Source organism: Magnolia sinica, chromosome 8 (assembly GCF_029962835.1).
Source record: "Magnolia sinica isolate HGM2019 chromosome 8, MsV1, whole genome shotgun sequence".
Lineage (NCBI taxonomy): Eukaryota > Viridiplantae > Streptophyta > Magnoliopsida > Magnoliales > Magnoliaceae > Magnolia > Magnolia sinica.
This window is the reverse complement of record NC_080580.1, coordinates 86,613,221-86,757,399: the sequence shown is the minus strand read 5'-3', so window position 1 is coordinate 86,757,399 and position 144,179 is coordinate 86,613,221. Positions and strand designations below refer to the sequence as shown.

Sequence of the window (144,179 nt, the reverse complement as noted above, 5' to 3'; positions counted from 1 at the left end):
CGTAAGCACTCCGTGTGGCCTAACCACTGTCGACACCTAAAGTACGGCTCGGATTCATCGACCACATCCTGTATGGCAAAACAACTTCAGTCAACTGGTCAAAACTTATTACCGATTGCCTGGACTATATGATAGTCCCAACCGCATTCAATTACAACAAGTAATCATATGAGAAAGTCAAAGTAGTAATGGATCAAAAATTCAAATCATACAATTATTCGAGCATTTTATGAAATATAACTTAAACATGAATTCACACATATGCATTCCGTGCTTAAACAGACACTATAGTATAAAACACATGGAGAAAATCATACACATAGTTAAGGTAGTTGAGAATCATATCTCAATACCCATACAAAGTACAATTAACTAACTACTAGTTCATTTAGACATTCTTACAAACACTTAGTCTACACATTCCAACATACATGACGTATGTTGGTTATAATATGTATTAAGGCAAAACCTTTCGACAAGGAGTTGTCGCATATACAACAAGCATATATGCACGACAGATACTCATGTCGACTGCGAATCCAAAAACCATACGTATTTAATTATTTCAACAAATACATAAAATACAGTATACTCGACATAGTTCATACGTATTCGTAAAGGGAAACAAACATCACGTCTGGCATGTGAAATGGCACTCATGACAGTAATAAATCATTATCCCGGCATTGAAAGTCTTGAAAACCATAATCTAAACGTATATAGTCCACACCTTACGCCGGTAAACGCGTAATGGATTCGTTTTAAACGCTTAATCTTTGTCAACGGCAGAATGATAACCTATAGCATGAATTAGGTTAGCTATTTCACCACTAACACTATATAATACCCTAAAACAGATTAGGGTTAGGTTTTCTTACCCAAGTACACTGTCGGAAATGTCAGAATATCGCTATAGACACGATAGATAAGCGTGTAGAGTGGTAGGATTAAATCCCACGAATAAATGCTAGTACACTCTCTCACTTCCTCTCTCTTTCCTTCTCTTTTCTCTCTTCTCTCTCCTAGGGTTTCCTAAATTCTTATGAGATGAGAGAGAGAGGGTTTAAGGCCCTTATATAGGCCCAGGACTGATGGGAATGGCCCCATTGCCAAGGTATACTTAGGTTATGTCAAAGAGCGTCCGTTTTGATCTAGCGGAGCACTTCTGGAGGCCTATTTTCTGTGTGCGGTCAGACTTAAGCTCCCTAACATTGGATCTAGGTCTAGCTAAGTTTTCGATTCGATCGGATTTATATATCGACCGTGGCGGACCAGTTTCAATTCAACGGTCACCGATACTCGATTAGGGCCACAAGTGTACTGACATGTGTTGGAAATTTTTCCTGATCTGAGGGTGTAATTGGGTTAGATTCTGACGGTTTGAATCCTTAGATTTGGCCTGCAAGTGAAATGACTCAATTCACTTAAGTCCCAGTGCATTTCCTAAAGATATTCGCGTTTCCCACTTACTTCGCTCCGGGCTCAAGTTGTGCGTTTCTGGATACAATTAGGACTTGATTTCTGAGGTGGAGTCAAGTCTAGCAAGGTGGTCATAACGGTATAGTTTCGCGGTCATCGGACTTTCGACGTGCGGTTCAGGTCCGATACGGAGTTTCAAAGCGCTCCCAAGAGCAACTGGGGTTTGAGATGGATCCTAAGTTTTAAGGTAATGTAGCGCTAACTGTTCTACTCGTTTCGGGTCTTACAGATCATATTTAAAGAGATTAGTGTTAATTTCACAGGTAATATAGTTTAGCACTTAGTTAATCTTCGTCTAATTTCTAAAGGTTTCGGTCCTGGGTGATTTCTGCCTGAGGTAGTACTCGGGTCTTTGTACAGATTTTTTTCGAGACATTACAATCTACCCCCCTTAAAGAAAAATTTTATCCTCGAAATTAGTACATTTTCGTACTTCTCGAGAATCTGAGGGTAGTTCTTTCGGACCTCGGCTTCTGTTTCCCAAGTAACCTCTTCCTCCGTGTGTTGCGTCCACAGTACCTTCACAAGTGAGATAACCTTGCTGCGCAACACCTGCTCCTTCCTATCTAGGATACGAGTCTCACAGTATATATGTAGGGTCCTCGCTTAACTGTACCTTCTCTCATATGATAATGTGGGAAGGATCGGGAACGTATTTCTTCAGCATAGATACCTGAAATACGTTGTGCATGCCTACGAGTGGAGTGGGCAAAGCAAGGCGATAAGCTACCGCCCCCACTCGATCAAGTATCTGAAATGGGCCAATAAATCTAGGCGTGAGCTTCCCCTTCTTCCCAAACCGGAAGACTCCCTTCATTAGGAAAACCTTCAAAAACACGTGGTCCCCAACCTCGAACTCTAGCGATCGCCGTCTCATATCGGCGTAGCTCTTCTGTCTGCTCTACGCTGCCAGAAGTCGACGCCTGATAATGTCGATCTTCTCTGAGGTTGCCTGTACTAACTCGGGGCCAATCAAGTTTTTCTCACCAACTTCTACCCAGAAATGCAATGCCCGATAGGGACGCCCATACAATGCCTCATAGGGAGTCATGTCATTACTCGCCTGAAAACTGTTGTTATAAGCAAACTCTATATATGAGAGACAGTCATCCCAACTGTCCTTGAAATCAAGCACACAAGCTCGCAGCATATCTTTTAAAATATAATTCACCCGTTTCGTTTGCCCGTCAGTCTGTGGGTGGAACACGGTACTAAACTTCAGTTTCATACTCATTGCTTCCTGGATGCGAGTCTAGAAGATAGATGTGAATCACGTGTCTCGGTCCAACACGATCTCTAAAGGAACTCCATGTAGGCGCATAATTTCCCTGATGTACAGCCTGACCAACTCGTCTGCAGAATTCGTGACTTCAATCGGGAGGAAGTGAGTTGATTTCGTCAACCGGTCCACGATCACCCAAATAGAGTCATAACGCTTCCTCGTCTTCGGCAATCCAGCAATAAAGTCCATCGAGATGAAGTCCACTTCCATTCAGCTATGGGCATGGGCTGAAGTAATCCAGGAGGTCGGTGATGCTCTGCCTTGACCTGCTAGCACGTGAGGCAACGAGACACATAATCTGCTTTGTGGGCCTTTATATTGTCCCACTGGTATGTTCTCTTCATATCTCGATACATTTTTATGCTACCAGGATGCATCGCTAATTTCGAACTATATGCAGCCTCGAGGACCTCCTGTCTCAAGTCAAGAAGATTTGGGACGCATAGGCGGCCATGGTAACGTAAACCCTCATCCGTGCCAAGTCTCCATTCTGAGTTCTCATATGCACTAACCTGCTCTCTCATCTTCGCCAATAGCTCATCGTTTGCTTGAGCCGCGATAATCCTGTCATCAATGAGGGGCTGTACCAGAATATGTGTGATGCCCTCATATGGCTCCTCCACCATGAATTTCTGCTCAAAGTCTCACATAAACTCTACCATGTCCCACTTTACTATCATCAGCGAAGCCGCAAATGTCAATACCTTCTTGCGACTCAACGCGTTTGCCACAAGGTTGGCCTTACCAGGATGGTAAGAGACTTCGAACTTGAAGTCTTTCAGGGTCTCCATCCATGGTCGCTACCTCATATTCAAGTCCTTCTGAGTGAATATGTACCTAAGGCTCTTGTGGTCGCAAAAGAACTCAAACTCCTCTCCGTAGAGGTAATGTCTCCAGAGCTTTAGTGCAAAAATGACGACTGTTAACTCTAACTCATGAGTAGGATAGTTTTCCTCGTGTTTCCTCAACTGCATCAAGACGTAGGCAATCACCCTGTCCTTCTGCATGAGGACGCAACCCAAACCGACACGAGACACGTCGGTGTATATAATATACTTGACCCCTTGCTCTGGCAATACTAGCACAGGGGCAGACATCAACCTATCCTTCAGCTCCTTAAAAGCTGCTTCCACCTTCTCATTCCAGGCAAACTTTAGATCCTTCCGTGTCAACTGAGACAGCGGTCTGGCAATCTTGGAGAAGTCTCTAATAAATCGACGATAGTACCCACCTAAACCAAGAAAACTCATCACCTCATTAACTGAACCGGGCTGCTCCCAGTCCTGAACTGCGGCTACCTTAGCAAGGTCCATAGCTATCCCTTCTTTGGATACCATATGTCCCAGGAAGTTGACTTCTTCTTTCCAGAAGTAGCACTTGTTGTACTGTGTGAACAACTGGTTCTTCTTCAGAGTACCCAAGACTACTCGCAGGTGTTCCTCGTGCTCTTCCCAACTCTTAGAGTATATCAAAATGTCATCTATAAACACAATGACAAATCGGAACAGAAACGGCCGAAACACCCTATTCATCAGGTCCATGAACACGATCGGTGCTTTCGTAAGGCCGAACGGCATCATGAGAAACTCTTAGTGTCCAAAACTGGTCCTGAAGGCCGTCTTCTGCATGTCTTCATCCCTGACGCGCAACTGGTGATACCTTGACTGTAAATCGATCTTCGTGAAGTACTGTGCCCCCCTCAACTGATCAAACAGATCGTCTATCCTAGGCAAGGGATACTTGTTCTTCACCGTCACCTAGTTCAACCTGCGATAATCAATGCACAATCGCAGCGACGAATCCTTCTTCTTCACAAACAACACGGGTGCTCCCCAAGGAGACACACTCGGCCTTATAAAGCCAGCATCTAAAAGATCGTCTATCTGTTTCCTCAGTTCCTCCATCTCACACGGAGGCATGCGATACGTAGGCAATGAAATAGGTGTCGCACCAGGCACAAGGTCGATAGTGAAATCGATCTCGCACCGAGGAGGTAGTCCATGTATCTTACTGACCACGTCCTCAAACTCTCGAACCACTGGTGTGTCCCCAAGTGTTGGACCGCTATGATCCTTCAATAGGGCAGGATAACAAAGAACCCGGAAGGGGTAAATGACCTGAACGGGGAAAGTGAAGGCCGTGTTTTCGGGCCCGTGCGCCATCACCAATTAGGTCTAGCAGTCGATCTCGGCCCTCATTGCAGTAAGCCAATCCATACCAAGGATGACGTCGAAATGGTATATCATGGTGGCAATCAGATTAATACATATCGTCCTGCTTCCTAGATCTATCAGGCAACCCTTACACAACTTGGTGGCATCTAAAAAAGTTCCCGGTGCTGCGATAACTCTCACCCCAACCATCGGGGTCGTAGTTAGCCCTAAGCGCTTGACTGCAGAACATGATATCACTGAAATAGTGGACCCGGTGTCTACCAACAGAAATACGAGGGTACCTTCGATGTGGGTTGTGACCTCGAAGGCTAGAGGCACCGTAGCCGCTGAATCAGACGCCTTGGCTGTAAGTGCATGTACTCGCGCCTGCTGAGAACTGTTGGGCTGAGGTACCGTAGGCCGTTGAGGCGGCCTAGATCGAGGTACGGATGGCCGGAATGATGGATGAGCTTGTGCCGACCATAAAGGTGGTGCTGATATAACTTGGAAAAGCTGACGGTTGATCCTCTGGGGTGGTGAGAAGCCGCTATCTCTCATCCTGGTGAAGCAGTTCACCTCTGTGTGGTTAGGCCTCTTGCAGTAGGCACACCACACATCAGGTCGCCTCACTGGGGTAAGTGAAGTCATCAACCTCGGCGGTGAGTCTGCGCGCGGCCTTTTATCGAGGAACAGTCTGCTCTGAAGGTCAGGACGCGGCCGGGGAGCCATAGGTGTCCTCGTGTGGGACAACCTGTCCCCATCCTGCTCAGCTCGCAGGGACATGCCCACTAGTTCAGCATAGGTAGATATGCTAACGCAGCACATCTTCGAACGGATCTCGGGTCGCAGACCCTCAGAAAACTGCCGCATCCACATATCCTGATCCTCTAATATTAATGGAGCATACCTGCCCAGCTCCGTAAATCGGTTCTTGTACTCGGATACCGACATGCCCCCCTGACGGAGGTGAAGGAACTCACTCTCCTTCTCGTGCCGATAAGTGAAGGGATAGTATTTCTCGTGGAAACGGGTCTCAAATGCTTCCCACGTCCACACATAGCCGACTGCAACGGTCCGCAGGACGCTATCCCACCATAGGCTGGCTTTCTTCTCGAACATATAGGTTACCAGCTCCACCTGCTCAGGCTCCGTGCAGTGCAGCGACTTTAGCATCTTAGAGATGCGGTCAAGCCAATACTCGGCCTCCTCGGGTCAGTGAGTACCCACAAAAGTAGGAGGCCATAAGCGCTGGAATCACTTAAAGTGGCCGCTGGCACCTGCATTTTCTGAAGGATGTACGAAAGGTACAGGTGGAGTCACACCCATACTCTGGGCAAAGATTCCCCCAAGGGTGGCCAAGAGCTGCTGCTGGTGCTGCATCTACTGCTGCTGCATCAGCAATATCATCTACTCGAACCTATCAGTAGGTGGAGCCGTTTAAGGCGCGTGTGGCATCGAAGAAGACGCACAGGCCTGCTCAGGGGCCGGTGGCGCAACGGGTGGTGCCACAGGTGGTGCAGTAAATGGTGGCACAAGTGTTAACCCATTAGTGAGGCCAGTGGCCGGCTAAGAATCCGGCATAGTGTCAGAAGGAGATGGGCTCGAACTGGGGTCCGTATGGCTATCGCTTAGGGGAGGTGCCCCGTCAAACGACTCGCCAAGTGTATCACGTGTCGTACTACGCGTGGCCTTAAGTGGCCTTCCCTATATAACATAGGGTGCAATCTGTGTCAGATGTAGCATAGCAATACCCAATTCTTTAAGCATTCAATGCACCTTATAGCAAAAGAAACGGCATGCCTTTCATTTAACAAAATTTGTCACAACACATGGAATAAAGTTCTACATGAATTATGACAGGAACACATGCGGCTATGCTAAGCCCAAACTGCCAAACACAAACACACTTTCTACCTACTACACTACTAGGCCCATCAATATTAAAACACAGACATCTTAAAACAGCAACAAAAACAAGCTACAGAGCGACGGCATGGATGACTAGACATCTGAGTCTGGCGACGGAGGAGGGGCACCCTTGTCCTGCAGGCAGCACAGGATAATTTTCAAGGTGCGAGTCACCTTCTTAAGCTTGTGTTTTATGAGGGCCCAGGTATCAATAATCTCCTGTTGCAGGGCAGCCTGGCCTTCCTCAAATCGAGCTAAGCGGGCTTCCCTAGCAGCCCGATCAGTGTCATGCTCTAGTGTCGTAAGAGGGGAGCTCTCATCCGTGTCCTGAGCCTCTTCTTCTTCTTCCTATTCCTCCTCTATCTCTTCTCTACTTTCCTCCTCACTTCCATATTCCTCACTAATCATCTCGTTCTCACTCTCATCAAGTCGGGCTTGCCGCTGCCGTGGCCCAATTTCTATCTAATTGAGAGTAGTTTCGTTGATGTAATGGATGGGCACCGGCATTTTCGCCCCAAGTTTGTAGCCAAACTCACGTGCAATCTTACATATGAGTCGGCCGAATGGGAGCAAATTAGACATTCTAGTAGAGCGTGCGGTGAGAACTATCTGTCGCAGAACATACGTAGGCACGCACAACTTCTCTCCCTGTCCCACTTGGTACAAAAAATCTACCATCAGGCGCGTGCACTCGCTGCGATTGCTCCACCTGGGGTAGATGTTGAACGTGAAAATGTAGTGAAACAGGCGAAAGTCGTCTGTCATATTAGTCGCCAGGAGACTATTATTTGGTTGCCAATGAACCAGTCAGCCACAAAGGAAACGCGTGCGGCGATCCCTTTCACATGCACTCTTCAGATTCTTCTCGCTTGCATGGACCTCCCCAAGCGACATTTTTATAAGCCGAGCTATCAACCCAACATCAATTGTGGCCTCTCGATCTCTACCCACTGGGATCTTAAACTGCAAGGGCTCTAGCGTAGGCTCTCGAATGTGGGCGTAGAAGGCTCGGACAGTACCCACATTTGCGCGGTACTTACCCTCAAATATGGGACCCCACCTGGCCTCGATCAGGCAGTCCATCAGCAGATATTGCCCAAAGAGCCTCTCATCCACATAAGCTTCAAAAAGGACCCAGCGACCATAAAATCTCCCATGAGACATATCCGTCAGAAGAATCCTTTCGAGGGGAGCCTGGGGATCAAGCTCCCGTTTGGTCCTTATCTCCCGATCGACACTTGAACTTACGGCGGCGGCCCTCTGTCTCCTTGAACGAGTAGGGCGACTAGGCCCGGCTTCATCCATAGAAGCCCTTTTCTTTCCCATAATAGAAAGAATGGTAGGAATTGAGAATATGGCCGTAACAAGCTCGAATAAGGCAATGGAAAAGGGAAGGAAATAGGGAAATGGAATGGTTTATTGGGTTCTCCCAGATTTGAGACACAAAGTAGGGTTTGGATGCTCAAATGAAAGGAAATGAAGGAGGTGAACAGCTATAAGAGAGAGGTTTGAAAGGGTGGCGTGAGTGATGCACGAAAATGGAAGGAGAAGCACTTGGAGGGGCGATTTGAGTGAAGATTTTTTTGGGTTTTCTTGAGAAAAGGAGAGCTAAGAGGGATGGGATATGAAGAGGGGCAGCCATGGGGGTGTTTCAAAACATCCCAACCCAAAACAGTGGGTCACACAACACCCTAGGGGCGTCGGCCGGCATGGCCCGCACCGGCCAGGCCCGCCAGGCGGCGAGGCCTCGTGGAACCGGCGAGGTCCTCGCCGACCTCTGGACCTTCCGGCGAGGGGTCGCCAGTGGGGCGAGGTCCTCCTGCCCTTTGGGTCCTAAAAATATGTAGGTCCCATCTGGGTCCCCCTAGAGATGCCCCATTTGGCCCCCGACTCCCTTTTGAGTCGTTTCGGGTCATTTCAGGTTTCTTGTTGATGTATATTTGCATTTATCGATTATTAAAGGTTGGGATGGGTAAATCGTCGTCTAAACCTGTCGATTGACGGTCTAGGAGTGATCCGGGGTCATCTCAAGCGCACGGAGGGGTACGGACCCGATCTCGGTGATCGATATTGGTTAATTTCGCCGATTGGCGAAACTACGAATCCCATGCTTGTTTTTTTGCATTTTCTCGCACCCTCCTACGTCGAAATGCGTCAGCGTATATCATGTGACCATAACCCAGGTCCAGTTTAATCCAAATCATGATCTGATACCAACTTGTAACGCCCTGAAAATCGGGGGTTGAGCAGGTACCCAACTCTCGAGTTCCAACGCATCACTTATGCAACATAGATAATGATGATTTAATGTTGTCCATGTTAGTGCATAAAATACTCCAAGGACAGTTAAATTTACGTAAGAAGAAGACTGTGATAAGTGTATAAAATGTATAAACTATTGTAGGTCCCCAAAGTATGAATGCATTGCAAGGTCAAATAGTTTCAAGTATTGTTTCGAAATACAAAATATCAAAAAGTGACGGTCCACTACAAGTATAAGCCCTAAAGCCCCGTCGATCAGAACGGTCTATAGAAACCCGCCTGAATACTACATATATGAGAATGCCTCCTCATCATCCTCAAAGTCCGGCTCCGCCTCGCAGGCTGCGCCATCATCTGAAACTACAACAGGGTCTGGTTGGTGTTTAAAACACCGTCCCGTAACGTGGAAGTGAGCGATCAACTCAGTAGAACAATAAAGCAAAAGTTAACATGCTGTTAATTTGGTCAAGCAGTAATGATAAAGCAATACAATTAAACATCCCTAAGTACTGTGATTAATGCAAGAATGGTATGTATAAATGATGCATGCCCTCGCCTACACTCCCTCTGCGATCTTTATCTCACAGTCGCGCGTGTCAGTCACCTCCTCAATGCTCTACCTAACGCCAAACGGCACATATAATGCGGTGCATGAGCATGCTTACTAAGTTCTTATTCGTCCTTTTCATACAGCAGGATTGGAAAACTAAGGTACCTCCCTTATATCATTTCCCAAACAGTGATCCATTTTAGGGTCGTCAGTCCTAGTAAATCTCATACGATGTTACGGTTCTAGGTCGCTACAAAGGGCTCGTCAACTTATCAGTGTAGGCCTAGTTTGTACTCTAGTTGATACGGAAAGGCTCGTCGCCTTTACACAGTCTCAGAGTATACTCGAGGTCACTATAAAGGGCTCGTCACCTGATCAGTGTAGGCCGACAGTTCGAATACAATGTCTCATACCACCGTATTTGGCTCACGAGGCAGTGTTGCTCACTGGACACTACGGAGAGGCTCGTCGCCCCAGCGTAGGCCGACAGCTCGACCACGGTGTCCCATACCACCATGTCCGGCTCATGAGTCTTAACGGATCGAAGTGCCAAGGTTAAACGGGTTTTCCACTGGTGAGTTTGGTACCTTAGATTCAAACAGTAACGTCCAAACAGGGTGAACATACATCGGGTTACTTGATGAGCTCGACTAGTACGAGTGTACGTAGAGTTGATCGACATGAAGTGCGTAAGCACTCCGTGTGGCCTAACCACTGTCGACACTCCAAGTACGGCTCGGATTCATCGACCACATCCTGTATGGCGAAACAACTTCAGCCAACTGGTCAAAACCTGTTACCGGTTGCCTGGACTATATGATAGTCTCAACCGCATTCAATTACAACAAGTAATCATATGAGAAAGTCAAAGTAGTAATGGATCGATAATTCAAATAATACAATCATTCGAGCATTTTATGGAATACAACTTAAACATGAATTCACACATATGCATTCTGTTCCTAAACAGACACTATAGTATAAAGCACATGGAGGAAATCATACACATAGTTAAGGTAGTTGAGAATCATATCTCAACACCCATACAAAGTATAATTAACTAACTACTAGTTCATTTAGACATTCTTACAAACACTTAGTCTACACATTCCAACATACATGACGTATGTTGGTTATAATATGTATTAGGGTAAAACCTTTCGAAAAGGAGTTGTCGCATATACAACAAGCATATATGCACGATAGATACTCATGTCGACTGCGAATCCAAAAACCATACGTATTCAATTATTTCAACAAATACATAAAATAGACTATACTCGACATAGTTCATACGTATTCGTAAAGTGAAATAAACATCACGTCTGGCATGTGAAATGGCACCCATGATAGTAATAAATCATTATCCGGCATTGAAAGTCTTGAAAACCATAACCTAAATGTATATAGTCCGCACCTTACGCCGGTAAACACGTAACAAATTCGTTTTAGACACTTAGTCTTTGTCAACGGTAGAATGACAACTTATAGCATGAATTAGGTTAGCTATTTCACTACTAACACTATATAATACCCTAAACAGATTAGGGTTAGGTTTTCTTACCTAAGTATGCTGTCAGAAATGTCAGAATATCGCTACAGACGTGATAGATAAACGTGTGGAGTGGTAGGATTAAATCCCAAGAACAAACGCCAGTACACTCTCTCACTTCCTCTTTCTTTCCTTCTCTTTTCTCTCTTCTCTCTCCTAGGGTTTCCCAAATTCGTACGAGATGAGAGAGAGAGAGGGTTTAAGGCCCTTATATAGGCCCAGGACTGATGGGAATGGCTCCAGGGCTAAGGTATACTTAGGTTATGTCCAAAGAGCGTCCGTTTCGATCTAATGGAGCACTTCTGGAGGCCCCTTTTCTGTGTGCGGTCGGACTTAAGTTCCCTGACATTGGATTTAGGTCAAGCTGAGTTTTCGGTCCGATCGGATTTACAGATTGACTGTGGCGGACTAGTTTCAGTTCAACGGTCACCGGTACTCGGTTAGGGCCACAAGTGTACTGACATGTGTTGGATGCAATTGTGTAATTGGGTCAGATTCCGACGGTCTAAATCCTTAGATTTGACTTGCAAGTGAAATGACTCAATTCACTTAAGTCACAGTTCATTTTCTAAAAACATTCACGTTTCTCACCTACTTCGCTCCGGGCTCAAGTTGTGCATTTCTGGATACAATTAGGACTTGATTTCTAAGGTGGTAGTCAAGTCCAGCAAGGTGGTCATAATGGTATAGTTTCGCGGTCATCAGACTTTTGACGTGCGGTCCAGGTTTGATACGGAGTTTCAAAGCGCTCCCAAGAGCAACTGGGGTTTAAGATGGATCCTAAGTTTTAAGATAATGTAGTGCTAACTGTTCTACTTGTTTCGGGTCTTACAGATCGTATTTAAAGTGATTAGTGCTAATTTCACAGGTAATATAGTTTAGCACTTAGTTAATCCTCATCTAATTTCTAAAGGTTTCAGTCCTGAGTGAGAGGTGGTACTCGGGTCTTTATACGGATTTTTTCGAGACGTTACAATAATGGTGTGGCTAAGCGAATAAATTGTACCATTGTAGAGAGAATCAGATGTATGTTATCCCATGCAAAGTTGATCAAGACGTTCTGGGGAGAAGCAATGCACACGGCAGTGTATTTGATAAACACATCTCCATCGGCCCCGTTAAATGGAGAAGTACCTGAGAAGGTGTAGACTGGGCAAGATCCATTGTGCAGTCATCTCAGAGTGTTTAGATGCAAGGCATCCGTTCACGTACCAAATGATGAGAGGTCCAAACTCAATATGAAAATGAAGTAATGTGTGTTCTTGGGATACGGTGATGAAAAGTTCGGCTACAGATTGTGGGATCTGACCGAGAAGAAGCTCGTCAGGAGCAAAGATGTGATTTTCTTTAAAGATCAATGTATATAAGACATTTGTAAGCCAGAAAAGACTCAACCTAGTTCAGGTGAACTAGAGGACATGGATTCGGTTATTCCTCCTGTGGTGCTTGATGACGGAGGAGTACAACAAGGTGCAGAGGATGAGGGAGTTCCTACAGAAGAAGGGTCGAGGGAGCAGCCCTCACTTGATCCACCTGTTGAGCCATAGGTGAGGAGGTCATCTAGGGACAGACATCCGTCTAAGAAGTACTCGCCGCATGAGTACATTATGCTCACTGATGGGGGAGAGCCAGAAGATTATTCTACGGCCCTAGCCGATGAGCATAAGGGGGAGTGGTTGAAAGCTATGCAAGAGGAGATGAAATCCTTGCATAAAACCTGAAATTGCCTAAGGGTAAGAAAGTTCTAAGCAACAAGTAAGTGTTCGTAAAGAAAGTTGAACAGTAAAATTCACAAATGAGGTTCAAGGCCAGACTTATAGTGAAAGGATTTGGTCAGAGGAAGGTATAGACTTCGAGGAGATATTCTCACCAGTAGTGAAGATGACATCCATACAGGTGTTGCTTGGGTTGGCGGTTAGTACGTATCTAGAGATAGAGCAGTTAGATATTAAAACTGTCTTTCTCCATGGTAACTTGGAAGAAGAGATCTACATGCACCAACCGAGAGGTTCGAGGTCAAGTGTTAAGAGCATATATATGGTGTGTAGGCTAAGGAAGAGCTTGTATAGGCTGAAACAAGTTCCACGGCAATGGTAGAAGAAGTTCGACTCGTTCATGTTAAAGCATGGATATGACAGAACAGAGTCAGACCATTGTGTGTTCATGCGCAAGTTCTCAGATGGTGATTTCTTGATTCTGCTGTTATATGTTGATGATATGTTCATCATGGGTAAAGTCATCAAGAAGATTGACAGGCTAAAACAGGAGTTGGACAAGTCGTTTGCAATAAAAGACTTAGGCCCGGGTAAACAGATCCTAGGAATTGAGATAACTCGTGACAGAAGTAGCAAAAAGCTTTGGTTGTCACAAGAGCGGTATATTGAGAAAGTCCTAGAGCGGTTCAACATGAATGCAGTGAAGCTGGTCAGTACTCCACTGGATGGTCACTTCAAATTAAACAACAAGTAGTGTCCAAAAACGAAGGCAGAGGTAGATGAGATGAAGAAGATACCCTGCGCATCAGCAGTAGAAAATTTGATGCATGTTATGGTATGTACGCGCCCAGACATAGCATATGCGGTTGGTGTTGTTAGTCGGTATCTTGTCAATCCTAGCAAAGAACATTGGGCAGCGATGAAGTGATATTACGGTATCTAAGAGACTCATCCAGGTTGAGGCTATGCTATGGTGACGGAAAACCTGTATTAAAAGGCTACACAGATGTAAATATGATAGGTGACATAGACTCCAGGAAGTCTACATCGGGATTCATTTTCACATTTGCAGAGGAAGTAGTCTCTTGGCAAAGCAAGCTACAAAAGGTCGTAACATTGTCAACGACAGAAGCCGAGTACATTACGGTCATAGAGGCATGTAAAGAGATGCTTTAGATGAAAAGGTTCCTACAGAAACTTAGCCTGAAGCAGGAACAGCACGTGGTCTATTGCGATAGTCAAAGTGCTATACACTTAAGCAAGAATCCAAGTTAGCACTCCAAATTGAAGCACATAGAGATTCAGTATCACTGGATCAAGGATTCTTTTGAACAGAAGGTGTTACAGCTTGAAAAGGTTCACACGGATGATAATGGGTCAGACATGATGACCAAGGCATTGCTCAATGGCAAGTTTAAGGTTTGTAGAAACCTGACTAGCTTGAAGAATGTGAATTCCTCCTGAGTCAGAAAGGGGGAGATATGATAGGGTTTTCCTCCTCAGTTCAGAGGAGAGGTTATGCAGCGCGGAAGTCCTAAATCTTGCCGGACCGCGCTGCTCGACCGGTCGAGGGTCGCTTGACTCAAAGTCCAGCCAGTCATGATTTTTGGCCTCAACCAGTCGAGGGTTACGCAGATTTAGTCCGGATTTGGTGCAAACTACGTGAATTTGAGGTGATTTTTACAGAGGTGCGGAAAGGAGTTTCCTAAACTATAAATAGGGGTCCCTAAGGCTATTTTAGGGATGCTAAGGCTTTCTATTTCACGTCCAAGGTGAGAGAGAGAGAGAGAGAGAGAGAGAGAGAGAAAGAAAAGAGGAAGAGAGATAGAGAAAAGAGAGAGAGAGAGAGAGAGAGAGAGAGAGAGGAAGCTTGTGGAAGGGAAGATTCTGCTCGTAGATGTGATCTACTACGCAGTCAACGTCTCGGCGCTTCTATGTCTTCATAATCAGTGAGATCTCTCCGTTTTTATTCTCTTATTGTTTATCTACTCCTACGTGAGTGAAGAAGGTTTGATCCAAGCGGCGTATACTTGTGATCGATTGTAACATTCTACTTCATAGTGAATTGTTGCTTTTAACTAGGTCCTGTGGTTTTTACCTCTTCGAAGGTTTTCCACATAAAATCTCTTGTGTCGTGTGGTTTGTGATTTGATTTATTTCATTACTTTATTATATCTCATAATTCTGATGTTTTGGGAGGCGAGATCCTAAGGTTTCTGTGCAACGCTCCCAACACCATTTAAATGGTGGGGCCGCCATTCTAGCCGGTTGGATGTAATCCAATTAGTGGGACTTTTCCTTTCTGAACGTGGAGACTTGCTTGGCACTTTGCTTAGATCATGTGAGATGATGTTGATAGGGTCCGTACGTCATGATCGTTGGCCATGGCCCACCTCCTGATGATCGACATTTTTGTCATTTCTATGGAGTCGAGGTGGACCGATGTAGACTGGAAGATGGCCAGATATGATCAACGTCGTTGCCATTTCTATAGTGATTGACTACTAGTCCGAGTCGACTCGGACTCAGTCAGGTCGAATCTGGTTCAGTAGTGAAAATAGGCCCAACTTGGACAAGTCACCCCCTGACTCAGATGAGCTTCCACATGACTCAGGACAGAAATAATAGGACCGAGTCACTGAGTCTTAAAACCATGCATGGTTCTAATGGTTGGGATTGGGCATCCTGTAGTGGGCCACAATCAGTTTAACCGTTAGTTTAATGTGATACATCAGCACCACAAATACTTTAACCATGATTAAATGACTTGGAGACTTGACCTAACTCGTCCAAGTCGGGGCCCAACTGATTGATTCGTGGTATCAAACTGGATGGAGTCTAAGTCGACTTACACTGTTTGAATAGTAAAACATGGCTTAAACAGCTCTTCACTTGTAACGCAAGTAGTGTTAAGATTTTGGTTTTAAAAAATTAATATTTTTTAAAAAACTTTGTTTTCTGTCTAAATGAATTTGAAAAACATCAAGAAAAAGTTACTTAAAAAAAAAAAAAAATTTAACTCCCGTGTCAAATACAGTAAGAGAAAACTTTTTATTTATAAGTCTCCGTGGATGGAGTATTCTTATTTAGAGAAATTGAGGTAAATATGCTGGTTTGCATATGCGCACGTGCTCAGACTTATAGTGGTGCACTTTGCACTTTGCACGTGCGCATCATATTACTCCCTTATGACCTTACTTAAACCATCATGAGATTGTGCGAAAGAAAGGTGTGAAGAGTCTTGATGATCAAATGGTCAGATTCATTGATCTAATGATCTAAATCTTTCGAAAATGAGTGCCAACCATTAAAATAAAAAAATAAAAACGTCATATAAATTGAATCCCCCATGTCCAAATAATGTTGAGTGACTCGAATCTTGTTTCAATCACTAAGTTTGAGTCCTTCAGTAGGTCCCTTCATTAGCGATGCACACGTGTTCATTAGGAAAAACAAAAAATCTTATCTTATCCTGAAACTAATTATTATGTAACTCAATAACTATAATTTCAATTTTAAAAAAAAAAGTTCAAATCAAGCGTTAAAGATAGTGTATTATATACATGATTATGGTGTTAATTTTAATTTATTTTTCAATTTTTAATATTATTTGTAAACTATTTTCCAATAATTAGTGCATCCATGGGCATAGCTCCCGCAATTTTATTGATTTAATAGAGCTTTGCTAAGCCAAGCACGCGTGGAGCCCTGCCATCCACATACAGGCACACGTGGCAAATGGTAGGGTGCTCGAGATTTGACATTTCCATCTCGCTGGAAACCATGATCAGACCCTGTGACTCAAAAAAGGGGGAGCGGACTAGGTGAGACCTCTTACTGTGGGCCACCTTGATGTATGTATTACGTATCCACATCGGCCATCTGTTTTTCAAAATCATTTTATGGCATTATCAGAAAAATGAAGTAGATTCAATCATCACGTGGACCAACCACAGGAAACAATTATCAGGTGGAACAACCATAGGAAACAGTGGTGATTGACCATTAATGGGCCACAAAAGATTTGAACCAAGCTGATATTTGTTTTTTCCCTTCATCCAAGCTGATATGTGTTTTTTCCTTCGTCCAAGCTTAATTGACCTTATTAACAGATTGGATGGAAAATAAACACTACGGAAACATTAAGATGTGCCCTAAGAAGTTTTAATGGTAGGGCGTTCAATCACCACTTTTTCCTATGGTATGGTCCACCTGATTAATAGATCTGCTTCATTTTTTGAATAATATCCTAAAATGATCTGAAAAAAAATTAAAAAAAATGGACGGCGTGGATACAGGATTCATACATCAAGGTGGCTCCAGGGTAAGGGCTGCACCATCTTGGGTGAGGCGTGGGTCTCACCTAATCCGCTCTCCACAAATCTGCCGTTCAAATCCTCAGGTGGGCCACACTGTACCAAATAAAAACTGATGGCTAAACCAAAATTTTATATTAGCCGTCCATTTGATTTTTATGTTGTGGGCGAATTTTGGAATTTAGATGTATCCGATCCGTCCGATTTGTGACCACAACTTGCACAAGAATCATCACCTAACAATGTCCACCCACTGTAAGTGACGGCTAAACTAATCTTGTCCGTATTTGTTTATGATAGTTAATCAAGAGCAATCATCCAGTAGGAATTCTTCCCATATCAGGCCTAGTGGGGTCCACATGCAACCACGATTAACCATTGGATCGGAAGGGCCTAGTGTTGATTATGTATGGATGATCAAAATCATTCGATTAAGGGCTTGCGATTTGATGGTTTAGATCATCTCATCAGGATGGCTGATCATATGTACTGGCTGGTTGGACCTTGGGCCTACAAAAGGAATTTAAATACTGATAAAGGGAAACGGATTGACTACTGACCCTGCCACTAGTCAATGGCTAGTGGTCAGTGCTTTGTGGGCCCCACCATGATGTATGTATTTCATCCATGCCGTCCACCCATTCTTCCAGATCATTTTATGGTATGAGCCCAAAAATGAGGTTAATCTAAATCTGAAGTGGACCGAACAGTGTTGATTGAACGTCCACCATTAAAAAGTTCTTGGGAGCAACAAAAGTTTTGGATCAAGCTGATATTTTTCTTCCCTTCATCCAAGTCTGTATGACCAAATCAACAGGTTAGATGTCAAATAAACATTACAGTGGACCCTAGGAGGTTTTAATGATGGACATTCAATCACTAATGTTTTCCCATGGTGTGGTCCACCTGAGATTTAAATCTACCTAATTTTTTTGGAACAAGCCCTAAATTTATCTTTTAAAATGGATGGAAGGCGTGAATAAAACAAATACATCATGGTGGGGTCCACATAGCACTGACCACTAGCCACCTGGCTGATGACAGCGTCACTAGCTAGACCATATTGAAGACTAGATACTTATAGCCGTTCGATTGGTGGACTTCTTCCAAATAATTGAAATAAAACAGGTAGTAGAACTACTACTACTGCTAAGCCCGTTAGATGGTGGGCCTCATCCTGGATGGCTGATAACCATCTTGGAAGAGTCAAAGTCAACTCAGACTCGGACTTGGTTTGACACTACGAGTCTGACTCGGATGAGTTGTGACTTAAGTAGATACTAATGAGTTGGTCCCAGTCACAAATTTTTTAAAATAATCCTTATTTCTGGAGAATGGCCCGGATCTCTAACACGTGTGGATCTCTGATATGTGTGGAATCAGTGGTTACCATGCATGGCCCTGCACTCGTGGCACACGTCAATTCTCCCAATGACCCTGTTTTTTTTTTACGGAAGCTGATTAGCATAGTAAGAAATTGACCGTACTTGCCTTGTAGTTTGGGTAAATTACCGGGAAAGCTAGGTCATTCCGTATGTTACAAGAATGACCGTCTCGTATGCTTTCGAAAATTATCTAAAATGCCTTTCCTTGTTTCATTAGTTATATGGTTTTTTTAGGGAAGAAGAAGTTCCGTCATATTTAATGCCAAGAAAGTGATGTGTACGGAACTCTTTAGTGATGTGTATGGAACTCTTTTTTAGCGCGTGGGCAAGGACCAAGCTTGTGGGGCCCACATTGATGTATGTGTATAATCCATGCTGCCAATTCTTTTTGTCGTGTCAATTTAACGGCTCGGGCCCAGATATCAGCTTGATCCAGAGCTCGTGTGGGCCACATAATAAAAAACAATGGGGACAATGGAACCTACTGTTGAAACTTTTCAGGCTCACTGTGATGTTTGTAAGAAGTGGACACTGACCAAGTCAGGACTTTTTTGGGCCTACGCAGAACAGGCCAACAAAGTGGACAAAATGGATCACCCCATTATGGGCCTTAAGCTATAGTACCAATGATTTTGTAGGAAAGGACGTGAACACCTTCAAAACCACGATCCATACAACATGACAACCACAACTCATATAACATGGCAACTATGACCCATGCAAACCACGACCCAAATGGGCCCACACTGATGTATGTGTTTAATCCATTCCGCCCATCCTTTTTGTCGTGTCATTTTAGGGCTAAGGCCCAAATACCAGCCCGATCCAGTGCTTTTATGGCCCACAAAATAGAAAATAATGGTGACTGTTGAAAGTTTCCAGGCACATTGTGATGTTTGTTAGAAGTGGACATTGCCCAAGTTAGGACTTTTTGGGCCCACGCCAAGCTGGCCGATAAGATGGATGTATCGGATCACCCCATTATGAGCCTTAAGCTATGGTACCAATGGTTTAGTAGAAAAGGAATTGAACACGTTGAAAACCACGATCCATACGATATGACAACCACAACCCATATAACATGGCAATTACAACCCATGCAAACCACGACCCCGCAGTTGTATGGATTGTAGTTGTCATGTTATATAGGTCTTAATTGTCCTGTTATATGGGTCTCAGTTGTATGGATCGCAGTTGTCCTGTTATATGGGTCACAGTTATCCTATTATATGGGTCGTGGTCGCAGTTGTCCTGTTATATGGGTCTTAGTTGTATGGATCGCAGTTGTCCTGTTATATGGGTCGTAGTTATCATGTTATATGGGTCGCAGATGTGTTCTGTTATATGGGTCTTAATTGTCATGTTATATGGGTCTCTGTATGGATCGCAGTTGTCTATTATATGGGTCGAGTTATCTATTATATGGGTCGTCGCATTGTCTGTTATATGGGTCTTAGTCTGTCTGATATGGATCACAGTTGTCCTATTATATGGGTCGCAGCTTATCCTGTTATATGGGTCGGTCGCAGTTGACCTGTTATATGGGTCTTAAGTTGTCTGTTATATGGGTCCTTGTATGGATCGCAATTGTCCTATTATATGGGTCGCAGTTATTGGTTGTTATGTTATATAAGTCGTAGTTGTCCTGTTATTGGGGTCGCAGTTGTCCTGTTATATGGGTCTCGGTTGTATGGATCGCAGATTGTCCTATTATATGGGTCGCAGTCATCTTGTTATATGGGTCGCAGTCGTAGTTGTCCTATTATTTGGGTCAGTTGTCGTTAATGTCTCGGTTGTATGGATTGCGTTGTCTGTTTATGGGTCGCATCATCTGTTATATAGGGTCGCCATCAATGTCTGTAATCGGTTGCATCCATCTGTTGCTAATGGGTCGTGGGCCCAATGTCGACTGGGTCAATTAATATGTATATAATATGGCCCATAATGGTAACTTGCATGTCCATCTTCGTGCTAACTTCGTGGGCCCAAAATCAATGCTCTTGGCCCACATTAATGAAATAATGGTACTATAACATATGATCCATGGACCGCCCAATCGACTTCTTGACCAAATAATGGTCAATTCAGGTCTGGGCCATTAGATCACTCTAACAAACATCCAATGCTCGGGCCCAATAATAGAAACTAATGGGACACTAAAACAACAAGTGGATCAGATCGATACCCATATCGACCTATATAACATGAAACACGACCATGACAATGACACCCATATAACAGACAATGGTGACCCAATAATGGACAACTGTTCGACCCATATAACAAGACAATCACGACCCATATACAAGACAACTATGATCCATACAATTGAGACCCATATAACAGACAACTACGACCCATATAACAATAAGACCCATATAAAGGGATAACTACGACCCATATAACAGACAACTACGATCCATACAATGAGACCCATATAACAGACAATAAACCCATATAACTAGACAACTGCCACGACCCATATAACAAGAAAACTAGGACCCATATAACAAGACAATCATGCGATCCATACAATCGAGACCCATATAACAGACAACTAAGACCTATATAACAGGACAACTGCGACCACGACCATATAACAGGATAACTACGACCCATATAACAGACAACTACGATCCATATAATTGAGACCCATATAACAAGACAACTTAATACCCATATAACAACTGATTCAATCGCGATCGTTTGATGTCACCATATTATTGAAGCAATCTGCAGTGATCGCCATATTAACTACCAAACCATGTACCATACAATAAGCCCATGGGATGATATCGACATACTTGTGGGCCTTCATATAAAGCAACTGGCAAGTATCCACTGTCTCATATTCAGTGCAGTTGATAACTAGTACCTTTCATTTTGGCATAACAAGACAATCGTGATCCATATAATCGAGACCCATATAACAAGACAATTAAGACCATATAACAGGACAACTACTACGATCCATATAAGTGGGCCCATTTGGATCATGGTTTACAAAGGTCATAGTTGCTATGTTATATGGGTTGTAGTTGTCATGTTGTATGGATCGTGGTTTTAAACATGTTCACGTCCTTTTCTACCAAACCATTAGTACCATAGCTTAAGGCCCACAACGAGGTGATCCATTCGGTCCACCTTGTCGACCTGCTTCGCTGGGCCCAAAAAAGTCCTGACTTAGGCAGTGTCCACTTCTAACAAACATTACAGTGAGCCTGAAAAGTTTTAACAGTGGGTTCCATTGTCACCATTATTTTCTATTATGTGACCCACACAAGCCCTAGATCAGGCTGATATCTGGGCCCAAGCCCTAAAATGACATGGCAAAAAGAATGGGCAGCATGGATTATACACATCCCTGAATTTTCACTGTTTTGGATTTCCAAAATCCATCAATTTTTATTATTTTTTAAAATTTTATTTAATTAACCTAAATATTACTTAATAACTATTAGCACTCAATGTCGTGTATACAGAGGTGGTACCAATAAAGAGCCGCACCCCAATTAATCAGCCGTAGAAAACCAATGGATTCGCCTGATCACTTGAACATCGGTGTAGTGTAACGTCCCGCCCAAACAGAACAGTGTCCTGGGGTCCACGTAGGATTTGCCACAAGACCGTTCGTTTAAGCCCCTCATAGTGAGGTATCATAAATAAACTAGACCAAGATTAACCTAATTGAATAAACCAGACGGGCCTTGATAGAACCTGGTGTGGGCATCCAAGCCAGATGGCCGTTAACACCTAGTGACAGCCGTGCGGGCTATACCGCGGACACGAGAAGGTCGAAAAATTATAAAAATTTAGGGGAGCATAGATCTCACGGGCTTGGGGACCATCGCGGACCACGGACCCGGTGGACGCCCAGTGGAATCGGCACTTGCCAGATGCGCCTTCACCAATGCCGAATTGGAATCGCATGTAAATAAAACCGAGATTTCAGCCATGCTGTCGGATTTCTTCCAGATTTACGGTAAAGGTCTAATGTATTTTTCTACGCCCGCCTACAAAATCTAGGTCCCGATCGTGACACGTTGACCGTTGATCGCGAATCGACCCGTGCGACCAAACCCCATATCTAATCATCCTCAAATTTTGCATGGCCCTTCATCGGCCATGAAGCACCTATCCTATAAGTTTCATGGTCGAAGGGCCACAGAACTGCCCCGGTTATCCAAACAAGCTCTAGACCGCTCGTTGGTGGACCACTAGTTCCAAAACTATAGAATAATGTCCGTCTCATTGGGCTTGACGTCCATCGCGGGAATCGGACCTGGGTACGATCCAGAACTAGTCAACTTGAGCTGAAGGGCGAGTGCATGAGAAGTGCAAATACCCTAAAGGAAGGAGTTGGAACTTAAGTGAATTGAGTCGTTCACTCTCATGCAAAGTTGAGGATTTTGGACCGTCGGTTTGCGACCAAACTTCACACATAGAATGAGGATATTTCCCTGCTCATATCCGTCTGCGGCCCTGATCGACTATCGGCGTCCGTTGAACAGACTTCTCATCATATCTGTCGATCGGCGCATCCAAATGGCGGGCCGATCATATCCATACATAGATCATCATTAGGGCTAACTATTCTACGGTGTATATTGACTTGTACACCCCATAGTGGGCCCTAGAGCTTAGAAAGACCCTCTCATAGGTCTAGTATAGTAAAAACCCATCCCTTAGGGCCATTTACACCAAACCTGGCACTATATAAAGACCTTATTTGGGGCATCCCCTCTCCTCATACGAATTTGACATAAGGAACAAAGGGAGAGAAGAGAGAAAAAGGAGAAGAAAAAGAGAAGAAAGGAGGAGAAAGAGAGAGGAAGAAGGGTGTGAAGGAAGGTGTTGTTGATGGTGGGGCCCAAGGGAGCTCAACCTTACAACTATCCACCTCTTCTCCAAGAAAACCCTCCACTACAACCACAAGAATCGTCCGTTTGTCATGTAGGTAAAACCCCTCACCCATTTTTCTTGAAATTCATGTATTAAGAAGAGATTGACATGGATTCTAACATGCAAATGCTTGCTTTAGGGATTCCGGCCGTTCAATCCCAAAAATATATCTTCCTGGGTCGTCTTTCAAGCCTTCAACAATCCATAGGTGCGGACTATTATCCTTAGGTGGCCTAGCACCAATTATAGTTGGAGTTTAATGATTTTGTTTGCTTGGTATGTTGTATAGAAGAATCTAGAGGAACTTAGGAATGGTATGTTATTGGATTGTATGGAATGACGTGTTTAGTTCTCCTTGATGTTAAATCTTGCCTCTCATGATCTAGTGTATGGATGATTACATGCTCATGTTTGATTGATTTCCTTTTCTCTCATATGTGTTGCTTCTTAGTGTATTGATTCATTGTTCTTGTGTAATTGATCCCTTGAGGTGTAGGAAGTGCTTAACTTCCTCACCAACCCACACCACACACATACACTTTATTCATGATATTAATAGTTTGCTTGCTAGAGAAATTTGAATTGTATGTTGAGCAACATGAGAACATGGTGTTGAATATGCTTGATGTTACATTGGTAGTTGGCATGCTATGAGTCACTATTCCTACCCTTGGGTTGGTCAGGAACATGAGGAGAGTGAAGGTGGTTCCGTTGGTAGGACCACCTTGAGGCTAAACCCATGGGTTTGGACGAGTACGTGTGGGCGGCAGTAGTTAGGCTACATGGGTCGCTTGTACCCGATGTCGTTCCGCCACATACTTGCCTGAGCTCGTGCGGTTTAGTCCACTGGCTGACCCACCTAGTTTGTTAACCTTGTTTGCTCACATATGTATGGAAACTGGAACACCCCACCACCGTTGTAGCCCATCGATACCGGATGGAATATTGATCCACAGTCTCGTGAGCCGGGCATGGTGGAATGGGACACTATGTCCGAGCTGTCGGCCTACGCTGGGGTGACGCGCCTCCCCGTAGTGACCGCGAGCGACCCCACATTCAGCACCCCCATGTGCTTGAAGTCGGGGATGGGGAAAACCCGACGGGGTCAAGGATCGCGGGGTCTCGGCCTCACACATTGGGGGGTCTTGGCCTCGCAACTAGTTCAGGGCATTTGATACGTGGGGTGTATCAGATTCCCAAATCTGCTGGATGAATGGACTTAACTAAGAACCCGGTTAACATCATCATTGCATGACATTAGCTAGGTTGGCGACTCGGCAGTCGAGGTCGCACTGAGGGAGTGTTGGCATTGGCGATCATTAGATATTGTCACACGAGGGAGCGTTGTAGTGAGGGCATACATCATATCATCCTGCATGCAGGCATATTAACAAGACTAGATAGATGTTTATGATTGATTATTTTTCATTAAATTCTTATTATAATTGATGCTTGTTGCAACTTATGGCTAATAGCACCCACTGAGTTGATCACTCACTCCCACTCTGGGACGGTGTTTTAAAACACCAACTAGACCCGTTCATAAATGTAGGTGATACTGACTTCGTAGAGCCCGGTGATGGGAGCCTCGAGGAGGAGGACGAGTTCCCTTACTTCCAGTTGATGAGCGGAACCCCGTCGGATCAGTAGATGGATCGCTGCGTAGAGGGCTCAGTTCTATTCTTTTTGGACATATTATTCTTTATGATTTTGTTAGGTGACACCATGTGCGACCCTTTATTATTTTTTTCTTGGTCATGTATATGTGTGTGTGTGTGTGTGTATATATATATATATATATATATATGCTAGTTCTCTTTCATTTCAGTCGACAGGTGCATTTGTGATTCATGTTCCAGGAACTCAATCCAAGTTAGCACACGAACTCTAGATAAGGCTGATATTTGCGCCCTAATCCTAAAATGACACGACAAAAAGGATGGGCGGCAAGGATTATACACATACATTAATGTGGGCCCCATAAGTTTGGTCCTTGCCCACGCACAAAAAAGGGTTCCGTACACATCACTTTCTTGGCATTAAATATGACGTAACTTCTTTTTCCCTTAAAAACCGTACAACTACTGAAACAAGGATAATGGTATTTTGGTCTAAGTAATATTGGAAAGCATGTCAGAAGGCCACCCTCGGAATATTTAAAAGGTTGAATCTTTTTAAGTAATTTGACCATATATACATCGATGCTAGTATGGTCAATCTCCCAAAAAAAATAAATGAAGAAGAAAAAAAAGAAAAGATTATTTTAGGGTATGTTCCCAAATATGAGTAGTATCCAAAGTTCAAGTGGGCCACATCACAAATAGCAGCGGATCAATGATGCCCACCATTAAAATATTAATAGGCTTGCCATGATGTTTTTTCTCTATCCGGTCTATTCATGAGGTGACAAAAACATGAATGAAGATTTTTATTTTTATTTTTAAAAAGAAAAAATACCAGATTGATCCAAAACGTCCATGACTCCTAAAATGGTTTCAGTGGTAGACCTAAGCAGTGTGGTCAACTTGATCTTTGGATCCGTATTAATTTTTGGCTCAATCCTTAAAACAATCTCAAAAATTTGACGAACGGTTTGGATATAACACATACATCAGGATAAGGCCCATAGAACTTGGTGACATCACCAGCCGATCCGCTCCCTTTTTAACAATCAGACAAGTCTGATTTGACTCATCCCATGTAACCCAACCCCAACACAAAGGAAATCAGATTGCGTACTGAGTTACTCAGTACGCTTTTAGTAAACTCAGTTGGGCCCACTATGAACGTATGTAGTTTATCCACACCGTCCATCCAATTTTCCTACTAATTTTAGGGGTTGATCCCAAAATTTAAGTATATTCAAATCTCTAGTGTACCATACCACAGGAAGCAATGTGGAATAATGATTTCCACCGTTGAAACCTTCCTAGGGCCCAAAGTGATGTTTATTTGTCATCTAACCAGTTCATAATATCACAAAGACATGGATGAAGAGAAAGCACAAACATAAGCTTGATCCAAAACTTCCGTGGCCTCCAAGAACTTTTCATTGGTAGAGATTCAATCAAACTTTTTCCTATGGTCCACTTGAGCTATGGATATTCTTCCATTTTGGGCCCAGGCCATAAAATTATATTTTATAGTGGATGAACGAAGTGGATAAAATAAATAAATAACAGTGGACAACACAGAGTTTACTCAGTACACTAAGGGGGTGTTTGGACGGTGGGAATAGATGGCATTAGGTGTGATAGGTTTTTAAAAATGTAATGATGGGCTTTGTCAGGGAATTGTATTACAATGCCATGGGTTTTGTAATTCCATGGGATCTTGTGCCATGATGTTTGGATGGCATGGGATGAAAGGGCTTCAACAACTCCCAGTCGGTGCTCTGTGGGTCCCACCATGATGTATGTGTTTCATCCATGCCGTCCATCCATTCTTCCATGTCATTTTATGGTATGAGCTCAAAAATGAGTTTGATCCAAATCTCAAGTGGACCGCGCAGTTGGCCTTAGGAGGTTTTTAATGGTGTAATTCAATCACTACTGTTTTCCCATGGTGCGGTCCACTCGAGATTTGTATCTACCTCATTTTTGGGATCAAGCCCTAAAATTATATTTCAAAATGGATGGACGACATAGATAAAACACATATATTATGGTGGGGTCCACCTAGCACCGACCACTAGCCACACGAAACCTGAAGTAGGCTGGCGCTGCATCTAAGAAGACCCTGCATCAGTCCCAAACAGGCCCAAGCTAAAATTCATGGGTTTCACAAAGCCACTCCCACCTACTCTCATTTATTCCCACTGTCCAAACACCCCCTAAGGGTACTGAGTTACTCAGTACGCGATCCGCTTCCAACACGAAGTCACCATTGCGGCTTTGATTAAGCTAGTTTACTTAGATCATGCTCTATCCTAATATGCACATTGGGAGAAGCCTGCGATTTGACCAGGCACATGTGTGAGATATCTGAGCCATGTATAAGATGTGCCTCCCAAGAAGATGACCTGACCTAAATATAGGATGAATCATTTCGATTATCAAGTGGCCACACGTGTAGAAAACAATGGACGGTCGTATAAAACTTGCCAATGATTCAACTGGACTCATTTTTGAACCGGGTCATCTTCCACATAATGCACAGTTCAGATATCCCCCACCCAACCCATGTTGACACGTGTACTGGTTGTTAGAGCTAACACTCTGCTTGAACTCCCCATCGATTATACCATCGAGTTGGCCCTACCATATTCAAATAAAGGGTAATGGTTCAAGTTCAACGCGCAAAAAACTCACTAATTAGTGTTTATATTCGTTTTTTACATACTCATAGTGGGCTAATAAGATGTTGCCACGTGTTGGTATTACATGCTAAATAATGGGTGAAATCATGCTCGCAAGTTGAGAGTCGTTTGCACATGATATAGTATCCGGATTAACCAGTCTAAGAGACGTTACATAGCAACCCAGCCACATGTGATGTAGATAACTTCAAGTATGAATAAAAGATGTGTATATAAAAGAATGTTAAATATTAAATTTTTATCAAAATTAATCTATTTAAAATGCAAGAGCCTTACTAAAGCAAGTTTCTCTATTAGCATTAAATGCTAGAATATAATCAAAGCATATCTTCATCTAGCATTTAATGTTATAGGCTTGCGAAAACAACTCTCTACCAATGTGATAGACAAGTGATGCAAGGACTCCAACAACTTTCTACCACGGGAGTTTAGAGATGAGAAGACTTCAGCCAATGCACGAATTGGAGCAAGGGTCTCTCTTGTACACATAACCATATAATAAGCTACCTAACGTGGAAGAATGAAGAAGATTTGTATCATTGAACATTCAAATACTTCAAAATGCTAAAGACCAAGGGTACCGCCTCTAAGAAACTTACAAAAGCAGCAATCGAAAAAAGCTTGGAGTCTCACGCCAATACAAGCAATCCAAGTTTTATTATTTCGTTTACCATGATTAGTTATCTTTTTATTTATTTATCTATTTTAGTTTATAATTTATTTATATATTTTAGTTTAACCCCATCACTTCTTATAGCATGTAGCACCTAGTTTTGTTTTTAGTCTTTAGTTTATTATTTATTTATCTATTTTAGTTTAGCCCCATTACTTCTCATAGCATGGAGCCCCTAGTTTTGTTTTTTTGTTCTTAATTTATTTCTCCACCCTTTATCCACAACGTCCAAATAGATCGCATGTAAGATCGTTCAGTTTTGAACGGAAGGTTGTGAGGCTTCCATATGGCATAATAGGTGATTCTGTCAGCCATCTCACCCCGAAGTTTAGTCCACATCAAACGACGAATGGATAATCGATTCATGACTGTCTCGCCATGTGCTTGGTTCTGATCAAGAACACAAATAAGCTATCACCTCACCAACCATCTTATCATGAAGTTCGGTTCCGATCTAGCAATTGTTAGAATATTGTGTGATCTTGTTACCATACTTTGTGCGATCTTGTTATATTAGATTATAAATCTCCAGTTATGTAATATTCTCTCTAGCTATGTAATATCCTATATTTAGCATCTACGATCTTTCTTACAACTATGCATATTTACTATCAATAGGTTGTAATTATACTATAAAGATAGTGTTCTTCCTCCAATACAATACACATTGAAATACAGAATTTCTACGACAATCTTTCTCTTTCTCTTTATTTCTTCAGCAATAAATATATTGTCAAAGATTCGCCCTCCATCGGTCATCTCATCATGATGCCCAATTTAGATCAACCTATGAATAAACGCGCAGCCTGCACATCAAGACTATCCCTCTTTGAAGCTCAGTTCTAATTGGGGAAGTAACAGATTGTCATCTTCCAAACTAATCATGAGTCCAATTATTGTAAAAGCATTAATAGAAAAACACACTTTCAACTTATAGCTTCATCTCTCATTACTTTTATTGTTAAACTTTAGTAGTAAATCATATAGAAAGAAAGAATCTTTTAGTTTATGATGTAGAGCGGGTCGCAGACAATTTAAAAAGAACTCATTGAAAAGGTTTAACCTTATAACATTTCATAAATTGCCTAAACCTATCACAATATAGATAGTTTGAAAATCTCTAGATCAAATGTCTTGTTTTTAATTTACCCATCTCACTGAGGGGACATCAATAATTCAATCAACCATTGAGTCAACTCTAACATGCTCATACATCTTAATCACACAAAAAAATTTCAAGCCTTTTATTATTATTATTATTATTTTTTTTTTTAAACACATGCATACACACCACCACACACTCAGGCCTTAGTGGGATTTCACCACCTATGGGTACTCGAACCCTTGATCCGGTGTTGAAAATCCTGAGAGTCTACGACTGGAGCAAAAGCAAGGACGCCAAAAAAAAAAAAAAAAAAAACAGCCTCGCACACACCTTTTTTTTATTTTTTTTGTACACCCACCGTCAGATCACACTTCAGTGTTAGCCACCCTAGCACACACTTGTTGCCAACTTGTTTGAATTGATTAAAACAATTGGTACGACTCATCTGCCAACCATCTAATGTGTGACTGGGTGGATAAACGGTTTCTATCGTTAAGGGTGTTCCAGTTTCATAAATGGTCCACTGCCCTCCAGTTCCAGATGGTCCTCCGGATTACTTAAATGGCCATCTTAAAAGAGTAACTTATTTGATACTCTGGCTCGTATGACGCTTGATGAGCATGTACTGAGAAATTGTAGAGGCATACATTAACTCAAACTACTGTGGAGCACACTGACTCTTAAATCACAGTCCCAAAACAATCCTAACCTCTGATTCATTGACGGTGATTAGTTGAAACATGATCATTAGATATTTTCATTCTCAACCGTCCAATAAATGCCCACTAATCTGATAGTCAGATAATCAAATAGGCTTAATGTATGGTATATGATGCATATATACTAGGACCCATAATTTGGACAGTTTAATTTGAATTAGTTGGATGAAAGATATGCAATTTATAAGTGCTTGTGTATCATCCATCACACTCTGCCAGAGTATCGGCAAAAGAGAGCCGAGATTTTTATCTGTTTTTGTTTTTGTTTATTTTTTTAAAAAAATAAATTTTTAAAGACTGCTGAGATTCGATTCCACGTCATAATACACTACAAGAAAAGCTCTCGTACTCTGGCTGAGTGTGATGGATGATACGCCCCCTTTCTGAACTTGCACACTTAACTATCTCAACTAAACCGACCAGTTAGTGGGCCCAGATTTAGATAGTTTATAGAACAATGTTGATAATGAAAAGACTCCTTGAGTGATCAATTAGCTCATATTCAATGGACGGTCAATGTGAACAGTAATCAACGGTTTGAATTTAACAAATAAACATTCATTAATCATAAAACAACAAATTAATCTTATTTTAAGATTATAAGCTATCTACGGTGGTTTCGATGAGTTGGACTGTTTATCTTTAGTTAAGTACATGCCACGTGTACAAATGCAATTGCCTGCGTATTATCCATCATGTACCGCCAGAGCATCAAATATCTACCCATCTATTAAAGACTATTATTATTCCTAGTCACCCATGTGCACACCAAGAGGAATCATATGGTCCTGATGCATGACAACATGAACTATACTGAAGCATTTATTTTGTATAATGTGGGGATACAACTAGATGATCCAAACCGTTGATTCGATGGGACCAACCTTTAATGGATAAGTGATAATTCTCTCAAAAAAAAATTCCATATAAGAATAGATCCTATTCATCTAATTATGACTGTTATTTCATATGGTTGTTTTGTCGCCCAATTACAGGTTTTAGGCTGTTAATCTGAGAGTTAGAATAATCTGATCTTCGATTCTTTTTTATGATCTATCCATCAGTTATGGGTCTCTTGAGATCAACGGTCAGGAGCTCGGGCTATGAGCCATATACTTACAAAATGGTGCATCATGACACTATTTGTGTCACGGTGCATCAGCAGCTTATATTTTCTTCGATCGCCAAACCGTCCATTGGTTGATGGAACCAAAGCGGTTGGAGTTGAAATAATTACCAAACTAGACGCTGTTTTTTGGGGTTAGGTGAAAAAGGAGGGTTATTTTTGTCTGAAATAGGTTGTCCATGTAAACACGAGTCTACTTTGGTTATCTAATGTTTGTGGTCTTTTGAGGCTTAAGGCAGGTAAAAGGTAGTATCTACAGTAAAAAATTATCCGTTGGAGTTTTAAGAGGAAATATATGATGTTCTGAAAGAGTATGATAGAGATCATACACAAGCACCCACGCAGTAAATCCAAACCGTCCAATTTCCACCAGAGCCTTATCTTGCCTTTTCAAGACAAACCTAATCCATTTTATTGGATTAAATGACAGAAAGCAACCGAAAACGATTTGAAACTGGTCGTACAAAGAAGACAACCGTGAGGACAACCAATTAGGTTATGACACGTGGCACACTAAATCACTGCTGGGAGAATCCAGTAAAAAGTTTCGAAAGTGCTTCAACTGACGCGAATTTCCTGTAATTCCCGCTTGCATGGAATTGTTGTAGGCGGAAGCTCTGTGGGACCCACCACAATGTCTGTGTGAAATCTGATCTGTCCGTCAGTTTCTGGAGCTCATGTTAGTACAATAATCCAAAAAACATGCAGATAGAAACCTCAATTGCGCCACGCCATGTGAAAGAGTTGGATTGAACGGTCACCGTTGAAACCCTCATCTTGGCCATAGAAATTTTAGATCAGACTAGTATTTATGTTTTCGTTCATCCTGGTGGGAATAAACTTTATGAATGGTTTTGGATGGCATATAAACATCAAGGTGGACCCAGGAAGGTTTCAACGGTGGGGCTTTCATCCCCACTATTTCCTGTGTCGTCGCTCACTTGAGGTTTGGATCGGTCACATTTTTATTCTCCTATCCTAACGCAATTCGGAGAAAATAATGGACGGAGTGGATTTCACACAAACAACGAGATGGGCCCCACAGAGCTTCCTCCTAGTGGGGACTTTGGCAGAGGTTACAGAAAAGTCGCGTCCTATTTTTTTGATACTCGTGCGGGCTGCGATCGTTGATACCCAGTCACTAAAACTTGCATACGTGGTATACTATTAACTCAAAATAAACCCCTCAAATATGGTGCAAGACTCAACCCTTCAGTAAGATCAGTTCATCAATGTAAATTCCATCTTATAATCAGGCCACCCCACAAACTAACGGCTGAGAAACATTGTCAATGCTTTCCTGATGTATCATTTTTTTTCTAATATTGTGGCCCACTTTATAAGTGAACCAAAGTGATATATTGGCCACCGCATCTACATGATGCTAGCCACATGATGGACGCCTTAGATCTCACATCCCTGCATGCAATGTCACCAGATGGGTGTGTGTATCTGATCTGCCTCATCCGTCCATTTTCCCCCTTGATTTTTACAATTATAAGGTTTCAAGCTTTTCTATTCACAACTTGCAGAATATTACAACATATTGCACAGAAGAAGAGGAGAGAAGGAGAGAGATTTGTTTGTACACATGGGTGTGTTTGGTTGCACCAAATTTCAAATTTTGATCCAAATTAGTGAGTTATCATGAAATATTATGATATTTTGAGATATTTGGTGCAACCAAACGCACCCTAAAGTAGAAAAGAGATCCAGTGCTCTTACACCGCTAGAAGTTAAGATACACCTACCTGCATTGCAACAATTAGACAGTCCAATCCACCAATCTGAGTCGTCTGTTAGGTCGATTGCATATCTTCTGGCCAACCATATAAAAAATATAACACGAAGACACTTCTAACCATCTGATCAATTGCCTATAAAATGGATGGTTAAGATCGATTACATAAAAACAGGCCTAATCAACAATTTAAACCATCTATTTTTTGTGGCCCATCGTGGATTGCATTTGATTTCAAAGAATCACTTTTAGTAGACAATCCTAACCATTCCATCCATAAACTGGAAAACGGATGGCTATAAGAACGAAGGGCTACTTAAGTATCGATCAATTCATCCAAACAGTTTAATTTTCACAGTGTAGCAGATAAAATGTATTTTCAACCTAATAGACGGCTCAGATTGACCGATTGCTACTAGGAGCACTATAATTTATATAGCACTGTGAGCTCCGGATCATTTCTCAAGATGAATTAAAAATAAAAAAGAAAAAGAAAGAAACCTTCGTAACAATGTTTCAATCCGGTCGACCACTATCCGACAGCCACAACCACAACGGGCCCATCACTCCCACCGGACCCGCTTACCGTCGTCCGGGTCCGGGTCCCAGACTCCACATCAGCTGAATCCACCACCGTCCGATCGAGCAACGAGTGCCGACACGTGGGGCATGATGAGTGAGCCACGAGCCATCTATCTATGCATTTCACGTGAAATCCATGGTTGCATTTAGGTAGGACCCGAACCTTCTCTCCCTCCATGAATTCTCCAAGGCAGATCGGGCAGTCAGTCGCCGCCGACCGGATATCTGACTCCGGCCCGTAGACGGTCACGGGAATTTCATGCAATGCACGCTTCTTCAGGCCGGTACAGGCGAGACGGACCGTAGCGCCATCCGACGACTCGAAAGCCATCCGGCGGCTGCACCTCATCACACAGCGCATTATAGAGTTGAGCCCAAGAGCGAAGAGGAGTGCGCATAATAGCGCTGCGAGGATGATGACCATGTTCGTGTCGAAATTCGCCACCTCACCGCCGTATGTGCCACGTGTCTTATTGTCATTGGCTGACACCGGTGCCTGAGGCTCTGTGCCGGCTACTAGTCGAGGTGGAATCACCATTGCAAGTGTAAACAATAGAGTCTGATTAGTGGAGGTACCACTCAAATTTCGACCCGGATAGAAAAATATAGGCTATGTGAAATTCGTTTAGTTCCCGTTGATCGATGAATCCACACCGTCTATCTGTTGTTTTCATTAATTTTGTTGAGCCCCACGAAAGTGCAGATCGGATCGATGAATTCTCGGCCGCCCGTTGATGAATTTGTGAAGAAACAGTACCCGGATTTTCGCTGTAGGTTTCGAATTTTGATTTTTGGATATTTTCGAAGTGGAAATTTGGGGGGGGGGTGGTCTGATGGCTAGATTTGAGGAGAGAGGGAGAGAGAGAGAGAGAGATTTTCTTAGCCTTTTTTGAGTATTTGTTTGATCTCTTTTCAATAAAAGGAAGGGAAGGGTGCTTTTGAGTTGGTAATGTTGTGGTGACTCAGGGTAGATAGGTACAACAAAAAGAGCATCTTCTTTCGTAGTCACAAGAGGATAAAGTAGATAAATGGTGGTGAAGAGGGGACATGTTTGTGATCAGAACCTGGGACCGTTTGGTCCCAAATTCTATATTCCAGATAGGAATTGGACTCTCCCATGGGACCAAAGTATATATCTCAAAACTAATAACGCAAGGATGATTACAACAATGACGGTGATGATCGAAGGATTGCATAAAATTGTGGCCCATGATCTACTATCATCTTATCACCGTGTCCATCATCATCATCATCATGATCATGATCATCGCCATCCGAGAAGGGACGCGGATTGCATGCTAACCCTGCTAGTTTCAACATCGCTACGTATACCCGTCAATCAATGCTCCATGCGCCTCACTATTATGTATATGTTTTATTGACACTAGTCATCCATTTTGCAAGCTCATTTTAAGGCATGTGCTAAAAAAAATGAGTTACGTATAAATCTCAGGGTAACTAAGCTATAGGAAAACAATGGTAATTGAATGCCCATGGTTAAAAACTTTATAGGGCCTACTATAATGCTTATTTGTTGTCCAACCTGTTGATTAGTTCACACAAGCCTAGTTGAAGAAAAATCACAAACATCAGCTTGATTCAAAACTTTTGTAGCATAAACAGTTTTTAATAATAGACTTCAAACACCATTTTTCATATGATGTAGTCCACCTAACATTAGGATGTACTTTTTTGTGGGATGTTACTCTAAAATAGTCTAGCAAAAAGGATGCATGACATGAATAAAACATATATATCAAGGTGCCATAGAGCCCTGACCAATAATGGCATTGCTACTTCGCAGAGTCAGCCAACAATCTACATCTTCAATGGGTTCTTGTCATTTGCATAAAAGATCAGTAGCTAAAAACCCATTTGAAGTGTTGCTAGTAAGTCATGGACAATAATCCTATTGCTATTCTTCTGCAGGTAACTTATAAAATGAAGATAAAAAGTTAGACTTAATCCTGTGAAGGTATATGTTGATTTTTCTCACGAAATTTTGTGTATGCTACATATAAGCTGGTGAGCAATCCATATCATTTATAAAAGAAGAAGAACATCTTACATCTTTAGGCGCTCATATGTTATTTTATATCTTCAAGCACCTCATATGTGCCACAATGCTATTATACTAAATACTCTCTTTCTCTCTCTCTCTCTCTCTCTCTCTCTCTATATATATATATAAACTTTTGTTACTGTCAAATGAAACTACTGACTACATTTGCATGTGAAAAATCTAAAAGTATCTGTTCAATAGACTTAACGGTGGATACAACATACCTTGAAAACTACACTGACCCAATAATCTTAACCGCCGAATCTTGTATGTTGAATTTTGGACAGTATAACTTTTCATTTTAACCCTACTCTATTCAATTGATAAAAATTGGATGGTTGGGATCATTTGACCTGTGTGATTGTCAATCTATACCTACAATGGGCCCATGATTTGGGCTGTTTTGATTTGTAGCCATGGGCCCACACATTCCATGGATGAATTTCCACAGTCTAACTCTGAAAGGGATTGCATTTCGTGTGCATCACTTTCTTCGTAATTGAGCTTTTAGAGTACGAAATACATGAAAAGGGCTCTTATTATATTTTATTGTGGTGTCTTACACAGATTAATTATGATTAATGTTTTAAAATGCTTAGTTGGATGGCCAAATCCATGTCCAACCGTATTTTTATATGATCCTCCTGATCTATTGATGAAATGTCATTGTCCTTCCATCAGATCCCAATCAGTATGGAAGGTCAAGATCAAATCGTAGAGAATTCGTGCGGTGCCAAACCATGGTTAAAAAATCAACGGTGCAGATTAAATGAGTCAAATCAGATGGTCAGTATGGTTCAATCAACATGAGTATCAAGCTATGCTCCATCCACAATGTGGCCCACTTGTTGGACGGTCTGAATTGTTGTAAATGAATACCATGTGGAAGATGATGAGGCAAGCAACTTAAAAGGTGGTGGTAAACTATCATCCTAGTCTTGTAGCCCAAATTGAAAATATCCTATCTCTGGTGGTTAGGACGCTCGTTACTCAACTTGGGGTTGCTTGATATTTGTATTGGGTGGTTTATCTTCCATTGAGATATTGATTAGTGACCACATGTTTGGTGGGCCCCACTGATTTTAGCACATTGTGAGAGAGAGAGAGAGAGAGAGAGAGAGAGAGAGAGAGAATTTCTGGCCAGGCTGTTTGATCCGTGACACCAAAGATATCTGGAGTACTCACCTTCATGTGACATGGGTTAGGTGCAATTGAGTTTGGCACGTGTCGAACTACACATCGTTCGGATGGGACACTCCAGTCATTCAGATCAGATCTGGACCGTCCATCCAAGATTGTGATCACAACTACCCACTGTTCTCACCTACATTCCTACCTTTCGCAACCAACGGTCTAAGGGTTTTATGGAAAAGAGAAGATCACACATGAAGCTTGTGGTGTCCCACCATTTATCTCTCCAACCGACAACTTTAGAGGAAATCCGTACCATTGAAACGGTAGGCCACGCTTGGAGATCACCAAGAAAAAAAAATTATGCAGGGACGGTCATTAAATGGGCCACAATATTGGAATGAATGGATAAATGACCGTATGACTTGAGATGCAGGTGTGACCCACCTGGACAGTGGATCAGGATGATTTTAGAGAAGAATGATCTTCATGGTGGGGCCCACCGTTTTCATTGTATGGATATGCTACACAAGTGGCATTTTAGAGGAGAATTCGTACGGCAGAGCACCACAAGCAATGGTGCCGTTGCATGTGGAAAAATCATACTAACGTATGGGTTTGGACAATCTACCATGGAAGAGATGGCTCAAACCGTTGATCTGACGGGACACCTCGTGGAGGAAGATTGGAACCTTCGTGATCTGATGAGCCACCAAAGATATCTGGGTTTGGGCAATTGTTCTTATGTTGTCTTTTTGAGCGTTGATTTGTATGCAGCTGATTCGAGGGCTAGGATCTTCCAACTGATTTTAGGGCAATAGTTCTTGTGTTGTCATTTTGAGCGTTGATTTGTATGCAACTGATTCAACGGCTAGGATCTTCGATTATAGGAGACTCATGATGCCTCCTCCATCCAAATTGAGGCCTGCAATATCAATTGTACGGATCACCGAGCATATGAAATGCATGTCTAACAGTGGACCCGAATCTGGACCCGAACATAAATCCGGACCCGGATCAAGATCCAACCCTTCCCATTCAGGCTCTAAAGTCCACACTACTAATCAGATGCATTCTAACGTATTACGATACATCCAGTTGTGTTGAGCTCGCACGTGTGTGTGTGGAATCCAAACCGTGCATCTGGTCCGTCTCATGATCGCCGTCCATCCCAAGAATAATACCTGTAAAAAGACTAAGGTAGGAAACACCAGAGGGAGCAATGCCATCATGCCTAAAACCTACACAGACTTGTTGTGGCCCACATAGGGTTTGGAATGGCTTGAATTTTGTTATGACCATTCATCCTAGTGGGCCCACCTGATAAATGGGTTGGATGACATGTAGACAACACGGTGGACCCCCTCATCCCATCTAGAAGTTTATATGGTAGGCTTCCCCATCCATTGTCGATTTGTCGTACCTCATTTATGTATCAAGTTGGATTATGGGGTCAGAGGCATGAATTAAGAAGAACATATGATGAACGGATTGGTTGGCATTCACACATCACATATAATGAATGGATTGGATAGCACTCACACATCATGCATGGTGGGGGGTTACGGAGGATTTTCACACGTGTCACTCATTTCTAAGCTGATGGCCGGGATTTGCAATTTCAAATCTCTCCTCGTTGTTATTGTTTTATTATTGAATTTTCCAAATTCACACTGCTAATCCCCTTCATCTCCATTCCTAGTGAACCAATCAAGATATATAGGTTATATATGTGTGATATGTAGGGATTCACGTGGTGTAGTCGAAGATTTGCGAGGATATACGATGAACATTTCCTGTTAATACAGTTAGAAGGTATCAAGTAATAACACGACACTGTGAGAGAGCAAACGTAAAGGAGTGGTTAGAGAATATATCATAGAAAGAGAATCAAGGGAAGCCAAGTAGTGGTGAATGTTAACGTAACTATCAAAACATGAAAAGATCTAGATGGTTATATCAAAGCTATAAGTAGTAAATGAATTCAGCAGGAGATTTTGTCTCATGCTAAATCAATCAAAACATTATCTTTCAATTATCCTTTCAAAATAATCAGTCTATTTACATTTCATAATATAATCCTCTATTTTTTCTATCAAACAAATTACATTTCTTAGTGTAATTTTTTTACTTTCAGCTTGTTATTTATGTTCTGTAGTGTAATCCTTAGTGTTAATCAAATAGCTAGTAATCCTAGCTGTAATTTAAGTTTATGCTCGCACGCTAGATTTAATTTTTCATTCAGGAACGTGTTTTGCAACTGTTCCTTGTGACTGACTGTAAGAATCCCCTCTTCATTTTACTTTATATGTATTGAAAAATCCTTTCATACCAAAGGCAAATGTGCAACCCATCACCAGAGGACGAATTATACCCTCTGAATATTGTATGATCGTATTTACACATTGAGCAAATGGCTAAATAGACGGCTGATCTCATAAGGTTTCGATCATATACTACGTGTCTGCCAATCTTGTCGCTTGGGGTCATAGTTGTTCGATTTTAATTGAGCCGCAATTTCAATTCTGTCACTCCCATACATGTATAGTCAAAAATAAAAGCAGTACAACAACACACATTACTACAAAATCTATAAATTTAGGGTGAAATCAAATTATTTAAAAAAAAAAAAGAGGATAAAAAAGAAAAAAGAGATTTGATCCCATGCATCCACAAGTATTGCAATATGATTTATCAATGGCAGATTGTGTCCTACCCTGCTTTTGAGGATAATCCATCTAGGCAAGGACTTTATGGGGCCCACCCTAATGTATAAGTTCTATTCACATTGTCCATCCATCTTTCCAAATTATTTTAGGATGAGCTTAAAAATGAGGCAGATCCAAAGCTCAAGTGGACCACAACATAGCAAGTAATGGTGATAATGACATCTACCGTTGAAACTTACCTACCGTGATGTTTATTTGCAATCGAACTTGTTCATAAGGTCATATAAATGGATGAAGGGACAACACAGATATCAGCTTGATTGAAAACTTTTGCAGTTTTTAAGAGGTTTTTAATGTTCAACGTTCAATCAGCAGTGTGTGGTCAGTTTGAGCATTGGATTGACCTCATTTTTGGGTTCATACCCTAAAATGATACGAAGAAATGGATGGACAGTGTGGATAAAAACCCATACATTACAGTGAGCTGCACATAGCCCTGCTAGATGGATTATCATTTAAGTGGGGCAAGATGCAATCCGCCTCCAGAACATCGGGACTTCGTCCATTGCAATTTATTTCTTTTCAATGAATGATTTGGGCTTCTCATGCATAGTAGACACTCAAAACATCTCTCAAAATGAATATTTCAACCCTTTGATTATATAAAAACTATGATGACCATCCATTGTCAAAGTAAAAAGTAGGGAAATGCAAAATGGTTCCTCTAATATTAAGATTTTCTTTTTATTATTCACTGTACAAGGCTAGACACATTCTAATGTATATATATACATGGAAATGGTATTATGAGGTGTGAGGTCAAGCTCTGTCAGCCCCACCATGATTATGTCAGACGGCCACCTCATCGGTCAGATGCACCCTTACATGGTGGACCATGGTCCTAAAAGTCAGGCCAATTCATGACTAACGTGGGCCACACCATGTACAACATTTGAGAGTGGATATCTACCCATTGAAACCTTCGTGATTATTTATAAGGCCCACTGAGAAGTGGTTCAAACATCCAGCCCATCTATTGTGTGTGTCCCACTTGAACGAGGGGTCACACTAAGTTTCAGCCATATATAAAACTCAGGCGATCCCCATTAAGTGCTTTTAGAGGTTTTAAGCATAATTTAACACAATTTCAAATGTTGTGGCTTACTTAAATTATAGATATAACTAACCTTTTTTACATATCTCATAATCTAAAGAGGACCCACCAAGTGCATGGTATGGATGTCAGAGCAAACCCTATACTTGACAATTCCACAAAATAAAATAAGTTAAAAAATAATAAAAAAAAGTTATTTCCTTACAATAAATGCTCTTTCCATGGTATAAATGCTAAGGATTTATAACTTGACCCCTCAAAAGATAATCTTTGAACTTTAACAAATTCAAATTCAAATCCAATGCAAATTCATGAATTTGATAATTTCATGGGTTTATCAAGTCCATGTCATTAGAACCCGATAGGATTGATCCGATCCGGTTAGCGTGGCCAAGCCCAGACCCGTTCACAGACGTACATTGTAGGTATGGCTTGACGCGATCAGCATTATCCGTGCATGTGGCCCACTTCCAGGCTGGTGCCATATCCATTATCACCCCGATAGCCCTTTTGATTTCTCACATCTACTCATCACAACTGAAACTATATGCATGCATTCCATATATGGTGCCAGACACTGCAACCTTAAAAGGTTGAGAATGTAATCTTTCAATCCTAATTTTTTAACCCCACATCTCAGCTGTGGCCCACCAATCTCACCATTAATGTTGAATTCCTCATCACATCAGCTACATAACGATTCAAGAGAATATAGGGAAATGAATGGAGGAGGCTTTCCTATGAAAGCCTTTGGCCAGGATGCTGGGTGGGGCCCACTGTAAAGTAAGTGAGAAATTCATTCCGACCATTCATTTTGAGATCTCATTTTAGGATGTGAGACAAAAAATGAGGTAGATAAAAAAACTCAAGTGGGTTACACGAAAGGGAAACTTGGGGAAAGAAATTTTTTCAATTGAAACCTTCCTGGGCCCTACCTTGATGTTTATATGTAGGGGCATACATGAACCAAGCTAGCTCGGTTAGCTCGCTCAACTCGACTCGAAAAAGCTCGATTCGACTTGTTTCAAAGCTGAGTTCGAGCCGAGTCGAGCTGATTTTTTGAGCTCGAAATTGAATTCGAGCCGAGTTCGAGCAGGCCCCAGCTCGACTCGATTCGGATCGAATCCAGCTCGAATCGAACTAGTTCGGTGACTCGGGTACTTTGCCATTGATGTTGTTCACCAACTGTTTAATAAAATGACTCAACAAAATGTGGCTGGTGGCAAGGAAGGTTTGTATATAAAACAAATATTGTTTTTCTCTTTGTTTTTTTTTTTTTTTTTTGGTTACTTAGAAAGTGTTTGAGAAAATATCTGTAAAACCATTGCCTCTATTTGTAAAACAGTGGGTTTTTGAAGTTGCAATTCAGGTGTTTGTGAAAAATGCATCAATGGTGAACTCGGCCCGATCTTGGCTTGAACTTGGCCTGAGCGGCCAGAGCTGCTGACCGAACCGAGCCAAGCTGGCCAGTCAGGCTCAAGGATGGAGCCGAGTCGAGTTCGAGCTGAGGTCAGCCACTGTTCGAGCTCGGTTCGACTCGATGTACTCCCCTATTTGTATGTTATCCAAACCGTTTATAAGGTCATTCTTAATGGGATAAAGTCAAAAAAAAATCAAAAATATAACATGATACAATACTTTTATGGCCATAAGAATGCTTCAATGGTGCTCATTGAATTCTAATTGTTTCCTCTCGAGTGTCCCACTTGAATGTTAGATACACCTAAGTTTTGGTCTCACATCCTTAAATGAGCTCGAAAAATGGATGGACAGAGCGGATTTCTCACAAACATCTCATAGGCCCCAACCAGCATCCTTCCGCAGGAACTTCATGGATGAAGTCCGCGTCCGAAAAAGATCCACTCATCCGGTGGGGCGTACACGATCTATTAGCTAGTGTAAAATATCGGTCATATTTCGATCATCACATGCATATGGCCCACTTGATAGACCAACAACGGTGTGATTTTTTGGCATGTTAATGGTGGGGGCCACCTGATGAATGGTCAGATCCTGCACACGTGTGCCATATTGGCACGTGCGCTGCAGATCGCCTTCAATCTCTTGTCACCTAGGGGATGAGCTTTCCTTAAAAGATAAGGCCACGTTAAAAGAAGATAAGTAGTGCACTTCATGATTAGTAGGAGTGAGCCTTCAGTATGGGTACCGTACGGATTCATTTATGATTCCACGTGTTTTTTTCTCACACGTGGAACCTGCCACAGGTGTGAAAGATCAGGCCCCACTCACTAGGCAATACTCTCCATGTATATTCCATGCATCTAAAATCAGCCATATATGATCATCCGGTGGACCGCACATGTCATGCTGACGCAGGGAAGTACGTGTGGAGGTATAGCACCATCTTCCTCCGGTGGATAACTACTCCGTATCCACGGAGTTTCTTTCAAGTCTTAGATTCCTTGGATATACCAGGAAAATAAGAGAAATAAAATAATATCTAAAAATTCGTTATAAATAAGATTTTGATGAAAAATAAGCTTATAGCCACTTAAATAATAACATAAATCCTAGGGATAAATTTCAAAATCATACTATAACTTCTGAACTGTGACTTATTATAAATAGTAAATTTATTATTTATAGACCTTCATGATTTTCACTAGACTTTATGGTTTTTTGCCAAGCTCAATCATGCTGTTCTCCTAATTATTCCGAGCACTTGCAAAGCCCAACATTTGAAAAGTTATAATCAAACTAAAACTAGTAAAATAAAAATAAAATGAAAATTCAACCATTGCTTCGTTGGAATCTCCCAAATTCAACATGAATAACCTGGTGTAGCAGGGTTGGGTCACTAAAGTAGCTTGTCATACCCAAAATCATGTAGGGCCCGTAGGAAATATAACTCATTTTGATTTGCAAGATATGCTCATTTAGCAATCCGGGTTACTTCCATCTCCGAACGGGCCTTATCTGGTTCATCTTGGCCATGAAATTGTACGCAACCTGCTCTACATCACATGCTCGGATTTTTCAACCATTTTTATTAGCCGTTTAATTATTTTTTATAGTTGAGGCCTACCTGATAATCATATGGACTGAACTTTGTCACCTACTTTGATTGGTTCGCCTTATGAGCGGCTCTGATGTGGTGCACGTGTTCTTGTTTCCACGTGTTAAGCTAAAAATTGATGGTTTGGGGGCACCACATTGCTACAGTGGGACCCACTTTTATGGCCTGGATTCCCCCACAAAGAGCTCCTTCTGGCTTATACCGGTGCCTGGATGTAGTAGACAGCTAGGCACTCTTCCTGGAATTATTTGATACTCTGGCAGAACGTGGCGGTTGATAGGCAGGCAGCCAGAAATTGTACACGTGGCATACATAAGCTCAACTGAAACCGTTGAAAGTAGGGTACTCGTTATAGATAGGTCGCCAGTAAAAGAACAGATCGACAAAATCAATCCTAATCCCTGATTGACGGACATAAGTTCACTGAACTCTGACCGTTGAATGTTTTATGTTTGAACCGCGACTAATAATCAACCAAATTAGCAAAATCAAATCAGTGTATTTTGGTTCACGCACCATCTAAAATGGGACCCACGATCTCAACGGTTTAATTTGAACTACATGTACGCCTGAAAATACACGGTTCTGATCATCAGACCATGTGGACCCCACTGGAGCAACACATGCTGGTGATATGAGCCCTACAGTAGTAGCAAAACAGACTCAACTGCCACTGTCACACTTCATGCATGAGCCTGCGCCTTGTAGAACGCTGCTGTACCAATACAGCATGCTTTTCCTGCCAACGTGTCAGCATAAACTATCCATTCCATGCAAAAGATGGGACACACCATGATGATCAAATGGTATGAAAATCAGGCAAATCAATTAATTAATTGGGAGGGCCATAGAGTAAAAAATCTATGGACAGCCAATAAATACCTTAGTAGACTGAAAAAAAATGGGATGGTCCACCTTTGCATGGTCCAATAATCTGTAAATGTGACATGCCACGTGGACAGGAGATTATCGAACCACTGTATCTTATTGTTTCTCTCGTACTCTTTCATTCCATCTTAACATTTTAAAAAAAGTTAGGAATATTTCAGATATATAAAAATATAAGTGCCCGATAAGTTATACTTAAGATTTTGAAAAATGTTACTCAATGGCTAAGGTTCAACTAATTTTCTTACTTCTTTGGACGTCACTAATACGCAATGTTGTTTTTTCTTTTCTCTGTGTAGCCGACAAAGAGTGGCAAAATCCACTTTATTCAACAAGTGAGAATTTCATTTGAGGTATGCATGCAAATTAAATATCAAGCCGACAAAATACTCATATGGACCATATTAATGGGTCTTAGTGAGTAAAATCTTATTAATGGAATCAATGAAAAATAAAACACATGATGGCCCACATATAAACTTGTAGTCAGCATTCCCTTCACTTTGTTTTAATGGTACGGCCCATAAGAACCATGGATGAGAATTTTATACTTAAAAACATGGTGGAACCTACAAACTAGGGTGTTTCATGCCATGCCTAAAATGGGTGTGATAGAGGACTCTGGCCTCGTTGTTTCTTCTTTCGTCTTCAGCTGCCTCTCTCTTTTTCCTTTGAATATTTTTGGGGGTTGTTTGGCACCATTGATTTGAGGGGATCTCAAATCCCCTAGCTATTTGGCACTATAAAGTAACTGGGGATTTCAAATATTGGGGGTTTCAAAGAGGTGATTTGAAATCCTTAGTAAGAGGTTGGATTACATCTAAAATCTTTTCAAGAGTTGCATGTGCAATATGTATGTCACTAGATTATTAAATTATTGGGCACATGGCCCACTAATGCTATCTCAAAACAACTAGATTATCAATTTGACGCAGGGGGAGGACGTGAGGTCGAGCACCGTCTTCCTCAAGAGGATAACTATTCCGAATCCACGGAACTTCTCTGGACTCCTCACAGAGACTACTCGAATCCACGAGGAAAGAAAGAAGAAAATAGAAATAAATTCTAATAAATTCAAAATTGATTGATCAATGCTTAAAATCGAGTTCACAACCCTTTAAATAAGGGTATCAAGCAATGGGAAAGAAATCATAATCAAACTACAACTCAAACTCCTAGAATCCGCGACTTACTATAAATAGTAAACTTACTATTTATAGACGGTCGTGATGTCTACTAGTGCGCAAGGTTTTCGGCCAAAAATAGTAAGTGTCCTATTTGGCTTCACCAAACCGTTCCCCTAATTATTCTAAGCTCTTTTCACGTTGGCGCAACTCCTAAAGCCCAACGGATGAAGAGTTATAATCAAACTAAAACTTACTATTTATAGTAAAAACGGAATTAAAACAGGGAAACGACCGTCAATCAAGGAGTTTTTCACAATTCCGGGCAGCGCAACCCTGCGTAGCTGGGTTGGTTGGCTAAAGTAGCTCGTTCTACCCCAAAATCATATATTTTACGTCAGCTAACTCTTTCCGGATTGCGAGATACGCCCGATCTAAGGTCCGATGGTCCGAATCACTTCTGTCGTCGACCGGGCCTTTTCTGATCCATCTTGGCCATGAAACTGTCCGCGACCCGCTCTACATCACAATTGCATCACTATAATTACTTTAATATGATGATAAGCACCATTCAAATATTGTCTATGTAAATCAATGGTTAAAAATTGTTTGTTAGTCACTCGGACATGTTCCCATACTTGTGGCCCATCTGAGATTTGGAATTTCATCATTTTCGGCAAAGTATATAATTCAGCGGGCTTATTACAACCATTGTGTCAAACATTACATACGTTTATTAATTAGAGATATTAAAATTGATTTATTAATTAAATTCAAACCTCTATAAATATATCATGCATAGCTCCTTTTGAATTAAAGTTGATTCCCAATCCAGGGTGCCAAACAAAATGGGAGGATTTCAAATCCAGGGGGTTCCAAGCCCATGCTTCCAAATAAGTCTTCTCTGCTTGCCGTACACCGTACCTAACATCTATTTTATGTATAAGAGAAATGCCGTAGTAGTGCGGTCTAGGCCTTGTTAACTTGCAATGCTCGTAATTGCATTGGTCCACTTAGATAGTTGTATACACACCACTTCCATTGAAAGAAACTATTTTGCAAAACTTGGTTGAATTTCATAACCGACCTTCGATCACTTCGGAGAAATACCGCAAGCCAAAATGAGACGTAGATGGGGATTACCCATATTCGCTTGGAGCCAACAAATATTTCAGATCGACCAAAAGACGTTGGCGGAAATAATATTTCCACCAGTCATTTGAGCCCACTAAAAATTTGCCAGATAGCCCGCAAGACTGATGAGATGACAAAATGCGTGATCAAAATACATGAAGAGACGATGGAAAAAAAATTCATCTATATATCATGGTCCATCACGTATTGTTTACACCCAAATGGGTCTAATCAACAATCTAATCCATCTATATATCATGGTCCATCACGGATTGCTTATAATACAGAGAATCACTTGTTAGGCTATCATAATCATTCTATCCCTAGCTTGGAAAGAGGATGACTATAGAAAATATGGCCAAACCAAGAACGGATAAGATCATTCGATCAGTAAAAATTTTGCATGTTAGTCCAAAACACATTAATAGATGGTCTAGATCAACCAATTGAACGATCCAAATGAACCGATCCTACTGGGATCACTATAACTTACAGTGCTCTGAGACTCACCGGAGCAGAGTGGCGTTGCCTCTATGTGAGTTTTACACAATTTAGAGGCTATTCAAACCATCCAAACTGTGTCCATTGTTATACCGATGATGATCAATCCTAACCATCCATTCTAGCTATCAATGGATGGTCGAGGGTAAAATAGTGGCCCAAATTAACAAGGAAAAATACCATAGTTTATACACCTCACTGCAATTTTTAGTACATACTCCACGCGCAGTAGGGTCAGCCATTTGGACGGTCAGATTTTCATACAACTACACCAAGTAGACAATTGAAGAGCCTCCACTATCACTTAAGTTGTGCAAAACTAACATTTGAGTCTAATCATCGCCAGGGTGGCAGAGTGTGATAGATGGTACGGAAGCACTTAGAAATTACTTAGATATTGCATGTGTTATGGTATACACGTAATTCAAGTTGGACGGTCCAAATCATGACAAATCATGAATATAAATAAATAAATAAATAAAGGGATAAAGACCAAATGCCTCTCCCCCCCTTCACTTGACCACCACTTAGTTTTTTCTTTTCCAATTTTACCCTTCTCTTGATTCTCTCTTATAGAAATCACACGTGTCATGCATGTGTTTAAGCCAATGCATTTGTTAGTAGGGGACCCACGTTGATGTATGTGTCTTACATCCACGCAGTTCATCCATTTTGACAGCTCATTTTAGGGTACGATGCAAAAAATAACTCAGATCCAAATATTAGGTGGACCACACCACAAGAAACAGTGGTGATTGACCATTAAAAACCTAACCTCTTATGGGCCACAAAACTTTTAGATCAAGCTGATATTTTTGTGGTCCTTTTGACCTGGATGGCAGATAAACATTCCGGTGACTCCCAAGAAGATTTTAATGGTGTTAGATTAAGCTGATATTTCTGTGGTCCTGACCTTATTAACAGGTTGGATTGCAAATAAACATTCCGGTGACTCCCAAGAAGATTTTAATGGTGAGTATTCAATCTCAGCTATTCCCTGTAGTGTTGGTCCACCTAATATTTGTTATGTGGGTCAAGGATCCACGGAAGTGGCACCCAATAACTCCTGTCCACTCATTAGACAGGACACACATGTACCCTAATTCGATGGTACCCAAGAGACCGAACCCATTTAATGCATTTGGGTATGCCTTGTGGAGATTTGCCAGGTGTATATGGGTGTGCAATAAAGCTCATATGCAGGTCCCCCGTGTACTAGAATGGCACCGTACATCATGGTTCTAATCCATCCATTAAAAAGGCACCACTATATTAATACTTTAGCTCAATAACTAGGTTGATCTATGGTGTTGGTGGGCCATGATTTGTAAAACAAGATGGTTCTGTAAAGATGGCTGAGTTTTTTAACCCATCCACTTATTTTTATTTTTATTTTTATATTGGGCTGGAAACGGTAAAACAGATATCAACTGTGATGCATATATTCTATGAACCACATGCTAAAAAAAAATAAAAAAATAAAAATCAGATTTCATTCAAAAGATAAAAGAATAGAACTGTCATACTTAAGCTAAATATAATACAATTTAGGGCAAAAAGACAATTTTGCGGTTACAACTGAATTTGGGTCCGTATACCAAAAATTTTGTCATGTTTTAGTCCACTACTTGAGACTCATTAAGCTTAGTTGATACCACCAAGTGCACGAAAGTGTGTGAGTTGTACATGCATGAGTGTGTGGAGGTAGGGGTGTGAGTTTGCGTTAAACAAATCTTATTTAAATTAGTTTGGTATATGATGTAGAGCGGGTTGCGGACACTTTCATGTCCAAGATGGATCAGAGAAGACTTGATAGAGGCAGAAGTCATCAAGACTCTCAGAACCTTAAAATAGGCGTATCTCGCAAACCGAAATGAGCTTGTTGATGTACTATATATGATTTTGGGGTAGAACGAGCTACTTTAGCCAACCTATCGACGGTTAAAACATGACAAAGTTTTTACAAGATTTTATCCTATCGACAAGCAAATCCCATGTTTAGTTCCATTTTTACTATAAATAGTAAGTTTTAGTTTGATTAAAAGTCTTCATCTGTTGGGCTTTAGGAGTTGTGTCCAACATGAAAAGTGATTAGAATAATTAGGAGCTTAACATAGTTAAGCTACATAGGGCACTTACTATAAAAGTAAATTTACTATTTATGGTAAGTTATGAATTTTAGAGAGTTTTAGTTATAATATGTTTCTGATTTCTCTCTTACTATTTGGTATCCTTATTTAAAGGGTTGTGAACTCATTTATTTGAAGGAATTAATCAAATTTCAAATTTATTAGAATTTATTTCTATTTTCTTGCTTTCTTTCCTTATGAATTCGAGAAGTCTCTGTGAGGAGTCCAGAGAAGGTCCGTGGATTTGGAGTAGTTATCCTTGAGGAAGATGGTGATCGACCTCATCACTTTCATCCCTGCATCAATTGGTATCAGAGCAAGGATTCCTCTCAAGCCGATGGCAAACAACGAAGGTATGAACAAAAATCCTGTGGATGGTAATCCAGGAATTCGTTATTTTTTGAAAAGAATGGAAGCTTTTTACTGGGAGAGTTAGTTGACCATGCAAGGGCTGCAGGCAACCCTCAACCATATTGTGAATGCGCTAATTCCGCCCCGAGCTCGAAGCGATGCTCAACCACTCGTGGTCGCTGTACGACACAACCCCGATTTCTGCAAACCACCATCAGATGATGGTAAATTGCAGGCCATCACTTCGATCATAAGGAAGTCATTATACATGCCAAATGTAGAAATAGAATTACAGCGAGACAACATCTTTCAAACGAGGTGCACTGTAAGCTAAAAAGTCTGTAATGTGATCATCGATGTCAGGAACAGTGAGAATCTCGTGTCGAAAATAATAGTGGAAAAGTTGCAACTGAAAACAGAAAAGCATCCATTTCCGTATACGATTGGATGAATCAAGGAGGTCAACAAAACAGAGGTAATTGAATAATATACTGTCTCATTTTCAATTAGTAAAAAATTATAAGGATCCAGTACTTTATAATGTAGTCGACATGGAAGTTTGTCATATGTTACTTGGTCGACCGTGGTAAAATAATATTGATGTTATTACTACACATAGAGGTCATGATAACATATTTAAATTTACTACAGATGGTAGAAAGATTGGCCTCCTCCCTATGAGAGCGGAGAACCAACCCACGACTTCTAAAGTTGAGGAACAGTCTCTCACAACTGAAAAGCCTTTTGTTTAACAATATGAGGAAACAAGATATATATATATGTGTGTGTGTGTGTGTGCGCGCGCGCGCGTCCCAGGGGATTTGAAACCAGTGTTGTAGGAGTTCAAAGCAATTGTGCTCGATGAACTCCCTAATAAATTGCCTCCCATACGAAATATACAAAACCACATTGATCTTGTCATAGAGATAAGTCTGCCTAATTGTCCACATTATTAGAAGGAAGGTGAGATTTTGAAGATATAAGTGAAGGAACTGATTCATACTAACCAAGTCAAGGAGAGCGTGAGTACATGTATTGTGACAGCTTAAGAGCCTAATGTTAAGTATAAGAAAAGGGCTAATAAACATCGGCATGAAAAGTTATCTCAGAATCATGAGCTAAGTTCCATGAATAACTTGTGGACAAGTTTTTTTCAAGTTGAGGAGTCTGATGTAAAACGTGTCACTTATACATCCCTAGCATGGTTGGACCAAAAGAAGGTGGACCGTAAATTGATCATAACTTTTGATTTGGGTATCGTTACAGCACACCAGACCGAGTATCATGAACCGAAGCAGCATGAGAACTCAAGGACGAGTTCTTTTGAAGTGGAGGGGACTGATGTAGAGCGGGTCGTGGACACTTTCATATCTAAGATGGATTAGAGAAGGCCCGATCAGAGGCAGAAGTCATCAAGACCGTCAAAACCTTAAAACAGGCATATCTCGCAAACCGGAATGAGTTACTCGACATACCATATATGATTTTGGGGTAGGCTGAGCTACTTTAGCCAACCAACCCAGCATAGTCAGGTTACCCACGCCGAATTTGTGAGATTCCATCTTTTCGACGGCCAAATTCCATCTTCAGTTTCGTTTTTACTATAAATAGGAAGTTTTAGTTTGATTATAACTCTTCATCTGTTGGGCTTTAGGAGTTGCGTCCAACGTGAAAAGTGCTTAGAATAATTAGGAGAATAATGTGGTTAAGCCACATAAGACACTTACTATTTTTAGCCAAAAACCTTGTGCACTAGTAGACATTACGATCTTCTATAAATAGCAAGTTTACTATTTATAATAAGTCATGAATTCGAGGAGTTTTAGTTGTAGTTTGAAGGAATTAATCAAAATTTGAATTTATTTCTATTTTCTTGCCTTCTTTCCTTGTGGATTCGAGAAGTCTCTGTGAGGAGTCCAAAGAAGCTCCATGGATTCAGAGTAGTTATCCTTAAGGAAGACAGTGATCAACCTCATCACGTTCATCCCTCGACCAGTAAATATGATTTTAAAAGTAACTCATGTACTTAAAAGCTATCTATTCTCATGAGTTTTTTTTTTTAAAGCTTTTTAACTTTTCACCTTCCTCTCTCTCTTTCAAAGGAGGTCCCACATTATGGACGTTCCACATCAAAGGCGGGCCCCTAATGATAAACAGCCTACATTCAAAATTGGCGGTATGATGAACAACCCACTTCAAAGGTGAGGCCCACATGATGGACAAACCACATCAAAGGTGAGCTCTGCATGATGGGCAATGGACATTGAGGTCGGGCCTCTCATGATGGATAGCCTACATTGAGGTGGCCCACATGATGGACGATCTAATCAAAGGTCAGTCCCTAATGATGAAGGACCCACGTCCAAGGTGGAGCCCATGATGGGCAACCCACATTGAATGCGGAACCCACACGATGGACAACCAACATCAAAGGTGGGCTCCACATGATGGACAATTAATAATGGTAGGCCCCACATGATGGGTGATCCATGTCAAGGTAGCCCTGCACATGATGGACGGTCCATATCAAAGGTCGCCCATTATGATGAGTGGCCCATATCCAAGGTAGGCCTCTCATGATGGACATTCCACATTGGAGGTGGGGCCCATATGATGGACAGTCCACATCAAAGGTGGGCTCTGTATGATGGACAGTATATATTGAAGGTAGGCCCCATATGGTGGACGATAACATTGATGGTAGGCACATGATGGATGACCAACATAAAAAATGGGCCGTACATAATGGATGGTGCACATTAATTGTTAGCCCCTAACGATGATGACCCACATCCAAGGTGGGCCCCACATGATGGGCATCCCACATTAAAGGTTGGCCCAACATTATGGACAATAGATGGGAGGAGGACCAACCAAACTCTAGTCATAAATATGAAAGTGCCCTGGTTTGTCAATTAGTGTGAGTGTTGACTCAGCAAGATAAATGAGTCCTATAGGAAGATCATTCAAGCATTTGCCTCAACAGGATGTGTGCCTGAACTCATCAAAGGTAAACTTAGCCTCACATTCCCTGACCCAAAACACCAGGTATATAAAACTTTTAAAAATGGATAAAACATCTTAGGATTTAAGGTGTGAAAACTGTTTTACAAAATCAGAAAAATCTCTAAGTTTTTAGCCTTTATCGATTTATCAATAAGTGGTTCGATGAAATCGAATTCTGTTATCGATGTCCTCGATACTCACTTGATGTTATTGAAATGAGGACTTTAGATGTCCAGCAACCTCAATGAATCCTAGACTGAATTATCGATGAATCGATGACAAGTCAATATCATTGACTTTTGAATCTCGGGTCGATCGAGAAGGCTTGATAAAATCGACATCTAGTCAGTTGTGCCCATTATACAGTTAAGGAAAATCATGTGATTTTCGATATCTCGAAGAAATCCTTGATATCCTCGAAATTCAAACCTCGATGATATTGACGGACCTTCGATGATATCGAATTGGGACACAAATCTGACCAGCAAGCTTTCAGGTAAATTATTTTAAGCATCAAGGACTCAATGATATTGACATTCAAAGACCGATCATATCGAGACCAGGTCAATGACATCGAATTGGGACACAAAACCATTCAACAAGCTTATAGGAAAATTCCTTGAAAATATTAATGAATCGAAACTGGTATCGATATAATCAACACTCAAAATCAGATGCTATCGAGGGATGCTCGATCATATCAATACCTATTAAGTTTCAAAGGTAAGTCTGCTCTCATGTTTTCAAATGTCGAGAAATCGAACCATGCGTCGATGAAATCGGAGTTCGAAATCCGATGACATCGAAGCATGTTCGATATCCTCGATCAGTTGGCAAAAAGGTTTAAAAGCGTTTGACAGATTGAGTTCGTGTCATCGAACGACCATTCGAGGTTATCGAGAGTATACGCTCGATTATATCGAACTTTGTCAAAAATATGACTGTTTTATTTCCGTTGGAACTTTTTGCCTATTTAATGAGAGCTTGCCTTAAGTTGTTTATAGAGAAAATAGATAGAACTTTTGAGTGTTTAATCCAGATCACATACCCTAAGCCTTCTTCTCTTATGGAAGTTCATCCTCCAATCCACCCTCATCATTGATATTCAATACAGTGGATTGGGAATGAACTTTCGCATTCAAGGATCCTCTAGCTACCACCTTAATGGAAAATCATTGAGCTGGAATACCTTAAATGCATAGATGCTTGGAATCACTCCGTCTCCAACATAGGAAAACATTTAATGGAGTAGGATTCCAATATAACTTTGACCCAACCTGTCACTATACATTGGAGCATCATTTGTGTTGCGGTTCAAGAGAGTTGAAGATTCTTCATCATCAAAGGAGGAGATCTTCATCAACATGCTTAATGGAGCTCATCTACTTATCTGTAAGTCATTAGAGTCTAGAGACCTTGTTGATCATTCCTTTGTGTAGGATTGGGTCACAGGTGAATCTCACCCCTTTCAAGTCCTCATAGGAGGCCTCCGAGGGGAGAGTACGTGTGGGTGTTGTGTGTTGACCCTTGCTCCTGGGGAGCATAAACTCGAGGTTCCTTCTATGGATCATTGGCCTGTGTTGCCTAAAACCTAGGTGCTATGTGTTGACCTTTACTCTTGTGTAGGAGATAAACTCTAGGTTCCTTATGTGGATACTTGGCCTGTGTGGCCTAAAATCTTAGTGTTATGTGTTGACCCTTGTTCCTATGTGGGGTAAAAACTTGTGTCTCGTGGATACATGTTAGGTACCTTGTGTAGGTCCTAGAGTCAGCCTTGTGTAGGTTGTTCTGGTTTGAGGTAAACCTGATTTGAAACCTCTATTACTGAGATCCGGTACACTCAAGGGTTAAGTGCGTCCGCCGAAAGTGGAGTAGACATGTAGTCGAGCCACTATAAAAATCACTGTGTTTGGGATTGATATTTACTCTTACTGCTTGTGTGATTTCTCTGAATGTTCTCATAATGCATGTTTACATGATTAGCTAAAAGTAATTAGAATCATATCTCACACAGCCACATCTATCATGAATTATGTTATACAGCTTGTTTATGTTTTGAATAGTCTTATGATTGGATCCTCTATTTGGCTTAGAAGCCAATAGAGTTACATTGAAGAAATCTTGTTATTTGCATATTAATGTAGGATAGGGTTGATAACTTATAAATCATCATAAAAATTTTAAAAAGTCCTATTCACCCCCCTCTCGGACATCTCAGCATATTCCCACTTTGACTAAAGCGGTCATTACCGTAATTTCAAAATACTCATGATGATGGAAACCAAACATGTTTTTTCTACTTTTTAGATACCATTAACCGCTAAATAAGTAGAACTAAGATAAGCCACTTGTGGCATAAGTAACTCATCTAAAGTAACATACGGTCCAAGGCCCCCTTGAAGAATCAAGTCCGGTGGTAATCCATAGTAAACCCATAATTTTGATGGTCTGCATGAATCACCACCACTTAGAAAAGATCCTAGCCGATGAAAAATTAGAGCGATATCCAACCGTTAGATGATATGATCACACACATCCTTTCCACATGCAGCATTACGTGCAGCAATGTATCATGTAGACAAGTGTTTGGGAGATCTGTTCCATGCACAAAATGACCCCAGAACGGAGATGGACAGAAAGGGCCCACGTTGAATTGAGATTAGGGCAAAGATCAAATGGTTAAGAGAATTCTCATATATGGTGTTACCCACACTATTAGTGGTCTAGGTCACTGAAAACTGGCCCTTCATGTGCTGAACCGTACGATTCAAGAAGGTCGACATGCAGTCCCTCCTATCAACTTACAATTGGGCACATATCCAAAGCCCACATCAGACCCATCTTGAAATTGTGGCCTTAAATTTCTATAAAAAATACAATAACTTTGATAATCTAGCAGGAGTAAGAGAAATTACTTACAAATTGCATATGTGGAATATAAGTCTAATTTAAATGTGTGGATTAGCCCTTCCAATTGGTGGTCATTCATTGGACGATTAAAAATGAAAAAATACCCAATAGCCCTATTTCAGAAAATAGTTGTCCAGATAACTAAGTGCAGATTACTTGATTTTAGTATTATAAATTAACGTTGATAACCGATTCATGCAATCCATTTAATTTGAGTATCCGTGAATGTGAATTATTTATAGAATCTCTTTTATTTCAGATGCGGTCAATGAAAAAGAGTTATGTGCACGTATTAAATATAAATTATGTAATAAAAATAAACAAAAACATGTTAGTGTGATCCTTATAATTCTATCTAACCAAATGATCCATATCAAAACAGAATTAGAAGATTATGTACTGTTAACAAAACATTTGAACTACTTAAGGTGTATGCAAAATAACTTAAAAATTAGTCACACCCAAATCCATAGCTCAACTAGCAGCCTGAGTGGAGATACCTCGTTTCAACACTTGAGGTCTTGGTATCGATCCCTAGCGGGGGTGGCTAACATGGAGTGTGTGTACTGACATGGAAAAACTTAAGGGCCCGTTTCGATACCAGTGAATAAGTAGCTTTTTAAATTTATGTAAGTTAATAAACTACTTTTCTTAATTCAATTAGTTTGGTAAATCATTTTAAATAAGTTGCTTATTAAATAAGGTAACTTGTTTTCATAAGGTATTTTTCATTGCCTTTTAACTTATGAAAAGCAACTCAGACCACCATCATTGCCCGGAGTGTGCTCTAATCGTGAAGAATGAATGTGCCACGTTGCAAAATCCACCTATAATGTTTTTAAGAAATCCATTGTCAACTATTTTATTTATCTCATTTTAGGTGGACCCAAATATGATGTAGATCTAACACTCAAGTGAGCCCCATGACTTACAACAGTGGTATTGAATTCCCACCATTAAACCACATCCATTGTTGTGTGGCTCACTATGATGTTTCTGAAAATCCAACCCATCCACCAGTTTTTTGAGCTGATTGTAATTGGTGGGCCAAAACATAATAAAGATCCAAAACTCAATTAGACTAGATGTGGACGTTGGATTGTGAGGCAGGTCGCGCTCATGTTTGCCTTTTTAGGGGCATGTGTGATTTGATCGAAAGTGTGAGGGTATTATGTTTGACTAGAGTCATCACTAGTCAATTACTTCCCTTCCACAGTCAGCTAGATCCTATAAAAACATTAGAATAAAGAACTGGAAGTTTTCTGCCCTAAAATGACTCATTGATCTGCGATAAGAAATTTTGGATAAGGGACTTCGGTTACAAAATATGAAGGTGTTAGACACCATCTTTACACATTCGATTGTACAATCTCTACTTCACAGGTTAGATGAACAATTAGATATTAGGATCAGCTCTTGTGCAAGGGTGTGTGTAATATTGTGTTAATGCACCATCGCCACAAAGCAATTGCTTGACTCAGATAAATTTATCCCAACTCACTCACTTGTCGAAGCGGAAAAGTAACTGGTCAATCTAAGTTTTTGATGGGCAAGATTATGTAACTCGACAAGCTGCAGAACATAAACTTGAGTTGACTGAGTGGAAATGCTATGTATGAAAATAAAATCTAATGACAATGCAAAGGTGTGTGCACTGCTTGTGTTAATATACCATCACTGCCCAACCATAGCTTGGGTCAGATAAATCTACGCTGACTTGTTGAAGCGGAATAATAGCTGGTCAACCCGAACTTCTGATGGGCATGCATGATCCGATAATCTCGGCCAGCCACAAAGCATAGACTCGAGTCAAGTGGGTAAAAATATTATTCCATGTTGATATGTATGATGAGTAGGGGGTTGAGAAGGGAGAAAATGTTATCTAATGCAAATGTAGTTTGGATAAAGTTGAGGATGAATGATTGTGTCGCAAGGATTATATCGAGCAGTTTGGATTGAGGTTTTGGTGGCTCAGGTGGCTAGGGGATATGCTAGACTGAGCTGATCTGGGGAGTTGGCTGGACTCCTCTCCTTCTACTCTCTCCCTTCCCATTGGTGGAGGGATGGAAAAGCTCTTTTCCTCTCAGGTGTATGTGTGGTGTGGATTATGAATTGTATCTTGTGTGGTTGTGAGGTTGCGAGGTGTGTTGAAATAAAGGGAGATTGGGCTATTTATAGCCTCTTGGCCAGGTTTTCTGATAATTGTTGAGAAGTCCAGGGTTGAAAAAGGCTTAAATGGTTTGGATTCTGGGCAACACCATATGCTTTTCACTTTCTCCTACCAAGCCAGGAGAAGTGCCACTAGGGTCCTGCCCACCATGTGGTCTACTCTTTGCCTTAATAGGGGTGTTGCTAGAATGGTATGAAGTTGCATGGTCCTCCTGATTTTCCTTTGCAATGGTCCTAAAGGTAAAAGGTCATGGGTTTTGGGTTGGTTGAGTTGACTGGTGAATTAACTAAGTTTGACTAGTTTGATAGGCTCAGTTAACTTGGTTTGATTGGTAGATCGGATGAGTTGAGTTAACTAGGTTTGACTAATTGAGTTAATTAGGCGAGTTTAGTTGATTGGGTTTGACCGAGTTTGATAAGCTTGTCAGCCTTAGGCGAGTGTCTACACTAGCACCTTGAAACAATGTCATTGAGCACCTTTTTTTTTTTTTGGGTTAGCTTGTTAGGCACACCCCATTGTTCCTGAACACCTTGAAGCAAATGTCATTCAACCCCACTTCAGATTGGAGGAGAAAAAAAAGTGGAGTGCCCCACCATGAAATTTTTGAGAAATTCATTCTGTACACTATTTTTGTCAGGTTATTTTAAGATGTGGACCCAAATATGAGACATATCCAACACTTATGTAGGCCATGCTACTTTAAATAGTGATGTTGAACCTCCACTGTGGAAATAGTCACGAGGCATAGATTAATTTTTTAAAATATCCACCTATGCACAAGTTTGTTCATATGATCGTATGTGTGTAGGAATGACTTTATGACCAGTTTGGATGTCATATAATCAGCATAATGGGACCTAGGAAGATTTCAATGGTGGTCGTTTAATCTCCATCGCTTCCTTCAATGTGGCCCACTTAAGCTTTGGATCTACCTTAATTTTAGGCCCACCTCCTAAGATAATTTGGTAAAATGGATGGACGGAGTGGATTTCTAAGAAACATCATGGTGGAACTATTCATGTGGTGTTAGTTCACGCACCAATCTGCCTCCTGCAAAAGGAGTGGAGCAAACGAGGAAGCAAAATGTTTATTTAGTCCATGATTGTGGACCCCCCTTGATGTCTGTGTTGCATATCCATGCCTTCCATCCATTTTTCCGCTCATTTAGGGCACAAGCTGCATATCCATGCCTTCCATCCACTTTTCCACTCATTTTAGGGCATGAGCCCAAAAATAAAGCGATTCAACTCTCAGATGGACCACACCATAAGAAACGTACGTGGTGAATGAACTCCCCCCATTAAAAACTTCCTCCGAGGTTCTGGAACAAGTTGGTATTTGTGGCTAGACCTTTTTCAAAAGGTTCAATGGTAATAAATATTTCATTGGGTCCATGGAGGTTTTTAATGGTGAGCATTAATTACCACTGTTGCCCATGGTGTGGTCAACCTGAGATTTGAATCAGGTTCATTACTAAGCCAATACTCTAAAATGAGCTGGCATGGTTAAGGCATTACCAAGCTCAATGTAAGGCTCTCATCGAGATGTTTTAAAAACATACTTACCAAACATGCTTATCTTGAGGCTTTTTCTTAAGGTGTTTTAAAAATATACTTATCTGCTGATTAAGTAGAAACCAAGATAGGTTAGTTAAGCCATAAGTAGCTTATGTTAAGTAACTTACTATCTAAACGTGCCCTAAGTATCCCTTCTCCTCTTGGACTTGTAGTAGTATCCTTTTCAAGCTTGGAGTCCCTAGAGTGTATGTGGGAGCTGTTGTACCAGAGCTCCAAAAACTGCATTTGAATCTCAATAGGCATGTTTTGTAGGATCTTATAGCCAAACTCTCCCCTCATTAAAGAAAGAAATTTGAGAACTTTTAGTGGTAAGTCTAAGAATTTTTTGCTACATTCCTCATATATCGTCTTCAGAGCCTCTATTCAAGCCTTAACTTCTACCGCTTGTACTATGGCAGGATCTTGGAACCTTCACATGATCCAATTTTAAGTTAGAAATTAGATGCATCATCCCTCATGCAGGTGAAATCTGATGATGTTCCCACAACTACTGCTGAAATTTCCCTAGGATGGAAATTGCCACCTACTTCCTCAATACTATTAGAACTGGCATTTGTTGTTATAAGTGAAATCTGATGATGTTCCCACACCTATGAGGGCTTGATTTCTTTCATGGAAAGGAAAGGAAAAGAAATATTATTTTCCATTTTTTTTTTCAGAAATTTGTGAGAAACATATCATTTAAAACTATCTTGGTTGGAAAATAAAGAAATTTAATTTTCTCATCTTCATTCCTAAAAAAAGATATTTCCCTTGGACCATGTATCTCCTATGTAGCGTCGGTTGCAGACAATACACACCGTTGCATGCAATGTATGTGTAATCAAGCAACTACATTGGTGAACAATTGTCTACATATCAAGCAACACAAACTGCCCTAAGTATCATGTAACTCTCCATGAAAAGGATGCAAATTTCCTACAACCTTCTTATAATGAGCCCATGGAACCAAAAGCTCCATGAGGCCCATTGTAATGTCCAATTGACATTTAGGGGTCGTTTGGTTCGTAAGTTGTTTAAGATAAGCTACTTATTCCACAAATAACTTATCTTAATTTCTACTTATTAAGAAGATAAGTATGTTTGGCAAACAACATACTTATCAACTTCTCCTCCTGATGCCTCTCTTGATCAACAACTTAATGAAAAGTAAAAAAGTTAAAAATATTAACTGAAGTGATTATGTACTTTTAAGTAAAAATGTTACTTATAACTAATCATAAACCAAACTTACTTATCTAAAACAAGTCACTTATCTATAACTAGAAAAAGTAACTTATTTGGTGGTATCCAAACAGGCACTTAGGAGGTATTTTGGATTTCACCACAATAGGTACTTGAACCGATAACCTTTTATTGAAACTCATGTGACTCTACCACCAAGGCATGAGTATAGACTTATGCCTTAAGTAGTTTATCTTAATTTATACTTATCAAATTGAAGTGATTAAGTAACTTTAAATTAAAAAGCTACTTACAATTGATCATAAATCAAACTTATTTATCTCAAATAAGTTACTTATTGTTGTATTTGATGTCATAAATCGAATCAGATATAGGCTCCGTCAATGCCATCGACAAACTGTTCGATGTTACCTTCGATGGCATTGAACAGTGCACAATCTTATCAAACAGTGCTTGAAGATTTTTCAGATTTTCTTCAGTAGGTTGTTGGACTAACTGGACATCTTTTCAATGTAATCGGTATTTGTTCGATGCTATCGAACAAGGCTCGATGCAATCGGAGAAAATCAGAATTTTTTTTTCAATTTTTCTTTTGACTGTTTAGGTGTTAGTTCGATGACATCGACATGGCTTCGATGCCATCGAAGGATAAGTTTCGATGACATCGAATTGTGTTCGATGACACTGACTGGAGCACGCAGATTTATGCAGAGTTATGATTTTGTGGGATTTGTTTCCTATTTTACTTGGGATCCTTCTATAAGCTATATATATGGGGTGGCTGGAAATTCGGGTTGCATTGAAAAAAAAAATCAGTTCTTACATGCGTTCGACCCCGCCCTCCTCCATCTGGGAATGTGCATGAGCTTTGAGTGGTCACCGTGATGTATGGGTTTTATCCACACCGTCCATCCATTTTTCTATATCATTTTATGAGATATAACCAAAATATAGGCAGATACAAGGCTCAAGTGGACCACACCTATAACGTTCCGGAAAAATCCGTACAAAGACCTGAGTACAACCTCAGGCGAAACCACCCGAGGACCACACCCGATGATCTAATTTCAACGAGATTCACTTAGATACCAAGCATTGGGTGGATTAAGCTCGGGCCATCGTTTTCACAAATGGGAAGGGCTAGAATCGTAAGTACCGCTGGCCCAACGCCATCCGAAGATCTAGGAGAAATCCTGAGGGCCCACCCCTCTCGAGAGTACCCTGGAACTTCGTAAAGGACCTAGACCGCACGTCGAGGGTTCGTTAGACTTGAAAATTTGAAACAATGTCCCCCTTATTTGGCTTGACGACCATCGCAAGAATCCAGCCTGGATAGTGTCCAAAAATGCTCAACTGGAGCCAAGAGTCAAGGCATAAGAAATGCAAATACTCTAAGGAAATGTGTTGAAACTTAAGTGAATTGGGTCATTCACTCTTACGTAAAGTTGAGGATTTCGGACCATTAGTTTATGACCAAACTTTATACATGGAGAAAAGAAAATTTCCTACACACGTCTGTATAACCCTGGCCCCGATTGAACACTTATGACCGTTGATTTGACACAAGCTCCCCACGATCGATTGGCTTATCCGATCGCACCGAAACCGTGTCCTAGCGTTGATCCATTGATAGGGAGCCTACCCCATGGCATAGATGAGCCTATGGGCCCTCCTAAGAGCCCCGTTAGTTAGAAATAGCCACCCATGGGGTATAAATATAGTATAAGGTGGCCCTGGGGCCATTTACACACCGTCTGAGGCTATAAATAGCTCCCAACTCACCCCCTCTCTCCCAAATACGAAATTGAAACCCTATGGAGAGAAAGAAGAGAAAAGAGAAAGATAAGAGAAGATGAGAGTTTGGAGTATTATTTGCAACTGTGGGAAATCCTCTCCCATTGATCCACAAGCCTAACCACTACCACGTCCGCTACCGAAACTCCTCCGACTATGACCTAGGGTAAGTAATGCGAATCCCTATAATGGTGTAAGTCCTCGAATGACTTTTCTCCAACCTAACTAACCCATGTACTTGTTTAGGCGACCGACGATTCTTTCTTAGAAACATAGTCTTAGGACCGAGTTCGAGTCGGCATGCTACCGAAAGGTGCGGACTATAAATGCTTCGGTTGCGATTTATCAATGCTTTCATTATAGTTAATGATTTATGCTTGCTATGATTGCTGATGTAGGATTCCTTGTCGTCATATGCATATGTATTTCTCTATGTAATAAATTGATAAATGCAAGTTGTAGTTAACGTAGTCTATCCATTTGATGAAATGCCTAAATGAGAAATTCATCAGGATTGCTTATCGAATGTTGACTTATATATTATAAATGTGTATTATCATGATTTGGATAGGAACGGGGCTACGATCGTAGTCCAGGCAACCGGTAAACTTCCACGTTTGGGTGGCCGAATTGGGTTAGCTATCTTGGGTAAATTCGAAAGATACGAGTGGGACGTTGACTATCAACAGTGGCTAGGCCATGTGGGGCGCTTATGCGTTCCATGTCAATTACGTCAACGTGCGCCTATACCAATCGAGGTTGCCTAAAGAACTGGTTGACCTATTGTGTGTTCACCATGTACGAACGTGAATGTTTGAATCTAAGGTACCCCTCACAATTGCAAAGATCCTCTTTAACTATGGTACCATGATCCTCAAGACTCGTGAGTCGGGCATGGTGGTATGGGACACTGTGTTCGTGCTGTCGGCCTACGCTGGGGTCACGAGCCTCCCCATAGTGACCGCGAGCACCACTTCTTGCAACTTGCCTATCGTATGTGTTTATCTAGGAGTGACGAATCTAAACAGATCAAGAATACAGGAGTAGAACCACTACGGTTGTCCGATGCCTAGTGATTCGATTTGGATTAATATTAAAAAGGGAGGTATCCTAACTTCCCCAAGTTACTGGATGAATGAGCATAATTGATCACTTGGCTAACATGATCATGCACCACGTTGCATTAGTTAGAATGTGGCGAAAAGGCGTTGGAGTCGCACGTTTGAGAAAGTGTTGTCATATGCGAAACAGGTGGTCGGAGTTGCGTGTTGAGGGAGTGTTGATGGGTGAGGGCATGCATCATTACTTAAACTCCATTCTCGCATTAAAAAGAATAGTTAGAAAGTGATTGTTTATTATTGTCTTATCCTTACTGCATTGATTGTCTTGATAACATGTGTAACTTTTACTTTATAGAACCACTGAGTTGATTACTCACTCCCACTCTGGGACGGTATTTTAAAACACCAACCAGACGCTAGTATAGATGCAGGTATAGTTGACGTTGATACATTAGAGCAGGACTTCTTAGACAAGGAGGAGGAATTTTTCTATTTCCAGCTCTCGGATGGGCTGATGTAGGCTATGTATCATTGGACAGGGAGCGCTGGGCATATGGGCTTAGTTGGATGTCACATTACCACATTTTGTTTATTTTTTGGAATTGTATATGTATACATTGAACTCAGTCGTGGACCCATACTCTGGAAGGAACTTTATGATATATATGTATGTGTTTTAATACGCATCTACTTTAATTACATTGAACCTGGAGTATGGTCAGTATGATACGCCGTTAGTATAATTCTATGCATGCTCAATTGCTCAACATGAAAGAAATCAGAATATTGTCTCTACAGGACATAAGTGATGTTCAGAATCTCGAGAGTCGAGCTTTGCTCGACCCTCGAAATTTAGGGCGTTACAACACCACAGAAAGCAGCAATGATAATGATTCTCACCGTTGAAATTTTTATAAGTCTTACCGTGATGTTTATTTGTAATCTAAACTATTCATAAAGTTACATAGACTTGGATGAAGAGTAAAAACAAATATCACCCTCATCCAAAGCTTCAGGGACTCCTAAGAATTTTTCAACAATAAGAGTTTAATCCCCATTATGTAGTTCACATATGTCTTGGATCTACCTCAGTTCTAGATTTATATCCTAAAATGATACACACACACACACACACACACACACACACACACACATATACGTACATATATATATACATATATAAGACCTGTATCCTTGTATCATACCATTCCACCAACTCTCATGATTCTCTCCGTCAAATTTCGGCGGCCCGTGACCTGCAGATAGCAATTGTGTACGACCCTAAGTCGCATCCCGAGATCCTACAAGGAGAATTTTTCAATATACATTTATCTTGTAAGAAGCATAACTATAAGTTTACCTAAATCACAAAGGCAACATCATCATCACATATTCACTAATATAAACATTTGAATACAATGCTGAAAGGGAAATACATATGTCAAAACCAAAGCTCTAGAAGTCCACTACACGCTCCAAGCTCGACACTACTACAACCTAACGCCACCTGCACGCATCTATCATGCATAAGCTTATAGAAAACTTAGAGGGTGGTGAAAGTGTGTGCACAAGGTAAGTGCCAAGTATGCAATCAATGCCATAATCATACAATATCGAAAATAGGTAAGATCATGAATTATACGATATCGAGTAAGCGAAAATATTGCAAGTCTATAAATCATACAATATCGAAGTGCAATACAGATCACTATGCAAATGAGGAGTCATAGAGAGCTAAATATCGGATGCCGAGGATGCAATGCAACATACAATTCTTGATGGGTTCACGAATACCGTCACCATATTTAGACCATATAAATGCGAAACATAGTAATCCAAAATGTCATATGCCGGGGATGTAATGAAGTATGTGGTGCGAATGGAATAACCTTCAGAGTGTGAAGTTGGGATGATAATACATAGTATCGCAGTATGGGGTCCATCACAAAGGACTTCTATCGAAACCAGCCTCATACTTAAATTTGGATAGTCGGACTCAATGTGGTAAACTCTTGATCTCAAGTTAGTCGGGTGCTCTAACCGAAATCCTGGCCATTGCGAAGACACGCGTAATAAATAGTTGCGCACCACCGGCCAGAGTAGATAGTGAATGAATGAATGAGTATGCAATTCCTACCCAAGAAGTCCACATATCAGAGTCTTGTTCATCTCTGGGATCATCAGGGGGTAGTACACTCTACACCACTTGCCGCCCCATCAAGCACAACTAAGTGGAAGAAACCTCACTATCCGCCCGGCGTAGTAAGCTAATATTTACTCGGCACGTCGATAGCGAACCCATTTACGAGCTGGGCAAACTCAACCTAGCTATGCCTACTCCCTCAGGCGGGTAAGGCCACACCCTCTCCCAATCAACCACGGCACAGTGGCAGATGCGGCCTACTGGAATGCCGCCCTCATGCACTCATATATATCCACTCAGTCTCGACGTTGGGGCATCCTCTGGTACTAAGAGGGTTTAGAAATTTTTGTCCAGGGCCATCTATAGCAGCCCGATGCTAATAACATATTTCTGGTGTCCCATCTGGCCATCCACAATATGCCTGTGAAGGCTATGACCCTGATGTCGATAAGGCGTACAGTAATCACAACACATAATGTAAGATGCATGAGTCATACAATCCAGTCATGCATCAATCTTGCGCATATTATGCGCTCATATGAGATAACCTCCGCCTATCAGGGAGTCTCATAACAACCTACCTAATGACATATGTAATGTTCAACCACATCTAATAACAAACATACAGATGATGTGTATGTGCATGTATCATGATGTTATGATGTCACATACTCATAATCGGTATCAATAATAGGCATCGACAATCGACCTCGACAATGTGGACATTTAACTAACATTACCCCGAAGGAATAGCCTACATAGAGCCTAACATATAGTGGACCCATGGCCTCACACAATGGCCAAATATATAACACAATGGGCCTCACTCAAGAGCTTAATACACATTACGATGGGCCTCTCACATGAGCCTAATATACATCACAATAGGCTCAATCGACTGGCCTTCAAATGCACCATAATGGGCCTCATCACATAGGTATCATATACATCACATTGAGCCTTAAACATGGGTTGAATATACATCACAATGGACCTCAAATATGGGCCTTATATACATCACATTAGGCCTCAACAATCGGCCTCGATAATCAAAATCGGCCTCGGTGGTCGGCCTCGACAATTGAAATCAGTGACAATGGGTCTAATAAGGCCTAAGGGAAGGTCACAATGTGGACATTCAACCATCATTGCCCATCAATGTAGACATTTAACAAACATTGCTCTAAGGAGTGACCTACATAGGGCCTAACACATAGTGACCCATGGTCTCAATTAAATGGCCAATACATATATATATCATATCGGGCCTCATCAAATGGGCCTTAAATACATCATATTGGGCCACACACAAGGGCCTCGTATACATCACATCGGCCTCACCAAATGGGCCCCAAGTACATCACATCGGGCCGTATCAATGAACCGCACCAATGGTCTCATAACATCAAGTGGGCCATATCAATGGGTCACACCAGGGGCTCATATACCTCAAGTGGGCCATATCAATGGGCCACACCAACGGCCTCATATACATCAAGTGGGCCATATTAATGGGCCACACCAACGGCCTCATATACATCAAGTGGGCCATATCAATGGGCCGCACCAACGGCCTCATATACATCCAGTGGGCCATATCAATGGGCCGATTCAAATGGGCCGACCGATTGGGCCGATTGAATGGGCCGAGTCGAATAGGCCGAGTCAAATGGTCGAGTCAAATGACCGAGTCAAATAAGCCGAGTTGAATACACCATGCATCCATTGTTAGGGATCATTATAGTGCAATAAAAAATAAATCATATCCAAAGGATCATCTGGACCATACCACAAATGACAATGGTGTTAAATTTCAATGACCCACTGTAGTCTTTATTTTTTATTTCCCATCCATATTGTTCATAAGGTCACAAGGACCGAAAAGGGAAGGAAAGCAAATATTATATTGATTCAAAACTTCAGTAACCCAAAAGGGTTTCCTCAAGATAAAGATAAACTAGAGGTGGGCATCGAGCCGAGCCAAGTCGAGGTGGGCCAAGCTTGGCTTGGCTTGTCCATGATGTACTTGAGTTCGAGCTCGAGCTCGAGCTTGGCCTCGAGCTCAACATTGAAGCTTGGCTTGTTTGCCAAAGCTGTCGAGTCGAGTTCGAGTCGAGTCGAGCTCGAGCTTGTTGGGTGAGAGAGTAATGGATTTTGTTCTTGATCCTCCTCCATTGATGAAAAATTCAAAAATCTTAAGAGAATCAAAGCAAACCCGATGAAAAAACCAAACAAAGCTTCGAATCGGATGAAGAAACTTGTAAGAATTGATCTGTTCTTAATCTTCTTCCACTAACAGAAATCCAAGTACCAGAAAAGAAATAGACCAGAACACAGATTAGAAATCCAAGTAAAGAGCTCTAGTCAGTCAGATCATTGAATTTCCTTGAATCTCTAACAAATCTGAGAAGAACCTATCTTGAATTTCTTGGGTTTCTCGCCTAAGAAGTAGATCTCAAGAGATTGAAATCATACTTTTGTGGAGTTGAAATGAAAACTAGTGGTGGTGGTCGGGCGGGTGTGCGATGGAAATGGCGAGAGAAAAGAAGAAAGGGAAAGGGAAGGGGGTGCGTGCGGTCGGGTAAAGACTCTAGGGTTTTTATTTTTATTTTTTATTTTTAAGTTTAAACTTAAAACTTATATTAATATAAAATATATATAGATATACACACACACACACACATAATATAATATATAGTATTTAATAAATTTATTAATCGAGCCGAGTTGAGCTCGAGTTCGAGCCTTGAGTCGAGTCGAGTCGAGTTGAAATGCCCTGGTCGAACTTGGCTTGAACTCAACTCGAGCTTCAAATAATTAGCTTGGCTTGACTCGAATCGGCCATTCAAGCCGAGTCAATCCAAGTGACTCGAGCCGAGTCGAGCGAGCTTTTCGACCTAGCTTGACTCATGAACAGCCCTAGTTTCTGCAGTGTGGTCCACTTGATATTAGATCTGTCTTATATTTTAGTCTCAAGCCGTGAGGGTTGCCAAATGGATGGACGGTAGGGATACAACACATGCTTCATGGTGGGGCCGTACCTGGCATGGCACGCCAGGTGATGGACGGTCAAGATGGAATAGAGAAGGCCTGATTAGGTCCCACCGATCTGACTGGCATCCAAAGCCAGATACAATATACATATATATTATATGATATGATATGATATAATATAATATATTATATTATAATATAACTTAATATATAGAACTATAAAGAGCCACCGTCCAGACCCCTGGATGTTCTGGACGGTGTTGATCTAGCACCCAAATCATGGTGGGTCCACACGAAATTTGGATGGACGGCGTGGGTAGAATAATACATCAAGGTGGGGCAGATGGATGGACGGCTTGATATAGACGCATGCATCAAGCTGGGTAGGCCCCACCGTAAAATGGATGGACGGTTTGAATGACATGCCTGCTGCGTGGCAGGCGCCCACTGTCCCAGGCCATATGGACGGTGGGGATAAAACCCATACATCACATGTGGTCCACACGTGTGGACCCCACTCCTCGGGAGACCTCTGGCCATCTAGCGACGGTGGGTCCCACCAAATAGATGGACAACGTGGGTTTACTCCCACGTTTAGTAGCTGACAGTGGGTGGGTCCCACGTAGCAGTGGTCCACCCCTTTAATGTTATTAATATATATATATATATATATATATATATATATATATAAAGCACGGTGGCAGAAGGCTGCCCATTCCCACCGTCCAGATGAATCTAGACGGTGTAGATGAAATGTAAAAGGTGGGTCCCACGTAGGATTGGCCCACCATAGAATTAATATAATATATGATATATTATATTATATTGTGTGTGCGAGTGTGTGTGTGCGCGCATATATATACATACTATATATGGAAAAGGTACAATGCGCTCGACCTCACGAGTCCGTCCCATGAGGTCGAGCTGTGTGGGCCCCACCGTGATGCGTTTCGAACATCTACCCCATCAGTTAGATGCATCATTCCATCGTGGGCCTAGGTCTCAAAAATCAAGTCAATCCGTGACTTGTGTGGGCCACACCACATACAGAAGTGGAGAGGGGCCGTGCACCATTAAAACATTCATAATCATTTTTTGGGCCCACCGAGATGTGGTTTGCAAATCCAGCCCATCCATTATGTGTGTCCCACTTGGATGAGGGTTCAGACCAAGTTTCAGACACATGCAAATTTCAGGTGGGCCCCACCAAGTGCTTTTATATGTTTTAACGGTGTCTTCACATGATTTTAGATGGTATGGCCCACCTGAGTTCCGTATACGGCTGATTTTTGGGATATCCCATAATTTAAAGGGGACCCATCAAATGCACGGTGTTGATGGTCGACACGCATCACGGTGGGGCCCACACAGCTTGACCTCACAGGAGCTTATCGTGAGGTCGAGCGCATAGTACCTTTTCCCACATATATATATATATATATATATATATATATATATATATATATATATATATATATATATCATTAAAATATATATGCGTGTGTGTGTGGGAGAGTGGAGGTATCAACGTCTAGCGTCCAGAGACGCTGAGACGAGTTGGATGAAACACGTCTGGACGGTGTGGATTCCAACCAACCATCGTAAGCGTCCCACTGTCCAATGGTGGGGACGATGTGGATCACCACCTAATCAGGGTGAGTCCACACGTTTGGCCCACATCGACTTCGGATCAAACTGATATTTGTGTTTTCCTTCAATCAAGCCCATCCAAATGGCCTACCATGTGGGCTCACTGAGTGGACAGCATGGATGAAATACTTACTTCATGGTGGGCCACACACACACACACACCATCCATATAAGAGAGAGAGAGAGAGAGAGAGAGAGAGAGAGAGAGAGAGAGGGACCTGTCATTATGGGCCCCTCTCTACATTGCATACATCAATATGGGTCTCACAACAAGTGGGCCCTAAAATTGAAATCAACGGTGGATCACTCACCTATTGCACTCCTCCTTGGTCCCTTGGATTCCAATGCTCCTTATCTTCAATTTTAATGGAAATAGATGATGAATGAATGGTTGAGATGAGATACGAGAGAGTGGGAAAGTGGGCCACACTTGGATTTGGGAGGGAGAGCTTGGACGTTGGAATTTGTTGCTCTTGGGATTGGAGAGTATAGATAGAAATGAAAGAGAGAAAGAAAAAAATGATGGATGAAAGGGATGGATGGAGTGGTTATTGTAAGGAAATGATAGTTAGGGTATGGGCTTGGTTGAAATTTGGGTGAAAGAGGGATGGGTGAGAGAGAGAGAGAGTTGACTTTGGGAAAGGAAAAAGGGATGGGTTGCATGTACTTGTGGTATGGAGTGTACTTGACTTAATTGATTGATTGATTGATGGGACATGTCGTAGAGATTCTCTTCAAATTGCAAACGCGCGCGTTTCTTTGGAATGAATGCGGACCCACATCTCCTGCCCAGGTATCGGATCGGTGCGCGAGTCGTGGCGTTGGAACCGAGGTGACGGCGTGGTCGCAATGGTACGAGTTTCGAGTTGAGTTGACTTTGATATGCGGGACTCGGCTTAGGATCACGCGCAAACGTAGGATACGAGGTTGGGGTTGCTGGAATTCGGCAGGGAGGATCATAGGAGTCTAAGGAATAGTAAGGACTATGATACGGGCCTTATACCACTCAAATCTCTTGCTCGTTCCCAACAAAAGACGACGTGATAAGATGCAATTAGCGTCTCATCCTCTACGCAGATTGCGTCCACCCCACCGATCTCTAGCCACGAACAGGCATTTCTATGGAGCCCACCATGATGTATCGATTTATCCATGCCCTCTATCCATTTTGCATATTAAGGTACAAGTACAAAAATTAGGTAGATACAACGCTCCAGCGCAAAATGGTAAGCGGGTTGCATTAAATGCAAGAGCCATATGTTGTGCTGTGAACTTGAACCTTGAATCTACCCTATTTTTATACTCATAACTTAAAATAGCGAGCCTCCCCACATAAATCCGCGTTAGTAACTAGATACGGGCAGGGTGGGACGCAATCCGCGTCCCCTCACTATTGATAGCAATTATGTAGACCGGACGCGGATTCCCTCCGAAAGCTTTTATCCTGAACTTCCTGCGACGGCAAGTTAGGTGGCCCCACCTTGATGTTTATGTGAAATCCACTTCGTTCATCAGTTTTAAAAGATTATTTTAGTAGATGGGGAAAAAAAACGATCTAAATCTAAAACGCAAGTATGCCACATGTCAGGAAAACGTGTGTAGGTAAATTCAACCGTTGAAATCTTCCTGGGTCCACCGTAATGTTTATATACCACCCATGCCGTTTATAAGGTCATTCGTACTAGGATGAACTGCAAACATAAAAATTACCCTGATTCAAAACTTCTATGGCGACACGCAAGTTTCAACGGTGGAAGTTCAATGCTTTATCGTGTGGCCCACTTGGGTTTTGTATATTCGTCAGTTATGGGCCCATGTTCTAACATGGTATGAAAAAAAGGATGGAATGAGTGGATTTCTCACAAACAATAAGGTGGGCCCCACCTTTTTGCAAAAGGCTCGGGAAATCCGCGTCCATCCAGGCTGTCAATGGACCGGGCCTGGTATAATCTCGGCCCGGATTTTGAATTGTCTCCGGCTGAGCTTATTTAAAATTCTGATTTTTCAGCCCGAGCGCAGCCCATTGACACCTGACCACCCAAAACCACTGTAGATGTAGAATAGCTTCAAAATCACACTGATCTATCAATCCTAGCCATACATTTGGTAGCTGTCAACAGACTTTCAAAGGTCCAAATTCAATCCACGGGGTTACCATCATCATCGCCGTATGATTACTGGGGATGATCCATCCACAATCGAGTCGACGATCTTGACAGTTTGGATGACGTGCATCTATTCTATGTGTACCACGGTGCACTTCAAATGGTGGTAAACTATTAGTAAAATCCTCCCTTTCCACTTTCTTTTAGCATAGACGCCACTTTTTACCTATTTCACTCACGGTGGCCTTAAGCTTAGTTTTTCAAAATAGACTGGGTAATCTATTTAGGATGGTATTAACTTTTCTTTTTCATCTACTTTTTACTTAAATCCAAAGGACCGGGCGTATTTTTGTTTGTCCATATCTTAAAAAATCATTCTCGTCAACTAGTTTTTCCACCGGCGAGAAAAATAATTATCCTAAAAAATAACGACTAAATTAATAATTATCCCCCATTCTTTCTCCGGAAATTGTATGATGCGCTACTTACATTTTTTGCATGGTGAACATGCATTCTTATTCTGATAAGAGGACCATCCAGACCATTGATCTGTTTAGTCCATCAGAGAATAGACAGTTCTCATATTTTCCCATGATTTTATCTCGCTTCTTAACTGTCTATAATAGGCCACAGATACAAAGGTTAAGAACGTTCTATCCACTAGATTTTGATCCGTAGCCCATACGCGGAGGAAACATAAAAAAAAAACAACAGATCGACGGTCTAGATTACGGAAAAGGACCCCACGTCATTAAATCCTGGCCACAGATCATAAGGAGGTTTTCTCATTCCTCTCTTTCCATGAGACGACTTTATATGATACTCAGGCTGTCGCGTGACACTTGATACGCAGCCACACGAAGCTGCACACGTGTCATATATATATATATATATATATAAAAACAGACTAGATTGTGCATCCCAGATTGGTTTCTAGTTCGTGGACACTTGTTTGTGGAAATAGGAACGTTGAATATTTACATTTCTAACCGTCCAATAAATGTCCCTCAATCTGATAATTAGAAAAATCAAATAAGCTCAGGTTTTGTTACGATCACATATAATTAGTAATATAAATTTTAAGATCGGATTAGTTTTATCCCACGTGTGCAATTGCTACGTAATTTATATGTACATGAGTATCAATCATGGCACTTTGCCAGAGTATGAAATTTTTTTCTACGTTTCACCGCTCTCTTCCAAACCCGAAACAAATGGGAGCGGTGAAACGTAGTAGGTGTTTCCTGACCATGGGGCTCACCTTGATTTATGTGTTTTATATCTAGACCATTCATCATTTTTTAAAGCTTATTTTAGTATATGGTTTTAAAAATGAAGCAGATCCAAATCTCAAGTGGACCACACAGTAGGTATTGAACTCCCACAATTAAAAGCTTTTTGGGGTCCGCAAAAGTTTTAGATCAAGATGATATTTATTTTTTCCCTTCATCCGGATTTTTGTGACCGTATCAACAGGTTCGATGGGAAATAAATATTACGGTTGGGCCTATGAAGTTTTTAATGGTGGGTGTTCAATGGCCATTGTTTCGTGTGGTCCACTTGATAATTGAATCTGTTGCATTGTTGGGATCGGATTTTAAAATAATCTGAAAAAACTGATGGACGGCTTGGATTTACAACATATACAATAAGATGGCCCACAGTGAAGGAAACACCCACTAACGTATTCCCGGGTAACACCTAATTCGCTCCCCCTTACTTTTGCATTGATATAATTTTGCACGCGGATTGCACGTGGGCCCACACTGCAGGGATCCCTATGCTCTATGAGCCGACATATGATGTATTTGTTATATCCACTCCGTTCATCCATTTGCTGACTCATTTTAGGACATGGGTCTAGGTGATCCAGAGCTTAAGTGGGCCAACTCCGTTCATCCTTTTGCTGACTCATTTTAGGACATGGGTTTAGGTGATCCAGAGCTTAAGTGGGCCAACTCCGTTCATCCTTTTGCTGACTCATTTTAGGACATGGGTTTAGGTGATCCAGAGCTTAAGTGGGCCAACTCCGTTCATCCTTTTGCGGACTCATTTTAGGACATGGGTTCGAAGATGAGGTGATCTAGAGCTTAAGTGGGCCACACCATAGGAACAGTAGGGATTAAACAATCATGGGTCAAGGGTCCTTTTTTTTTTTTGGGTTAGCGTGTTAGTACACACCATGTCAGTACTCCATGTTAGCCACCCCCACTGGGGATCGATACGAAGACCTCTGTTGAAACGGCGTATCTCTACTCAGTCTACCGGTTGAGTTATGGATCATGGGTCAAGTTGGATGTCACATGAATATTACACCTTATCTATATCTCACGAGCCAAAAAATGAGGCCGATCCACCGTTCAATGGGAACACAACTCTAATGTAATGCAAGATAACTTGCATTTAATGTTACCCAAGTTTATTATTTTGTGTGGTCCACTTAGGTGTGGATATGCATTATTGATAGGAAACAGATATATCGTTGTGGGCACAGCACAGATCTGCTTATTACTGGTTAGTAGGGCTGTCAATGCGCCAGACCTGGCGTGAAAAATCAGAAATTTGAGTAGAGTTGGCTGGCCTGACGGCCGGGTGTAAAACAGTTCAAAGTTTAGGCGACACCTACCCACCCCTGGCCATTTATAGTGCTATTGGCCATAGAAGAATTGTGCAAAGAATGACTCTACTAGGCAAACTTGACTTGTCCAACTCGTTTAGATCCGATTTGTCCAACTCGTTTAGATCCGATTCAATTTGAATTGAGTGGGTGGGTAAGTCAATCCAAAGTGAGTAGACTTCTTCCAATATGAACTCGACTTGACCCAAAATCCAATTCAGCACTCCAAATTTGACATTTTGGATATGAGATGCTATGTAGCTGATAGAGAGGCTGCAAATTCGATAGGTACAGCTAGGTTTTAAGTTATAATTTCAGCCTGTGGATACTTGCTGCACCTCATCGGACTTGGTGCTGATTTGAGCCAACTTGGTACTTATGATCAGGTCAGACTTGATCTGGATTAGTCTAAGCTAGACCTGGACGGATCAGGATCAGGTCAGGTGTGCTGGGCGCAGTACTAAGCCAGGTTGAGTTTGGGTGTGAAGTCTATTTCAGAACCAAATCGAGTCAGGTTACCCCTAACTCAGTCCAACATGACTTGATGCCTGCATTCAATCCTCATTGTTTTTGTGTGTGACTTCTTTAAGATTTTTATCTACCTGCGTTTTGGGCTAATACCTAAAATGATTTTTTCAAAGTGATGGACGGCTTGGATAAAATAAATATATTAGGGTGGGCTCCATAAATCCCCAGACAGGACTGTCCGTCTCTAGCTACGTCGTGGTGGGGTAGTACCCTATTCCCGCTCTTTAATATTTGGGTTGTGGAGGTTTTCTGAGGTAACTCATCTTATGGGCGGGTTGGATCGTGTGAAATCATCAGTGGACCCCACATCTCGACGGAACAGTGGTACCGATCCCACTGGTGCGGGCCTCTTGCATTTCCTCTCCTCTCTGTCCATTTACCCTCCCAAAATCTCTCTCAAAACCCAAATCCAAATCCTCCCTTCCTCCCATTAAAGGAAAAAAGAAAAGAAAAAAACCCAAAATCCAAATGCAAATCCTCTATCTACAGTGCCCATAAAAAAAAACTCAAATCCAAATCCTCTCTCCTGATCCCAAACGAGAGAGAGAGAGAGAGAGAGAGAGAGAGAGAGAGAGAGAGAGAGAGAGAGAGAGAGAGAGAAATGCCAGACTCAAAACCTCCAATCCAACAGCCAATGCCAGACTCAAAACCTCCAATCCAACAGCCACCCACATTCCCAAACCCAGCAAAACACCAGTCCACGCCCAGATCAGCACCAATTCGCAATGGGCCCCAACACCGCCGTGCCCAATCGGAGCTCTCCTTCCGGATCCCGAACGAGCTCGATCTCACCTCCGACCCCTTTGATGCAGCAGCCGCAGCGAGCTTCGAAGAGATCGGCTCGGAGGACGATCTCTTCTCGACGTACATGGACAAATTCGGGTCGCGCACAGACGGTTGCCCGAGCGGGGATGGAATTGGCGGGAATGGTGTGGTGGATCGGAATGGAGGAGGTGATAGCAGCACAAACGAGAATGTGGGGCCCAGGCGGCACCGGCATAGCAATTCGGTCGACGGGTCAATGATGATGGTGTCAACAAGGGGAGGGGAAGTCCTGTTTGGGGAGGTTGGGGAAGGGAAGAAGGCAATGGATAAGGAGAAGCTTGCGGAGCTGGCTGTTGCCGATCCGAAGCGGGCCAAGAGGTGGGTGATTTTATTTTATTTTTTAAAAATAATATTTAAGTGGGTTTTCTTTTGTGGGTGTTTTGGTTATGGAATTGCTTTGTGATTTTATTTTGGTGAATGGGATTGGTTTTGGTGATATTGGAATTGTGCTTTAAAAAAAAAAAAAAAAAAATCTTTTTTGGAATTGTTCTTTTTTATTTTTTATTTATTTATTTTTATTATTATTTGTTTCTGGAATGTTGGGAATTTGGTATTTATAATTATTAATGTCTCATTTTTTTGGGTGAATTAATTGATTTTGTTGACATTTCACATGATTTTTCTCTTTTGAATTGGATTGCCTTTTGTGTGGTTCGATTTCGGAATGCTAGAATGGAATGTTGCTGAAATGCTTTGTTTAACTCCTGACAAATATGATTGCTATTGATGTTGGAGAATTTATTTTCAATGTTATTTGATAATACCTTTTAAAAAAAAAGATAATGTGGGTTTTTTGGCTTTGGAATTGTGGATTGGAATACCATGCAAAAACGGCATTTTCCTGTTTTCATTTTTTCTTTGATGAATATCTCAATATTTCATTAAAAGTAGATGAGAAATTCAAAAAAGACAGCCAGCAAGACACTACTGCAACAACATTAGATTCAAATCACCCTTCAACAAACAAAATGTAGAATGGCAGACTAGCAATCCCAAACTCAAATTACGTGCGATTATCGGTAGACAGCTTTCTCTAGAGAAGCTGTCCTTAGCTGAAGTATCTACAATTCTGCATACTAGTCCAGATGCCCAATTGAACCCATGTGATTGCATTAGCAGAATTCTTGTCTGTGATCAGGTCATCCGTTTGCTGCCCGATTGCAACCTTGATATCCCGGAGCATAACCACTGCCTCTGGGTAGTTTGAGCAATGTGCACTAATTGGCACGGTGTGCTGTAATGGCCCACAGCGCGGCTGTAAAGGCTGTTACGTAAAGGTAACGGTGGCAACCAGCACGTTACGGGGTCATCATGGCTGTAAAGTCCGTTACGGAAAAAATGACCTGTAACAGCCGTTACTGCCCCTGTGACAGCCGTTACAGGTCTGTTATGCCCGCTGTAAAGGCCGTAACGACCCCTAACTGTCCGTTATGGGGCCGATACAGGTTTTTCAGTTCTTTTTTTTTTTTTTTTTTTTGTTTTTCAATAAAAAAAAGAGACCATGACGGCCGTTACAAGGGCCATAATGGCCCTGAAAAGGAGATGGAGCAGTTGGCTTAATTATCCCTTATGATACTGCCAAGCAGCCGAATCCTGGTGCGGCCTTGGGTTACCCAACGAACAGGCTTACACCCATCAAAATTAAACTTTATTCTACAACTAGTGTAATTTGAGCAATGTGCACTGATTGACACGGTGTGCCTTAATGGCCCTTACGGGGCTGTAAAGGCCGTTACGTAAAGGTAACGGTGGCAACCGGCACATTACGGGTCGTCATGGTCGTAAAGGCCATTACAGAAAAAATGACATGGAACAGCCATTACAGCCCCTGTAACAGGCTTGTTACGCATGTTGTAAAGGCCGTAATGACTTGTAACAGTCCGTTATGGGGCCGATACAGGTTTTTTAAGTTTTTTTTTTTTTCGTACTAAAAAAAGAACCGTAATGGCCGTTACGAGGGCCATAATGGCCATTACAGCCTGTATCATAAAGGTAACAGTGCTGGCCGTTACGGTCATTGTTACCGTTACGGAATACCTTGCGATTGGCCCTGAAAAGGAGGTGGTGCAGGTGGCCCAATTATCCCTTATAATACTGCCAAGCTGCCGAATCCTGGTGCGGCCCTGGGTTACCCAACAAACAGGCCAGGCTTATACCCATCAAAATTAAGCTTGATTCTACAACTAGGAGGATGGATACATTTAATCTTGGGAATCGGACGGACCCAACCCAAAGGAATAACTTCCTTTCAGCTAGATCAAAGCATTTGGGCTGACATACCATTCCAGTTTCTACCATCTGTTTTGTCCAATCCAAAATCCAATCAAGGGATATTTGCAAGCACCTCGCCTCTGTTTTGGACTATTGCAAGTACCTTGCCTCTACTAGAGACTTTAGAAGAATCTGTACCAAATGACAGAAATACCCTCGCTTGAGGAGTTCGTTCTGCCTGTGTGTGGAGCCCACCATAATGTAAAATGGTATCTGACCCATCCAATAAGGTTACTCCACCACAAATATTGGATGCCCAAAAATAGGCTAATCTAATCATTAGGTTGGCCACATCATAGAAAACAATGGACAACCACCCAAAAACTTCCAAATTCACGTGGCGGGACCACTTGATGGTTGGATCAGCTTGAATTTTGGGGTGTCCTATTTCATGGAGCGCCTTTGCTAAACAGGTTGGATGGCATACATACAGGCACTCTGGCAGGCCCACACTCCAACTAATTGCATGGGGGTACAATAGTCAATTGCTACAGGTGTTAATATTTGGTGTGGGGGAATTTCCAACGATTCTGTAAAATCAAAGGGAGGTGAATCATAACACAGAGGATGTGTTCACAATTATCTCCACAGTTAAAGGCTTTACGGATCACTCAATCAGCACCGAAGATTTTTCCATGAAATATTCTAGTGTTTCTTTCCAACCTGATGCACCAGCAAAACTGCATGAATATTTCGTTCCCTTTTTTGTTTGTTGGTTTTTTTTTTTTTTTTGAAAAGTGAGAATTTTATTTGGCAGAGCCAAAAAGGAAAAAAACAAAGAGAGAAAAGAAAAAAACAAAAAACAGAAAGACAGCAAAAGGAAAAAAGAAAAGCTAAAATATAGCAAACAGCCTCTTGGTTGGAGAGAAAACCCCAGAAAACAAAAAGCCAAGTAGTCTAATTCCTAAACAGTACTAGGACTCTAGAAAACACCCTGCCAAAGATATACTCAGATTTCTAAAACAACGATTATTCCTTTCAGCCAACACAGCCCAAAGCATTGCCAAAAGGAGGATCCTCCATTTCCTTTTCCTTAAAGCTCCTCCAGGGTCGTCATGCCAAGCACAGAAAACAACCATTTCCTTGGTTATTCTTCTGTTTTGGTAATCAACAGGTATGCATATAACAATGACAAAATTATGATTTTCGAGCTTTTGGATTTAAGCAAATTTATAGTAATTTTTAAAATAAGAATAGGCCAAAGTAAGTCTGGAAATGGTTGTTTAAGAACTATATTCTTTCAATGAATATCACTCCCACGGCCTCTATTTCCGAGGAATTTAAGTTTTGATGTTTCAGAATTTGAATGGTACTGTGAAAAGCGCAGTTTGTACAAGTGCTCATGGTTTGGTTTGATGTTTCATACACCATTAATATGATTGGACCACATGTGGATGGTCAGTGCCCCGAACATTCTTCCAGATCCGAAGAACCTAGGGCATCTGATCTTTGGCCTTATTTCTGGACCGTTGCTATTTTTTTCTAAACTGCTAATTTGTAGCACTGAGTAGCACATTAATATTTTCCAATCTGGAAATTTTGGGATGTGCCCATCCATTGCGGGGCCTATTATTAAATTTGGATTACTGAAGCATAAGCACCACATTTACAGGCCAGCAACATTTATACCCAATTTCATGCCCTGATGCATTGGGACTCCATAATTCATCACCATATTTGTATTGACACGTTCGTTGGGGCATTTCTCATGTCACAAGTAAAGCCTTTTCTTTTTTTTTTTTGTTCATACCTCTTGAATGTGCCGATCCAGAATATTGGGTTTGTCCTAGGGAACGGGCTGGCGATTCGATTCTGGGAAGACATATGGCTGGGGGAGACAACGTTAAAGGACAGATTCCCGTCTATCTTCAACCTGGCTGTAGAAAAAAACAGTCCTATCGCCTCCTTTTATTCTACATCCGAATCGGGACTAGTTTGGGACATTTCGTGCAGCAGAAATCTCCAAGACTGGGAGGTCAGCGACTATGTCCAACTTCTAGAATGTCTCTCAGGGGTGATCCCAAACCGGTCTGATCCTGACAGAATCATATAGCTAAAGGACAAATCCTCCCAGTTCTCTGTTAAATCCCTCTACACAGTCATCGCCTGCCCTCCCTACTCAGTCATTTCGGCCACTGCTTACATATGGAGATATTCTGCCCCTCCCAAATTCAGTTGCTTTGGATGGCTGGTGGCAAAGAATCGGATTTTAACGATCAATAATCTTAAGAAGAGAGGAATGCACCTCGTCAACATCTGCCTTTGCTGTATGGCCGACGAGGAATCAGTTGACCACCTCCTGGTCCACTGCCCTTTTATCTCCCAGATCCGTTTCGATTTCTTTCAAAGATTCAATATCAGCGGGTGTACCCTGGCCACTGCCTCTTCCTTGCTCCCTTATTGGCACGGATTCAAGATGGGCAAAATCAGAACTCGGGTGTGGAGAATGTCTATCCTCGCCATATGGTGGGTGGTCTGGAAGGAGTGGAACGATAGATGTTTTAACAACTCCCCGTCCTCGCCGCAATCTGTGGGATCTAAGGCTAAAAAATTACTAATAGAATGGGCGGTTGCTGTTCCGGGTCTTAAAGACTTTAATTTCCTGTTTCTTGGATTGTCGCCTTGGCCTTCTACCTCAGCAGGCCCTTCCTCTCTGCTTTTTTATCAATATATTCTAGTTACTTATATATATATATATATATATATATATGTGTGTGCCGATCCCAATTAATTTGGATAAGGCTTAGATGATGATGTTGTTGTTGATGACCTCTTGAATGTAACTAAGAAAGAAAAATCATCACCGTTGAAGTCTATGCTTGCCTTGGTGCCAAACAGACATGGGTGAATATCAAAAGATGAAAGAATACAACACAGAATTAGGGATGCAAAGACTGACCCAACCCAAGTTCAGGTCAGGTTGGGTTGGGTTGTCATGGTCCTCGGGTCAGGTTAAGGTTGGAATCTGGTCGGGTTTGGGTGTCATGGTCCTCAATTTGAAATCTGGTCGGATTCGGGGAGAGCAAATTCATGTTAGGTTAGGTTGGGTTGGGAATAATCACATGTATTTGGGTTGGGATGAGTGGGGTCGGGTGGGGTTGGGTTGATTTAAGTATATAGGAATTTGAGTGGCTTGGGCACTTTGGATTTGGTTGGGTTGGGTTGTGAGGCGGGTCCTCTTGAGCTCAGGCTGGGCTTAACGCACCCGAGTTGTACTTTAAGCAGTAAACAATACATGGACTATATGACATTTTATGGTTTTTCCTTTGAAGGAACTGCTCCATTGTTTTGGGTTTCTTTCAAGTGATCTTTTTATTTTATTTTTGGTCCGATGATTGATCCTTTATATATATATATATAAAGATGGTGCAACTTATTAGGGTCAATGGCCAAAAGCAGAAAAAGAAAAAAACAAAGACAAACGAAAACAAGTAACAACAGAGCAGGAAAAAAAGAAAAAAGAAAAAAAAAAGAAGAGAAAACGACAACCCCCTACAGAAGCCAGCCCCAACAGACCAAAAATCAGGTCACCCAATTCCTAATATACAAGAAAACCCGACTAAGAATCCCATCAGCTGACTTGCGTGATCCCAAGTGTGGGGACCCATGATTTGATGATCCAAACCATTACTTCGATGGGTCCCATCATGGATGGTGGATGCACGTATAATCTTCTAGATTCTAAGGTCCTAACCCTTAAATACTTGGCCTTTTTTCCATTGAATGTGGACTCTATAATTTTTGGTTATCAATGAAGATCATAAAAGGTCCATTTTTTAGATTTTATTTGTTTGTTTATTCTACAACAGAAGTGGCATTCATGCAATGGGCATGTTTTTTGCACCCCAGCAGTTAATTTGTTAGTTTTAAGATGTTAATTTGGGATGACGTTTTTGGGTCTTCGACTGTGAATGTGATTTTAGATTCATGGATTTCCCATAGGATCTTCAATCTGAGATATTTCTTTTTATATTTTTTAATATACAGGATTTTGGCAAACCGCCAGTCTGCTGCTCGCTCGAAAGAGAGGAAGGCTCGTTACATATCTGAACTCGAGCGGAAAGTTCAGACCCTTCAAACTGAAGCTACGACTCTTTCTGCACAGCTCACTCTATTCCAGGTTTGTATTTGATCGAATTTTAGGATACGTGGATCCTTCTATAGAGCTTTGCTAAGCCTACACACGTGTAATTAAAGCTCATTTACACGTCACATATGTGCCAACATGGCACGATAGGTCCAAGATATAATCCATCCATCAGAACAATGCCATTATATTGATGCTCTAGCCCAAGAATTAGGTTGATCCATTGGTCAGGTGGGCCATAGTTTGCCAAACAAATGTACGGCTCTGAAAACCTTGTATGAAGTTTTCTAACCCAATTGGGGCCCACATGCTGATTGGAGTAGATTTTACTTTTTGGAAAACAAGGTTGGACCAAGCTGATGGATGGATTAGATCTTGCGTGTATTTGCCATGCTGGCACATGGGTGGCATGTACATGAGCTTAAGCTTTATTACATATGCATTTGTGCTTAGCAAAGCTCACTCCAGTATATGCTTAGGGTACTTGCATTACACAGTGTCGATACCAATACGGCTACCGCACACTGCATGGATGCTTTTGTGAGATGGTTTAATAGTCACATTGGGTGCTCAATTAAATCGAATTGCAAACATCCAAATCAGTCAGCAACACCATTTTAGTTCATGATAGAGACCAAGACGCCAATTTCAATTCTAGGCATTTTGAGTTGGACCTGAAATGATTGGAAGTTGCAATTGGTAGGCTACTCTCTCGTGCCAAATGGAGTTTGGCTAACCCCAATGTGGTTATTTCTACTTTGGCTTAGTTGTTGCAATTTCTAAACACAACCTGAAGTGTTGAATCAGCTACCAATATTCATATATATGTTGTTGTCTTTTAGGAACCACAGGGTTATAACCCCACTCATGAATCCATGAGTCTGGGTATCATAGAGCTGGAGAGCTTGCTTTCATATCCATGCTATAATAGACCTAAAACTATTGCAATTTGCAATTTGGAGGCTACTCGCTGATGCTGAACGGATTTTGGCTAACCTCTGTGTGGTTATTTCTACTTTAGAATAGTTTTCAGTTTTCACAACTTTCAAATGTGTTGGGAAACCACGTACATATTCTTTCTATGTGCAAATCAATGGGATTAACAATATAAAAGATTTAAATGATAAAAATTACTTCTAACACAAATAGGCAAATAATCAAATATGTAGGATGCAAGAGACACCAAGATTTTTTTACGTGGAAAACCCTCCGATGTGAAGGGAAAAACTACGGGACCTAGTCCAACACAAATCAACTATAATAGAAATCATAGAAGTACAATCATCAAGAGACCTCTCTTGGATACCCTAACTACATCACCTAAAGGTGGATAACAGGCAACATGAAAGAAAGAAATTTCTCACCAACTGGGGATTGTAGAAAATCCCCAACACAACCTTTGGAGAAGACAATCGAAGAAACCACCGTTGATGGACCCTCACGAACTTGAATATGAAGATTTTGGTGGTAGAAGGCTCTTGATCTTCTTCTTTCACAAAACCCCATCTTATCTTTTCTTTCTCCTCTTTTGTCTCTAAAAAAGAAAACCCCCAATGTTGCTACTAGCACTCTCTCTAAGCAAGAAAGCCCATTTTCTCCTTTTACTTTGTTTGGTCAAAAGACCAAAATACCCCTCACACATGTGGCAAAGTAAACACTACTTAAGCCACACATGTGTCCCACCTCCACATGAGGGACCCCAACAAAATGAACATGCAAACACAGCCTATAGTATCAAATAGGTTACAAGCATTCATGTACACATCCTACTTTTTCAGAAATATGCGGTTATATCTCCGTCGTGTATTAAGATGATTGGTTCTTGATACCACTCATCATCATGTATGAGTATCCAACATTTCTATACGAATGACCAATAGACCAATTTAAACAAATTAGTATAAAAGTATCTAAAAGTAAATGAATCATGGATCCGAAGTCCTCCAAGTGCTCTATCTAGTGTTGATAGTAGGTATAGCTGGATGCATACATCAAGGTCCAGTTGAGGCTCCCATGGTTCAACAGGGGATCCATTGGTTTCTTAGGTACTATCTTAAGGCTTAGATCTTGGAGATTAGATATTCATCAAGTGGTTTTTCCATTGGACTAAGCACTTAAGAGGTTTATAAATGTTTTCAACCACTAAACTTTTGTTTTGATGATTTAGATCTTGTGGTGTGGTCCACCACTTGATTTACATGGATATTGGGTCAACGGTGAATGACCATGATAGTGGAGGGATTGGATCAATATTGGGTACATGAATAGCCATGATTATAGACTTTAGACATAATATGTTATATAGCAAAATTTGTAGGATGGTGAAGCACCATACTGGTTTTTATCTCCGATACCATAACTCTTATAAGTATATATTATCCTAGAGGATTAGAGACCCTTCTGTCCTTGCTTCTTTGTTACATGTTCCACATGTGCCATCCATGCGTCTCTGTTTACATGGTTGGGGCCCACCCAATGGCTGCAATAGATCATACACACGTGCCGCTTTGACATGTACATGGTTTGTGAACAGGCTTTCTTACATGTTTATGGCTTCAGAAATCTCATTTCTTTTGCTAGAATAATCAAATATATATTAAACATATATAATTTTACCTATAAAACTAATTAGACCCAGCCCAACCTGACTTTAATTTGGTCCATGTGCCCAAACCCGACTAGACCCATTTTTTAATTGGGTCTGAAAGGTGAGACCCGTAACCAACCCAATTCCTTAAGGGCCTGTTTGGCCAGACCGATCCCAAGGTATTAGGAGGGATGGGATCGCAATATCCTGGGATATGCATGATGAGCCAAACAGGTGAACTTGTCCCGGGATACAAGCAATCCCATGAATCTTAAAACAATCCACTGACATCACCATCATTACCTTAAAATTGATCCCATCCCTTGGTTGGACGGATTGGAAGGTAAAATCCCGGGATATGCCGGGCGTGCCAAACAGACCCAGTGAACTTGTCCCGGGATATAGCAATCCCATGGATCTTAAAACAATTCACTGACACCACTATCATTACCTTAAAATCCATCCCATCCCTCCTAATCCCATGGGATTCCCCCCGCCAAACAGGCCCTAATTGGTCCAATAAATGGGACCCTGGACCTGTTAAAATCGGGTTGGGTCCATCAGATACCAGTGGGGTACCCATTGGCAGCCCAACATGTACACATACTCCTGACATTTCTATGAGAAGGTTGAATAATGGCTTGCTTCTTGTTGGCTGCTTTAGAGAGATACAACTGGCTTGAGTACTGAGAACACCGAGCTTAAGCTGCGATTACAAGCTATGGAACAACAAGCTCAGTTGTGTGACGGTATGTCTTCTATTGTCGTCTTTTACTTTTATTGGTCTATGTTTATTGTTAACCTTCACCCTGTGGGGTGACTTTGGACCGTCCATTAGCATGGTCATCTATTTGTGTCACTGGTACACTGCCCCAGAAGTCATCTCCATAGGGTGATCCTAACCATTTAAAGGTCGCCCTCAAATTCAATTTGATTAGATGGTAATAACTGTACTTCTCCCAAACTTGTACTGACCATTCAATTGGTGGATGTGTAGAACATCGTATGCTCATTTTTTCCATGGTTGAGCAATGATTCCACGTTTTGGACAATGGCCTGTCCAAGAGGTGGCCATTCTACTGGATGGTCCTGATTAATCAGTGGATTCACTGAGTTTTGGCGTAGGTTGGTGTGCATCACCTTCGTGGTGAAGGTTAAACAAATCCCGGACCTATCATTCCATCTTGGCACCTTTGCGACGTGTACATGAGCTATGTTGCACGTGTGTGAGCTTAGAAAGCTCTTCCCATTCTTACTTTGGAGTTTCTTCCCATAACTGCATACATGAAGTTTTTGGCTAGAATATAGCATTCACATGGAATAAAACCATCTCTTCATAAGGTGTTTGGGATGCTCTATTGAATTGAATTGCAATAATCAGTTCATGGAGGGGCAATGGCCTACCTCCTTACTTCTTTAGTATTCATAATAATGGATAAGGCTCCAATTCACAATTGTAAATCACATGCAAGCAATTGTACCGCAACTCGTGACACCGTATGATATTTCCGAGCCAACATGAGACTTTGGTACGATGTCAGCGCCATTAGAAAGGTAGGCCCCGCCATGAAGGTCGCCCCTCTTCAGAATCAGGTCGATCCGCTCTAGGTGGGCCACACATGCATGTTGAGTTAGAATGTCGATTGTCTGTTGATTCCAACAGTGTGGCTCACCTGATGAGCTAAATGGCCTGATTTGTCCCATGTGATTTTACAGTGGGGATTACTTTTTCGTGTACCGATATCCTACACAAGTGGCATGCTGGCGGGAAATGGCACAGTACACAAGTTGCAGTACCTCTCCTGCACGTGATCAGTTCCCACCGCACTTGTGTCACTTTCAAGTCAAGAGTTGAATTGCATGTAATTGTAATTTGAGGGCCATCTCGTTGTGCATACTAAGGGGCCTGTTTGGTTGCCACTTCAAAAAGGAGTTTATCTTATTTTAGTTAATTGTAATTATGTATCAGAGATATTTCCTTTTGGTAAGAATTAGAAGAGAAGGTATCAAGTCCAACCAGTAGGACTGCGGTTTATGGTCCACACAGCAGACAACTTCCAACCTAACATGTGCATGCGAAATCCAACCTGTCCAATAGGTTTACCCCACCATGAGGACCACCTTGTGCAAAAATCAGCCATATCCAGTCATCAAGTGGACCAGACTTGTATTTTGCTATTTATCAATGGCTAGACATTGTTTTATATGGTGTGGCCCACATGATGAGTAGATAGAGCTGATTTTTGCACTAGATGATCCTTATGGTGGGGCCAACCCATTGGAAGGTCTGGATGCCATAAACACCCGACAATTTGGAAGTTATCCACTGGGTGGGCTGTTACCAGTGTTGTCATGTGCGACCACATATGCGCATATGCACATATCCATATGCAGATTGCATATGCGATCATGGCACATATGTGATCACATATGCGGCATATGCAAAAATATGTGATCACATATTGGCCAATGGTTTGCACATTAATTTTTTCCTTTTTTTTTTTTGCAAAAAAAATAATTAAATAAATAAATTTGCTTATAAAAAAGGCTTCCAAACCTCCATTTGCAATATTCTCACCCCAAAACTCTCTTACTCTCTTCTTCTCTTACATTTCTTAATTCCAAGTGGTCTTAATTTCTCTCTTACATTTCCTACTGTTGAGTGCTCTCTCTCTCTCTCTCTCTCTCTCTCTCTGAAGTTGGAAGATCAAGATTCAAGCACTTAATGTTTAATTCATTGTTTAATTGATTTTATTTCTCTCAAATGTATTTTAAATATGTAAAATTAGTTATCTATTAACTTCGAAAAGTTTTCCTTAATTTCTTATATTTTTTACTTAAAAAAAAAATCCCATATTTTTCGATTTTAAAATGTTTTTCAACAAAAAAAGAGTTATCCAACAAATCTCTAATGCACAATTACGAATAACTACTTCCAATTGGTTTGACTTGAGACCTCCCTGAATTAAAAATAATCTTAATAACCAACAAATCTCTAATGCATAATTACGAATAACTAAAATGAGATGAACTCATTTTTAAGTGGCAACCAAACAGGGCCTAAAGGTAATTGCATTTGATTATTTACTCTCTCTTGAACTAATTATTGCAATTTGATCAAATAATGCATCCAAATGCAACCTTTAGAAGTGAAGTAAATGCGGGCAAGTACTTTGAAATGGGTTCCCACTTTGGGATTGTATGATTCTTAAGCATGTCTTAAAAAAAAAAAAACAAAAGAAAAGAAAATAAAAGGAAAAGAAAAGAAAACGGTTTTCTCCGCATCCTGTTGCTTCCTCTTCTGCTTGCTAAGGTTTAGAGGTTTGCTAATCCCACACCTCATGTATAGCCAACCCTTGACATGCTGGAGCACATGCCTAGATATGGCATGTGTGGTGAGCGTCCAAGCCATCCATGGGGTTGCCCCATGTTGTAGACTCCCCAGCTTGAAAATCCAATTGGTCCGCTCATCAGCCATGCCCCATCAGCTGTAATCTTGGCCCAAAAATAGGCTGGCCAACTCATCAGGTTCTTTGAAATGTATGAATCATGCTGTGGTCCCCTTGATGAGTGGACCTGATATTTCATTCATGGAATCCACATGTCGGCGCCCACCCCATGGATCTCTGGCATGTTGCTTGTGTGCCATGCGCCACTGTGTTAGCAGTTAGATAGGCCAAGCTATACACAGGCATGTGGGATTGACAAACTAAGTTGTATATCCCGTTTCATTTTATTCTGGTCTACTCATTGAATGGTCGTGATTGCGTGCAGCTCTAAACGAGGCATTGAAGCAAGAAGTCGAGCGGCTTAAGATGGCCACTGGGGAAGCACTGACCCCCAACGAGCAGTTTGACTTTGGCATGCACCAAATGCAATACAACAATGCTTCCTTCTTTCAGTTGTCCCAGCAACCGGGCCACCACCACGGCATCCAATTGTCGCAGTTCCATATGCCACAGCCCAACGTTTCCCACCACCAATTGCTCACACATTCCTACGCCTTCTCCGAATTGATGCAGCAGCAAGACCCAATTGGCCGAATGCAAGGGCTGGATATTGGCACCCATATTATGAAATCTGAAGGCCCATCGATTTCCGCTAGTGAGAGCAGCAGCACCTTCTAACTGTACTGTTCTTAGCCTTTTTTTTCTTTTTTTTTTTTCTTCCTTTTGTTTTAAGTTGTCCATAGCTCCTAACCTCCATGAGGTTCTCCTCCAGGTACTTCATTCTTCTGAGATATTTATACACTGCCCAGGGCAGGAGGTTGCGTGGTACGCTATGGTTTTCAGTTTGAAGATCTGAACTGTGGGTTTGGCGGGACCCACTGTGGATGGCCCACACAGTGGAAATCTCCCAGATGGGAAAATCCCAACATTTTATAGGGGACCAGCTACAGCTCATGTTCAACTGAGAAAAAGGCCGGATGCTTGGTGGTTAAGTTCATCAAATCCAAGTGATTTTCACTGCATGACCCGTCTGCAGTGGGGCCCATAGTTTGAATATCTTGGATCAATGAACTGCCAGCCCCACTTTTACAAACTGAAAACCCAAGTGCAATGTATCAGCCATCTCTCAGTCCTAGCACTATAATTTCTCTTTTAAAAAAAAAAAAAAAAAAATCCACTGGTTTTTATCATCGTAGGCAGTCGTTTCTCATTTGTTTCCCTGTATCAAATTCATGTTTCATTGCATTACCACTCTTTTTTCACATTTTATCTCCTAACTGTCTTTTCTTTTCTTTTTTCTGTTTTTGTTTCTCAATTTCATTTCATTTCATTTTGAGTCCTGTGATTTGTGGGGAGAAGAAGGTTTCTTCCCAGACCTTGTAATCTACCTTTTTTCTAGAAGGAACTATGTTTGTGGGGAGAAGAAGGTTCTTCCCAGACCTTGTAATCCACCCTTTTTCTAAAAGGAACTATGTAAACTTATTATTTCAAGTCTTTATATGATGAATAACATCCTTTTCTATTCCATCTCCCAACAATTTCGTAATTCAGGCATTGGATATAGAGTTTCCAACTCGAGAAAATCAGGTATGGATATGGGATTTTTACCCAATTCAAAAAAATTTACCCGATCATCTTAAGCTATATATATATATATATATAGACTGAGAGAATTACTTGAGGCATTTTTATATTGCCTGAAATTGACATGGATATCAAGCTTGATATGGTGAGGAACAAGTCTCGGTGATAACATTGCTATTGTTGACTTTTATCTTCTGTTGAAGTAGATATATTTTTGTTTAAATGCTTTAGGATTTGTAGTTTGATATTAGCTAATTATGTTATGGAAATTGGTTTTTTTAATTTTTTATTTTTTATTTAGATGTTTTTGTTAATTTTATTAAATACTTGGAGGGCGTTAGGATCTTAAGTTACTTGAGATTAGCTACTTATGCTTCAAGTAGCTTATCTTGGTTTCTACTTATTAAGCTAAAGTGATTAAGTACCTTTAAGTAAAAAGTTGTAATAAATTTAAACCAAACTTATCTCAAATAAGTTACTTATCTGCTGCTGTTAGTAGAAAAAGTAATTTATTTGGTGGTATCCAAACAGGCCCTTCCCTCTTTTTTTCCCTTTTTTCTTTTTTTTTTATTATATAAAATTTGAGATTAGTCGATATTCAATTACCTGATTATCCAAGTTCGACCCGTATCCTACTACTTTGGACAATATCCAAATCGTATCCAGTATTCCTGATTCTAATTAGTCTGGTTGAGTCTTCAAGTAGACCTGACCCGGTTTAACATTGAGTTGATTTTCTGGTTTTGGAAGTGTCATAAATTGCCCTGATGGAATGATCCCAGCCGCTGGAGTAGAGATCTTTTTCAGTTGGACCGTTTACAAGCTTCTCTTTGGAAGCCACAAGTACACTGAGTTGAGTTAGATCGGTCAGCTCGCTTGACTTGCCTCGGCTCAAAATTGGATTCGGACCGAGTCGAGCTGGTTTTTGGAGCTCGAAATTTTTTGAGCCAAGTTCAAGGTTGCCCGAGCTCGATTCCACTTGGATCGAACCTCAACTCGAATCGACTCGCATTGAATCAGCTCGGTAACTCGGTTAATTTGAAATTAGTGTTGCTCGCTGAGTGTTTGATGAAATGACTCTACGAAGCATTGTTTCAGGTATATACATTCTCTGCAGGATTGGCTGGTAGCGAGGCATGAATGGATATGAAACAAACTGCTACAAAAAAATTTACATTATAAAATTGCCCTCATATCTTGATTTTGATGTTGCCAGCCGACTATTTGATGAAATTGCTATAAACTGCTGTTAGTGTTTTCCATTCCGTGAGAAATTAAAGATGCACTTTGTTTGAGAAAATGTCGCATTAGCTCCAACCAGCCCGAGCTAGCCAGTTAGGCTCGAGGACCGAAACGACCCGAGTTCGAGCTAGGGTTAGCTAGTAGCCGAGCCGTGCCGCCAAGCTTGACTCGAATCGTGTACAGCTCTAGCACAAGTGCATGAGAACAAGACGTGGCCTGCATGACTATCGTATCTGTTTAATCAAGATCTGATTTTCGTAATTCATGGCACTTGATGCATTTGGAGGACCCTCCATGAGTGATCAAGGTTGCATGAGTGATCGTAGTTTATGGTTCTGAATGAAGATGTGGTGAATCCAACGGTTCATTTTGAATATGAGGACCACAACAAGGGTCCAAATTGCTTTGATGGGAGATTTGTGTGGGCTCCACATCTCGACGATTCCAAATATGCTCATCTCGATAATCCAATAGTATGATCTAATCCGATTATCACGTGAGGCTCACATGATAGAGGTAATTTTCGCATATGGTCATTCACATGTATGCAAGGTATAAACAGCAACAATATAGAGAAATATATATCCTTGCACCGTTAAGTACAATGTCAGAGGACTACCACAACAACAACAACAACATATAATAAGGGAGGCTTGCTTGTGCCACATGCACCTTTACATTTATCAGGAGTGCCAATCTATCATATATGTGAGACATTTGAACGGTGGATGATGTGATAAATAAGGCCAATTCACCATCATCGGGTGGTCAATCTTATACCCAAGAAAATGGATGGTCCATAAACACTCGCTGCCCTTCTTATTCTTGCTTAGACACACCTAAGAGAACTAACATCCCCAGCTTGGTGCAAACTGCAATAATTTCAAATTGCAAAAATCAAGTTAGTATATGTTGTGATAGATACCTTGTATTCTTTAAGTTAGTGCAGGAAAAATTATATATAAATCTCCAAGTGAGGGAGGGAACGAGAGGGGCTTGCTAAGAGAGAGTTTGAAAATTCAATCCAAAGATCTGACTAGATAAGATATTTCAAGTAATTTTATATTTGATATATAAATATTCTTATGAGTTAAATTAAGGTTACCTACGAGAAGCTTTTATAAGATTTTTGCATATCAGGAAATTTTAAGGTTACAATCATTTTTTGAGAAGATAATGATTTTGACCGTCTCATTTGTAGTGTATGCATAATGTCGAATCATGTCAACCTGTTGTGTTTTGTATGTTGATTTTTTTCATCACCTGCATGTTCTGAAACCGAGGCCTCACTCTTAAGATCTGAATTCGGATTCAGTTGGGTATAGGTAAAGGTGTACATGAGTCGAACCAAGTTGAGCTTGACACAACTTGACTCGGCTTGGCTCAGTTTGGTCAGCAGCACGGGTCGGTTCGGGCCGAGTTCACCTATGCCATATTTTCACAAACACATGGACTGCAACTTTAAATTCCCATGGTATGTAAAACAACGGTAATGGTTTCACAGGTACTTCATCAAACACCTTATAGGCAACATCACAATCAAGAAAACACACACCCACATAATCCCGCCATAGTGCAATTTCACCACCCATGGGTACCCGAACCCTTGACCAGGTGTTGAAACTCATGAGAGTCCATCACCGGAGCAAGAGTAAGGACCCATATATAGGTACCTATTTGATCTTTATATCTAGGTTTATAGTTTGAGTGAAATAAGAGCATTTACATGGTCAGGTGGACTTGATGGATGACCTTAGATTAGGTATTCATGTGCCACTTTGACACGTGCGGTCCCTTACATGCCTCTAAATTGGGAAACCTTAGGGTTTGTTTGGCACCATAAAGTAATTAGGGGTATCAAATCTAGTGGAAGAGGGGGTTTTAAAACCAAGGTAAAAGGATTACATCTAAAATCATTTCAAAAGTTGCATGATTAGGCTATTAATCTCGTGGGCACATGGCTCACTGATGGTATCCCAAAACAACATGGGTGGACCACACCACAGGAAAACAATAGTGATTGAATATCCACTATTAAAATCCTGCTAAGGCCCACTGTACTGTTTATTTAACATCCATTCTGTTGATTAGGTCATACAGACCTAGATGAAGGGAAAACACAAAGATCAGCTTGATCCAAAACTTTTATGGCTCCCAAAAAGTTTTTAATGGTCTACGTTCTATCAACACTGTTTACTGTAATGTGGTCCAATTGAGGTTGGGATATACATCGTTTTTGGGCTTATTTCATAAAATTATTTAGAAAAATAGATGGGAGGCATGGATGAAAGACATACATTATGGTGGGGCCCACAGAGCATCGACCACTAGCCATTGGCTAGTGGCAGGGGGAGTAGCCAATCCGTTTCCCATAGGGTTCCTGACCATGGGCCCACCACAATGTACGTGTCATATATCCATGTTGTCCACTCGCTTTGCCAGCTCATTTTAGGGCATGTTCCAAAAAAAAAAAAGATAAGCCGATACAAAGCCTAGATAGACCACACCACAGGAAAGAGTGGTATTGAACGTCCATCATTAAAAACTAAAATGTTTATTTACCATCCAACCTGTTGATAAGATCACACAGACCTCGATAAAGGGAAAACACAAATAGTAGCTTGATCCAAAAATTTCGTGGTCCCCGGGAAGTTTTTAATGGTGAGAATTCAATCTACGGTTCACCTGAGATTTGGATCAACTTCATTTTTGGGACCATGGCCCAAAATGAACTGGAAAAACTGATTAACGGCGTGGATATACAATACGTACATCAAGGTGGGCCACACGGTGAGGGCGCACCCATCTGGCAGGATCCGATCGGCCATCAAACCCGCCTGGATTCCTAACCCTACCACACATGCCTTGGGGCCGCCAGATCGACGGCCGTATCTCCACACACGTGCCAATTTGGAACACGTGGTGAGATGGGAATCCGCATTTCTCATGCTTGAAATGGAGTAGAATCTAACGAGTTTGATGCGAGTCGACCTGAACTCGGACAGACCCGATCCGGTCGGATACTGTGAGTCACCCCGACTCCGGTGAGTTGGGTCGATAAAGTCCCAACTCACCATCGAATCGGGCGAGTCGGCCCGATTCAGATCCGAACAAGTCGGGTCAGACTGGCCGAGTCTGTTAACCAAATCCAAATGGGTAATGGGCGCGGCTTTGGTGGATCCCCGGATCCACCCAGGTGGGTGGGATCCCTGACCGTCGGGCCCCCCATGATGTATTTTCCTTATATCCACACCGTCAATACGTTTTGAAAACTCATTTTAGTGCATGATCCCAAAGTCGAAGCAGATCCAAATCTCAAGTGGACCATAATACAGGAAACAGTGGTAATCAACCATTAAAAACTTCTCGCGGGCCACAAAAGTATTTTCTCAAGCTGATATTTGTGTGGTCTCTTCATTCAGATATTTTTGACCTTATCAACAGGTTGGATGGAAAATAAAAATTCTAATGGTACACGTGAAGTTTTTAATGGTGGGTATTCAGTCACGACTGTTTCATGTGTAATTTTTGGGTCTACTTCATTTTTTGTATTATGCCATAATATGAACTTTCAAAATGGATGGACGGTGTGGATGTAAGGAACATACATCAAAGTGGGCCCCACGGTTAGGAATCCACCGATCTTGGTGAATCCAGGGATCCACCAGGGGTAGGCACTTACGTTGGTGCAATCAATATTGTAACTGAAGTGGGCCCGGCATTTGGACGGCAGAATCCAGATATCCTGGCCGTTCATCCGGTGGCCCACCATGGATACTTGAAATCACGGAGTAGGGATGGTTATGAATGGCTCTGATCGCCCAGAGAAGTACAATGGGACATGGTGGGAGCGTAGAAGTCGATTAGCCTCAGTATAACTAGTGATGCCAGTAGGAGGTCGTTGTGCTCATAAATGCTTACTTTAATCGGGACGGTTCATCTGGACGCGGATTAAATACTGACAGGTTGAGTAGCGAGACTCGCTACTGAAGTGACGTCACCAAGATCAGGCCACGGTTGATAATAAGACCTGGCTGCTGTGGGAAGCGGATTAGGTGTTACCCGAGTAAAACCTTTGTAGGTGTTACCCTTACCTGTGGGGCCCACCTTAATGATGCAATATATATCCACACCGTCCATCCATTTTTCCAGCTCATTTTAGGACGCGGTGCTAAAAATTAAGTAAATTCAAATATCAGATGGACAACACCACAGGAAACAGTGGGGATTGAATGCCCACCATTGGCCCACCGTAAGGCTTCTTTTCCATCCAACCTGTTGATAAGGTCAAACAGACCTAGATGAAAGATAAATACAAAAATCAGCTTGATCTAAAACCTTTGTGGCCCACAAAAAGTTTTTAATGGTCATTCACCAGTGTTTCCAGTGGTGTGGTCCACCTCAGATTTGGATCTGCTTTAAGTTTTGGGATTACGTCCTAAATTGATCTGTAAAAATGGATGGACGGACGTGGACATACAAAAGGTGGGCCCCACACAGTCAGGGTAATAGTGTTACCTTGCTGTGGTAGCATACCAGAAGGGCCAACCGTTGACATTCTCTGGCCCACAACGTCAGCCCATCTATTTATTCGGCCTGTCTCCGTCTCCGAGGGCCCGGAGCCGTTGGCAAATTTAAGTAGTGCTTTTAAGGCACCGACACATGCACGCGCGGAAATGCCAAGTGCACTCGCGCGAGTGCGCTTTGCATGTCCATTTGCAAGTGCATTCGCAGCCATTTTCTGATCCAAGCTGCTCATCGAGAGGGCGCAATAATATAGATTCAGTGGGAGAAAAATCAGGCAATTCCAACCATTGATCAAACCTTTCATCCATCTATTTTTTATAACAACTTCATGGCTCACCAGATGGGCAACCTGTTCTACTTTCGGTGTGGTAGGGCCCATCTAACGAGCATGATCTCATGTGTCAGCACCTATGGTGAGCTTATACATAGAGGTGTACACGAGTTGAGCTTGGCACAACTCGACTCGGCCACTAGTTGATCCCAGCTCAAACTTGACTTGACTGGATCATCGAGCTTGACTGGCTAGCTCGGCCCAGTTCAATTAGCAACTCAGGTCAATTCGCGCCGAGTTCGAGCCAAGATCGAGCATGTGTGACATTTTCAAAAACACATGGAGTGCACTTTGAATTTCTTACTATGTGTAAAACATCAGTAATTGGTTACATGTATTTCATCAAACACCTTGTAGGCAATATAAAATCAAGAAAAAATTGTATTTGTTTCATGCACATACATTCCTTGCCACCAGCCGACACTTCGTTGAGTCATTTCATCAAATGCCTGGTGAGCAACATCAATATCAAAGTAACCGAGTCATGGAACTGATTTGATCTGAGTTCGATTCGAGTTGGGGTTTGATCCGAGTTGAGTCGAGCTCCGGCAAGCTCAAACTCAGTTCGAAATTTTTTCAAGCTAAAAAAATCAGCTCGATTAGGCTTGAACTCGGTTTCGAACCAAGTTGTATCGGGCTTTTTAGAGTCAAGTCGAGCGAGCTAACCGAGTTAACTCGGTTCATGTACAACCCTACATATGCAAGTGTTCTTAAGGTGTTCACACAAGAGATCATTTCTGCAACGAGGGACCTAATTATTTTTTCATTACTTCAAAGTTAAATCATTATTAAAATAAATTAATATTATTTTCTAATTTAAAATTTTCAGATCAAGCCACTTGGACAGTCCAATCAATTAATCTAAGCGGTTCATAAAGTTCATAATACATTTCTTAAGATACTATGCAAAAATCACATTAATTAGATTATCCAAAATTTTCTCAACTTGGCCTTAATTTTTGTAGCCTTCCTGTTTCCAGGCTGCAGATGCATGGGACGGTTAAGATTGCCAAACAAAAGTGATTATTTAGAATCATAAGTCCATGATGATGCGCCACAGCAAATAGATGGATTAAAAGTGGATTAAACTTATTTTTATGTAAGTGATCTTAGCCGTCCATATAAAAAACTATAGATACGGTTTGAGATTGTCAAATCTATGTAATTTTCATGGTTACCTGTTGAACTATGTAGAACCTGATGTACAATCTAGATTATTTGATTGAACAATTTAAGTGTGCTCATGCAACAAGGAGCCCTGCCAGGTTATAACAAAGTATATCAAGGCATTAGTAGCAATACCATCGTTATTGTATCTCCAATTAAATGATATAAATAATTTGTAATTCTTTTTTTCTTACCGTCACTATCATGTCTCTTTTATAATTTTTAATCAAATTTTTTTCATTAAATTTTTTTTATAATCATCTTCATCGAATTTTTTCAATGAATTTTTATTTTTTTTTATAACGAAATTTCATGAAACACTACAATCTATAATGTTGGAAGAGCACTACAATATTTTCAAAAATTGATATTTTCCATCCAAAATTACTCAAATGTTCTTAGAGCATTATAAGTTATAGTGTTCCTGGTTGCATTGGGATACTTACACATATATCTGGGCATCGAGTCAAGTCCGACCAAATTAGGTTCAACTCGACTTGATCCGGTTTTTGCAAGTACTTGACCCAAACTCGATTCGATTTGGGACCGAGTCCAATAGGACTGACTCGATGCAAACCGATTCCTTACTTGCCTGACCTGAATTAAGTTCGACTCATTCAGGGAAACTGAGTCGGATCGAGTTGAGTTTGTCAGATCGATTCAGACTAGGCTGAGTCAAGTTGAGCCGGAGACTCTGTTGCTATGAAGGAAACAGGAGAGGAGAAAAAGAATGAGGGAATGAGAGGAAGTTGGCTTGGGCCGCGATGCCACGCCACACTAAGCCGTCCGCCGAACCTGAGTTAGCAATTTAAACTCTTCTCTCACATGGGTAAGATCTTAAAATCAGGCTAGGTTCTATTTGCTGGTCATGCTTCAACCAGCAGGACGGGAAGGCTAACATGGTTGTAGCTGTTGTACGCCACAAAGGTTCATCTGGCGGCGCCGGCTCAGGTAGAAGAAGGGTAAAGGTAAAAAAAGAAGTAAAATCTAATTTTATACTACCTGATTCCGGTCTAGATCGGATCGGATCGAATTTTGAATCGAATCAGATCGAGTTGCCACATGACCCAAACTCGATTCGGTTTAGTGTCAAATCTTAGTATGTCTACTCGATGTGACTTGACCCTAGCTTTCGGTTCGGGTCAGATCGAATCTAACCGGTTTACTCGAGTCAGATCCTACCCACCTCTACTTGCATAGCACAGTCCCTTGATCTAAACTGTTCAGTAGGCCCAATGAATATCTCATGGGCTACTATAGAAACATTACATTAATCATGGGCTACTATAGAAATATTACCTTGATCTCACGAGTGTTAACTATCTTTATAATATGAACAGTTAAGATTTTTTTAAATGAAAATGAGCTATTTCAATAATTTAATCCACTCATTTCTCAGGACTCATCATGAATTCCTTGTGATTCTAAAAAAAAAATCTGCTTTTGTTAGCCGATCTTAACCATCCCAGCGATGGCCTATAAAAAACATGGCTATAGAAAAAATGACCAAACCAAAGGATAGATTGGACCATTTGGTAAGTGAAACGACCAATCCAAAGGATAGATTGGACCATTTGGTAAGTGAAACGACCAATCCAAAGGATAGATTGGACCATTCGGCAAGTGTTATATTTTTGCATGGTAGTCCGTACAATGGGTTCTTCTGGCCTTAATAGACGGTTCAGATCTTTGACTGACCTGTTCAGCTGGTAAGACCTATAAAATGAGCAAACAGGGGTAATAATCAAGGTTGGTCAAGAATAGGCTAGACCGCACGAGTTCAGACAAGCACGTGAACGACATCGGGTACAAGCGATCCATGTAGTCTAACTGTCAGTAGCGCCCACAGTACTCGGCAACATTGACATTAGTTTAACCTTATGATAGTCCTACTAACGGGACCACCTTCACTCTCCTCGTATTCCTGACCAACCAAAGGGTTTGGTGGTAATGTGTAGCATGCCGACTAACATGGATTATCAACTAGCATAGGTAATAACATGCATTCACACTTCCCATCATAAAATTCAGATTTTTACAAGGCAAATGCTAACAATATCATGAAATAAAGGTGCAAGTGTTATGTGGGTTAGTGTGGAAGGCACGCATTTCATATATCTCCTAATACCAAAATATACATAAGGGTTAGTGCATTAAACATGTTATGGGGAAAACATCATACATGAACCGAGCAAGGAATGTGCAAGCAATCATCATTAACATACCCAATCATGTTTGAGAAACAACAAGCATTCCATCATCATTCCACATTAATTTGGGGATCTAAAGTGTAAGGTCTTATCTAAGTTTTGCTAGATTACCCAAATACATCATCCAACAAACAAAATCATTAGATTCATATTGAAATTGGTGCTAGGCCACCTAAGAACAACAGTCCGCACCTTAAGAGGAGATTTCCATTCTTTGAGATCTTAGGGTTTGGGAATTTGGGTAAAACCGCCAATTCCTAAATCAAATCAAGAAAGACAACATTAATGTCAAGAAATTTATACTAGGTTACTCTATTGAAGGAAAAATATACCATTCTTACCTCCGCTTCTTAGCATGGGTGAATTTGGTGGAGGCTTTGTAGTAGCCACCTGTTTGGTTGAGGAAATACCAACCCTATAAGCATCAAGATTTTCCTCACCCACACAAATACTCTCTCCCTTCTTCACTCTCCCTTCCTCTCTTCTTCCTGTCTTCTTTTTCCCTTTTCTCTCTTCTCTCTTTCTCTCTTTCTCTCTTTCTTTTCTCTAGGGGAAAATCGTATGGGGAGAGGGGGTGCCCAAATGAGGCCCTTTTATAATGCCAGATTTGGTGTACATGGTCTCAAGGGCTAGGTTTTTACTATACTAGGCCTATGGGAAGGTCTTTCTAAGCTCTAAGGCCCACATGGGGCGTAGGAGTCGACACTCATCGTTGGATATTTGGCCCTAATGATAATCTACGTATGTATATGATCGGCCCGCCATTTGAATGCGTCGATCGACAGATATGATTAGAAGTCTGTTCAATGGTCGGGGTCGCGGCTATACAGATATGAGCAGAGAAATATCTTTACTCCACGTGTGAATTTTGGTCATAAATCGACAGTCCGAAATCCTCAACTTTACATAAGAGTGAACGACCCAATTCACTTAAGTTTCAGTTCATTCTTTTTGGGTATTTGCACTTCTCATGCACTCGTCCTTTAGCTCAAGTTGAGCGGTTCTAGACAGCACCCAGGTTCAACTTCCGCAATGGACATCAAGCCTACTAAGACAGATATTATTTTATGATTTTGAAACCAGTGGCCCACCAACGAGCGGTGTAGAGCTTGTTCGGGAAATCGGGGTATTTCTGGAATGAATTAGGTATTTATATTTCTCATGGACAATGATTTGGGTTTGGATTAACTATGTTCATAGTATAACCTATTTATAACTAGTGAAAGTGGATCTTTGGTCATGATTACTCCAAACTATCGGTTTTAGGCTAAAAGAGTAATGGGGTTTATTTGGTTTATTATTCAAGATCCGGGCCTTATCTGACTCAGCCCCGGTTAGATCTTTAATTTAGTTATTGCTATTTGCATTATCCACGTGACTTACTCAGTAAAAACTTATCGTACTGATTACACTCACTTGGGCCCACTGTGAGTGTAGTCTTATCTAATCCGTCCATCCTTTTTTTTAGATCCTTGTAGTGGTTGAAACAAAAAAAAATTGAGGTATATATAAATCTCAAGTGGACCATACCATCGGGAATAATGATTTCCACCGTTGAAACCTTTCTATTACCTAGCGTTATGTTTTATTTTCATCAAACATGTTGATAATATCACAAAGACATTGATTAAGTGAAAACACAAGTATCAAATTGATACAAAACTTCTGTGGTCCCCAGGAAGCAAAATCCGAAGATGAACCATTCACATTGTTTCAAATGGTGTGGTCGATTTGAGCAAAGCAAAATTTTCAGTTTTAGTGTAACGATCTAAACTTAACCTCAAAAAATGTCCTAACGGAGTAAATGTAATCATATACAGCAGAAGGGGCCTCCAGTCCAGCATCATACCCAAATGGCTTCATTCATATGGATGTCACCAACATATACAGAAGGGAAGCGGTTTATTACCCGGTGGTGAAGTCGAAGCGGGTTACGGTGTACAGTAGATGGGATTGCCAAATCCAACTTTTTGACGGATGGTATTAGCGGGAGACCCGATGCTCATTATCCGAGGTTGAAAAAGCCTCTCCAAACATGGTTGTACGGTGGATATCGCAGGTAGACGAATGCAATCCCAGCTACTCCCACTTAATGCAGTTGGCCAAACGGGCCCTTAGGGCGCATTTGATTTTCCAATTCCAGGGAAATGCCCCGTGAATGGTAATAAATATTTTCCTCCTTAGTTGCGGTACTCTTCCCCATAATTGATTTGATGGCTTACTTTTTAGGTGTAAAAACAGCAAATATTGTGAAATATTTGTGGGTCCCACTGTGATGCATATCATATATCTACATCATTCATCCATTATGTAAGATGAATTTATAATATAAGCTAAAAAATGAGGCATATCTAAAGCTCAAGTGGACCACGTCATAGAAAATGTGAATCAAATACTTATCATTAAAAACTTTGTGAGGCCATTGTTTCTTTTGGCATGAGCTAGTTGAGTGTTGGATCAACCTTATTTTTCTTCTTGTATCTCAAAATGTTGTCATAAAATGGATGGACGGAACAGATATGTCATATACATCAAGATGGGGTTCTAAAATGACCGCTACTACTTTTGAACCAGTTCCCAAGAATGAAATTCCCATGAATATCCAAACAGGTGAAACAGTAATAATAAGCCATTTCCCGGGCATTTACTGCTTCCCGGTGAAGCGATAAAAATCAAACAAACCCTTAGGAGCATTATATATATATATATATATATATATATATATATATATATATATATATATATATATATATATATATATATATATATATATATATATATAAAGAATCATATCCAAAGATCAACTGGAACACACCACAAAGAGCAGCGGAAAATTCACTGTTAAAAATTTTGTAGGACCTACCATAACATTTATTTTCCATCAATTTATTCATAAGGTCACAAAGACCTGGATGAAGAGGAAAAACAAATTTCATAATAATCCAAAACTTCTGTGATCCCTAAAAAGGTTTTAATGGTAGACATTCAATCCTCCACTGCCTTTTACAGGATGGTCCACTTGATAGCTAGACCTGTCTTATTTTTTGTCTCAAGCCTTACTATGAGTTCTCCATATAGATGGACGGTTTGGATATAACACATACCTCATAATAGGACCCACAAAAAGTGGTGGGGATTACAACATGAAAAATAAAAAAAGCCAGGACCCTGTGGTTACAGATTATACCATAGCCATAATCGTAGAGTCACGGCAGTCTGTACACTTTTTTTTTTTTTTTTTTACATGGAGAACTTTATTCTACATACATTTTTCTTTAATAAAAATTTATATATATATATATATATATATATATATATGTATGTATGTATGTATGTATGTATGTATGTATAAGCATATAAAAATTTTTTCTCTCTTTTTTCATTTCTTTCTTTATTCATTTAACAAGAATATCTTCTAAACCAAAATTAGTTACCTGATGTACCATATATGATTTTGGGTAGGATAAGTTACTTTAGCTAACCAACCTGGTTATTTTCCAAGATTCCATCAGGTCGATGGTTGAAAATCCATTTCATTCACTTTGCGGTCAATTTCATTCATTTCATTCACTTCACGGTCAATTTCATTCACTTCGCAGTCAATTTCAATCAGTTTGTGGTGAATTTTATTAACTTCGCAGTCAATTTCATTCACTTCATGGTCAATTTCAATCATTTCACGGTCAATTCCCTTCACTTCATGGTCAATTTCATGTATTTCACGGTCAATTCTAGCGATTCTCCTTCACTTCACGGTCAATTCCGTGCATTTCACGGTCAATTCCCTTCATTTCACGGTCAATTCCAGCGATTCCCCTTCACGGTCAATTCAATTCATTTCACGGTCAATTCCCTTCACTTCACGGTCAATTCACTTCACTTCATGGTCAATTCCATGCATTTCACGGTCAATTCCCTTCACTTCACGGTCAATTCCATGCATTTCACGGTCAATTTCCTTCACTTCACGGTCAATTCAATGCATTTCACGGTCAATTCCCTTCACTTCATGGTCAATTCCATGCATTTCACGGTCAATTCCCTTCACTTCACGGTCATTTCCATTCATTTCACGGTCAATTCCGGCGATTCCCCTTCACTTCACGGTCAATTCCATGCATTTCACGATCAATTCCCTTCACTTCACGGTCAATTCCATGCATTTCACGGTCAATTTTGGCGATTCCCCTTCGCTTCACGATTAATTCAATTCATTTCACGGTCAATTCCCTTCACTTCACGGTCAGTTCAATTCATTTCACGATCAATTCCCTTCACTTCACGGTCAATTCCATGCATTTCACAGTCAATTCCGGTGATTCCCCTTCACTTCACGGTCAATTCCATATGCCACAGCCCAACGTTTCCCACCACCAATTGCTCACACATTCCTACGCCTTCTCCGAATTGATGCAGCAGCAAGACCCAATTGGCCGAATGCAAGGGCTGGATATTGGTACCCATATTATGAAATCTGAAGGCCCATCGATTTCCGCTAGTGAGAGCAGCAGCACCTTCTAACTGTACTGTTCTTATCCATTTTCTTCTTCTTTTTGTTTTTAAGTTGTCCATGGCTCCTAACCTCCATAAGCCTCTCCTCGAGGTACTTCATTCTTCTGAGATATTTATACATTGCCCAGGGTGGGAGGTTGCGTGGTACGCTATGGTTTTCAGTTTGTAGATCTGAACTGTAGGTTTGGCGGGACCCACTGCAGATGACCCACACAGTGGTAATCTCCCAGATGAGAAAGTCCCAACATTTTATAGGGGACCATCTATGGTCCATGTCCAACTGAGAAAAAGGCTAGATGCTTGGTGGTTAGGTTCATCAAATCCAAGTGATTTTCGCTGCATGACCCATCTGCAGTGAGGCCGATAGTTTGAATATCTTGGATCAATGAACTGCCAGCCCCACTTGTACAAACTGAAAACCCAAGTGCAATGTATCAGCCATCTCTCAGTCCTAGCACTGTATAATCTCTCTTAAAAAAAATTTTAAAAAATTTATAAAAAAACCACTGGTTTTTATCATCGTTGGCAGTCATTTCTCATTTGTTTCCCTGTATCAAATTCATGTTTCATTGCATAACCACCCCTTTTCACATTTTATCTCCTAACTGTCTTTTGTTTTCTTTTTTCTGTTTTTGTTTCTCAATTTCATTTCATTGTGAGTCCTGTAATTTGTGGGGAGAAAATGGTTCTTCCCAGACCTTGTAATCTACCCTTTTCTAGAAGGAACTATGTAATTAAACTTATTATTTCAAGTCTTTGTATGATGAATAACATCCTTTTCTATCCTATCTCCCAACAATTTGGTAATTCAGGCATTGGATATAGGGTTTCCAACTCAAGAAAATCAGATATGGATATGGGACTTTTACCCAATTCATTTTTTTAAGCCGATGATCTTAAGTGGGCTGTGTGTGCGTGCACGCCTATGTATACATTGTTTGAATTATCTCCGATATTATTGAAATATCCCCAATATTATCGTTATCTCTAGCTTGGCGATACCGATAACACCGGTAGTATTAGAAATTCCAGACATTAATGTATCGCCAACGTGTCGATATCACTGATATTTTCAATTATGTAAATTCCAGGTGTCACTTGTATTGCCAATATTTTTTACCATGTAAATTATAGGTGACACATGTATCACAAGTGTATCGGCAATATTTTAATAATATCACCAATGTAGAGATATCATGAAAAGTTTGTTTATTAAAAAAAGAAGAAGTATGTTTTAAATTTTTTATGAGCACATTGTTGCATGCAGTTTTCAATTTTTCATTGTTAATATTGATAATATCTCAATATTATCACTATCGCAATGTGCATGATATGATCAAGACTACAATCTTTCGTTTCATTTTCAATTATCAATGATTTGTGGCAAAATATCATCAGTTATTGATATTCTGCAATATTGATGAATGTTTGGATGGAAGGTTGTATGGTTAGATGGGATGGATGGATTTCATGAAGTTTCACTAAAAATTTTACCGGTTTCCCATGTTTCTCCGCATTTCTAGTTATCAACGATATTATCAGCGATATCGATATTGTTTTAGTACCATGCAGATTCTTGAAATGGTACTATGAGGTTGACCTCGAATTGCGTGGGCCCCACTGCAATGTGCATCGAACTTCTACCCCATTAGTCAGATGCACCATTTCATGGTGGGCCATTGGCTTAAAAATCAAGTCAATCTATGACTTGCACTTTGATTATCTTATCTCTTCCTTTTGCTGACCTTACTGGTAGTACACTGCAATTGTGCAAGTCGTTTATTCTGTATGTTCTGATTTTATTTATTTTTCCTGATTCTAATAGATTTTGTGGATGACACTAAGTCAGAGATGAAAGGCAAGAATGAATCTGGAAGAGCACACCATCTTCCTTTTTTGCTGAAAGAAGAAGAATTAAGTGATGAGGAATTGGAGAACTTACTCAAAAAGAGAAATAGGCGCGACTCAAAAGTATGTTTCATATGCTGATGAAAATAAAGAGACTAAAGAATGCGATGATAAAGAATCTTCCATGCATTCTGTGAAGGATCCAACTGTCTGGAGGGTCAATGCATGGTATGCCGTTAAGTTATTCTGATCCATCAAATATCAAGAGGTTTGCTAGGTTCACATGCGTGGAGACTTGCTCACCCATATTCAAGGCCACGTGCCATATGAAGGGCCAGTTTATTTTTATGTCCAATCTTGCATTTAAGTGGTCCACCTGAGAATTGTATATGATTCATTTTGGGGCTCATACTCTAAAATAATCTGGCAAAACTGATGGACAGCTTGGATATAAAATATATTCATCAAAGTGGGCCCCACGGTGTGGGCCAAATCGTCTTGGGTGAGTTCAGGTTCTCACCTAATCCACTCCTATCCAGCGGCCAGTTAGTTAAATATGAAGTTTGAAGGCTGAATCTGAAATTTGAATATGAAGTCTTGAACACTCGTCTGGTAATTGTTATTGAAGTTTGAATATTAAATACTGAATCTGAAATTACCTTTGTTAACAAATTAGTTAAAATGTCTAAATTTTGTTAATTTAATACATTTGTCCTTGTCTCTTTAGCTAGGTTCTAGGACAGGTTGTAGGCTAGTTTCTTTCAGCATTGCATTTGGATATGTGGATTGGGTATGCTGAAAATTCATCCAAGCAACAGAGTAATCCTTATTTTTAATCAATTTGCACCTTCTTGTTGTTTCAGTTGTCTGAAGCCTATGTTCCTGAAACATTTTAAATCCAGCCAAAGCAGTCTGGACAATAGCTGGGCCTGATCAGCCCAGCCCACTTTCACCTGTATACCTGGCTCTCCAGCAAGTTTGGTATGAAGAATGAGTTTTTAGTTCATTGAGTGTTCCTCACCATTTTTATCTTATATTTTATTGTTATTATGTAGTTCTATCTCAGATTCTCATTCTCACTGCTGGATTTGGAGACCAGTAGTTATATACACTCTGCTTCTCACATTTTGTTTCCTCATAGGGTAGTGAAGGTGCTGGCAATCTGAAGATTTTGCCCATTACATCTAGATTGACGATGGGCCTCTTTTAAATGATCTTGACCTTCCATTTTGCATGTTATTAATTGTATTATATGTTTAGGATCATAATTCTTTTATGACAAACATTTTGTTTCTACAGATCTCTCGATTGTTTCTACAAACACTCTTCAACTTCACAGCTAAGGAGGTGATTGACATTCTTTGTTATTAGTGTAAGTTATTTGCTATGAATGGCTTTACTACTTTGGATGTGGCATGGGCTAGAGATTGTCTATTTATCCATTTTGTTAGTAATCCTTTTTTCTTTTCTTTTTTCTTTTTCTTTTCCCCGAAATGTTAGAATATTGTGTGATCTTATTATCATACTTTGTGTGATCTTGTTATATTAGATTATAAATCTCTAGCTATGTAATATTCTCTCTGGCTATGTAATATCCTGTATTTAGCACTTAGGATCTTTCTTATAACTATGCATATTTACTATCAATAGGTTGTAATCATACTATAAAGAGGGTGTTATTCCTGCAATACAATATACATTGAAATTCCAAATGTATTAACATCTAATGGATAAGGTGGATTTGTATTATGGTATCAGAGCCACACTTTTGTGGCCTATAATTTTTTTTTTATATAGCGGTTGTTTGGAGTTCTTTTTCGCCATCTTCAATATGTCTCTATCTGCCTCAAGTCTTAATTCAATTGTCCGTACTATTGATCTTATATTGAATGGATCCAATTATAGTCTGTGGGCTCAGAATATGAAAGTCTTTTTAAAAGGACGTCGGCTATGGCGTTATGTGACTGGAGCAGTCCCTCAACCTACGCCGGGAGACGGTGAGAAAGATGATGCCTTTGCATCTTGTCTGGAAGAGTGGGACAGTATTCACTACAAAATTCTGTCTTGGTTCATCAACACTTCCGTTCCATCCATCAATAGTCTTCTTCCATGACTTGGGAATGCTAAAGTTGCTTGGGACTTTCTGACAAAAAGATACAACTGCACATATGATGCTTCATTGGAGTTTCAACTGGAAGCTAAACTCTATCAGATGCGTCAAGACCGAGGTCAGTCTATTGCTGATTTTTATTCTCAAACTAATCATCTTTGGGAACAATTATCTGCCGCAGACCCTAAGTTGGAATGTTCTAAAGACATTCAAACATTTGCCACTTGGCTTGATCGACGGAAGTTTATGCACTTTATGATGGCTCTTCAAGATAATTTTGAATCTACTCGAGCTTCTCTTCTTCACCGTCAGCCACTTCCAACATTGGATGCTGCAGTTGCTGAACTCATCTCTGAAGAAACTCGACGTTCCACTATGCAGATGCAATCTTCTGACATGGTTATGGCCACCGCTTCTAATGGTGCTTCTCAGTCTTTTGCTGGACGTTCTTCCTCTCAATCCACCTCCAAGCCTGGTTTTTGCAAGTGGTGTAAACGAACTGGTCATACCATCGATGAATGCCGCAAGTTCCAGTATTCTAAGCAGAAAAGAGCTTCCCAACAAACAGCTGCGATTGCTTCATCTGATCCTCCTGTACTTGAGACTCCACCTCAGTCCACTTCTCTTACTGCAGCTGACGTGAAGGACTTAATTCACCAGGTTTTGTCCCAATCCTCAACTGCCATGTCCGTCACCCCAGGTAAATCCCAGTGGTTTATAGACTCTGCCTGTTGTAATCACATGACATCTAATTCCACCATCTTCTCCCATAAAACAACTATCTCTCCCAATCCTGTCATATATACTGCCAATGGTTCCCATATGTCTGTTAGTCATATAGGGTCTATTTCTACCTCTAATTTATCTGTTGGTGATACTTACCTTGTTCCTAAGTTATCTTTAAACCTTCTTTCCGTTGGACAACTATGTGAGTTAGGTCTTGAACTGAAATTCTCTAACAAGGGTGTTGATGTACAGGATTCACAGACGGGTCAACTACTTGGGATAGGCCGTAAAGTTGGACGTCTTTTCGAGCTCTCATATCTGCAGCTTTATTCTTCAACAACCACTTCCATGGCTGCTGTCACCGTCACTTTCAGTTTTTGGCATGCCCGATTAGGTCATGCCTCGCTTCCACGTGTCCAGTTCTTGGCCTCTCAGGGTCATCTAGGATCAGTTAATTTTCAGTCATTTGATTATGTTTCATGTCATCTTGGAAAACAGACACATTCGTCCTTTAATAAAAGTGAATCTTTTTCTTATGCACCTTTTGACTTAGTCCATTTTGATATTTGGGGTCCTGCCCCGATTTTGATTGAGGGGGGATCTCGGTATTTTGTTATCTTTGTAGATGATGACAGTCGTTATATTTGGATTTATCTTTTACGACATCGGTCTGAACTCACAAATGTTTACCATAATTTTCACAAAATGGTATATACTCAATTTTCTTGTATCATTAAAACTTTTCGTTCAGATAATGCTATGGAATACAAAGATAAATATTTTCTTACCCTTTTACAAGAAAATGGAACAGTCTCTCATCATTCTTGTCCATACACTTTTCAACAGAATGGTCCAGCAAAACGTAAACATCATCATATTCTAGAGACAGTAAGAGCACTTCTCATCTCTGCTTCTCTTCTAGAACGCTTTCGGGGTGAAATATTGCATATCAGACCCAATTATTGCCTGGATTTATGAACATGGTACCATTGAATAGCCCATTTTAATCATGTTTGTGTTGCGAATTTAATGCGAGCTGAGACTAGATCGGGATGCTAAAAGCACGGATTTAACGTTCGAGAATGCACCAAGGCAAGGGACGGACTCCGAGGGACCAAGATCGACGGATCTACATGCCAGAGGGATCTGCGAAAATCAAGAAACTGAAGCTCAAGTGGCCGAAATTGGTCCAGAATGCAGATCACAGAGTTCCCACCATCCGTTTAGCTCGAAACTTTATACATGGTTCGAGGACCAAAAATTAACCGTACACATCAAATTTCAGCCATTGGATCCCTCTAGAAGTGGCCCAACGGACAAATCAGCTCCTTTAATCATTATGTGGGGCCCGCCTGATATCTGGATATGCTTCAAAATTGGTCTAGACGGTCTAAATGATATGACAGAATGGATGGACGGAACGGATTTCTCACGAACATCACAATGAACCCATATGTACATTGCATGTACATAGGGTACATGCGCACGAGAAGTGCACCGGACGGAGAGTCCGGTCAAACCATGGACTGACTCGAAGTCCATTTTTTTAAAAGAAACAGCGTCCGACGCTGTTTCGACGGACGATCTCTGTGGGCCCCACTCGCTCTTAATTTCGATGATCCGACCCGTTCACATGCCTTATAGGATGGCCAAGACCAACGCCTAGGTGTCTTTTTGCCACTATACAAGCGTCTTCATGATCCCAGCCGTTAAACGCAGGATGGACGGCGGAGTAGAAGATCTTGTGTACCCCATCGATATCAATCTAATCTCGCCACTCCCGAACGGATTTTCGTCGTGAATCTAATGGACGGTGTGGATTTCTCCATCGCTGTCAGTATTGAGCCCCACTAAGTCACAGCGTAACGATACGCAGGCCCTGTTTTTGCGCCGGACGCTGTCCGGCTTTTGCGGCAGATTGTGCGCTCGTGCGGGCGATCGGATGAACGATCTGAACCGTTCATCATGTAGGTCGGTCAAAACACTCCCAGAGGACGTTGTCCTTTTAGAAAGAAAGCAAAGAAGAAGAAGAGTGAAGACGTCGAATTCCTGACTGCGTGAGGAATCGTTGCAGCAGAGGGCGTGCGTGAAGTCCGACTTCAGCAAGGTCTCTCTCCAAAAACCTCCGTCTTCACTGCTCTGGCAACTCTAGTAACGTGCGTAAGGAGCTTCCGCTCTCTTCGAGCCGACGTCCTTTTGGCTTATAAAAGGAAGGACGTGTGGATCTTGAGCCGCTGTGGAGAGCGTGTGGAGGATTGAAGGAGGAGCCGTGGTTGGAAAGAGAGGTGAGCTCGGCTTGGTTGGAACAAGAAGACAGGAGGCAGAGGCTGGGCTTGAACGTGGAGACAGGGAGGAGAACGGAAAGTTTTTCTTTTCTATTTCCATGGCTATTGTTTTTCCTTGCTTTCTTTCCCTTATGACTCTTAAGGTCATTAGCCTAATCATGGTTGGCTAAACCTCTTAGCTAGGGCTAAGAAGTGAAGCCTGTAGCGAGATGGGAGATACTATTTCCTATTTTTTTATGAATTGAACTTGGTTTTGAGTTGATTATTAAAAGAATATTTACTCAGTCTTTAATGGTCTGTTGTGACTGAAATTACAATGGGTTTGCAATGGCTTTGGATATTTCTTTTCCCTTTTTGATGTTTATGATGTCAGGAAGCCCTATTGTTCACCATCATCTCCTAGGCATGGTTAGATGACGGTACCCTTCCTGACTTTCATCTGCTGTTGATTGGTTGGTAATTAGTTTAATCCTGTTGTTTGCTTTGTCTCCTGGGCATGGTTAGATGATGGAATCCATTATAATTTATATACCTTTCATCTCTTGAAAACCAGACCAAGTAAGTTCAGTTTAAATTTCATAATTCTTGATGCAGGCATAAAGATCTCTCTGATTCCTACAAGTGGATCCTCTGAATCCCTAGTTTTCTTCCTCTGAATTCCTTAAGTTTAGATTAATCTCTCACTATTATTCATCAATTTACATTGGATTTAGATTGCATCTTAGGCTAGTTCTATTTCTAATTAGTTTCAGATCACGTACAAGTTTCAGTCCCTGTGGATTCGACCTCGGTCTTACCGAGTTTATTACTACATCACAACCCTATACTTGGGGAGTGAACAAGTTTTTGGCGCCGTTGCCGGGGACTGACGGTTACGATTCTCTGAAATTAATTAGTTTTAGAATTAGTTTGAGATTAGGATTTTACTAACTTTAATTTTAGATTTTTATTTCTATTTGATTTTTAGAACTAACTTGTTTCCTGTTTTGTAGGATCCTGACATAAACTTCTAAATTGGTAATCATTTTCTAATTCTTCTACTTTTTCTATTTTTAGAATTAGGGTTTGAATTTTAGAAATTTTCTAATTCTGGAACTTTCCTTTTTAGAAACTAACTTTATATTTTTATTAACTTTCCAATTCTAACTCTTTTAGAATCTAACTTTGTTTCCTAATTTATTTTTAGAAATTTTCTACTTGTTGACTTTTTTTTACTTTAGAATTTTTAGATTTAGAAACTAATTTCTGTTGTTTTCTTTTGCAGGATCTTAATATAAGAATCTCTAGTCTGGTAACATCTTTCTAACTTCTCCTCTTACTTTATGTATTGCTGTAGGATTTTTTCTTTCTTCTAGGATTAGACTCAGAGTTAGGGTTCTACCATGGAAGCGTGGGTACATGCATATGCCGAGATGGATAAGAGATATTGGGGAATGTCTGAGGGTTGTAGAACTCAACGTATACCTCAAGATTTTTCTCCATCGAGAACAGACATTGAGAACCGACTAGAACGTTATGTTCCATCGGTTAATAGGGTCGTATACGATCGTAATTATGGAAATGAGGATTATTATCAACCATCATATCCTCCCATGTATGATCAGTATGACTATTACCAGGGGAAATATCAAAATTTGGGAGATGAACCAACTATATGTTATAATGATTATCCTCTTGGATACCCTACCATTGATATCCAACCAGAAACAATCCAAGAGGATTCAGCTCAGCGTAGCCTGGCCTATCTCACGGAAATGAGAAAATCGTTGGAAACGCTTAATTCGCGCCTTGATAAGATAGAGGAGGCTCGGTTATCTCAGCCACAATTCATTCCAGAAATACAATGTGAGAAAAGTGATCGTAACTCGCTTTTGAAGAACTCTGAAATTACAAATGAGGAGTTGGATTCCATTAATGAGCATACGGTTCAATTTCCCGATGAGTTAATCTCGATGACTGTTCAAAGGAATGGTCAAGATACGTGGGTATCTTTCAAATACAGTGATGATGACACACTTTCCTTACATGACACACAGGATCTCAATGATGAGGTAGAGGTTAGTTTTTTCAAACCTCAACCAAACTTAGGTGTAGAATGTGATGAGAGCAACCCCATCCCAAGTGTGTACTGCACGGAATTAGACGATGATGCGTATTGGGATGATGATCATGAATGTACAGCCCAAAATCTCCTGGAATCAATCTCAAGTTTAGTCCAGGTCAATGATCAAGACATACACGAAGTGGTCGATCATGATGAGCCACTCCCCTCACCTGACATGTCTGATTTTAAGGTGGAGGATGAGCCCCTTATAATCGACCCTTTTAACTCTTATGAAACACGTTTGGACTACTCCTCTAAATTAAATGATGATGTGATTCGGGAGAAGGATGAGTTGCTCGCTACGACCTTGGAAATTGAAACCACTAAGTTGAGGCCATCATCTGAGCTGTACACGTTTGACAATTCAACGCCTCGATTGAGTAGTTTCAATGAACAAAATGATCACATCGATGCTTCTCCTATTGATTTTCAATCTATCTGTGTAGGGCTGGAGCAAGAGAGCACACCTCCGTTTACCTTTAAAGACAATGGATTCCTTGGGCAGATCATCACGAGCTTTAATGTGGAACATAAGTCATGCTCAACTGAATTTCTCAACTCTTTGGATGATTGTTTGGCACACTTTGTAGATTCAAATGATCCCATGATAAGAGACATAGTGAATGCCTTGCAAGACAACATCTCGGTAGTCATTACTGACTGAAAGAACGTTACCTCTGAAGCCGCTTCTTCCACAGATCCTGAATGTTTACCATTAGGGGAGGAGGAGCTGAAAATTGAACTGAAGTTTGCTACTTCGGAATGTGTTGAGACTACACCACTTCCTGAAAATTTTTCTCAATTTGATCTACCTGTAGTCTCTGATTCACCATGGGATACTAACTTTGTAACTTTTTCTGACACAGGTGAATCATATATACTTTGGATACCTCAAGCGAATCAACAGCAAAATTTTAATGAGGTACATAAGTTTCTCTGGAAAGTCAAGCTCCAGGGCATCCAAGCCTATTGCAAAAAGGGCTTTTGGATGATCCTGTTGAGAAACTTACTGAGAAACTTATCACGATACTGGCCGGAAGAAGAACCTTGCGACATGATCGAGTAGTTTTTCCCTGCTTTCATAAGACTATGGTAGTTTGCTTTATGTTGTTCTAGGATAGACGGCTTTATGTTGTTAGGTTAGTTTGCTTGATACGTTGTTTTAGGATAGTTTGCTTTTGTTGGTTTCTCTCTTGTGCTAACCTGCTCTGATATCTTTAGGAAGTCTCTCGATTCGTTATCCAGGTACTATCTTCCCATCACTTTTTCATTTACTTTCGTTGTCTCATGTGCATTGCATGCTCATATCGTTTACATTGAGGACAATGTAGATTTTAGGTTGGGGGTGGGAGATTAGGCTTCCTAATCAGCATTTTCTTAGTTCCTGAACAAAAGTTGTGAAATTTTTTTATTTTTCTGGACTTTCTTGTGAATTCGAAGGGATTTTGACAACCATCTAGGGCACTTGGAATTTCAAGATACATGATGTTGGAAATTTAAGACGCTTGGATTCATTATCTATTAAATTTCACATAAGTTTGAATTGTTAATCCATTACTAGAATTTGTAAACATTGATTGAGATATGAATTCGCAGGACACATCTCGCTTTCACATTAAGGGTTCAGTTCGATATTGAAAGATTAACTTGGTAATCACTAAACATGGAAGGAACCAACTTGGGAAAATTGAATGGATTGGGCGAATAGTCTTTACCATAGGTTTGCTCCCTATAGGTGAGGATTTGATTCCCCATGGATGATATTTCAAAAAGAGTTGGGCGTACAGTCTTTACCATAGGTTTGCTCCCTATAAGTGAGGATTCGATTCCCCTTCTTGGCGTTACTTTTAATGAAAAAAATTAAAAATTAAAAGAATAAAAAGATAATGTGTAAGGCAAAGTTGGGTTATCATGAATTCTCTTATTGGTTACCAATAATATCTTTAAATAGAGAGGTGAATCTTAATGTTGATAAGTCGAGATTAGACTATACATCCATGGAATTCAATGTTTAGAATTTCTCTAATTCCTGGAATAATACTTTGAACTTGATTATGAAGTTTACCGTGCGCCTGAGTCTAGGAGAAAGTAATACCCAACATTCATGAATCTGAGAATTCTCATATCTGGATTATTCTGCAAAAATCACTCGAGTTTATAGAAATTGTTCTGTAATTCTCAACTTACTTTTCGCATATTTTGCTCGGGACTAGCAAAATGCTGGTTGAGGGTTGTGTTGAGGGTCAAATATTACATATCAGACCCAGTTATTGCCTGGATTTATGAACATGGTACCATTGAATAGCCCATTTTAATCATGTTTGTGTTGCAAGGTGGAATTGCGAGCTGAGACTGGATCGGGATGCTAAAAGCACGGATTTAACGTTCAAAATGCACCAAGGCAAGGGACGGACTCCAGGGGACCAAGATCGACGGAATTACACACCAGGGATCCATGAAAATCGAGAAACTGAAGCTCAAGCGGCCTGAAAGTTAGACAGATGCAAGATCACTGGGTTTCCATCATCTGTTCGACTTGAAACTTTATACATGGCTTGAAGACCATAAATTAATCGTACACTTCAAATTTCAGCCATTGGATCCCTCTGGAAGTGGCCCAATGGACAGATCAGCCCCTTTAATCGTTATGTGGGGCCCGCCTGATATCTGGATATGCTTCAAAATTGGTCTAGACGGTCTAAATGATATGACAGAATGGATGGACGGAACGGATTTCTCACGAACATCACGATGAACCCATATGTACATTGCATGTACATAGGGTACATGTGCACGAGAAGTGCACCGGACGGAGAGTCTGGTCAAACCACGGACTGACCCGAAGTCCGTTTGTTTAAAAGAAACAGCGTCCGACGCTGTTTCGACGGACGATCTCTGTGGGCCCCACTCGCTCTTAATTTCGATGATCCGACCCGTTCACATGCCTTATAAGATGGCCAAGACCAACGCCTAGGTGTCTTTTTGCCACTATACAAGTGTCTTCATGATCCCAGCCGTTAAACACAGGATGGACGGTGGAGTAGAAGATCTTGTGTACCCCATCGATATCAATCCAATCTCGCCATTCCCGTACGGATTTTCGTCGTGAATCTAATGGACGGCGTGGATTTCTCCATCACTGTCAGTATTGAGCCCCACCAACGTCACAGCGAGAGCCTTTCGCAGGCCCTGTTTTAGCGCTGGACGCTGCCCAATTTTTGCGGGCCATTACGTGATCTCAACAGTGATCGGATGGCGATCTGAACCGTTCATCATGTAGGTCGGTCAAAACACTCCCAGAGGACGTTGTCCTTTTGAAAAGAAAGCAAAGAAGAAGAAGCGCGGAGACGCCGCATTCATGACTGCGGGAGGTATTGTCGCAGCAGAGGGCGTGCAAAGTCCGACTCCAGCAAGGTCTCTCTCCAAAAACCCCCGTCTGCACTGCCCTGGCAGATATAAAACAGAGAGAGAGAGAGAGAGAGAGAGAGAGAGAGAGAGAGAAGGGAGAAAAGGAAGGACGTGTGGATCTTGAGCCGCCGTGGAGATCGTGTGGAGGATTGAAGGAGGAGCCGTGGCTGGAAAGAGAGGTGAGCTCGGCTTGGTTGGAACGAGAAGACAGGAGGCAGAGGCTGTGCTTGAGCGTGGAGACAGGGAGGAGAACGGAAAGTTTCTCTTTTCTATTTCCTTGGCTATTGTTTTTCCTTGCTTTCTTTCCCTTATGACTCTTAAGGTCATTAGCCTAATCATGGTTGGCTAAACCTCTTAGCTAGGGCTAAGAGGTGAAGCTTGTAGCCTGATGGGAGCTTTTTACTTATGTTTTTTTTTTTTTTTGTTTAAACTGAACTGATGTTGTGTTTAGTTTAATTAAAGGAATGTTCATTTTGTCTTTAATGGTCTGTTGTGACTTAAATTACAATGGATCTGCAATGGCCTTGAATATCTCCTTTTCCCTTTTGATGAATATGACGTCAAGAAGCCCTTTTGTTCACCATTGTCTCCTGAGCATGGTCGGATGATGATACCCTTCCTAACTTTCATGCATTGTTGATTGGTTGGTAATTAGTTTAATTCTGTTGTTTGCTTTGCCTCCTAGGCATGGATTGATGATGGAATCCATTCTAATTCATATACCTTTCATCTTGTGAAGACTAGATCAAGTAGGTTCAGTTTGATTTCCGTGATTCTTGATGCAGGCAAAAGATCTCCCTGATCTCTACAAGTGGATCCTCTGAATCCCTAGTTTCCTTCCTCTGAATTCCTTAAGTTTTACATTAATCTCTCACCATTATTCATCAATTTACATTGGATTTAGATTGCATCTTAGGCTAGTTCTATATCTAGTTAGTTTCAGATCACGTACAAGTATCAGTCTCTGTGGATTCGACCTCGGTCTTACCGAGTTTATTACACTTCTCATCTCTGCTTCTCTTCTAGAACGCTTTCGGGGTGAAGCTGCTCTCACTGTTGTCTACACTATCAATTGTGTTTCCTCACCTACCATCCACAATAAAACTCCTTTTGAGCTTCTCCGTGGTACAGTCCATAACTATTCCTTACTTCGAGTTTTTGGTTGTGTTTGTTTTGTCACTCTTCCTACACATGAACGTACTAAACTAGAACCACGATCCAGACTCTGTTGCCTTCTTGGTTATAGTCTCACTAAGAAAGGTTATCGTTGCTATGATCTCATAGCCAAATGTCTTCGTATTTCTCGTCATGTGGAGTTTTGGGAGCATAAGATGTTTACAAGTCTTTCTCATTTTCCACAGTCCTCTTCCAGTTATGCTCCTATTTTTACTGATCCATCTATTGCTTTAGTACCTCACCCCTCTGCAGAGATGCTAAGCTCCTCAGACGTTCATTCTATGGCTGCTCCTGATCCAACTGACACGTCTGTTGATCCTCCTGCTACATCAACTGCCTCTAAGTCTGTCCAGGTACTTGCACTTCGTCACTCCACTAGAGTAAGAGCCCCTCCTTCTCATCTTCAAGACTATCATTGTTTTTATGCCCTTGCCACTCTTCACGAATCACATACTTATCGTGAGGCTAGTACTGATCCTCTTTGACAAAAAACTATGTCTGATGAACTAGATGCTCTTACCAAAACTCATACTTGGGACCTTGTGGATTTGCCTTCCGGAAAGTTTGTAGTTGGTTGTAAGTGGGTTTACAAAATCAAGACTCGGACAAATGGATCAATGGAATGATATAAAGCTCGCCTTGTTGCGAAGGGTTTCTCTTAGGAGTATGGTATTGACTATGAGGGGACTTTTGCTCCTGTTGCTCGACTTACCTCTGTTAGATCTTTGCTTGCAGTAGCTGCCGTGCGTCATTGACAACTTTTTCAGATAAATGTCAAAAATGCCTTCTTGAATGGTGATCTTGTTGAGGAAGTCTATATGCATCCTCCACCTGGCTATGATCATCCTCCTCACAAAGTCTGTCGTCTTCGTCGTGCTCTTTATGGTCTCAAACAGGCCCCTCGAGCCTAGTTTGCCAAATTTAGTTTTGTTGTTGCTCAACAGGGCTTTGTCCCTAGTGCATATGACTCTGCACTGTTTCTGCGGACTACTGGTGCTGGTACTATTCTTATCCTTCTTTATGTTGATGACATGATCATTACAGGGAATGATCTCTCTGGTATTCGAGATCTTCAACACTTTCTGAGTCAGAATTTTGAGATGAAGGACTTAGGGTAGCTTAACTACTTCCTTGGTCTTGAGGTGACTTCCAGTTTAGATAGTTATTATCTATCTTAGGCTAAGTATGCTTCTGACTTGCTTTCCACAGCAGGCTTGACTGAGAGCAAAACGTGCACTTCTTCTCTTGAATATAATGTTAAGCCTCTCGCTACTGACAGTGAATCTCTTCTAGATACTACTCTATATAGGTAATTGGTCGGTAGTCTCATCTACCTCACAGTTACTCGCCCAGACATTTCCTACGCTGTTCACTTGGTTAGCCAGTTTATGAGTGCACCACGCTCTACTCACTATGCTGTCGTTCTTCGTATCTTGCGCTATATCAAGGGGACTTTATTTCATGGTCTTCACTTTTCATCGCATTCATCTCTAGAGATCCGCTCTTATTCTGATGCTGACTGGGCCGGTGATCCTACCGTTCGTCGCTCCAATACGGGTTATTGTTTCGTACTCGGTACTTCTCTCATTTCTTAGCGCAGCAAGAAACGGACTGTTGTTGCCCGATCCAGTACTGAGGCTGAGTACCGTGCACTTGCTGATACTACAGTAAACTTTTGTGGCTACGATGGCTTTTGACAGACATGAGTGTTTCTCAGTCGACTAGTTCCCCTCTTTATTGTGATAATCGAAGCGTCATTCAGATTGCTCACAATGATGTTTTTAATGAGTGGACCAAGCATATCGAGATTGACTGTCACTTTATTCGGCACCACCTCCAGCAGGGTACACTACATCTTCGATCCATCTCCTCCGAGGATCAACTTGCCAATATTTTCACGAAGTCTCATCCTCCTGGTCTACTTCGTGATATTGTTTTCAAACTCAAGTTGTCTTCATCATCTCGAGTTTGAGGGGGGATGTTAGAATATTGTGTGATCTTGTTACCATATTTTGTGTGATCTTGTTATATTAGATTGTAAATCTCCAGCTATGTAATATTCTCTCTAGCTATGTAATATCCTATATTTAGCACCTAGGATCTTTCTTACAACTATGCATATTTACTATCAATAGGTTGTAATCATACTATAAAGAGGGTGTTCTTCCTCCAATACAATACACATTGAAATACAGAATTTCTACGACAATCTCTCTCTTTCTCTTTATTTCTTCATGGGTTTTTTCCTGCCACTAATGCATGCATCCTCCAAACCCCACTGAGCATTGAATGTGGTTAATTGAATTGAGCATATGTTACTATGATATCTCAGTAGTGAATTGGGATTCTATGTTTTCTTTTTCGTTATCAGTTTTATTTCTTTGTTTTTGTTCAATGACAGTGGAAGAAGGGAAAGGAGCTGTTTATGCATGCATGTATTTATTGGAAACCCTCACATTTATGATACTAGTAGAAAAATGCAACATTATGAAATGAACTAGTTTTCTTGTATGGTTGGTATATTCAGGTTTTTGCATCCCTTAACGTACAGTGAATATCCAAATAGCATGAGATCTAACGTAGGAAATCGGCTCCCAAAATATTGAAATCTTTTCAGTTATTTGCAACGAGAATGACAAAATTCTGAAAATAAGATCAGGACTGTGCTTTGTTGACCATCAGGAGTGTACATGTGTTGGTGTGTTTTATATAATCCTGTTGCTTCTTATATTCTCTTATGATTCCTTGCCTAATGTTGCGGCTGTGTGGATCTCTTGACCTGCAATTCTGCAGAATCATTCAGAAGGCTGGATCACAAGATTAATGCAAAATCTGTTTCCAATGAAAGGTAGAGATATATTTAATCACTAACCCAAGAGGCATGCTACTTGCAGTCATGCATCTGCAGACACCCAATACAACTGTCACACAGAAAGTCAAAACCTTATAAGTGGTAAGAATTTCCTGATGCTGATGGATTCTTGCTTGGAAGGCCACTTCTCAAATGATGATGGAACTGAGTTGGTGCGATCAGCTTCTCGTTGCTTGCAATATGAACCTCGTGAGAGGCCAAATGCAAAGATGCTTGTGACTGCCCTTACTTCTCTTATCATGCAACACTTTCACAGGTACTTGCTCAAGTTTACGTTCTTTTTCTTTTCTTTTCTTCTTCTTCTTCTTTTTTTTTTCTTTTTTTTGTGTTACAATTCGTTTTTTCACATTAATAAATGTGGACAACATGATGTTGGTGATTCTCAAATAAACGGGGACATAATGGACTCATTATCCAACATTGGAGAGTTTGTTAAAGCTACCCAGTTCGTTGGTCAAAGATCAGGTTTGTTGGTCTTCACCTACTTGTTTGTCTACTGTCAAGCGGACATTTTTTGAGGAGCTATTATTTTTCTGTGAATGCTAAATTCTGTAAATTATTAGTCTCAACTCTCAAGGGCAGACATTCAGCCACCCTATCTTTATGTTCTTTCTGATGTACAGTTACATGCTCTGAGATCTAAACTATTGCTTCGATTACCACTACCCATATGCATGTGGGGGCCTCTAGAATATGCTATATCCTGTGCAGCCAATAGCTCGTTTGCTTGTCTCTCATTCTGCAAGGAAAGCTTGGTGACTTCACCTGCCAAATTTTTTAGTTCAACAGCAGCAGCAGACCAAATTTAAAGAGCATATCAACCTATTTTTTGCACAAGATCTAATCATCGTTGCCTCTTAGTAGCAAGCTAGGCTAAAATAATTTTTACCAACCTCCATATGTTTCATAGACAGATTCTATTATGGTATTATGGTATGTGAAAACTTGAATTTTAGGCTACGAGTTCTAAACAACATCGCCCACTTGACGGAAATGAAACTAGAGTTGTTTGCAATACATGGGAGACAGGCAACTGATCAGGGTCAAATATTGCATATCAGACCCCAGTAATTGCCTAAATTGACGTACATGATGAGGCTTAATGGAGTGTTTTACTCGTGTTTTTATTACAGGATGAAATCAGGAGTATGTATTGGAAATTGATGTTAAAGGCATGGGGTTTATGATCCAAAGTCTCCAGAGCATGGGATGGACTCCAGAAAACCAATAGTGAAGATTTTACACGCCTGGGATCTGAGGAAAGCACGATAAAGAGGCCCGAAAAGGGTCCAGAATGCAAGATCACATGGTTCCCGCTATCCGATCAGTTTGAAACTTCATACATGAGATGAGGGCCATAAATTAACCGTACATATTAAATTTCAGCCATTGAAGATCTCGGGAAGTGAGCCAACTGACAAATCAGCCCATTAATCTCCAATTTTAGGCCCACCTACAATCTGGATATACTTCAAATTTGACTTAAACGGTTTAAAGAAGATGAGAAATAGGATGGACGGATTGGATTTCTCGAAATCATCAGAGTGGACCCATATGTATAATGTATGTACATAGTGCACATGTGCACTATCGGAGCACCGAACGCACCTAAGTCGGTCAGCAGCGCTGACCCGACTCCTTTTCAAAAACGGAAATTTCCGTTTCAGCGTCCGCGGAACCGAACCGCGGTCGTCGGTTGTGGGGCCCACCTAGTGTCCAAATGGACAATCCAAACCGTCCATCCACTTCCTGGGGCAGCCATTACCATTGCCTAGGTGGCAAAAATTCAAATGAACGCATAGATCAGAGCCCAGCCGTTCAAACGCAGTTGGACGGCAAGACAAAGCCACGTGGGCTGCACCGAATCCACCCCAAAGCCAGTCAATTCCTACTGATTTTTCGAGTTGAAACCAATGGACGGCGTGGATTCCTGTGAAATAATTATCAAAATGGGTCCCACCATTGCCACGGAAGTGGTTTCGCGTCCGTGTAACGGACGGTCGCTGTCCGTTTTTGCGAAGGATTGTGGGCCCTGTACGTCACCCGTACGGCCTATCCGAGCCGTCCATCGTGTAGAGGGCTTCTAGAGCTTCAAAACCATGTTGATATTCCTCGCCCATGCGTACACACGTGTGCGGTACAGAGGCCAAAAGTAGACTGCCCCGGGACGTTCAAAACTGAGTTTTTTGAGATTTCTTCTGTAGGCCGCGCTAATGGACCTTCAAAACCACCCATTCTTGACTGAAATTTCGTTCTGAATCCAATGGACGGGGTGGATTTTCCAGAAAATACCTCTGTGGGGCCCACCGATCACGGCTGCGAAAATTTGTACTCCGAGTCCTTCTACGACTCTGCCACCGACCCCAGCCATCCAACAGCTATAAAAGGGGAGTTTTGGACGTGGGAAAGGCATTCAGAACCAGGGGATTCCAGATCTGGAGCAAGGGAGAGAAGAAAGAGAAGAAAGAGAAGAAAGAGAAGAAAGAAGAGAGAGAGATTGTTTGGTTTGACGTTTCTTTTATGAATTTTATTTAATATTTTTTATGGATTTTATGGGTCACTAATCTCTCAGCTAGGGCTGAGATGAAGCCCCTAATTTGATTAGCTCTTGTATTGGTTGATTTACTTTGAATTTCAATTAATTTGTTTCTTTCTTTAAGTGGGCTTTATGGGTTTAAATTCTATACTTCTCCATCTATGAACTTGATTAAAGTATATATATGGATGTTGTTTGGATGCTTATTATAGGTGCTTGTGTCGATCAAGAACAAGTTTCCTATAGAGGAAGAAACAGTGTGCTTTAATGAATGTACATTCCATGTACCCGACCAAGGACATGGGATATGTCATTCATGGCATTGCTTAAAGGAATTAGATAGTCTGTATGCCCGATTAAGGACACAGATTGTGCTTTCTCTGTATAAGTGGTATCAATCTAGATCAAGGTGAATCAACAGACAAAACAAGGGTTAGGATAATTAGGGGTGGATTCGAAAGTCCTAGTGCTCTCTTTCTGATTGAATTTTCTTTCCTGTTCTTAATTAATTGTTTTTCATAAAATTGTGCTTAGTAATTCATTCCATTATTTGTTGGATTAGTTAAGGAAAATCATAGATTTGAATTGTGACGACCAGTCCTCGTGGGAACGATCTCGTAATACGTACCGTATCTGCATCTGATTCGTATACTTGCGAGTTTAAATATCATTTAAATCGTGTTGGTTTAAATAAAACATCAAGTTTTTGGCGCCGTTGCCGGGGACTGTTTCGGTCCAATTGGATTTAAGATTCTCTCTTATCATAATTCATAGTCTTAGGTTTTTTACTACCTTTAGGTTAAATTTTTTAGAAACTAACCTATTTCCTGTTTTGTAGGGACCTGACATAAACTACTAATTTGGTAATCTTTTTCCAAATTTTCTATTTTTTTCTAATTTCTACTTTTAGAATTAAGGTTTTATTTTTATTTTTATTTTTTTTAGAAAGTTTCTATTTCTAGGCTATTTTATTTTTAGAAATTTCCTATTTTCTAATTCTAGATTCTGATTCTTCTTTCAAGTAACTTTCTATTTTCTAGTTTTAGAAATTTTTTCCCTTTTTAGAAACTAACTTAGTTTTTATCTCTAAGATTACAAACTTTCTTTTTTAGAAATTAACCGTTGCTTAGGATTTTTTTATTTTATTTTTTTTTTTCTCTAGCATTATTTTAGTAAATTTAATTTATTTTTGTTTCTTTTTGTTTACAGGAATTAAGGAAGGAAGCTGCTAAATAACATTGTCTTCAAAAGGAGGAGCTCTCAAATCTTCAGACATTCATCATCTCCTTTTCTCGGGTTCTTCTTTCCAATTCTCGTTTACATAGCTTTCTCTTGTTCTTAGGAATTCATAACTTTTTCCTTTAGTTTTATTCATCCTAGGTTGCATCTTAGTTTAGTTTTCTTTCTTATATTGATAACATAGTTTATGCTAGGACGTAGATCTCTGAACATAGAACTAGCACCGTTTGATCCTGAGATTGAAAGAACAATTCGTGAAAGATTGAGAAATAATCCTGTTGAAATGGCGAATGAGACTGAAGTTAAAGCTCTCAAAGATTATTCAGCTCCTGTCCAATTTAATGCGCCTTCATGCATGGTGTTGCCAACCACTACGGCAGCAAACTTTGAACTTAAACCTGGAGTCATACAATTGTTGCCATCCTTTTATGGATTGGACAAGGAGGACCCATATCATCATGTGAAAGAATTCTTAAACATTTGCTCCACCTTTAAGTTCCAAAACTTCTCAGACGATTCGATCCGCCTACGCCTGTTTCCTTTTTCTTTGAAGGATAAGGCGAAAGCATGGTTGAATTCTCTAGAAGTTGGATCTATCACTACATGGGACCAACTGTCTAAGAAGTTCTTAAACAAGTTTTTCCCGTTCACAAAACCAATGCCCTCCGTAGAGAAATTACTAACTTCACACAAAAAGAGGGCGAGCACTTTCATGAATGTTGGGAAAGATGGAAGGACTTGCTTCTTAAATGTCCTCACCATGGTTTTGAGAAGTGGCAACAAGTTCAATACTTCTATGACGGTCTGACACCACAGAACCGTCGCATGGTTGATGCCACCAGTGGAGGGTCATTCATGACCAAAAGTGATGTCGAAGCGTGGAACTTCTTTGAAACCTAGAGCGAAAATTCCAAGAAATGGGATTATTCAAATAGAGGTGACAAAAGTCCCCAACCACAAAAGAGAGGTGGTATATATGAGATATGAGTCATACCAGAGCTGAGCGCCAAGCTTGATAACCTGACAAAGAAAGTTGATGCTCTGGTATTAAATAATGGACCACCACAAACAGCTCAAGTCGAGGCATATGCCACATGTCCTAGTCCTGCCCATCCTATGCAGTCTTGTCCATCTGGTACAGCATTCCCAGAACTTCTCTCTGAACAAGTTCATGCTATGAACACTTTTCAAAAATCTGGGAATGATCCTTACTCGAACACATACAACCCAGGGTGGGCTAGACATCCAAATTTCTCTTGGGCAAAAGGACCACAACAAGGAGGACCATCTGGAAATCCTCCCATGCAACCGCACCTCCAAGTTGGTAGTCAACAACCTCAACAGTTTCCACAATATCAACAACTGCCTACACAATCAAGGAAACCATCTCTTGAGGATACACTCCATCTTTTCATGCAGAGTTCTCTCCAATTCCAAAAAGACACCCAACAAAACAAACTCGCCAACCAGGAAAGCTTACATGCAAATGCACAATCCATTGCCAAGCTGGAAGTACAAATGGGTCAACTAGCTGCCACATTGAGTGAGAGAGAGAAGGGCAAGTTCCCTAGCCAACCTGAGGCTAATCCAAAGGGACAGTATGAGATTGGCTCTAATTCCAACCAAGGGCAATATCATGAACAAGCCAAATCGATCACTACCCTTAGGTCAGGCAAGCAGATTGATAACAGAATAGAGATGCCTGGGGATGAATCAAATTCTAAAACAAAAGATCAAGATGAAGCAGAGAGCCATACCAATGCATCCAAAGTCCAAAAGCTCTCTGACTCTCCAAGAGCCACTAATGTGCCACCTTATGTGCCCAAAGCACCCTTTCCTCAACGTCTGGCACCAATAAAGAAAAGAAATAACTTTGATGAAATCTTGGATGTGTTTCAAAAAGTGCAAGTCAACATCCCGTTGCTTGACGCTATCAAGCAAGTCCTTGCTTACGCTTAAGATACTTAAAGAATTATGCACTCAATAGAGAAAGACTAATGTTCATAAGAAAGACTTCCTTGCAGAGCAGCTCAGCTCCATGATTCAACATAACACCCATCCTAAATTTAGGGATCCAGGAGCTCCCACCATTTCTTGCGGCTTAGGAGATAATAAGATTTGGAATGCATTATTTGATTTTGGGGCGAGTGTCAATTTGTTACCATATTCGGTTTATGAGTAGCTAGGACTTGGTGAGTTGAAACCGACTAAGGTAACATTACAACTAGCCGATAGATCTGTCAAGGTGCCCCGGGGTGTTATTGAAGATGTGTTAATCCAGGTTGATAAATTTTATTTTCCAGTGGATTTCATAGTTATAGATACTCAGCCTGTCCAGAATCTTCATAGTCAGATCCCAGTCATTTTGGGTCGTCCATTTTTGGCCACATCTAATGCTATTATCAATTGCAGGACTAGAGTTATGAAATTATCCTTTGGTAACATGAATATTAAACTCAATGTTTTTAATGCAGGATAACAATCCTCAGATTTGGATGACATATTTGAAGTAGACATGATCGAGAGCCTTGTGCAGGACTCCTTCCGTACATCTTTTGAAGATCCTCTTGAGACTTGCTTAGCACAATCGGGCATGGATTTTGACATTGATAGTCCCATCCATGAAGTCAATGCATTGCTCGACTCTACTCCTATATTGGAGACTGAAAAATGGAGAGCGAAAGTGGAACCTCTTCATCCCTCTGAGACTCTTCCTGACAGCACAGTTTGTAACTCTGAGAAGACAAAGGCGAGCAGGCTGCTTAATGTTCTTAAAGCATATAAGGCAGCAATTGAACGGAAGATAGAAAAAATTCAGGGAGTATGCCCCACTGTATGGATGGATCATGCTGTGGTAATATCGCATAACATGCAAAGGAAGCGTGATCCTAACATAGAAGAAGTCGTTCGAGCAGAAGTCCTTAAATTATTTGACGACAGTGTCAATTGCCTTATTTCAGATAGCACAGTTCATGGGAACTCACATCACTTGTCTGGGATCGGTTAATGAAAGTGTTGAGGTAATTTCTTTGGCGGACCCTGGTTATAAAGATTATTTCATTCATGGTCCGTTCTTGTCTGGCTGAAGACGTTAAACTTAGCGCTCATGGGAGGCAACCCAGCCTTTTGCTTTATTGTATTGCTTTTTATTTCATTCATTTTCATTTTTCTTAGTTAGTTACTTCAATGTTTGTGGGTAACATTATTGCAAACCCTCACGAGACTACAACTCGTCCACTAGGGGTAACCTAGGGGTTTAAAGGCTTGTTGCATGCGCTAAATGCAATCGAGAGCACTGCGAAAGTGGTATAGGTAGGATCTTCTTTTGTTTTTCTTTTTGTTATTTTTGCTTATGTTGATTTCTCTCTTGTGCTAACTTGCTTTTACGTTGAAATTTTTCACAAATTTTGAGAAAGCTTCTTGATTCTCCATCCGGTACTATCTTTCCATCACTCCTCTTTTACTGTCGTTGTCCCATGTGCATTACATGCTTATTTCTTTTACATTGCGAACAATGTAGATTTTAGGTTGGGGGTGGGAGATTAGGTTACCTAATCAGTATTTTCTTGGTCTTGAGCAAAATTTGTGAAAATTTAAAAAAAAAAATTTATGGAATTTCTATTGAATTCAAAGTGATTTTGAAGGATAGTTGTGATTTTAACATTATAAGATACGTGATGTTGGTAACTTATGACTCTTGGATTAGGCCGTCTGTTTGATGTTAATTTTGAATTGTTAATCCATGATTAGACGTTGTAAACATTGATTGAGTCATGATTTCACATATCACATCTCGCTTGCACATTAAGTTTTGGTTCGATAACTGAATGATTAACTTGGTAAAAAGAAGAATTAAAAGGCTAAGTCACATAATCTTCACCATAGGTTTGCTCCCTATATGTGTAGATTTGATTCTCTCCATAGTTGACTTATAAAAAAATGAGGCGACGAGTTTTCACCATAGGTTTGCTCCCTGTAGGTGAGGATTTGATTCCCTTCCTTGGCGTACTGTTCATAAAAAAAATAAAAATAAAAATAAAAAAAAAGAAAAAAAATAAAATAAAGAAGGCTGAAAGGTTAATCTAAAATGCTAGTGTTGGTTGTCAGGAATTCTGTTGTTAATTACCAATTTTAGCATGAAATTGATTATTGGAACTCTTAATGATTGTAAGCTGAGATTATACTATACACCTGTGGAACTCAATGTTTAGGAATGTTCTAATTAATGGATTAATATGTTGAACTTGATTATGAAGTTTACTGTGAGCTTGATTTCAGGAGAAAATTCTACTTACCATTCATGAATCTTAGAATTTTCACATCTCAGCTATCTGTTCACAAGTCACTTGAGTTTACAGGAATCATCTTTTATTTCTAAAATTATTTTTCGCATGTTTTGCTCGGGACTAGCAAAATGCTGGTTGGGGGTTGTGATCAGGGTCAAATATTGCATATCAGACCCCAGTAATTGCCTAAATTGACGTACATGATGAGGCTTAATGGAGTGTTTTACTCGTGTTTTTATTACAGGATGAAATCAGGAGTATGTATTGGAAATTGATGTTAAAGGCATGGATTTTATGATCCAAAGTCTCCAGAGCATGGGATGGACTCCAGAAAACCAATAGTGAAGATTTTACACGCCTGGGATCTGAGGAAAGCACGATAAAGAGGCCCGAAAAGGGTCCAGAATGCAAGATCACATGGTTCCCGCTATCCGATCAGTTTGAAACTTCATACATGGGATGAGGGCCGTAAATTAACCGTACATATTAAATTTCAGCCATTGAAGATCTCGGGAAGTGAGCCAACTGACAAATCAGCCCATTAATCTCCAATTTTAGGCCCACCTACAATCTGGATATACTTCAAATTTGACTTAAACGGTTTAAAGAAGATGAGAAATAGGATGGACGGATTGGATTTCTCGAAATCATCACAGTGGACCCATATGTATAATGTATGTACATAGTGCACATGTGCACTATCGGAGCACCGAACGCACCTAAGTCGGTCAGCAGCGCTGACCCGACTCCTTTTCAAAAACGGAAATTTCCGTTTCAGCGTCCGCGGAACCGAACCGCGGTCGTCGGTTGTGGGGCCCACCTAGTGTCCAAATGGACAATCCAAACCGTCCATCCACTTCCTGGGGCAGCCATTACCATTGCCTAGGTGGCAAAAATTCAAATGAACGCATAGATCAGAGCCCAGCCGTTCAAACGCAGGTTGGACGGCAAGACAGAAAGCCGCGTGGGCTGCACCGAATCCACCCCAAAACCAGTCAATTCCTACTGATTTTTCGAGCTGAAACCAATGGACGGCGTGGATTCCTGTGAAAAGTCCAATAATGGACCCAACCATCATCGCAGCGTCGGTTTGGCGTCCGCGAAACGCACGGACGCTGCCAGTTTTTGCGGAGATTAGTGGGCCCCACTCGTCAACCTTCCGGAAGATCTGATCCGTCCATCGTGTAGAGGGCTTCGAGAGCTTCAAAACCATGTTGATATTCCTCGCCCATGCGTACACACGTGTGCGGTACAGAGGCCAAAAGTAGACTGCCCCGGGACGTTCAAAACTGAGTTTTTTGAGATTTCTTCTGTGGGCCGCGCTAATGGACCTTCAAAACCACCCATTCTTGACTGAAATTTCATTCTGAATCCAATGGACGGGGTGGATTTTCCAGAAAATACCTCTGTGGGGCCCACCGATCACGGCTGCGAAAATTTGTACTCCGAGTCCTTCTACGACTCTGCCACCGACCCCAGCCATCCAGCAGCTATAAAAGGGGAGTTTTGGACGTGGGAAAGGCATTCAGAACCAGAGGGGATTCCAGATCTGAAGCAAGGGAGAGAAGAAAGAGAAGAAAGAGAAGAAAGAGAAGAAAGAAGAGAGAGAGAGATTGTTTGGTTTGACGTTTCTTTTATGAATTTTATTTAATATTTTTTATGGATTTTATGGGTCACTAATCTCTCAGCTAGGGCTGAGATGAAGCCCCTAATTTGATTAGCTCTTGTATTGGTTGATTTACTTTGAATTTCAATTAATTTGTTTCTTTCTTTAAGTGGGCTTTATGGGTTTAAATTCTATACTTCTCCATCTATGAACTTGATTAAAGTATATATATGGATGTTGTTTGGATGCTTATTATAGGTGCTTGTGTCTGATCAAGAACAAGTTTCCTATAGAGGAAGAAACAGGGTGCTTTAATGAATGTACATTCCATGTACCCGACCAAGGACATGGGATATGTCATTCATGGCATTGCTTAAAGGAATTAGACATCTGTATGCCCGATTAAGGACACAGATTGTGCTTTCTCTGTATAAGTGGTATCAATCTAGATCAAGGTGAATCAACAGACAAAACAAGGGTTAGGATAATTAGGGGTGGATTCGAAAGTCCTAGTGCTCTCTCCCTGTGAATTTTCTTTCCTGTTCTTAATTAATTGTTTTTCATAAAATTGTGCTTAGTAATTCATTCCATTATTTGTTGGATTAGTTAAGGAGAATCATAGATTTTAATTGTGACGACCATTCCTCGTGGGAACGATCTCGTAATACGTACCGTATCTACATCTGATTCGTATACTTGCGAGTTTAAAAATCATTTAAATCGTGTTGGTTTAAATAAAACATCAGTCCAAGGTTGAGGTAATGATATCAAAACCTTTGTACCCAGCACTACTTTAAGCATTTACTTCAAACATATGGCTAGTTTTAGTTGTTGAATAGTTACTCTTTTGTGTGTTAGTTTTTGAATCTTTATGTTGTTTTTTGGCTAATCAAATTGCTTACGGTCTTTGTTTTGATTTTAATAGTTAAAATGCAAGCCCAAAAAGAAGCTTCGCCTGATATGCAATGCAAAGACGAGCCTCCTTCAGAGTGTCATTTCAAGTCATGGTGCAATCACAAAGGACATATCCCTAGAAATGGTGGGACCTTGTGTTTTCTCTAGGAGTGGAGCACATCATGGAGAATTTATTTATTTATTTTTAATGTATTCGGACCATTGTAAATATATATAATTTTTATTATAAAGTTGTACTATATTTGGTTAATATTAATTTTTAATTGTACTTAATATTCTTTGGGTTTTAAATATAAAAACAAATGCACAGCTTTTATTGGCCATTTCTAAATAATGAAGAATACCGTTCCTAGAATCTAGATGACCGTTTGCAACCTTAGAAACGGTTTAAAACCGTTCCTAAAAGTCCGTCTCTAAAATTTGAAACGATACCCACAACGGTTTTGAACCATTCCTGTTAATCTGCGACGCCTCATTTAGGAACAGTTTAAATGACGATTTTGGCATCAATCCTGAAATCCAGCTCATCCATTGTATGTGTCCCACTTGGATGAGGGGTCAGACCAAGTTTTAACCACATTCAAAACTCTGGTGGGCCCCGCCAAGTGCTTTTATATGTTTTAAGCATGTCTTCATATAGTTTTAGATTGTATGGCCCACCTGAATTCCGTATATTGGCTGATTTTGGGGATATCACATAACCTAAAGGGGACCCATCAAAGGCACGGTGTTGATGTTCCACACACATTACGGTGGGCACAACTTTATATTTCCACACACACACAGAGGAAAAGGTCCTACACGGTCGAGCTCATGGGAACTTTCCATCAGGTCGAGCTGTGTGGGCCCCACTGTGATGCGTGTCGACCATCAACACCAACACCATGCATTTGATGGGTCCCCTTTAAATTATGGGATATCCCAAAAATTAGCCATATACAGAACTCAGGTGGGCCATACCATCTAAAATCATGTGAAGACATGCCTAAAACATATAAAAGCACTTGGTGGGGCCCACCTGAAATTTGGATGCATCTAAAACTTGGTCTGACCCCTCATCCAAGTGGGACACACATAATGGATGGGCTGGATTTGTGAACCACATCTCGGTGGGCCCAACAAATGATTATGAATGTTTTAATGGAGGGTAACCCCTCTCAACTTTTGTATGTGGTGTGGCCTACACAAGTCACGGATTTACTTGATTTTCAAGCCCCAAGCCCACCATGGAATGGTGCATCTAACTGATGGGGCAGATGTTCGACACGCATCATGGTGGGGCCCACACAGCTTGACCTCATGGGAAGTTCCCATGAGCTCGACCGTGTAGAGGCATTTTCATATCGCCTGACATTGACATGGATAGCGAGCTTGATGAAGTACACATCTCCGTAATAACACTCTGTGGGCCCCACCATGATGTATGTGTTTCATCCATTCCGTTCATCCATTTTAAAATATCATTTTATGTATTTATTCCAAAAATGAGAGGAATATAAATCTCAAATGGATCACACCACAGGGAAAAAAATAGTGATTGGATATCCATCATTTAAATCCTCCTAAGGCCTGATGTACTGTTTATTTGAAATCCAATCCGTTGATTAGGTCATAAAGACCCAGATGAAGGAAGAAAACAAAGAACAACTTGATCCACTACTTTTATGGCCCCCAAAAAATTTTTTAACGGTCAAAGTTCATTCAACACTGTTTCCTGTAATGTGGTCCATTGAGATTGGGATATATCTAATTTTTTTTGTATTACCATAAATTGTTCTAGAAAAATAGATAGACGGAATGGATGAAACACATACATCATGATGGGCCCACAGAGCACCGACCACCAGCTGCGGGGCTGGTGTGTAGAGGCATTTTCATATCGCCTGACATTGACATGGATAGCGAGCTTGATGAAGTACACATCTCCGTAATAACATTGTTAATGTTGACTTTTATCTTTTATTGAAGTAGGCAAGTAGCTATGTTTTTGTTTAAATACTTTAGGATTTGTCGGTTTGATATTAGCTAGTTATGTTATGGAATTTTTTTTTATATAGATATTTTTGTTAATTTTATTAAATGCCTAGAGGGCATTTGGATCTTAAGTCAAGCTACTTATGCATCAAGTAGCTTACCTTGGTTTCTACTTGTTAAGCTGAAGTGGTTAAGTACCTTTAAGTAATAAGTTACTTATAATATACTTAAACCAAACTTATCTCAAATAAGTTACTTATCTACTGCTGTTAAGTAGAAAAAGTAACTTATTTGGTAGTATCCAAACGAGCCCTTCACTTCTTTTTTTAAATTAATTAATTAATTTTTTATTTTTAATTTGAGATTAGTTCATATTCAATTACCCGATTTTCCCCAACTTATATATCGGATAATACCCGTATCCGACTCGTATCCTACTACTTTGGACAATATCCAAATCGTATGCAGTATTCCTAATTCTAATTAGTCGACTTTGGAAGTGTCGTAAATCTCCCATGATCCTAGCCACTAGAGTTGAGACCTTTTTTCAGTTGGACCGTTGACAACCTTCTCTTTGGAAGCCACAAGTGTATTAGAAACAATGAACGTGGCCTGCATGCCTATCATATTTGTTTAATCAGGATCTGATTTTGGTAATTCATGGCCATTGATGCATTTGGAGGACCCTACATGAGTGATCGTAGATCTGGCAAATCCAACGGTTCATTTTGAATATGAGGACCACAACAAGGGTCCAAATTGCTTTGATGGGAGATTCCAAATCGTTTCTCACCTGGCCATTGCCTGGTAAGTGATGTTTAGAATCACTGATGAATCTGGGACCCTACTGAACGGTCCAGGCTGCATTTGTACGTCCAGTAGTTTTGATCAAAGACTTGGGAAATTCTCCCAGCCATGATGAATGTCTAGACCACATCAAGGGTCCAAATTGCTCCGGTGGGAGATTAGGTCCATCATGTGGGACGCAAATTTCCCGGGACACCTAAGTGGTTGGAAGCTAGGTGGAGCCCACCGTGATTTTGTGAGAAGTACACCCGGTCTGTCCATTCTGCCACTTATGAACTAAAAAATGAGGTAGATCTAAAACTTGAGTGAATAAGAAAAGTTGCCAAATAAATATTAATATTTGAAACCTTCTTAGAATCCACCTTGTTGTTTATATGCCATACAAACCGTTCATAAGGTCATTCACCTGATAATGTTTTAATGGTGAGCGTTCAACCCCCTCTATTTCCTCTATTTCCTCATTATGGTGAGCCTCACATAGCTTCGGACAGCAAGAAGGGTTTGTTGTCGCATGCAATCGGAGTCCCAGGCCTTATTTGTGTTCTGATCAAGATCAGCTAGGATGGATTGTTTTGTTCACAGGATAATGAACCTACATATGCAATTGGATGGTCCATGTATTCATCAATTGGTAATATTAGCCATTTGGAATGCTTCAAACGGCCTAGATTTAATTTACAGATTTGGGTAGTTAGGTTAGAGATTTTATTTTTTATTTTTTATTTTAAAAAAATAAAAGTCTACCAATCTACTTGAGATTTTCGTTCCTCCATATATATCACGTACTGTTACCTAGCAGTGCCACGTGTAGCAATCTGAATCATGCAACCCAGTGCCCCAGCTATTGATTGATATCCTTGTTTGGGAACAGAAGAAACATTTATCCATAAAATATGGAGATCAAACATACTACTGGATATATCTGGGCATCGAGTTGAGTCAGACTGAGTTAGGGCTGACTCGACTTGATCCGGTTTTGAAATAGGCCTGATCCGAACTCGATTCGACTCGATACTGAGTCCAGCATGCTTGACTTGATCTGAGTCCAGTCTTGCTTGAACTGATCTGGACCAAGTTTGATACGGTTAGAAGTACCAAGTCGGGTCGAGTTGGCACCGAGTCAGATTGAGAGATGAGGGAGGGAGAGATCAGCAGAGGAGGAAGAGGATGATAATAGTGATTATTGGTTACCGGGCTTGAAAGATGAGGAGGATGAGGGAGGGAGAGAGAGAAAGAGGTCAGGCTTGGAAGATGAGAAGGATGAGGGAGGGAGAGAGAGATTTTGGGATCGAGTTGGGGTAGCATGTGGCAGGTAGGGTTAGAGAATCGGGTCTAACCGGATCGAGTTTCGGGTCAAGTTACTAGGTAACTCGAACTCAACTCGGTTTGAGTTCGGATTGGGCGAAGCCTACTCAGTTTGTACTGACTCACCCAATCGGTTCAGGTCGAGTCAAATCAAAACAAGTCCAGTTAGATGAAGTTGTTTGGTACCCACCACTACTACTGAATAATAACTAAAGTTATATTTAATGGAAATCCATCACCATGATACGAGACGGATTGTAACGTCCTGGATTTTCACTGTTTTGGATTTCTAAAAATTCTTAAATTTTTTTTTAATGTAACTTATATTATCACTTACTGACTATTAGCACTCAATGTTAGTTTATACACGGGTGGTACCAGTAAAGAACCGCACAAGTCCGATTAATCAACCGTAGGAAGCCAACGAATCTGCCCGATCACTTGAACATCAAGTTTAGCCCCATGATTTACTCACATAGGGCCCAAATCTAACCGACCCATCGCTAACTAATCAAGATAATCATAACTAAATTAAAGATCTAACCGAAGCCGAGTCAGATAAGGCCCGGATCTTGACTAATAGACCAAATCAACCCCGTTACTCTTTTAACCTAAAACCGACGGTTTAGAGTAATCATGACCAAATCTCCACTTTCACTAGTTATAAATAGGCCACACTATGAATATAGTTAATCCAAACTCTAATCATTGCCTACGAGAAATCTCAATACCTAATTCATTCCAGAAATGCCCCGATTTTCTGAACAAGCTCTAGACCGCTCGTTAGTGGGCCACTAGTTCCAAAACTATAGAATAATGTCCGTCTTACTGGGCTCGACATCCATCGCGGGAGTCGGACCTGGGTAGTGTCCAGAACCGCTCAACTTGAGCCAAAGGACGAGTGCATGAGAAGTGCAAATACCCTAAAGGAAGAAGCTGAAACTTAAGTGAATTGGGTCGTCCACTCTTATGCAAAGTTGAGAATTTTGGACCGTCAGTTTACGACTAAACTTTACACGTGGAGTAAGGATATTTTCTTGCTCATATTCGTATAGTCGCGGCTCCGATTGACCATCGGTGACCATTGAACAGACTTCTAATCATATCTGTCAATCGGCGCATCCAAATGGCAGGCCGATCATGTCCATACGTAGATCATCATTAGGGCTAATTATCCTATGGTGTATACCGACATGTACACCCCATTGTGGGCCTTAGAGGTTAGAAAAATCTCCCATAAGGCTAGTATAGTAAAAACTTAGCCCTTGTGGTCATTTACACCAAATCCGGCACTATATAAGGGCTTCATTTGGGCACCCCCTCTCCCTATACGAAATTGCATTTTCAAAGGAGAGAGGAAGAGAAAGAAGAAGAGAAAAAGAGAGAGTAGGAGTGGGAGAGGCTTTAGTGCTTCCCTTCATCAGTTTCCTCCAATCAAAGCCCTAGCATCGATCATTTTCCCCCACCAAATCTGCCTCATTCGCGATTGGAAGGTAAGAAATAAATCTTACTTCCCAACCTAGGTTTTTCTAAAATGAATTGCATGAATCTTACTTAATTGCTTCTAAATTGGTATATGAACCATTTTCTCCAATTTTTTAACCCAAGGAGCACCATGAGTGGGGCAAAACATCACAAGGTGTGGACCATTATCCCTAGGTCGTTAAGTACCAATTTTAAGATAAATTTAATGATTTTGGAATGCTAGAGTGATGTGCATGAGTGATTTAGGGAAAAACCTATCTAGAAACCTACATATTAGGTTCACCAACATCTGTACAATGATAAATTGTTATTTGTTTGGTTTTCAACATGTTTGAGCATGAAATTGGTGTTACATGATCATGTCATATTTGATTCTTATATGATTTTTCCTATAACATGTATGATTGTATTATTTCTTATTATATTCTTGTACTATGAGTGGTGTGTTGTCCTTGGTCACTTAGGTAATCCAGCACCACACGTACACACGTTTGACTTATGCTATTAAGAGTAGTTACATTTATTTTAATATCTTAAAATTTTATGCTCAATGTATTATACGCATGATTTCACCTGTACTAGAAGACGATCTCTTAATTGTTAGACGTGCTATTGATATAACTTACTTCTGAGTTGGTCAGGGAACTGAGATTTGTGAAAATGGTTCTGTTAGTTGGACCGTCTTGTGACTAGTCCGACTGATTTGGGTGGACGCGAACGGGCGATGGTAGCAGGACTACATGGGTTGCTTGTACCAGATGTCGCGCGTTGCGTGTTCGCCTGAACTTGGGCGGTTTAGTCCACCGACTGACCAACTATGTTTGTTAACCATGTTTGTTCACGCCCATTTGGAACCTGGAACACCCTTCGCCCACTGATGCCCACTGATAACAGCTGAAAATTGATCCACAATCTCATGAGCCGGGCATGGTGGAATGAGACATTGTGTCTGAGCTATCGGCCTACGCTGGGGTGACGAGCCTCCCCGTAGTGACCGCGAGTGATCCCGCTTTCCAGCACTCCCCACGTGCTTGTAATCGGGGGTGGGGACCTCGATGGGATCAAGGATCGTAGGGTCCTGGCCTCACACGTTGAGGAGTCCGGCCCTCGTAAATAAATGAGGGCATTGATATCGTCAGGGTGTACCAATTTTCCCAACCTGTTGGATGAATGGAATTAACTAAATACTCGGCTAACATTATTCATGCATCGCATTAGTTAGGATTTGGCGACTCGGCAGTTGAGGTCGTAATGAGAGATTATTGGTCATGTGCGATCGTGAGACGAAGTCATTCGAGGGAGTGTTGTGTGTAAGGTCATGCATCATACCATAATTTAAGCATACGCATTTAACAAGATTAGTTAAAAATGTGTAAATTTATGTTTTTCATTAAATTCATCATGAAATTATTATTTGATATAACTTATGATTAATGACACCCACTGAGTTAGCTACTCTCTCCCAATCTGGGACGGTGTTTTAAAACACCAATCAGACCCTTTACTAGATGTAGGTGAGGCGGAGCTCGACGAGCTGAGCGGTGTGAGCAAGGATGAGGAAGAGGAGCTTCCTACTTCTATCTTATGGGCGGATCACCAGAGACTGTGTGGGTTGATTATGGGTTATTAAGTTGTGGATCTAGCGCACAATTTCTTTTGGACATTTATTTTATAATTTTTTTTGGGCGACGCCTTGTGCGACCCATTTGATGGTCTTGTAGACTTGTGTTTCTTAGCCGCATTTCTTTCAGTAGATTAGTTGTGGTTGTGGTTTATGTTTCAATCGATTCATATATTGCTCATTTAAACTGATTTATGTACAAATAACCATAATTAGGATACAAGCAACACCCAAAAATTTGGAGGCCAGGTTCTTACATGGCCTTTGAAAACTCGAGGTGTTACAACTTACCTCCATTTATTATTGAAAAAACTCTAATGCTGACTCTTGTTACGGCGAGGCGGCTAAATATGGGATTTGAGCACGGATGAGGAACATTAGCTTCCTACTTCCAGCTTATGGGCGGATCACCGTATACTGTGTGGGTTGATTTTGAGTTGTTGAGCTGTAGATCTAGTGCACCATTTCTTTTAGATATTTATTTTATAATTTTTTTTGGGCGACGCCTCGTGCGACCCGTTTGATGTTCTTGTAGACTTGTATTTCTTAGCCGTATTTTTTTCAGTAGATTAGTTGTGGTTGTGGTTTATGTTCCAGTCGATTCCTATATTGCTCATTTAAATTAATTTATGTACAAATCAACATAATTAGGATACAAGCAACACCCAAAAATTTAGAAGCCAGATTCCTACACGGCCCCTGAAAACCCGAGGTGTTATAGGGAAGTTCTTACATCTTTTATAACTTACCCACTTTAGAAACTATTTTGATACAAAGATATTATACGTATAGGTGAGGAGACAGAGACTACATTTAATAATATAATGAGCCGAAGAAGATGAGTCCATCACACTCGCTTTTACAAGTATAGATGTTATGAATAAAACACATAACATAAGCGTAATCGTCTAAACCTATCTCTAACATTGCAACCACAATAGGGCCCACTGGTATGTTCATCTCGATAATCCAATAATATGATCTAATCTGATGATTACGTGAGGCTCACTTGATAGAGGTAATTTTCAGCATATGGTCACTCACATGTATGCAAGGTGTAAACAACAACAATAAAGATACATATCCTTACACTATTAAGTATAATGTCAGAGGACTTCCACAACAACAACAACAATAACAAGGGGGCTTGCTTGTGCCACATGCACCTTTACATTTATCGGGAATACCAATCTATTATATATATGGCCAATTCACCATCATCGGGTGGTCAATCTTATATCCAAGAAAATGGATGGTCCATAAACACTCGGAAATTGTCCATGTTCAAAGCATTCAAGATGAGTCTTAGTTATGCATTGGTCCCATGACCCAAAACATGTCAAGTTAACATGTGTGAGTGATGAGATGGTGCCTATCGAGACGGTGTGGCAGGCACCCTTCTTATTCTCTCTTACTTACACCTAAGAGAACTAACATCCCCATCCTCTTCCAGGCTGCAATCATTTCAAATGACAAAAATTAAGTTAGTATATGTTGTGATAGATATCTTGTATTCTGTGAGTTAGTGCAGGAAAAATTATATATAAATCTCCAACTGAGGGAGGGAATTAGAGGGGCTTGCTAAGAGAGAGTTTGATAATTCAATCGAGAGATCCGACTAGATAAGATATTTTAAGTATTTTTATATTGGAGATATAAATATTCTTGTGAGTTAAATTAAGGTTACCTAAGAGAAGCTTTTATACGATTTTTGGATATCAGGAAATTTTAAGGTTACAATCATTTTTTGAGAAGATAATGATTTCCAGAGTGAAAATTTCATTTGTGGTGTAGGTATAAAATTAAACCATGTAAATTTATAGTTTGGGTGAAATATCCCTTACATGACTCTAACTTGGAAAACCTTAGAGAAACCTTGGGGGTTGTTTGGCACCCTAAAGTAATTAGGGGTTTCAAATCTCTTGAAAAGATTTTTATTTATTATTTATTTTTTTATTTATTATTTATATTTTTTTACACACCCACACACACTGTAGTGGGATTTCACTACCTATGGGTTTCAAACCTGAAAGCCCGTGTTGAAAGTCTACCACAAAGGTTAGGACTGCAACCCTGGGAAGAGGAGGGTTTGAAATCTAAGGTAAAAGGTTGGATTACATCTAAATTCCTCCCAAGAGTTGTATGTACAACATGAGTGTTATTGGGTTATTAACCTCTTGGGCACATGACTTGGTATACCAAAATAACATGATGGACCACACCACAAGAAAATAACAGTGATTGGATATCCACCCCTAAAATCCTTTTAAGGCCCACTGTATTGTTTATTTGACATCCAATCTATTGATTAGGTCATACAGACATAGATGAAGGGAAAAAACAAAGATCAGCTTGATCCAAAACTTTTATGGCCGTAAAAGTTTTTAATGATCAACGTTCAATCAGCACTGTTTCCTGCAATGTGGTCCACTTGAGAATGGGATATACCTCATTTTTTGGTTTATATCATAAAATTATCTATAAAAATAGATGAATGGCATGGATGAAACACATACATTATGGTGGGGCCCACATAGCACCGACCACTAGTGTAGCAGGGGAGTAGCCAATCCGTTTCCCAGAGGGTTCCTGTCCCCCATCAGACCTAACGCGGATTAGGTCCGACCCCGGATCCAGCCACTTGGGTGCGTTCCTGACCATGGGCCCACCTCAATGTATGTGTCATATATCCATGCGGTCCATCTACTTTGCCAGCTCATTTTAAGGCATGTTCAAAAAAAAAAACCAGATACAAAGCTCAGATGGACCACGCCACAGGAAACAGTGGTATTGAACGTCCATCATTAAAACTAAAATATTGATTTACCATTCAACTTGTTGATAAGATCACACAGACCTAGATAAAGGAAAAACACAAATTGTAGCTTGATCCAAAAATTTTGTGACCCCCATGAAGTTTTTAATGGTGATAATTCAATCACTAGTGTACGGTTCACCTGAGATTTGGATCAGCTTCATTTTTGGGACCATGGCCCAAAATGAACTGGCAAAACTGATTACCGGCGTGGATATACAATGCGTACATCTAGGTGGGCCCCACGGCGAGGGCGCACCCACCTGGCTGGATCCGGGTCCCATCAGACCAGCCTGGATTCCCGACCCTACCACACATGCCTTGGGGCCGCCAGATCGACGGCCGTATCTCGACACACGTGCTACTTTGGAACACGTGGTGAGATGGGATTCCGCATTTCTCATGCTTGAAATGGAGTAGAATCTAACGAGTTTGATGCGAGTCGACCGGAACTCGGATAGACCCGATATGGTCGGATACTATGAGTCACCCCGTCTCCGGTGAGTTGGGTCAATCAAGTCCCCACTCACCGTCGAATCGGGCGAGTCGGGTCGATAGAGCTCCGACTCGGACGAGTAACGACTGGACAGAGACCCCAACAAGTCGGGTCAGACTCGCCGAGTCTGTTAACCAAATGGATAATGGGCACGGCTTCGGTGGATCGCCGGATCCACCCAGGTGGGTGGGATCCCTGACCTTGGGGCCCACCATGGTGTATTTTCCTTATATCAACACCATCAATCCGTTTTGAAAACTCATTTCAAGTCATGATGCCAAAGACGAAGCAGATCCAAATCTCAGGTGGACCATAATACAGGAAACAGTGGTAATCGATCATTAAAAACTTCTCGTGGGCCACAAAAGTTTTTGATCAAGCTGATATTTATATGGTCTCTTCATTCATATATTTTTGACATTATCAACAGTTTGGATGGAAAATAAAAATTCCGGTGGCCCCATGAAGTTTTAAATGGTTACTGTTTCATGTGGTATGATCCACTGAAGATTTGTATCTGCTTCAACTTTTGTAGATCATACCCTAAATTGAGCTTTCAAAATGGATGAACGGTGTGGATGTAAGTAACATGCATCAAAGTGGGCTAGGAATCCACCAATCTCGGTGGATCCAGGGATCCACCAGGGGTAGGCACTTACTTTGATCCAATCGATATTGTAACTGAAGCGAACCCCGCATTTGGACGGCAGAGAGTCGAGAAAAGTCGGTTTGATGCCCTGGAACGCTCCAACCGTATTTTGCAGGCATTGGCATGCCTTCTGTCGATCACCGGGCGTTTTCACCGCATTTCGGAAACTCACCACGGCCGAGCAGCAATTTCGGGGTATGGACCCACCTTGAAGAAGATAATTCCGGCATGTAGAAAGTGGGCCCGACACCGTCCTGCAGTTGAAAACGGCCCCCACATGAGGAGCTACGATCAACAAGCACGTGATCATCACACATGCGATCGTGCGAAACCCTGGCCCACCCATGATCACTCCCATCTACACCTTCCCTTCCGACTGGCTTTGCCTACTCCACCTTTTATAGGTATAAGGGAGCTGAGTGATGTGCCTGACTTGCAATGCTACTCGCAAGATTGGTTACTCCCCTTGGCTGGTGTTCGGTGCTCTGTGGGCCCTACCATGATGTATGTGTTTCATCCATTCCGTTCATCCATTTTTATAGATCATTTTAGTGTTTAATGCAAAAAATGAGAGGGAAACATATCTCAGGTGGACCACACCACAGGAAAAAAAAATAGTGATTGGATATCCACCATTAAAATCCTCCTAAGGCCCACTATACTGTTTATTTGATATCCAATATTTTTTTTATGTCATGAATATCCAGATGAGTGGAAAAAATAAAGATCAGCTTGATCTAAAACTTTTATAGCCCCAAAAATTTTTTCAACACTATTTCCAATAATGTGGTCCACTTGAGATGGGGATATACCTAATTTTTTGTCTCATATTATAAAATAATCTAAAAAGATATATAGACAGCATAGCTGAAATACATACATTATACAGAGTACCTACCACCGGCCATTGGTCGTGGCAGCGAGTAGCCAATCCATTTCCAAGACGATTCGCCTCAGCATGACGCCTGATGGGAAACGGACTGGCTACTCCCTTTGGCGGGTGTTCGGTGCTCCATGGGCCCGACCACGATGTATGTGTCTCATCAATGACATCGGTTTATTTTTGTAGATTATTTTATAATACGAGACAAAAATAGGATCTATATCCCAATCTCAAGGTGGATTACACGTTGAGTGAATGTTGCCGTTTAAAATTTTCAAGGGGCCATAAAAGATTTGGATCAGTCCTATCTTTGTTTTTCCTTTTATATTAGTCTTTGACCTAATCAACATATTGGATGTAAAATAACTAGTACAGTGGGCCTTACAAGGATTTTAATGGTGGATATCCAATCCATATGATTTTCCTGTGGTGTGGTCCACCTGAGATTTATATCCCTCTTATTTTTGGTATAAAACTCTAGAATGATCTTTAAAAATGGATGAACGGAATGGGTGAAACACCTACATCATGATGGGGCCCACAAAGCACTGACTATCAGCCAGAGAGCTGGTGGCATAGGGAGTAGACAAACC

General features: G+C 40.9%; 3 protein-coding genes, 2 long non-coding RNA genes and 1 other non-coding gene across 8 annotated transcripts; 3 read left to right on the top strand and 3 right to left on the bottom strand.

Annotated features, from left to right (window-relative positions):
- Window positions 1-31,869: 31,869 nt before the first annotated feature.
- Window positions 31,870-34,857, bottom strand: LOC131253591 (RING-H2 finger protein ATL74-like). Of its 2 annotated transcripts, none has more exons than XM_058254646.1 (2): window positions 33,688-34,857; window positions 31,870-32,099 (listed from the first exon to the last, which is right to left on the bottom strand). In XM_058254646.1, the coding sequence occupies exon 1, from the start codon at window positions 34,304-34,306 to the stop codon at window positions 33,719-33,721; it is 588 nt and encodes a 195-aa protein (XP_058110629.1). In that variant the 5' UTR covers window positions 34,307-34,857; the 3' UTR covers window positions 31,870-32,099; window positions 33,688-33,718. The 2 variants fall into 2 exon arrangements, with proteins under 2 accessions (XP_058110629.1, XP_058110628.1); XM_058254645.1 differs by lacking the exon at window positions 31,870-32,099 and adding an exon at window positions 32,657-33,322.
- A 41,341-nt stretch (window positions 34,858-76,198) lies between these two features.
- LOC131253590 (transcription factor RF2b-like) lies at window positions 76,199-90,389 on the top strand. The gene is made up of 5 exons (XM_058254643.1): window positions 76,199-76,265; window positions 76,299-76,791; window positions 82,732-82,864; window positions 86,083-86,167; window positions 89,193-90,389. The coding sequence occupies exons 1-5, from the start codon at window positions 76,250-76,252 to the stop codon at window positions 89,543-89,545; spliced, it is 1,080 nt and encodes a 359-aa protein (XP_058110626.1). The 5' UTR covers window positions 76,199-76,249; the 3' UTR covers window positions 89,546-90,389.
- A 1,859-nt stretch (window positions 90,390-92,248) lies between these two features.
- Window positions 92,249-95,209, bottom strand: LOC131253589 (uncharacterized). 2 transcript variants are annotated; one of them, XR_009175257.1, is made up of 2 exons: window positions 94,466-95,209; window positions 92,249-92,565 (listed from the first exon to the last, which is right to left on the bottom strand). It is a non-coding gene; the product is annotated as an uncharacterized LOC131253589 (long non-coding RNA). The 2 variants fall into 2 exon arrangements; XR_009175256.1 differs by lacking the exon at window positions 94,466-95,209 and adding an exon at window positions 93,991-94,459.
- Window positions 95,210-107,150: 11,941 nt separating this feature from the next.
- On the top strand, window positions 107,151-121,230 carry LOC131253588 (uncharacterized). The gene is made up of 3 exons (XR_009175255.1): window positions 107,151-107,269; window positions 107,588-107,660; window positions 120,992-121,230. It is a non-coding gene; the product is annotated as an uncharacterized LOC131253588 (long non-coding RNA).
- Window positions 108,081-109,636, top strand: LOC131253587 (uncharacterized). The gene is made up of 2 exons (XM_058254642.1): window positions 108,081-109,098; window positions 109,377-109,636. Exons 1-2 carry the CDS (start codon window positions 108,501-108,503, stop codon window positions 109,412-109,414), a joined length of 636 nt encoding a protein of 211 aa, XP_058110625.1. The 5' UTR covers window positions 108,081-108,500; the 3' UTR covers window positions 109,415-109,636.
- A 4,174-nt stretch (window positions 121,231-125,404) lies between the features above and the next one.
- LOC131254429 (small nucleolar RNA R71) lies at window positions 125,405-125,511 on the bottom strand. The gene has a single exon (XR_009175542.1). It is a non-coding gene; the product is annotated as a small nucleolar RNA R71 (small nucleolar RNA).
- Between the last annotated feature and the right edge of the window lie 18,668 nt (window positions 125,512-144,179).

Bases quoted from the DNA above. Each gene is read 5' to 3' on its own strand.
- LOC131253591 (XM_058254646.1), bottom strand. From the start codon at position 34,306: ATGGTGATTCCACCTCGACTAGTAGCCGGCACAGAGCCTCAGGCACCG.
- LOC131253590 (XM_058254643.1), top strand. The intron at 76,792-82,731 runs GTGGGTGATTTT...TTTAATATACAG, and splicing joins GATCCGAAGCGGGCCAAGAG to GATTTTGGCAAACCGCCAGT. The intron at 82,865-86,082 runs GTTTGTATTTGA...TGGCTGCTTTAG, and splicing joins CACAGCTCACTCTATTCCAG to AGAGATACAACTGGCTTGAG.
- LOC131253587 (XM_058254642.1), top strand. From the start codon at position 108,501: ATGCGTCAAGACCGAGGTCAGTCTATTGCTGATTTTTATTCTCAAACT. The intron at 109,099-109,376 runs GTAAATCCCAGT...GTTGATGTACAG, and splicing joins TGCCATGTCCGTCACCCCAG to GATTCACAGACGGGTCAACT.